At 41.9% G+C, this 114,889-nt stretch overlaps 1 protein-coding gene across 5 annotated transcripts; it reads left to right on the top strand.

The window, feature by feature from the left end:
- Positions 1-224: 224 nt before the first annotated feature.
- Positions 225-103,260, top strand: ATP8B1 (ATPase phospholipid transporting 8B1). 5 transcript variants are annotated; one of them, XM_061615289.1, is made up of 31 exons: positions 225-609; positions 777-921; positions 12,086-12,165; positions 50,576-50,744; positions 51,373-51,564; positions 52,550-52,647; positions 57,555-57,668; positions 59,441-59,539; positions 60,485-60,546; positions 60,818-60,890; positions 61,017-61,087; positions 62,569-62,651; positions 70,298-70,456; positions 71,581-71,669; positions 74,096-74,286; positions 75,968-76,176; positions 77,022-77,065; positions 77,800-77,956; positions 78,672-78,860; positions 81,142-81,254; positions 85,790-85,954; positions 87,012-87,123; positions 87,288-87,363; positions 89,156-89,288; positions 92,053-92,341; positions 93,099-93,322; positions 94,263-94,346; positions 96,157-96,402; positions 98,219-98,357; positions 98,886-99,016; positions 101,202-103,260. In XM_061615289.1, exons 5-31 carry the CDS (start codon positions 51,387-51,389, stop codon positions 101,430-101,432), a joined length of 3,759 nt encoding a protein of 1,252 aa, XP_061471273.1. In that variant the 5' UTR covers positions 225-609; positions 777-921; positions 12,086-12,165; positions 50,576-50,744; positions 51,373-51,386; the 3' UTR covers positions 101,433-103,260. The 5 variants fall into 5 exon arrangements, with proteins under 5 accessions (XP_061471273.1, XP_061471245.1, XP_061471265.1 ...); XM_061615261.1 differs by lacking the exon at positions 50,576-50,744; XM_061615281.1 differs by lacking the exons at positions 777-921; positions 50,576-50,744.
- Positions 103,261-114,889: the final 11,629 nt, after the last annotated feature.

Genomic DNA, 114,889 nt, shown 5'->3' with positions numbered 1-114,889 from the left:
TTACTGTTACAGCTGCTCTAGTTCAAACTCCGCGAGGCGCTCCCTTAGCGGCGGTGATGGGGCGGCGGGAGCAGCGGCGGGAGCGGCGGAGCACCCCGCAGCTCGAGCCTTTACCTGCAGATCACGTGGGCGCCTTCCGGCAAGGGGACGGGCTTCTGCTTGTCAGAGCTCTTGTGGAAAGGGGGGGGGGAGAGCAGGAGAGGTGTGTCTCTGTCGCGCTTTCCCTTCCTCCTCCTCCTCCTTTTCTCCTCTACCTTTTCTCTCAGGATGTCGAAACTGGACAGTTCTTAACTCATCTCTCCGCCTTCATCCTGCTTTTCCCCCTTCGGAGGAAGACACCACCTTGTGCGGGTGCGCGCTGAGGGGAGGGAAATAAGGAAAGCGGACAGGAGCGAAAACTTGAGAAACTTGTTTGTCAGCTCCCCCGGCTGACTCTCTGGGCGCGAGCCTGTTGGAAAAGGGGAGGGGGGGAAGAGGCGAGGGAAGGAGCGGAGGAGAGCAGCATGAAAGCGAGCTGAGCGGAGCACGCCCGCCCGCCCGCCCGCCCGCCCGCCCGCCCGCCTGTCTGCCTGCCTGCCTGGTGGAGATTCTGTCTGGAGATTTGCGAGGGTAAGCGGAAGGGGAGACATCCACCCCCTTTAAAAAAATTTTTTTGGAGAGGGATGTTGGGAGGAAAAGGTTTGCAGGTCTGATTGGCGAAGCGCGAGGGTGGGGACAACCTGGGCAAAGCCCTTGGCAGGGCTGATCGCGCTTTGTTCTCCTCATCCGCATGACAGCTCCGCAACTCCGCTCCTAGTGGTTCCCAGCGCTCCCAAGCAAGAGGTGCATCAGGGGCTGGGCTGCGGCTGGAGTGCATGCCTGGCCTTAAAGCGGCAGCTTCGTTTTCCTCTTCTCCATCCCCAGCCCTTCGCCTCCGAAAAGGTGGGCAGCGTTCAAGCCTTTTTGCTTCCTGTTGTGCAGGTTCAGTTTTTTTAAAAAGATGTTTTTAAAGTTGTTTTGTCTTGGTGTATTTTAGGGTCTTTTTTATGTGTTTTTAGGGCTTCTGTTTGCCGCCCTGGGCTCCTGCTGGGAGGAACGGCGGGATATAAATCAAATAATAAATAAATAAATAAGTTAAGCGCCTCTGTATTTTCTCTCCGTGCCAGACTGTATGTGTCACCTATAACGTTTAGTTTAGTTCTGTGATTTGCGTCTTTGGGCTGTGTAATCTGAGTGTGGATGGATGATGAAAACAAACTCTGGACCATCTTGTGATTTACTATTTATTGCAGCCTCTTCATAAATCTGCTTGTTTCTCCAGGGCTGGGAACGGTGCCTCCAGCCCACATCTTCTGAGATACGTCTTGTACAGCTTTTCTTTCCTTGTTCATAACTTCTCAAAGTGATATGTTTTCCTTCATTCAGATCAGAATGATAATTAGGAATGCTGGCTGAGCATTCCTTTCATTACAGGGATTGCTAGTTAATAATCTGAGCTAGCGTGTTGGTGTTTCATTGATGGAGGAAATGGTTAGGAACCTGTCTCCTGACAGTTGGGAATCTCTATTTTTGAACGAGATACCCATCAGAGTTAGCAGAAGGTGACACATGCAAATCTCCAACTAAGGGTGGAGGAAGAGAGAAAGGAGAATCTGGACTTTGGAGACACAAAGGTAGACGGGGAGAGAGCTGTGAGTTAGTTGAAGGCAAAGGACTTGGGGTTCAGAGTGTCTTTCTGGGAATTTGACTTGGGTAGCAGTGATCGGCTGCCTTGGGCCTATTTCCTTCCACTTTACCTCTGCTTATCCATTTGTAAATGAAGCAAATATTGCACACTCTGAGTCTCCAGTGTTTCTCCCTTGAAGGAAATTAAATTAAATGGTGCTGCCCCTTGAACTCCCCACTGCTCAAAGTACTGAGAAACAAGCAACAGAATTGCTTACTCTCCCACTCCTGCAATGTTTTTGAATTCTGGCTTTACTTTTTCCTTTCTAATGCAGTACTCCAAAGATCTGGATATGCTGTTTGGTCTCTTGATTTAGCTGCTGAATGTATAAGTGAATTTCCAGGGTTTCTTTAAGCTTCATGGCCAAATGAGAGAGCACTTGTTATCAATAAGCCCATTTCTGTTTTTATCCTGTGGGGCATATTCAATACGTAAACCAGCCTTTGCCTACCTGGTGTACTCCAGATGTTTGGGACAAATTCCATCAGCCCCAGCCAACTAAGGATGGGTTATCTGTGGCCCTCCAGATGTTGCTGGACAACAGCTCCCTTCTTCCCTGACCATTGGCCATGATGGCTGGAGCTGAGGAGAGATGGAGTCCAACAGCATCTTGAGGACCATGGATTATCTACTCCTGCCTTAGTCAGTCATCGAGACCCTGCTCCAGGGGCTTTGAGCGGTTAGGTGGGTGGCTCTTAGGAAAAGAGTTTTTTTAGTTCGTGAGAACTTGTTTTGGAATGTCCTCCTCAGGGATGTTAGCTGAGCACCTGTCCTGCCATCCTTTAGGCATAAGGTAGAAACTTTTTTTAAATCATGGTTTGCTAACTTTGCTATTATGTTGGATTTTAGCTATTTCTATTTTACACATTTATTTCATATGTGTTTTAAATTGTTAGGTTTTCTGTAGTAACCTCTGGAAAGACAGTATGAAAGTTTTTTAAAATAAATACACAAATCAAGTAATTTAAGTGTTCCTATCTCACCTTTCTGTCCCAAATGTTTCCCCAAAGCTGCTTCTAACTTAAACTTTTATGTATCTCAAATGAATAAAAACAAAGAGCATTAAATAATATGAATTAAAACAGCTCCAAGGAGAGGACATAAATTGGGCCAGTTAAAAAAATAAAAACATCCAACAGCAGGAAGATAAATCATCAGGGCAAATTCAAAGCTTGGTGAAATAAGCAAGTTTTTGCTGACCTCCTAAAAACTCAAGAGAAGCAAGTGATCAAACCACTCTACAGAAGGCTTTCCACAATCATCCAGAGTAGCTCTGCTAGTTGTCTCCCATGTTACAGCGGACTGACTGGCCTCCGTTGGAAATCAGGCATTTAGTGGCCCCAGTACTGTGCTATGGAATGCTCTTCAGTCAGAGATTCAACAGGCAGCCTTGCATTTGATTTTCACATGTCTCTTGAACATCTTTTTTAAAAGGCAGACAGACCTATGTTCAAATTTTTTGGTCAGTCAGTCATTTCAGTGATGGTTTTTACTGTGTTTTATATTTTATTGTATATATTATTGTATACTACCATGTTACATTTTATAAATTGGTGGTATGTAAATACTTTTATAAATAAATATTCAGGGTGTGGCAACTGGGAAAAAAAACAGTGTTAGCTGGATATCGTACTGCTAACCATACGGGTCTTTTTTGTCTGAAACATTAAAGGAAAGATAATTAGGAAAGGTATTGAAAATAAAACAGCCGATATCATTATGCCATTGTATAAATCTATGGTGCGGCCGCATTTGGAATACTGTGTACAGTTCTGGTTGCCTCATCTCAAAAAGGATATTATAGAGTTGGAAAAGGTTCAGAAGAGGGCAACCAGAATGATCAAGGGGATGGAGCGACTCCCTTATGAGGAAAGGTTGCAGGATTTGGAGCTTTTTAGTTTAGAGAAAAGGCGGCTCAGAGGAGACATGATAGAAGTGTATAAAATTATGCATGGCATTGAGAAAGTGGATAGAGAAAAGTTCTTCTCCCTCTCTCATAATACTAGAACTCGTGGACATTCAAAGAAGCTGAATGTTAGAAGATTCAGGACAGACAAAAGGAAGTACTTCTTTACTCAGCGCATAGTTAAACGATGGAATTTGCTCCCACAAGATGCAGTAATGGCCACCAGCTTGGATGGCTTTAAAAGATTAGACAAATTCATGGAGGACAGGGCTATCAATGGCTACTAGCTGTGATGGCTGTGCTGTGCCACCCTAGTCAGAGGCAGCATGCTTCTGAAAACCAGTTACTGGAAGCCTCAGGAGGGGAGAGTGTTCTTGCACTCAGGTCCTGCTTGCGGGCTTCCCCCAGGCACCTGGTTGGCCACTGTGAGAACAGGATGCTGGACTAGATGGGCCACTGGCCTGATCCAGCAGGCTCTTCTTATGTTCTTATGTTCTTATGGATGGCTTTACAAGAAGATTAGACAAATTCATGGAGGACAGGGCTATCAATGGCTACTAGATGTGATGGCTGTGCTCTGCCACCCTAGTCAGAGGCAGCATGCTTCTGAAAACCAGTTGCCGGAAGCCTCAGGAGGGGAGAGTGTTCTTGCACTTGGGTCCTGCTTGCGGGCTTCCCCCAGGCACCTGGTTGGCCACTGTGAGAACAGGATGCTGGACTAGATGGGCCACTGGCCTGATCCAGCAGGCTCTTCTTATGTTCTTATGTTTACTTGGAAGTAAGTCTTCCTGTGCTTAATAGTGTCTATTCTCCAATATAGTTTATTGGTTTTCCAAGCTTTTCTGTAACAAGCATGAACAATAAAAGAAACAAAAAACAGCAACAAAATATGTCAATTCATAATACCATTAAGAAAACCAAATGTATGTTTTAAAAAGTGGGAGAGAGAATATAAATAAATAAATAAACCAGGGGGAGAAGGGGGTACATAGGGAAGGGATGGGAGGGAATAGGCTCTGGCAGAACCCACATGACATACCGATCATTCGGACAGTTGCAAGTGGGAGTCCCAGATCACAGAGTATTTATGTTCTTTATGTTTCTGAGTAAAAGTAGCTCTTTCTTATCCTACATGGGAGGAAGGGTCCTCTGACCAACCAGCAACTAGGGGAGCCATTTGGTCCTTTCAGTGTTGTAAAGCTATATCTTTGGCCATTAATAAAGCATTCAGGGTCCAGCTTAGGGTTGCGAGGCTCAGGGCCTGATCCTGATCCTGTATCTTTAGGAGAAGAGAATGTCAGCCAAGTGCAGGTGTTCTTGCAACACTGTAATGGGAAAAACCACAAGGTGGAATTCTCCCTTTCCCCTGCACAACTTTTAAAGATACAGAAGACCTCTTGGCTGCCAGGCCCAGCCTCCAAGAGGTCTTCTGTATCTTTAAAAGTTGTACAGGGGGAAGGGAGAATTCCACCTTGTGGTTTTTCCCATTACAGCATTGCAAGAACACCTGCACTTGGCTGACTTTCTCTTCTCCTAAAGAGACAGGATCAGTCTCAAACCCTGAACCTGGCAACCCTAGTCCAGCTATAGTGTCCCTCCATCAAATTTCAGGAATCTATTCCCCAGTAGATGTACATAGGCTAATAGACTTTTAAACAACCAATTTTTTGGACATTAGCATTTGTGCTGTTCTTGTTGCGTACTTTAGCTTTTATCCAGTAGTTGAAATTAGTGGTCTAGGTGTGGAAGATTAAAAACTACCCCTTCGATAGCTGGATATCACTGAGGTCACAACATCTACAGGTGATTTTCTAGAGTAGGAATTTAAGCAGGTCCTAACCAGACACTAGGAGAGTGGTCAGTCTGGAGATTCCACTCTTTAGTCCAGAATTCAGAGTGTCCTTCTTCAAATATGTGTACTGTTTACCCAGAGCTTTAGATCTTTCCATGGTAGACATGGCATGTAAACACAAAGTGCTCTTCAGAAGTGTAATCAGGTTATTTTCCATTAAACAACATCAGTGTAGTTTAGGGAGTGGGTGGGAAAAATATAACTTCTCACCACACTTGTCTATGTGGCTACTTGCTTCTCTCCAGGGTAGCTGCTTGTAAAGATGGCCCTTCCTTTAGATTCCTTCAGAATAATTGCTTGTCAAGGTAAACACATTGGGGTTGGTACAGTTTGCAGCGCTCCTGAAATGGAGAGGATAAGGAAGTCTAGTTTGTAGCTAGTCGGAGACTTTTTGTTTGCTTGTTTGAACCATTTGAAACACACATGTATACCCAATTAATCTTGCTATTTTTGAGCCTGTATGTGGGATACCAAATAGACCAGCTGTTGGCTATATCATAAGCCACTTTGGATGATTACATCATGTTTTATTAAGCGGAGATATGTATGCCCTTTTGCTTGCACAAGGAACCCCTTAACTCCTGCATTTGCTATGAGCTATGATGAAGCTAGGAAGCCCCTACTAAATCATAGTTCCAGGTTTCTCTGGCAAACTGTGGTCACCAGCCAGGATCTTAAATCAACTTCAAAGCAAGGTTTACGATCCTGGCTTGTTCTGAAAATGGTGACCATAGTTTCCCAGTTTCGAGCAACAGTAAGCAATGGTTAATTAGAGACTTTCCTGTTTAATGCCAGCTCATGACAAAGGGGCTGCATGTATGGGCAAAAGCATGTGCATATCTTGGCTTAATAAGCGGAGACGTGACCATGTGAAGACAGCTTGTGCCAGGTTTGAACCCTTTCTAAGTCCTGCATTTGGGATTAAAGAGCAAACATCACACATTTTTAGGTGGTGTATCTGCCAGCAGATTTGCCCAGATGTGAAATGTATCTGAGAATGTGCACAGCACACTGGATATGTATAGCTTCTTTTGTGCCTTCATTCTATCTTGCATTTGCATCCTAATGTTCAGAGGGGGGGAACAGTGTGAAAAACAGCAGTAGGAACTACCTGTGTAACTACAGAGACACTGGCATTTTGGCGTCCCTGTTTAATGAACAACAGTTTGGGATACTATAATATCTTCTGCTGCAAGAGGAGCAAAATAGTAGAAGATAACATGTACGAGAGATCCCAACACTTGGAGCACTTCATACACACACAATACAGTGGCGAGCAAGTGTGCAACCCTGAGAAATCTGAATTCGGTGGGACTTGCATAAGATTGAGCTAGAAAACTGATATTCTGAACATACATAGAATCATAGAACTGGAAGGTACCTTTGAAGTCATCTAGTCCAGCCCCCTGCTCAATGCAGGATATTCAATAAAGATGTAAGTACAACATCCCTGACAGATGGCTGTGTGGTCTCTGTAATGAATCGGGGGGGGGGAGGGAATTAATATAACTTCAAAGCAAAGTTTTTTTTAGGGTTGGACTTCAATAACAACCTGGAAGGTTTTGCCAGCAGTGGTAGTGAGATCTGAAATTCTTTTAAGGCAGCTGGGGAGCACACATCTGCTACAAAACAAGGTAACTCCCCACCGGATGGGAGTAAAATTACAAGTGCAAGTGATTTGCAGTGTTGCAAAAACAAGACGAACAGCAAAGCATAATAGACTTCTGAGTTCTTTTGCTTCTTTCCGTTGCCATGGGTGAAGAAGCATGAGCTTGACTTATTAAAAAAGTAGGAAGTGTGTGGAGGAAGAGACACTTTAAATAGTTTAAGTTATTTTAAAAAAATTGACTAACTTCAACCTATTATTGGATTTCATGTTTTTATACTGATCATGTATTGTGGATTTTGGTCTTTTGCACACCACTGCCCTGGTACCTAGTCGATGAAAGGCAGCTCAACAATCTTTTAATATAAGTAAATTAAGATTTTGCAAATGTATTGCATCAAAAATTGCCAGTTTAAAAGAAAAAGAAAAAACACTGTTGTCTCTGTGCTTGGTATAACAAACTTGTATGTAATTAAGTAGTATATCTCTGGACTCTAAAAGAGTTTTCAGGTCTGTTTTGCACAGTAAGCATGCTTGAGATTACAACCTTAGTATTTATTTATTACATTTATATACCGCCCCATAGCCAAAGCTCTCTGGGTGGTTTACAGCAGTTAAAAACATTAAAAACAAATATACAAATTTTAAAACACAAAAAACAATTTAAAAACACTATTTAATTTAAAAATAAAATAAAATTAAAAATGCATGCTAAAGTGCCTGGGAGAAGAGGAAAGTTTTGACCTGGTGCCGAAAATATAAGAGTGTTGGCGCCAGGCACACCTCATCAAAAAGATCATTCCATAATTTGGGGGCCACCACTGAGAAGGGCCTCTCCCTTGTTGCTAGCCTCTGAGCTTCCCGCGGAGTAGGCACCTGGAGGAGGGCCTTGGATGTTGAGCGTAGTGTACAGGTGGGTTCATGTCAGGAGAGGCGTTCCATCAGGTATTGTGGTCCTAAGCCGTGTAAGGCTTTATAGGTTAAAACCAGCAATAACATGAAATATCATCACATCACAAGTACAGTATCTTTTGTGCTCTTAAATCCTGTTTTAAATGCCTGAACATAGCATGTGAAGGTGAAAGCAGCTTATCAAGTGAGACTCCCCTGAATTTTGACTCCCCCGAATTTTGAATGTTATTTTATTTTTTTATTACATTTATACCCCGCCTTTCTTTTCATGAAACCCAAGGCAGCTTACATATGGTGGCCAGGAAGCCTCCCATCCAGTCACTGACCAGACCTGATCCTACTTAGCTTCAGCAAGGAGCTGGCCTTATGTGTCTTCAGACCATAGCCTGAGACTATGAATGGGCACTCATTTTCCTTTTTTCAGATGGGATGTTTGAAGTACATGTTCTCAATCATTGATTGCTGTTTTGGCTATAGAGAAACATACCACCTATGTTCTGTTCCTGGGGCTTAGACTTCATCTGCACTGGAAAACCAGTATCTGAACTTTAAGAGTGCTAAGGGTTAATTTGTGTAGGTTTCTTTGTTACTGCACGGAACAGAGAAACTACAAAAATTCCATTTTTTAAAAACAAGCTAACTCTTTTGTCTTCCAGTTAACTGGAAAGTTAACAGGCTATATCCAATATGTACATTGTTTGATCATTCATAACATTGCACACCGACATGTCCATAAACAGACATGTCCATGCTGCCCTGGGCTCCTGCTGGGAGGAAGGGCAGGATATAAATCTAATAATAATAATGAAACATACTGTAACTTCTACTACCTAACTTCTGCACTTTTTTAAAAATATGCACACTTTTTCACTGGATAAGGGTTTAGTGATCCACTCCTAAGGGCATTCTTGCAAAACAGGAGTGGGGAACCTTTGGCCCTCCAGAAGTTGCTGGACCACATCTCCCATCAGCCCTAGCCAAGTGCAGCCAATGGCCAGGTATGATGGGACTTGTAGTTCAGCAACAAATGGAGTGCAAAAGCTTCCCCACACCAGTTGCAAAAGACTTAATTATGCAGTCGCTTAGAAGTGCTTCTCACCAACATATTTCTCCACATCTACAATAATAACCTGTGGTCAGGCATATACAGTTGTATTCAACTAAGTCCTCTTCTGAGTAGATTCACTGAATTTAATTAACCTAAGCTAGTCATATCTATTAACTTCAGTGGGTCTGTTCTGAGTGGACTGGTATTAAATACCACCCTATGAGTCACAGTATAAGGGAAGTGGTGTTGTGATAGTGAAAGTTATTGGCTGTTGTTTATACCGGTGTCCCCTCAATAAGGAGAAACAAATATGTGAAAGAGTAGCTTGGAAATGATAGTGTGGACAGAAGTGGCTAAGAAAACAGGTGTGTTATCATCCAGCTGCAGTTTGGTTAAATATTCAACACTATATTCCAAGATCCTGGTTTCTAATGGTGTATAAAAGACTCTATCTGGAAAGCAGAATAAACTATTGGCTCGACTGAGACGAAGAGCTTCTAAACTAAAGGCAGCCAACATGGTGCCCTCCAGATGTTGTTGGACCCCAACTCCCATCATCCCTGACATTGGCCACACTGGGTTGGGCTGATGGGAATTGGAGTCTAGCAACATCTGGCGGGCCACAGGTTAGCTATCTCAGCTCTAAACCATAGTTTGGGTGATCAGGAACAGATAGATTGAGCCTAGAGGTTGTGCCCTTCCTTGTCCCTTTTTGCCTTTGTATGTGAGGAGTGAAGATTAAGAAGCTTCCTTTTCCGACTTTCAGCACACCATAGCTTGCTGTTTCATCCAGATGCTGCCAACCATAGCTTAGCATGATGAGTATGAATTGTAGCAAGCAGCTTATGAGCTCCTGCCTCTCCTCTTCTCTCCTCTTGTGCAATTGTGAAGAGGAGTTCAGAAGCTTTTGCTTCTGGTTTCAGTTAACCACCATTTAGCAAGTTGTGTAGACTCTAAGCTGTGGGTGATTTTAACTATTTCTTGTTTAAACAAGCCAGCTTCCTGATCCATTGTTAAGATTGAATGGAAATAACCTGCCTTCAAGTCGATCCCAACTTTATGGTAACCCTATAAATAGGGTTTTCATGGTAAGAGGTATTCAGAGGGGGTTTACCATTGCCTTCCTCTGAGTCTGAGAGGCAGTGACTAGCCCAAGGTCACCCAGTGAGCTTCGTGGCTGTGTGGGGATTTGAACCCTGGTCTCCCAGGTCGTAGTCCAACACTTTAATCACTACGAGCTTGGAAAAGTTACTTTTTTGAACTACAACTCCCATCAGCCCAATCCAGTGGCCATGCTGGCTGGGGCTGATGGGAGTTGTAGTTCAAAAAAGTAACTTTTCCAAGCTCTGCCGGCTCTCTTTCTTAAGATTAACCACACTTTAATGGGTTCAGATGATCCAATAAGGTGAAGTTGATTGAAACTGGAAGCAAAAGTTTCAAAACTTCTCTTGATTGCACTAGAGCGGAAGATGGGAGTGCACAAGCATGAGACTTACTCTGGCTTGTTCTTGTCATACAAAACTATGGTTTAGAGCAGGGGTTCCCAAACTGTGGATCATGGACCATAAGTAGTCCGTGAGCTTCATTCAAGTGGTCCACAGCATGTCTGCAACAGATATTCGTATTGTTTTAATTGTATTTTATTGCCCCTTTTATGTCTTATATCTTGTGTTTTATTGCATCACAATTTGAGTTCTATAGAATGAAAACTGTTATACAATAAAATACAATATCTAAGAAATAATGGAAGCAATAAAAATACAATTAAAATCATATAGCATCTAGCACAGTGCATTATAATTGCTACAACAGGTTTATTTATTTAATTTGTATCCCGCCCTTCCTCCCAGCAGGAGCCCAGGGCGGCAAACAAAGCACTAAAACACTTTAAAACATCATAGAAACAGATCTTAAAATACATTAAGCAAACAGCATTAAAAACATTTTTTTAAAAAACAACTTTTAAAAAGGGTTAAAAACATTATTAAAAACATATTAAACAATTCTGACACAGATGCAGACTGTTGCAGGTTGAAAAATTATGAAGTGGTCTGCCAAAGCCATCAGCAATTTTCAAGTTGTATGTTGGGGGGAAAGTTTGGGAACCACTGCTTTAGAGTTTCTGACATCCAAATTTGGTGTTGTACCCAACTAAGTTTTACTTGGAGTAGACCCATTGAAATTAATGCACATGACTAAGTTAGACCCATTAATTTCAGCGGGTCTCCTCTGAGTGGAAATTAGTTGGATACAATTCTCTGACTGTATGTGGCACTGCCATATAACTGTTTATTATTTTTAGGCATTGAAGGACTTCTAATCTTTTTTTAAAAAAATTAAGTTAGTGGCCATCATCATATCCTGCGGTACTGAATTCCAAATGAAGTGGAAATAAAGGTGACAATGCGTGCGCAGGTGAAAAAGTACATATGAATTGTGACCATGTTCTTAGGCTTCATTCAGATTCCATTGTAAAAAGATTGGATTTGGAATGGCAAATTTCTCACATAAGACCAGTAATTAGTAATTAGTCACAGTTCATACAACCCTTAAACAATTCAATAGAGCATGTTCATGGACCTGTAACATAAGTCACCGAAAAAAATGACATTTCTCATGTGCCAAAACATCTGACATAAAAGTAGTAGACCGAAGCAAATGAGGCATGAGTGATTCATGCTTTGTTTACCTCCAGTCTGAGTAGATACCATGATGGCTCAAAGCAGGATTACAATGGGAAGAAAGTGTGATTATTGATTACCCAAATCCACTCTATCTTTGATGTAAAATCAGTTGCAAACATACATTTGAAGCCAAATGGGTGTGCCACAAACTGAAGTGATAATTCAAACTCTCCCCCAAAGAGAAATGTAACATTAAGTGTGATGTATCGGTCCTACAACCTAAACAGCTATGTGTTTCCTAATTAGTGAAAATGCCAGCGAAGATTTCCAGAGGTGTACTGGCTGGCCTCTGGTGACAGAGGTGCCATCCTGCTGGCAGTCTTCGCTCTCCATCAGTGGAGCAGCACTGACATCTTTCCTGCTTCCCTTTAGCTGCGGAAGGGCCATAGCTCGGTGGTAGAGCATCTGCTTTGCATGTGGACGGTCCCAGGTTCAATCCCCGGAGCCTCGAGGTAAGGCTGAAAGAGACCTCTACTGAAATATGGTGTAGACAATAACAAATAAGATGGACCAGAGGTCTGACGTGATAATATAAGGCAGCTTCCTATGTTCCTAAACGCTGGCTGTTGGATTACACCCTTAGTGTTTTGTTTGGAGGTTTGCTTAATTGCTATTAAACCTTGCAACTTTAACTTTACTAAATCTTTAATTTTTTTTTACTTGTTTTGGGAAGTTTTCTGTCAATGTTTTGGTCCTCAGTCTTGTAGGTTGAATGGAGACTTAGAAGAGCTACTTGCCTGCCAAATGTCTTGGCCTCCTCTTTAATTTTGTACTTTCTGCTGTAGCCTGGGAGCTCTTTACTGAGATGACAGATTTTATTGGGAAGCAGTATTACAGGTGTTTTTCATTTTTTTAAAAAGTACAAAACCCCATGCAACTATTGTTAAAATGTAAATGTACTGCCTTCAAGTCGATTCCAACTTATGGCAACCCTATGAATAGGGTTTTCATGAGGCTGAGAGGCAGTGGCTGGCCTAAGGTCACCCAGTGAGCTTCATGGCTGTGGGGGGATTCGAACCCGTAGTCCAACACCTTAACCACAACACCACACTGGCTATTGTTAGCTTCTCCTTTTTAGATGACATAGCTCTGAGCTAAATGAGTTTTACTGTTAGGCTTTTAAATGCAGCAAAATTATGATGAAGTTGGAGCCATAGCACCTCAAATGAGAAAAAACAGTATAGTCCCCTTCCCTTGCTTTACATCTGTTCCGAGTATACACGCACTCAAATTCTAACAAATTTTAAGCCCACATGCTGGGGTGAGGAATATTTTTTTCAGCACAAGAACTACATTCCAGGGCCCACTTACCTGTGGTGGGTGAGGCCAGAGGCAACAAGTGAGTGGAACAACAGGTGTGAATCTTAATTTTGTGCCATAGAGACTATACAAAAAGTCAGTGGTGTGCATGTGTGTGTTTATTTATACATACACACACACACACACCTCTCTTATAGCCATCTGGCATCCTGGCGAGCAAATGGTATTATAAATTCAAGGATGCACTGCAGGCAGGCAAAGACACTTGAGGAGGATGTGAAGCATGGCCAGAGAGGGGATTGTGGGCTAGAGAGAAGGAATGGCCTGGGGAGAATCCTAAGGGCCAGACAGAGAGACCTGGAGGCCGTATGAGGCCCCTGGGCCTGAGGCTGTTGCTATAGAGACTGAAAGTATCTGTTGTTGGGCATTCACTGCTTGGGTGTGGAAGGATCGCTTAGTCTTTTTTTTAATGACTTGGGAGATTGGTGGCTTCACAATTCTGGATTGACCCTGCACATAATTCCCTTGTTTTGTGCTGTTTTTCTGGTCCTCAAAACTGGAATCTCATTCTCTTTCCTCCGCTCCCAGATTTTAGACTACTTCACTCTATGGCCTCTCTCCCTAATCACTTTATCTTTTTTTTTTTTGCTTCATTTATCTTACAATGAAGCTATGATAAATTTTGGGGAAGGGCCATAGATATGTGATAAGAGCATTTTCCTTGCATGCAGAAGGTCCCAGCTTCAATCCCGAGCATCTCCAGGTAGGGCTAAGATATACTTGCCTGACATCCTGGGAAGCTGCTGACAATCAACAAGTTGTATCTGATAAAATCATGCTCAGACGATGACTTATTCAGATACAATCCAGCACAGACAAAAGGAATCAATGGTCTCATTCAATATAAGGTAGATTGCTAAAAAGAACTCAGGCTAATTAATATTCCAAGGCAAAACACATCAAAGGTATCCTATGTTATTTCTACATTGTAATTTCTTGATGGCTGTCCTGTTCGCAGCCTGTTTCTTCTTATCTTTATAAGACATAAGGAGGTGCCTTGTACTGGGTCAGAACATTGCCACCCTGGGCTCCTGCTGGGAGGAAGGGTGGGATATAAATAAAATAATAAATAAATAAATAAATAAATAAACATTGGGTCATCCTGCTCAACACTGGCTATTGGGCAGAAAGCATTTTCTCCAGCACTCTGTCTCAGTTCTCTTTTACTGTAGAGTCTGGGGAGTGAATTTGGGAATTTCTACATGCAAATCACTACTGCACTATACCCTCCTTTCCTCCCAGCAAAGTGGTTCATAGGAAGATTGTGTGTGTGTTATGTGCCTTCAAGTCGATTACGACTTATGGCAACCCTATGAATCAGCGACCTCCAATATAGCATCTGTTGTAAACCACCCAGTTCAGATCTTGTAAGTTTAGGTCTGTGGCTTCCTTTATGGAATCAATCCATCTCTTGTTTGGTCTTCCTTTTTTTCTACTATCTTCTGTTTTCCCCAGCATTATTGTCCTTTCTAGTAAATCACATCTTCTCATGATGTGACCAAAGTATGATAACCTCAATTTCATCATTTTAGCTTCTAGTGATAGTTCTGGTTTAATTATTTTGTTCTAACACCCAATTATTTGTCTTTTTTGTGGTCCATGGAAGATCATTTTTTTTTAAAAAGTCTCAGTGTTTTACTTCTGTGCATAGAGGAGGTTGTTGCCACCAGTAGTAAGAAATCATATTTGAAAAATACAACTTTCGGTCCTGTATGAATGTCTTCAGAACTGGATTGCTTTCTGTTAACAAGTGTAAAGTTCAAACGTCTGACTTTTTGCAATAGCAAAGTTCCTTTGTGTTTTCGCTTTAGAGGAAGCTGGCTTTGAAATGCTGGAACAGCGCTGTTAAAGGGCATGAACTACCTGTCCGTCTTCATGTGTCATAGGTTTTTCCAGTTTGTCCAGTATTTTAATGCTCCCTAATATATCTTATCTCATTTTTATGTGATATTTTGCTAGTGGCTCAGTCCTGTTAGTACAGGCAAAGTTATAGCCACATGTTGGTTATGGGGAACCTATTTTGACTTTCACAAGTCCTTTTCATGGCTAAACTACACATTACTCTTATTGTGTGGTTAGCAACTTTGCCTGGGTTTCTAAAAAAAGGTGATACTAGTAGGCACAGGCTGTTTTTAGCACAACTGCAGCATGCAAGGAGGGGAAACTCATTGGCCTGGTTCATGCAACATGGTAAGCGAAACTATGGCTTACCAGGACCACATGAGCGTGCTGGCTTCTGGAGAGGATCTCACAGCCACTTTGCTCTTCCTCAGTTGGTTTTACTGCTGCATTGTGCTGACCATGTTGTCTGAATCTGGGCTTGTGGGTTAAGCTTTGTCCTCACTAACCATGAACTGCAACCCAGAACAAACCTTGGCTATAGTTTGTGGTTAGTGAGGAGAGAACTTGGATTCAGATGTCATGCTAAGCCAAACCTTGGCTTAGCTCAGCATGCTACAGCAGTAAAAAGTGAATTCCTTTCTGAAAGCCCTGCATGTTTACACAGTCCCAGTAAGCCATAGCTTACCATAGCATGTGAACCAGGCACTGTATGCGTTCTAAAGAGCTTGGCCTTTGAGTTCAGGTTGAGAACTGGTGGTGACGATAGGTTGCTGGTAGCAGTTCATGGTAATTTGGCCTTGAACAATTTGTAGCACGATAGTGTTCAGTAGGACCAGACCAAAAGCCTATTCGGTAAGTGTTGCTAAATATAGCTTTAAAACAAGGATTGGGAACCTGTGGCCCTCCAGATGTTGCTGGGCTATAACTGTCATCACACCAAGGATTGGCTGTGCTGGCTGGGGCTGATGAAAAGTCCCAGAACTGGAGGGCCGCAAGTTCCCCCCAACTGATTTAAAACATCGTGTGCATTGTTTTAACAGGCTGCTTCTCAATCTTCATGTATGAAGATTCAATACAGGTATTGATATACCTCCTGCTGCCTCCAGCAATTTGCAAGTAATTTTAGACAGCAGATGTGTAACTTAATTTTAGCCCAGGAAAGTTTGTATGTGTCCAGATCTGAAATGAATGCTGAAAGCATTCTAATTAGTGCTAGAAGAGGCTTTTAATTGGTTTATTCTGCCTCAAGGGAAATAATTCCCTATTTACTATATCTTGTTCTTCCTTTCCTGCAGTTTATATGATGAGCATTCTGTTCAGCTGGGCAAAAAAATCAACAATTAATCGCTTCTGTAAGAAATCTGAATCATTTAATGGCATAAAAGAAGGCTGGTATCCATTCAGGATTAGGTTGGACACAAGGCAAAGTAAAAATGCTTATGTGTTATTTGAGAAACAGAACAGTTGAAAGTTCTCCTTGTCTTCAGCAATGTTCCTTGAAGCAATGTAATATAAATTAGGGTGCATGTTAAAAGTATATAATAAGACTTAAGGTCTTCAAAGAATTTGATCCCAGTTATACCTTCTATAAATATCTTAAATTGGAAACAGTAGATACCGCATTAAAAATAAATGATAACTATTAGATATTTCATGATGGAAGCAAAGAACCTATATCCCACCTTCTTTTAAAAAATGCACAAGTTTGTATTTTTGAATTCCATAATTTGCTTCCATAAAATATGATCTGTATAAGGCTTCAAAGGTCTGTGTTTGAGGCACGCATTTTGTACAAGTAAAGCATATCTATGTATGGAAAATGTAAAATATGTATGACACTATCTTGTGTGTTGTGCACATGTATACATTTGCATTGAAATCACATGAGTATGCATCTGACTCCCATACTTCTGAGTTCATTGACCCCCTGATGAGCTTATAAAGTTGTCATCTACCAAACCCAAATTCTTGGGAATGTAAATGAAATAATGGAGTAGTGTTACTCAGAGTAGACCCACTGAACGTAATGGACATGACTAACATTGGGTTATTAATTTCCAGTGGATCTGCTCTGAGTAGAACTTAGTTGAATACAACTCAACGTCCAGAAATATCAATATGTAATCAACATTTATTAATAATCACCATTCCTAGGAATAACAGAGGTTCCTACTGCTTCCTTGTTCCTCTTAGGAAGAATATAATGACTAGATTGCTTTCAGTGGCTCCTGAATATTGTTACAAGTACCATGTGTTCTGCTGAGCCTATGATGGGAATAGCAATCTTGATATATTCTCCTTATGTTTGCCATATGAGAAATTACTTATCGGTATAGATTAGAGGGCTACGTATTTTTCCTATGCAGGTTTATTTAAGCAATAACAACTGGCACCCTTGACCTCTGTTAACCCAACATTACATCTTCCGTTTCTCATCTGGACAATTGGGCCATAGCTCAGTGGTAGAGCAGAAGGTCCCAGGTTCAATCCCTGGCATCTCCAGGAAGGGCTAGGAGAGATTCCTGTCTGAAACTCTGAAACCCACTGCCAGTCAGTGCAGACAATACTGAGCTAGAGGGACCCTTGGTCAGACTTGGTACAAGGCAGCTTCCTAAATGCTCTCTTTCAATCTTGCTGCCCTGTTCTATGAGAACTCTGGATCCACCTCACTACTTTTTCTTCCAGTGTTTAGTTGCTTATTTGAAAACACCCCTGGCATTCTCAAAATCTGCTCTCTCCACCCTGCCTTTCCCATTTGTTTGTGTCTAGCCTCTTTGACGTAAGCCCGAGGCCAACATCTGTGTCTACTTGTGTTTAGCACCTTGTTATGTTAGATATCATGTTCCATAAGTAATGAGCAGAACAGAAAGTCTCACAAACATTCTAGAAGATGTTGGCGGGTCAGGAGGACCCATGGCTGGGCTGCTTTTCAACCTAAGCGGTATAGTACAAATGACACACCATTTTTTTAAAGGGGTGGGGGGAGGAAAGGTGAAGGAGAAAGACAGACTGGCCAGAGGCAAAGGGCTCTCATATGTTTAAGAGTTATAAAGGAGATTTTTTACAGGTGTGACTTTTATTAATCAGGGCTGAGAAGAGCTGTACCTGCAATAATTCCTTCTCCTCAGCTCTTACAGGTACAAGATCCCTGCCCTCATTTGTATTTCATCACCTTGGAAATAAAAGGACAACATCAGACATGCTTTAAAAAAAATTAAAGAATGGATCCCATGTTTCAGGTTGGGCTTAATAGTGTGTCTGAAAAGACTGAAGATTATGGCTCTAACAAATATTATGAGGCTGCCTAGTATTCTTTCTAAAATGTATTCCTCTTTAAAAAAACAAGAACAAAAAACACCCCTGCTTTTGAAAATATTTTTGTCTTCCTGGTATTTTGCTGCACCTTAATTTCTGAAGTTGCATCATCCCACCTTCAGACTATACTGTTTTCAAAAGGACATGCTCTGACTTGGAACACCTGCTTCCTCCCCTGCTCCCACATGCCCTGATGCTTCTGTGGAAGTTGCTTGGGCAACTGTGCAATGTAAAAGGGGCTGAATAAGATGTAGAAATTCTGTTCTTGCTATCTGGCAGACTAGGCCACTCCCTTAAACACGAGGCTAGCTTGCTTTTACTGTAGTAGCACATCTTTTCCCATGTGATGTTAATGACACTACAAATTGCTCAGATTCTTGTTTTTCCGCTAATGTCCATTCTTTGGCCAAAATCTTGCTGTTAGTGATTTACATCCACACTCTGCAGGCACACTTTCCATGACACATTCCAGGTAATAAGCTACATGCTACCCTTTAGTTAACCTCCTCCCTGATGTCTGTGTAAAGTGAGTATGTTGAGCCAAAATGTTACTGATGTTAATTATATAATAGCATAACGTGAATTCTATTTAAATATGAATAATTACAACGGAGCTTTTGGAATGTGAGTGCATTGTGCACTGTGTGAGTGTGCACGCGCAAATGTACTGCATGGCCAAATGCTACTCAAAAGGGAAAAATTTGGAGCGTCACATTTTGCTTTCTCTCTCTTTATTTTTTGAAAGGCAAGCTTACTACCCCTGGTAGTTGTACTGAAAATTTTTGTTGTTATGTGCCTTCAAGTCGGTTAAGACTTATGGCGACCCTATGAATCAGTGACCTCCAAAATCATCTGTCATGAACCACCCTTGCCAGGCAGGCAAGGTGTTTTGCCTGCCTGGTGCGAAGGTTGCGGATATCGCCCGTCGTTTAGATAGTTTGGTAGACAGTGCTGGGAAGGAGTCAGTGGTCGTGGTGCACGTTGGCACCAATGACATGGGGAAATGCAGCCGTGAGGTCCTGGAAGCAAAATTTAGGTTGCTAGGTAGGATGCTAAAAGCCAGGACCTCCAAGGTGGCTTTCTCTGAAATGCTACCAGTTCCACACGCAGGACCAGCCAGACAGGCCCAGCTTCGCAGTCTCAATGCGTGGATGAGACGATGGTGTCGGGTGGAAGGGTTTGGATTTGTTAGGCACTGGGGAACATTTTGGGACAAGCCGGGCCTGTACAAAAGGGACGGGCTCCACTTGAACTAGAATGGAACCAGACTGCTGGCACTTAAAATTAAAAAGGTAGCAGAGCAGCTTTTAAACTGACTGAGGGGGGAAACCCGACAGGAGCTGAGAAAGGTCCGGTTCGGAATAAACCTCCCCCCTGGGATAAAAACCAAAGAAATGATGAAATTTTAAAAGGGGTAGGCCTAGAAGTAGGCATTGTGAGAGCAGGGGCACAAGATATAAATTCAGAAGAGCAAAATTACCACAGGCCTAACCACAAGTGCCAAAGACACTTGAAGAGAGACACTGCTTACAAGTGCCTGTACGCTAATGCTAGGAGCCTGCGAACCAAGATGGGAGAACTGGAGTGCTTGGTCTTAGAGGAGAGCATTGATATAGTGAGCATAACGGAGACCTGGTGGAATGGAGAAAACCAGTGGGATACGGTTATCCCTGGATATAAACTATATCGGAAGGACAGGGAAGGACGTATTGGTGGCGGAGTCGCTCTATACGTGAAAGCAGGCATTGAATCCAGCAAGCTCGAAACCCCAAAAGAGACAGACTCCTCCACAGAATCGTTGTGGGTGGTGATACCATGCCCCAGGAGGGACTTAATACTGGGAACGATCTATCGTCCCCCTGATCAAAATGCTCAGGGAGACCTTGAGATGAGATATGAAATTGGACTTCCGGGAAGGGTGACTTAGCCTGTGCCTGCTTTTGAGACGGGCTCCTGCCTCAAAAGAAGCTTATTCAGATATATCAGTCAGTTTTTTCTTTTTTTTTGACTGATTAAACTTCTCCCGGGTAGGGAGAAACGAAGAGATTAACCTCAAAGCCTATTTTTGTTGGGACGACCAGATCTCATTAATTTATGGGACGAGGTCCAGCCGACGAAGGTGGGACGGATTTTCAACAGCAAGCTCTATCTGTTAAAGCGAACGTTCATCTTATCTTCTAAGAGAGAACGCATTAACAGGCAAGCACCCTTCTTTCTATATTTTTCTTTTACTTGACTTAAATTGTTGCTGTTTAAAAGAGATTTGCCAGATTGATCGGTTTTTGACATCTCACTGGGGAGCCGTAACTTCTCTCTGCTACGCACTAATTAATAGCTTATCTCTGTTTTTGTTGCAAAAAGCTGTCCTGGATTTGCATTCTAAAGATACACACAGAAGAGGGATTTCTATTCCAGATTTTTATTTTGAAAAATATTATACTGTTTTGAGACTACTCTCTTTTTGGTCTATTTTATTTTGACGAATCTGTTTCTTGACGATTGCCATTAATTGTTTCGATCCTGGGAACTGCATTTTGTTTACTTAACTATTGGAGAGATAAGGCTGTCTGCTCTGTTTATACTGTGATGTCACCAAGTCTGGAGTATTAACCCAATTGTTGCTGAAATAAGAAGTGGTTTTCCTATATTTTTCTTTTAAAATGGCAATTAAGAAAGTGGCTGAGAATCTGGAAATAAATATGTTTCAGAAAATAATGGATGAGATTGAGATAACGAAAATTGAATTGAGTAAAATGAAGCAGGAGATTAAAGATATAAGGGTCCCTGTGAGAGAGGTGACCCTGGAAGGGGTCCCTGTGAGAGAGGAGACCCCGGAGATTGGAACAGGGGTCCCTGTGAGAGAGGAGACCCTGGAGACTGGAATAGGGGTCCCTGTGAGAGAGGAGATCCCGGAGATTGGAACAAACGTGGAACAGGAACAAGATTTGGAGTCTATGGACTTTAGAAATAAAATCTATTGTTTGGAACTCAATGTTATCTCTGAAGAAATTAATGAAGATTCTAGAGATAAAGTTATCAATGGCATGGATTATCTTCTGGACTGGAATGATGTGATGGAGCCCAATATAGAGAAAATCTATGGAATTAACTGCAGCCATGTGACAATGGAAAAACTTTTAAGAGATGACCCAGTGTATTTTGAAAAAAAGAACAGAGATATGATTTTACAGCAGTATTTCAGCAACCTATTCAGAATGGATGGCAAGAAAATATTTGGGATAGAGGTAATTCCCATCAGACTCTTACTATATGACTATGGCTTTGACAGCAAGATTATTATGGAATACTGATAATGGAAGATTGGATATTGAAATTACTGGACTTAACAAGACTACTGAAGATGGAAGATGGAAAATGGAACTAATAGAGATAATAGAACAATGGCTACTGAAATTACTGAACCTAACAGATTCTGATGTGATGGATTAATTGAAATGTTTATTTTGACTATGGTTATGACAATAAGATTATCATAATTAGTAATGAGATGGATTAATCGATATGCTTATCTGGAAAAAAAAAATTGATAGATATATTTCTTAAAGAATTGAAATCTCTCTTTGACTTTTTGTGGAAAGAATAAAGTAATGTTTATGAGATTTGATGATTAAGTAAGATAACTACTGGAGGAAAGTGATTTTATAATATGACTTAAGAGACAGGATTGCTATATATTATAGACTTATAACTGATTTGATCTTTGACAAATGGGAAGTCAATATTTTACTCTTTATTTTTTATTTTTGTTTTTTTTTTTTTTTTTTTTCTTTTTGTTTAACTATTTTTGATTTTGTTTTTTGTCTTTGAATGTTTTATGATTTTGTCTTGTATGTTTTATGAAAATTTGAATAAAAATTATTGAAAAAAAAAAAAGAGATGAGATATGAAATTGAGGAAGCATCCAAACTAGGAAATGTGGTAGTAATGGGTGACTTCAACTACCCGGACATAGACTGGCTGCATATGTGTTCCAGTCATGACAAAGAAGCAAAGTTTCTAGATATTCTAAATGACTATTCCCTAGACCAGTTGGTCATGGAACCGACCAGAGGGACGGCAACCCTGGACTTAATCCTCAGTGGGGACCGGGACCTGGTGCGAGATGTAAGTGTTGTTGAACCGATTGGGAGCAGTGACCACAGTGCTATTAAATTAAACATACATGTAAATGGCCAATTGCCAAGAAAATCCAACACGGTTACATTTGACTTCAAAAGAGGAAACTTCACAAAAATGAGGGGATTGGTAAAAAGAAAGCTGAAAAACAAAGTCCAGAGGGTCACATCACTCGAAAATGCTTGGAAGTTGTTTAAAAACACTATATTAGAAGCTCAACTGGAGTGCATACCGCAGATCAGAAAAGGTACCGCCAGGGCCAAGAAGATGCCAGCATGGTTAATGAGCAAAGTCAAGGAAGCTCTTAGAGGCAAAAAGTCTTCCTTCAAAAAATGGAAGTCTTGTCCAAATGAAGAAAATAAAAAAGAACACAAACTCTGGCAAAAGAAATGCAAGAAGACAATAAGGGATGCTAAAAAAGAATTTGAGGAGCACATTGCTAAGAACATAAAAACCAACAACAAAAAATTCTATAAATACATTCAAAGCAGGAGACCATCTAGGGAGACGATTGGACCCTTGGATGATAAGGGAGTCAAAGGTATACTAAAGAACGATAAGGAGATTGCAGAGAAGCTAAATGAATTCTTTGCATCTGTCTTCACAGTGGAAGATATAGGGCAGATCCCTGAACCTGAACTAACATTTGCAGGAAGGGATTCTGAGGAACTGAGACAAATAGTGGTAATGAGAGAGGAAGTTCTAAGCTTAATGGACAATATAAAAACTGACAAATCACCGGGCCCGGATGGCATCCACCCGAGAGTTCTCAAAGAACTCAAATGTGAAATTGCTGATCTGCTAACTAAAATATGTAACTTGTCCCTTGGGTCCTCCTCCGTGCCTGAGGACTCGAAAGTGGCCAATGTAACGCCAATCTTCAAAAAGGGATCCAGAGGGGATCCCAGAAATTACAGGCCAGTTAGCTTAACTTCTGTCCCTGGAAAACTGGTAGAAAGTATTATTAAAGCTAGATTAACTAAGCACATAGAAGGACAAGCCTTGCTGAAGCAGAGCCAGCATGGCTTCTGCAAGGGAAAGTCCTGTCTCAGTAACCTATTAGAATTCTTTGAGAGTGTCAACAAGCATATAGATAGAGGTGATCCAGTGGACATAGTGTACTTAGACTTTCAAAAAGCGTTTGACAAGGTACCTCACCAAAGACTTCTGAGGAAGCTTAGCAGTCATGGAATAAGAGGAGAGGTCCTCTTGTGGATAAGAAATTGGTTAAGAAGCAGAAAGCAGAGAGTAGGAATAAACGGACAGTTCTCCCAATGGAGGGCTGTAGAAAGTGGAGTCCCTCAAGGATCGGTATTGGGACCTGTACTTTTCAACTTGTTCATTAATGACCTAGAATTAGGAGTGAGCAGTGAAGTGGCCAAGTTTGCTGATGACACTAAATTGTTCAGGGTTGTTAAAACAAAAAGGGATTGCGAAGAGCTCCAAAAAGACCTCTCCAAACTGAGTGAATGGGCGGAAAAATGGCAAATGCAATTCAATATAAACAAGTGTAAAATTATGCATATTGGAGCAAAAAATCTTAATTTCACATATACGCTCATGGGGTCTGAACTGGCGGTGACCGACCAGGAGAGAGACCTCGGGGTTGTAGTGGACAGCACGATGAAAATGTCGACCCAGTGTGCGGCAGCTGTGAAAAAGGCAAATTCCATGCTAGCAATAATTAGGAAAGGTATTGAAAATAAAACAGCCTATATCATAATGCCGTTGTATAAATCTATGGTGCAGCCGCATTTGGAATACTGTGTACAGTTCTGGTCGCCTCATCTCAAAAAGGATATTATAGAGTTGGAAAAGGTTCAGAAGAGGGCAACCAGAATGATCAAGGGGATGGAGCGACTCCCTTACGAGGAAAGGTTGCAGCATTTGGGGCTTTTTAGTTTAGAGAAAAGGCGGGTCAGAGGAGACATGATAGAAGTGTATAAAATTATGCATGGCATTGAGAAAGTGGATAGAGAAAAGTTCTTCTCCCTCTCTTATAATACTACAACTCGTGGACATTCAAAGAAGCTGAATGTTGGAAGATTCAGGACAGACAAAAGGAAGTACTTCTTTACTCAGCGCATAGTTAAACTATGGAATTTGCTCCCACAAGATGCAGTAATGGCCACCAGCTTGGACGGCTTTAAAAGAAGATTAGACAGATTCATGGAGGACAGGGCTATCAATGGCTACTAGCCATGATGGCTGTGCTCTGCCACCCTAGTCAGAGGCAGCATGCTTCTGAAAACCAGTTGCCAGAAGCCTCAGGAGGGGAGAGTGTTCTTGCACTCGGGTCCTGCTTGCGGGCTTCCCCCAGGCACCTGGTTGGCCACTGTGAGAACAGGATGCTGGACTAGATGGGCCACTGGCCTGATCCAGCAGGCTCTTCTTATGTTCTTATGTTCACCCTGTTCAGATCTTGTAAGTTCAAGTCTGTGGCTTCCTTTATGCAATCAATTCATCTCTTGTTTGGCCTTCCTCTTTTTCTACTCCATTCTGTTTTTCCCAGCGTTATTGTCTTTCTAGCAAATAAGGTCTTCTCATTATGTGTCCAAAGTATGATAACCTCAGTTTCATCATTTTGGCTTTTAGTGACAGTTCTGGTTAAATTTGTTCTAACACCCAATTATTTGTCTTTTTTGCAGTCCAGGGTATGCACAAAGCTCTCCTCCAACACCACATTCCAAATGAGTTTATTTTTCTCTTACCCGCTTTTTTCACTGTCCAACTTTCACATCCATATATAGAGATTGGGAATACCATGGTCTGAATGATCCTGACTTTAGTGTTCAGTGATACATCTTTGCATTTGAGGACCTTTTCTAGTTCTCCCATAGCAGCCCTCCCCAGTCCTAGCCATTTTCTGATTTCTCAACTGTTGTCTCCATTTTGGCTAATGACTGTGCTGAGGTATTGATAATGTTTGACAAGTTCAGTGTCCTTATTGTCAACTGTAAATTTACATAATCTTCTGTTGTCATTATTTTAGTGTTTTTGACGTTCAGCTGTAGTCCTGCTTTTGTGCTTTCCTCTTTAACTTTCATCAGCATTCGTTTCAAATCATTACTGGTTTCTGCTAGTAGTATGGTATTGTCTGCATATCTTAATTTATTTATATTTCTCCCTCCAATTTTCACACCTCCTTCATCTCGGTCCAATTCTGCTTTCTGTATGATAGATGAAACAAATAGGGTGATAAAATACACCCCTGTCTCGTACCCTTTCCGATGGGGAACCAGTCGGTTTCTCCATATTCTGTCCTTACAGTAGCCTCTTGTCCAGAGTATAGGTTGCTCATCAGGACAATCAGATGCTGTGGCACCCCCATATCTTTTAAAGCATTCCATAGTTTTTCATGATCTACACAGTCAAAGGCTTCGCTGTAATCTATAAAGCACAGGGTGATTTTCTTCTGAAATTCCTTGTACCATTCCCTTATCCAACATATGTTTGCTATATGATCTCTGGTGCCTCTTCCCTTTCTAAATCCAGCTTGGATGTCTGGCATTTCTCGCTCCATATATGGTAAGAGCCTTTGTTGTAGAAACTTGAGCATTACTTTACTTGCATGGGATATTAAGGCAATAGTTCGATAATTACTGCATTCCCTGGGATCCCCTTTCTTTGGAATTGGGATGTATATTGAAGACTTCCAGTCTGTGGGCCATTGTTTAGTTTTCCATATTTCTTGAGAAATTTTTCTCAAAATTTGGACAGATTCAGTCTCAGTAGCTTGTAGCAGCTCTATTGGTATGCCATCTATTCCTGGTGATTTGTTTCTTCCAAGTATCTTAAGAACAGCTTCCACCTCACATTCTAAAATTTCTGGTTCTTCATCATACGGTTCCTCCGTGAATGAATCTGTCATCCTGTCATCTCTTTTATAGAGTGCTTCAGCGTATTGTATCCATCTTCCTTTTATTTAATCTCTGTCAGTCAGTGTGTTCCCCTGTTGATTATTCAACGTCCCTACTCTTGGTTTAAATTTCCCTTTAATTTCTCTAATCTTTTGGAATACGGCTCTTGTTCTTCCCTTTTTGTTGTTCTCTTCTATTTCTATACAGTAACTATTGTAATAGTTCTCTTTGTCTCTACGTACTAGTTGCTGTATTGTTGCATTTAGGGTTCTGACTGTTTCTATCTCCTCTTGCTTTTGCTTTCCTTCTTTCTTTAACCATTTTAAGAGTTTCTTCAGTCATCCATTGAGGTTTTTCTCTCTTTTTAACTAGAGGTATTGTCTTTTTGCATTCTTCCCTGATAACGTCTCTGACTTCACCCCATAGTTCTTCTGGTTCTCTGTCAACTAAGCTGAAAGCCTCAAACCTGTTCCTTATTTGATCTTTATATTCTTCTGGGATGTTATTTAAATTGTATTTTGGCATTATGATTGCTTTGTTCTTCTTCTTTAGCTTTACTCTGATTTTCTATGCAACCAGTTCATGATCTGTACCGCAGTCTGCTCCTGGTCTTGTTTCTGCAGAAAGTATGGAACTTCTCCATCTTCTGCTACCAATTATATAATCAATTTGATTCCTATATTGACCGTTTGGTGATGTCCATGTGTACAGTTGTCTTCTCGGATGCTCAAAAAATGTGTTTGCAAGCAACAAATCATTGGCTTCACAGAATTCAATAAGTCTTTCTCCTGCTTCATTTCTGTCTCCTAAGCCCCATTTCCCCACAATTCCTAGTTCTTCTCTGTTCTCCTCTTTTTCATTCCAGTCCTCCATGATTATCAGCACATCTTGTTTTGGTGTGTCATGAATTTCTTCCTGTACTTCTGTGTAAAATCTCTCCAGTTCCTCTTCTTCTGTGTTTGCTGTTGGAGCATAGACTTGGATGATGGTTATGTTAATAGGTTTCTCGTTTAATCTCATTGATATCACTCACTCAGACCTTGTGTTGTAGCTCCGAATTGGTTTTGCTACATCACTTCTCACTATTAAAGCAACCCTGTCTCTTCTTAATTTCTCATTTCCTGCATAAAATATTTTGTAGTTGCCTGATTGAAAATGTCCCATTCCCATCCATTTTAGTTCGGTCACACCAAGTATTGTAATGTTGATGCGTTCCATTTCTTGCTTGACAATTTCTAACTTTCCCTGGTTCATGCTTCTCACATTCCATGTTCCTATTGTGTGCGTCATACAACTCTGGACTCTCCATTTGCATCTGTGCGCATCAGCCTCTGGGCTTCCTTTCGGCTTTGACCCAGCTGCATCATTAGTCACAGTGCTACTCGTACTTGTCCTTTGTTCTTCCCCAGTAGCTCGGTGAGTGCCTTCTGACCTGGGGGTCTCATCTTCCAGCACTATTTCGTGTTGCATTTGGGATACTCTGTTCACAGGGTTTTCGTGGTAAGAGATATTCAGAGGTGGTTTACCATTGCCTTCCTCTGAGTTTGGATGCATCTTAGCCTGATGTCTCAGTTTTCACTGTTCTGCCTTGGGTGCCCCTGCTAGGAGCCTAGCCTCTTGGTCTAGACTCCTGATGGCATTGCTCTCAGCTTCTTCAACACTCTCAAACCCCCGCACCATGTTAAGGTGTGCATCCTAAAGGGGGTGAAACATTTTAAATCCTGGCAAAATAATCTGACACAACCTCTTTCTCTATATTCACTATACTGTATGGGTTACAGCGCAGAAGAAAATATTCCTGTTACTCCAGCTTCACACAGACACAGCCGTTGATTAACCAGGATCTTATTAAATTGCCCACTTCAGTGCTGAAGTGCTCTCCTGTGCTTTGAAATGGTTAATGTATACACAAGTATGAAGCTGTGATGATTCCATAATTTAAAGCATTATTAAGGAGGAATGGAAAACAAGGTTTGTTAGGTGCAGTTCTTGGACACCATAGATCTTTGCTGGTCTTCACACATTTCATTCATTGGTGATCACTCGTGACTGAGTAAGGTTGCCTTCTAAGATAAGGTCTTTAACAGTGGGTCCATAAGTTACTGTGGTGGCCAAGCCTAGATCCACACAGCCTCCCACAGTAAGGACATAGGTTTCCAGATGGAAGACAGTCACGATGAGGATTCGCTTGACATGCCTTCCACTTAGCTCATTTGTCCATTTCGCCCTGTACTCGTGCTTCTTCAAAGTCCATAGCACCTTGGATAACAGCCAACCTCCAGTTGGAACACTCATGGGCCAAAACTTCCCAGTTCTCGATGATCATGTTACCCTTTTTTTACATTTTCTTTAAGGACATCTTTAAACATCTTTTGCTGTCCTCCAATATTCCATTTTCCATCTTTAAGTTGGGAGTAAAGTAGCTGCTTTGGAAGATGGTAATCAGGCATTCAAGCAACATGACTGGTCCAGCAAAGTTGATGTTGAAGGATCATTTTTCCAACACTGGTGGTCTTTGCTTCTTTCAAAACACTGACATTAGTCCGTCTATCTTCCCAAGTAATTTGCAGAATTTTCCGGAGGCAGTGTTGGTGGAATCTTTCAAGAAGTTGGGAGTGGCGTTTATAAATGGTCCATGTTTCACAGGCATACAGTAAGGTCGGTAGTACAATGGCTTTGTAAATAAGCATTTTGGTCTCCCTGTGAATATCCCAATCCTCGAACACTCTATGCTTCATTTGGGAGAATGCGGCACTCGCAGAGCTCAGATGTTGAATTTCAGCATCGATGTCAGCTTTTATAGAGAGATGGCTGCTAAGATAAGAGAAGTGATCAACATTCTCAAGCGAAGCACCATTAAGCTGGATTGATGGTGCTACAGAGGGACTAGTTCACACCTACTGATGAAGCACTTTGGTTTTTTTGCTATTAAGTGAGAGCCCAAGCTTTCCATATGCTTCTGCAAAGACATTTAGGATAGTTCTGGAAATTCCTTCCCAGAACACTTTCATAAGAACATCAGAAGACCTCTGTTGGTTCAGACTGCAGGGCTGTCTAGTCCAGCAAGCTGCTTCCTAAAGAGCCCAGCCGGATGCCTCTAGGATGCTCACAAACAGTCAGTAAGAGCAATAGCCTTCCCCTGCTGTTGCTTCCCAGAAGTTGGTATTCTTCAGAGGTAGCCTGCCATCTCTTGTCACTTCCAATTGACCTATTAATTGAGCATTCATTTTGATTTGTTTGTAAGTAGGTTAGATGACACTGCATCAAGCAAGTATTGCTCCACGGTTTCCAGTGCATTATCCTGTCATTTTCCTCATTGCAAGAAGTCCAATATTTTGGGGAAGCCAGTTTGTTGCACAAGGCCTCCAAATCAGCTTTAATTGTTGCAACCCGAATTTGCCAGTATGATTGAATTTCACCAGAAAATTGCAACCATCTGGAAGCACCCTATTTTTCTTTATTCAAACACCTCTGCAAAATCTCAGCATTCCATAAAGCCTATTGCTTAATGCTTTAGCTGAAACAAAGCCCATATACACAGAACTTCATTTGCTCATATCCAGCCCTTTTAACCCTTGCCTCTCCCCTTCCTTCCACTGTTGAAAATTAGGTTGTAAACTCCATGGGTCAGAAAGATGGTGCCAGAGTGCAGAAATTAGCATACAGTTGCAATAATGGATGGTGGTATATCTATTAGATCACTCATGGACTATCCTTGTACCAGCGGTGTCACTAGTGGGAGTGCGGGGGGTGCAGACCTCCGGCATGCGCCCTCCCAGGTGCATGGATGGAGGTGGCTGGTTTTGTGTGTGCGCATGCGTGCGTGCGCGCGCAAGCACTCACCACATGCTCCAGGCTGGTGGTGGAAGGCCCGTCCCGGCTTCACCGCCAGCGAGCGGGCGCGTGCTTTCAGTCTCGCCCGCCCGCCTCTGAGGAGGAGTTGGCTGCACCGACCCGGAGCACTTCTCAGCTCCTTTGCCGGGCAATGGCATTTATTATCCCTCAGGGATAAACACCCACTGTCTATTAACCAATGGTCTGAGGACCTAACTGCTCTTGCTGTTCTGAACATTTAAATGTCAGCTTCCTGTGGATACCTATCTAGACAGCTTATGTCAATGTATATATTTAGATTAAAATGTTTGCATTATTGAATTTTAATGTGAGTCAATGGTGGTGGTGGGTTCCCCCTCCCCTTCCCCTTCCCCTCTCTTTTCTTGTTTTTTCTTTATTCCTTCCCCCCCTTTTCTTCATTAAATTGTTATGAAAAATCATATAAGACATCAATATTCTCATACGAACACCTACAATTCTTATATATGTACAGTAGGGCCCCGCTCATTCGGTGGGTTCCGTTCTGGACTGCCGCTGTAAAGTGAAATCCACTGTAAAGTGGAACGCATTGACTAACATTGACAAAAATGGTGCCTGACGCCTGAAAAACACTGTAAAACCGGAACAAGAGCCGTAGGAGCGGGGCCTTTCTGCAATTGACAACCGCTGTATCGGTGGAACGCTGTAAAGTGGAGTGCCACAAAGTGGGGCCCTACTATATATGCACACATATAGAAGCACTCTTGCCCCCAAATAGCTACAGGAAGAAACCTGCAGCAGAAAAAAAGAGCCCCCACCACAGCAGCTCAGAGGGCTTCAAATGTCCTCTGAAATAAAATGCAGTAATACCTCAGTTAACAAATCCTTCAGGAAAAAAGCTCCTTTTAGCAAAGTATTTTGGGAGGGGTGTGGGGTCGCACACTCCAACGTAGTCAGAATGTGGCTCCTTGTCTATTGGACTGCGGCTACTGCAGGCAGCTCTCTCACGTGTGGCTTGCATGGCGCTCCTTGCCAAGTGGCACATAAGCCTCTGCAGGTGCCCTGGAAGCACTGTTTACTGTAGACGCGTCTCCTTGAGTGTAAGAATGGATGGCCAGAGAGAGAGAGACACCAAGCACAGGGGGGGTGTGGCTGCCCCTTGCCTGCCTGCTCAAGCATACAGAGAGGAGAACTGTGCTCAGTGCTTTAGATTGCTATGGCAAGATGCTACATGATAAAAGAAAAAAGGCAAGGGAAGCATCCCTGGATGCATGTTGGAAGAAGCCTTCAAGTGGTCTATATACAGGGCTTACCAGACCTGTTGGTTTCGTTTCAGACATACATATTGTTAGTTTTGAACAAGACGTTTGCTGAAATATGTTGAACTGCTCTTCTTTTTTTGTGGTATAGGAACCTATCCCTATTCTTTCCATGTTATTCCTACCTCTGGTACCAAAGTTTCTGTTAAATAAGTAATGCCCAGGAATGCATGTGCTTGAATAATGGAGGTATTTCTGTAATCTTCACTTGCCCCTGGAAGGCTAGCAATAAAGGGATGGGATTGTAATTCTCTCAGAGTGGCTGACAATTCAGCCAGATAAGCGACTAATAAGTCGAATAAATAAATAAATAAATAAATAAATAAATAAAACAAAGCTTTGGTGCCACTGTGGTGAAGGTCCTACTCTGAGAAACCACTTCCCATATGCACCTTAATCTGCTACTGGGCCAGGTTCAAGGTACTTGTGTGAATTCTCAAAGCTCTAAAGAACTTGAGCCCGAAGTACCTTAAGGACTATCTGATCCCTTAGGCTGCACGTCAGTCACTGAAATACTCCGATGGGGCACTTCTGGTGGTTCCCCATGTCCCTGAGGTTCAGTCTGCCTTCAGTACGATCTGAGGCTTTAGTGTGACATACACTGCCCTTGGGCATTCCCTTCCAGTAGAGCTTTGGCAGGAACCATTCATAAGAACATAAGAAGAGCCTGCTGGATCAGGCCAGTGGCCCATCTAGTTCAGCATCCTGTTCCCACAGTGGCCAACCAGGTGCCTGGGGGAAACTTGCAAGCAGGACCTGAGTACAAGAACACTCTCCCCTCCTGAGGCTTCCAGCAACTGGTTTTCAGAAGCATGCTGCCTCTGACTAGAGTGGCAGAGCACAGCCATCATGGCTAGTAGCCATTGATAGCCCTGTCCTCCATGAATTTGTCTAATCTTCTTTTAAAGCCATCCAAGCTGGTGGCCATTCCTGCATCTTGTGGGAGCAAATTCCATAGTTTGACTATGCGCTGAGTAAAGAAGTACTTCCTTTTGTCTGTCCTGAATCTTCCAACATTCAGCTTCTTTGAATGTCCACGAGTTCTAGTATTATGAGAGAGGGAGAAAAACTTTTCTCTATCCACTTTCTCAATGCCATGCATAATTTTATACACTTCTATCATGTCTCCTCTGACCCGCCTTTTCTCTAAACTAAAAAGCCCCAAATGCTGCAACCTTTCCTCATAAGGGAGTCGCTCCATTCCTGCATTCTTTTAAGCATCTTCTGAAAACTGTATTGTTTAGACAGGCCTTTTCAACAGGAATTCTTCTTTTTAACCAACCAGCATTTGCTGATGTTTTTATGGATGCTTTTATTTATTTTATAATTTTGTATGTTGATTTCACGAATGTGTGGAATACAAATACTTCTATTTCCCAGGCTATGGTCTGAAGGCACATGAGGCCAGTACCCTGCTGAAGCTAAGCAGGGTCAGATGTGGTCAGTGCCTGGATGGGAGACCGCGTGGGAACCATATATAAGCCGCCTTGGGTTTCTATCATGAAAAGAAAGGTGGGGCATAAATTTAATAAATACAGGTAAATAAATAAATACTGGGACCTGAAACAGCAGGGCCTCCAAAGCAGACATTAATTAATGGGCAATTCCACTGAGATTTGCTTTGGAGGCTGTGCTTCAAGTTTAAGGCAGAGGCTAAGATATTTATATTACATTTAATAGAATAATGGCCCAATTTTTAAAATTTGAATCGCTTATTTAGATTGCAGAGGCATTCACACTCATGACTGATGACACTGTTGGTACTAGTTGTAAATAGACTATTTGCTGCTATTTCCTAGATTTTTTCAATGTACTCATGCTGTTAAAATGACCAGTAAGTCTAAAAAACACAGCAGCTCAAGATCCGTCTCTAACATGCGAGTCTGCAGTTGTTCTCATGACTACCTGGGCACGTGGGGCCATGAGCAAAAGTGCAGCCTGTGCTACCTGGCAATGCTGTCAGAATTGCCAGTCTGAGGCTAGGAAGTTGTTTGGGAACACCTTCTCCAGAGATGTGTGCTTGATGGCTACACTCCTATCATTTAGGTGCCAGATGAAGAGTATTTTCTCTTCTTGAGCCGTTGCTTCGGTGACAGCGTGAGTTTTGACTGATTGTGCTCATATGGGCTTTTATGCTGTTTAGTTTGTTTTTATGGGATTCTATGTCTTGTAAGTTTTAGCTCTGTTCTGTCAGTGTTGCCGTTGTTAAGTTCTTTATTTCCTGGTTGGCTGAAACTGGCTAAAAATCTGCAGTCTATGCTGCCAAATGTGGTTAAAAGGCACCGAGCTTCTATGTGAAAGCCTGAATAAATAGTCATAAATTTAAATAACAGGATGTGCACTTGCCTGAGTAGATTTAGGTGTGTCTTGATTCTCTACCGAGCGAATATTGGCGCACTCTTACCTGATTTTTGTGTTGACGCGCATATAAAGTTGTCATTTTATATTTGTTATTTAAAAATATACCTATAACAAGGGAGGTTAGATAGCATAATCTCTCATACTTTCCAGTAACTGATGCGTCTGGTCCGTTCTAACAGTAAATAGTCACTTTGTTGGTGTTTTTCTCAAATTCTGGCCAAGTTCTTCATCTTGTGAGTTGAGTCTTATCCAGTCTAAGAGCTCTTCCAGACAGACAGTTTTTCAGAGTTGGCACCTGCAAGCCATGTGGAGACAAGGTGGGTTTTTTTGTTTACAAGTCTTTTAGATCGCTCCAGACTAGATTTTTCAAGCTTCTCGCTGTAGTTCAGGACATGTGATCCCCTCCCTGTACCCATCCCCCAGCACACTTTAAGAGCTAGAATGTGGTGTTTTGGCAGAAGAATCCAGAGTGGGTGTGAGAGTGAAAATGGGGGGGGGGAGGAAATGCCTTTTCTACATTTTCATTTTTGAACACGTGCAAACTTGGCATCTCTCTTGCCTTTTTGGCTCCTACTGAAGTCCTTCCTCTTTCAACAAGCCTTTTAAGTTGAGATCTTCCCCGTCTTCATATGTATTGGAATTGTTTTTTTGGATGTTTTAATTGTTTTGCTGATTGTGCGTTTGCCGCCCTGGGCTTCTTTGGGAGGAAGGGAGAGATGTAATTTAATAAATACAAATAAAGAAACTCTTGTACCACAGACTGGGTGGCTGAACAAATACTTTCTGGGAGGAGCAGAGGAAGCTGCCTTGTACCGTGTCATACCACTGGCTCTTCTAGCTCAGTCTTGTCACACTGTCAGTGGCTATCCAGGATTCAGGAGTCTTTTCCAGCCCTCTGGAGATGCTGGGAATTGAACCTGGGGCTTTTTGCATACAAAGCAGATGCTTCACCATTGAGCCACAGCCAGCTGTACCACTGAGCTACAGGGTTTCTTGGCAAATGATAGGGAAATGATGTGTACTTTGATAGTTAGCACTGACTCATAGAATCACAGAACAGTAGAGTTGGAAGGGGCCTGTGAGGCTATCGAGTCCAACCCCATGCTCAATGCAGGAACCCAACTTAAAGCATACATGACAGGTGGTTGTCCAGCTGCCTCTTGAGTGCCGAGGTGGCAGGGCCTTTTTAGTGGTAGCTCTCCATTTGTGGAATGCCTTCCTCAGTGAGTTGTGCATGTCTCCATCATTATTGACTTTCAGGAGGAATTTGAAAACATTCCTGTTTACCCTGGCATTTGATGAAGGAGACTGTTCCTGGCAACCCAAAGATCACAGGATGAAGAATGTTTTTAACTGTAATTGTGTTTTTCGGAGTGTGTTTAACTGTTTTTAGAATGTTCTTGTTTTTGCTACTGTTTTGTTGCTGTGGCTGCCACCCTGGGCTCCACTGAGAGGAAAGGAGGGATATAAATTCAACAGATAATAATAATAAAAATACATAATAAGCAAGTTGAGTTGAACAAAGAGTAAATAGTATACTAGTGGCATCTAGAGTTGCCAGGCTCAGGGTCTGAGAATTATTCTGTATCTTTAAGAGAAGAGAAAATTCAGCCAAGTGCTGGTTTTCTTGCAACACTTTAATGGGAAAAACCACAAGGTGGAATTCTCCCTTCCCCCTGCACAACTTTTAAAGATACAAAAGATCTCTTGGTTGCCAGGCCCAGACTCCAAGAGGTCTTCTGTATCTTTAAAGGGTGTGCAGGGGGAAGGGAGAATTCCACCTTGTGGTTTTTCCCATTACAGTGTTGCAAGAAAGCCTATACTTGGCTGAATTTTATCTTCTCTTAAAGATACAGAATCATTCTCAGGCCCTGAACCTGGCAACCCTAGTGGCATCCTAGGTGCTTTTGGGCACCTTTAGACTCTCTTGGCAGTTGCAGAGTTGGATCTGGAGCAGATTTTATTGCACCACTTCCCATTTTGTTCAATTTGTACAGTAGTCCTTAAAGCCAAGGCCTTCTGGATCATAGTTCTTCTCTTGCCATTTGAGGGTCTGTGTTTGTGGAAACCTCTCCTCAGATAAACTAACTTGGCACTTGTTGCCTCCAGGTGAAAACATTTACAAAAAATAATAATCCTGGGTCATCTGAAGAGATTTCATTGTGGATTTTTACTGCAGGTTTTATTCTGCTGCTTTTACAGTTCTGTTGCTTTTATTTATTTTTTAATTGTAAACTGTGCTAATTATTGGCATAAAAACTGATAAATAGAATAGAACTTGAGACCGAAAGAAGAAGCAGTCAAGGAAGAAGTATTTTTCCCTGAGCTTCTCTGAGAGATGCTTTGGAAGATGAGGAGGAGGAGGAAGAATGCTGCTGGCTATTAACCCCTTTCCCTCTTTCTGAAGCCTTGTGTAACCTGTTCAGCTGGGCTAGAAGGAGGATCCCACTCTGGTCACACCAGTACCATACATTTAAAGCACAGTTATACTACTTTAACACTTAAGCTTCCCCCAAAGGGTCCTGTCAGCTATAGTTTGTAATGGTGCTAAGACTTGTTAGGAGACCCCTCACCGAGCTACATTTCCCAGTACCCTTCACAATCTACGGTTCTTAGGATTCTTTGGGGGAAGCTATGACTGTCTAGGTGGTATAACTGTTTAAAATGAATGGTGTGGATGTGACCCCTGTTGAACAGAGAGTGTATGTGTGAAGGGAGGAGTGTACCTTACTCCATCCTACACTGCCAACCCTTCTGGGTGGAAGGTCACCCAACCTCCACCTGCAATTTTGGCCTGATATTTTATTTTATCTTTAGATGACAGGTGGCTAGAGGAATATATATCAGCTCCAGGAACAACAATTGCTTTTTTAAAGTTTCATTGTTTTCCCCATTTTTCTTTCTGCTGCTTTATGCATGAAATGATTTGATAGGCTTTGGAACTCTAATTTCTGGTCTCAGCTATATATAATAGTTTCACCTTGGGCAATTTGCTTTCTTTCAGTCTTGGCTTCCACATCTGCATATAGGTGCATATACCTATATCTAAGTGGTGTGTTGAGAGCAAACATAATTTAGAGGGGTGTGGACATGACTCTAGCTCATAGTTTATGAGGTACAGAAATTAACTGACTGCCTTCTGAAGATTTCCTGCTCATATTTGGCTTTTATGCACCATTTATGCCAGAAGCTTTGCAAATAATCTAGGGTTTTGGTTCCTTCTCTGGGTAGGGAAAATTAGGAGAATTATTGCTCAGATATAATTCGGTATGGTTTTTTTATTGACACATTTGAGAACAGTCTTGAGTAACTTGATAAGAGAGGGAAAAAAATATAAGATTTATATTCAGCCCCTCATTACATGTGATCTGGGGGTGGATCACAATAATTTAAGATACAGCACAATCAAAACATATAAAATATTGTTAGAACCAGAGCTTGGAAAAGTTACTTTTTTTGAACTACAACTCCCATCAGCCCAATCCAGTGGCCATGCTGGCTGGGGCTGATGGGAGTTGTAGTTCAAAAAAGTAACTTTTCCAAGCTCTGGTTAGAACTACTTGCTGTTTTTTACCCTTAATTTTTTTAAGCACTCTCAGGCTCAAATCCTATACCCACTTACCTAGGAGTAAGTTATTGAAATAAATGCAAGTTGCTTTTAAGTAGACATGCAATAGGATAGATGAGTAAGGTTAGGAATAAGTGGGACCTCGGAGAAGGGGTAGATGAGAGAAGCTGTGGGTTGGGTGCAGTCAACACTACATCTAGAAATGTACTTGAAGGAAAAGGTCTGTGCGATGTATCTTACAATCATTTAAAAAATGCAGGAGCCTAAAAACATAAGAGTCTGCTGGATCAGGCCAGTGGCCCATGTAGTCCAGCATCCTGTTCTCACAGTGGCCAACCAGATGCCTATCGGAGGTCCACAAGCAGGATCTGAGCACAAGAGTACTCTTTATTTATTATTTTATTTATTTATTATTTGATTTATATCCTGCCCTTCCTCCCAGCAGGAGCCCAGGGCGGCAAACAGAAACACTAAAAACACTTTTAAACATCATAAAAAGACCTTAAATTACATTAAAATAAAAAACAAACTCTTTCCACCTGTGATTACCAGCAACTGGGATTCAGAAGCATGTTGTCTCCAACAGTGGAAACAGAGCATAGCCATTATGGCTACTAGCCATTTGATAGCCTTGTTCTCCATGAAGTTGTCTAATCCTCTTTTAAAGCCATCCAAGTTGGTGGCCATCACTGCCTCTTGTGGGAGAGAATTCCATAGTTTAACTATGCAGTGTGTGAAAGAAGTACTTTGTTTTGTCTGTCCTGAATCTTCCAACATTCAGCTTCATTGGATGTCCATGAGTACTAGTGTTATGATGAGAGAGAGAAACTTTTCTCTATCCACTTTCTCAATGCCATGCATAGTTTTATACATGTCTTTCATGTTGCCTTTTATTTGCCTTTTCACTAAACTAAAAAGCCCCCAAGATATATTTTGGGGATGCGCTATTTTACATTATTTAGGATTAAAAGCTTGTATTCTTGTGTTATTTTGTAACATTAGAATTCTTATAGTCAAAATCTCTCAGAAATGAGGTACTCTCCAGACAGAGGCAGAAGCCTGATGTGTGAATCTCCCAGTACAGTGCCAAGACCTGTTGCAATACGCTAAGGAGGGCCTGTTCTCCTCTAGCCCTGGGTATTCCATCTCCTTGTTTTGATCCAAGTGATAAATGGGACGATTGCTGAACACTCATCTTTGGCTAGACACATGTTAATGTTGTGCTTGACCTGTTTTGAGCTCTTGTTAATATTTTGGAAGCTATCTGGTTATGCATTTTGGACTCTTGTTCTGTCAGAATCTCTTGTTACAGGAGCAATTAATACATCTTTAAGCAATTAAAGCAACTAATACAACTTTAATGAAGGTTAATATTCCATGAGGGTATTTGGTTGGGATTGCTGAAAATGGCAAGAGCAATTGCTTGTCTTCAGTATGTTCTGCGTCTGATAGATTCTTTTGTGAAGGATTAAATGGACAAGAGGAACTGCAGAAGTGTTTGTATTCAGCCTGTGTAAGCTGCTTGATATTGTGACTGATATAAACTTTTAGGGATCTTGTGTTGCTGTCATTAAATTTTACTTTTGGCATCCTTTACCAGCTGCTTCTTATTGCCTTCACTCACTAATTCTTTCTGGAACTACTTGATCTCCTGTGCTTAGAGCAGCTTCCTCTGTAAGGTGTCCTCAATATTCTTTTTATTTATTTCATATATTTTATATCATACAATGTGACAAGCATGGTGTACGACAGGAAACCACAGCTGAAAAATTTAAAACAGCTGAAAATTAAAATTAGCACCTTAACATTAGCCAGCACATAAATCAACAATTTGCCCAGCACACCCATGAATAACGATAGATAGATGGATAGATAGATAGATAAACAGCCCATCACATTCCCAGCCCACTTAAAATCACTCTATAAAGTGGCAGAGGTGCCTTAAGTGCCTGCTTGAGATTTTGTAGGGATGGGGCTGGCCTCATATCACTCCGTAGCAAATTGCTCAGAAGTAGGGCCATTGCTGAGAAGGCCCTGTTGTGTGTGCCTGCCAATCCGATTGCTCTCAGAGCAACATGAGCCTCTAATGTGGATGGCAAGGGAAGGGCAGATTGGTATAAGGTCTTTGGGTTACTCTGACCCAAATCATTTAGGACTTTAAAGGTCATCACCAACACTTTTAATTAGGCCTGGAAATGCTCCGTCATCCAGTGCAACTCATACAGTTCACATACAATGTGATCCAACTGTCTGGCACCACAATTACTTTTGTGGCTCTGTCTTGTCCTGGTTTATGTTTATGAACCATCCTTAAAGGCAGCCCCACATTGAGTGCATTATAGTTGTCCTTAATGCATCTTTTCTTCAACTATTGTAGTTTTATCATTTCTCCTCTGCAGACATCTGATTCTCTTATGTTCCATCTGAACTATTCATGTGATTTGTATAACAGATGAACATATAAAAGTGCTGTGTGTCTTGCTCACGCTCTATCATGACCAAGAAAGATATAGACTATGCAAATGAGAGAAGGCAGTGATGCTCCTACAACTGACTCAGGAATTGTACCTCTCCAACAACACAATATCTGCAATATATTTGTCCTACAGCATACACCCTCTCCATTATAATGATCAGGTGGTTAATAACAAATGCTATTGGAGGTCACTGATTCATAGAGTCGCCATAATTCTTAATCGACTTGAAGGCACACAACACACACATCACTTCCTTCAGTCTAGAGACCATCATCCCTTATCTCACACTGCGTTTGCAATCCGCATTCGGTGGAATCTAACATAATACTAAGGCGAACATTGTGTCAGCACAAGGATTTCTGCTTGCACAATGTTCTCACCCTCTCTCCCCCCCCATTCCATCTAAATCTGTTTTAGAACTTTTTCTTGTAGTCTGGAACAGATTTGGGGAGGGCACTGGGCAAGAAGAAGGGGGGGTGAAAGTCCTGCTGCACAAGCAGAAATCCTTACATTGATGGGACAAGTTAGCAGAATACTGATCATTGGTTTCAAAAGCACTTTGACATGTGGGAAACTGTTTGAGAGAGACACGCTCAAAGCCCTCTGCAGCTACGTTCCTGTATAACTACTTATGTTGCTCTTTGGGATGTCTAGATTTGTGTTCGTTACAGCACCCAGTGCACACTGTTGGCACTAAATAAATGTAAAGTATGAAACAAACTCCAGGTGAAACTCTTATGGCAGCTGCTGTAGTTTGTGGGGAACATTTTATTGGAATACTTGGGGGGGGGGGTTGGTGGTAAATCATGGAGGAGGTGGTAGTGACATGTCAATAAAGCTTATTTTCCTGTGGGAGGCTTTGCTATTCGGCATTTCCTGCTTTGCCATTCCAATGGGTGGCAAATTTGACCTAGTCTGGGCATTGGCGGCGTTTGGCTTATGGGTGTTTCTGGTGGCCTTGCCCCATGCCCAGAGGACACTGCTGTCACTCAGCAGAAGGAAGAATGGCTGGTAGAAGGATGAATGCTGAATTGGAAAGACAATTCAGGGAAGGGGGGTGGGCAGTGGTAATTCAGTGCCTGTTCCTTTTAGGCTGTGAAACTTCAAAAGGTCTTTTATTTATTTTTCCACACCCTGTGCAATCGACTCCATCATCACAAGGCAGGGAATATTTGTTCTTAAGCAAGCATTGTGCATAGTCTTTGCACTCAAATCGCAAATCAAACATACGGTATTCACAAATGTGAACGCCAAATATTCGGATAGAATTATGATGGTACATTCAATCGTATATGAGCTGAAGCCTGTCTTGTATAGTTCCAGTGCTTGATTTGTTACATGATATACGTGTGCCTGTGTTTCATATATCTGAGAGCCTTTTATCGGTGAAGTTCAGATGCATACTTGTGTATGGGGGTTGGCTGAGACTGCCCAGGGAAAGGCACTCTGTGCATGCTTAGTAGCATTGTACTCACGTCAGCAAGCAGGTGTAAAGGAAAGGGTGAACAAGAGATGGAACCTTCTACATGCCCACCAGTGTTGCACAGACGACACATTTGTAATACACCCCTATTTTCTCCTACCAAATGTGTTAGCTTCCTTCCCTTCCCATTACATATTGCTGAAAGCTCTTCTTCATCTCCTCCTTATGCTATAATTGTATTCTCATCAATAGAACAGCTAAACTAAGATTTGTTCATTCCTTGAAATAAAGATAGGTTAGGAATCTCAGTTGTCCCACAGCCTCTTACAAACAATCCATAAGTAAGCCTGCATGGCATGTGCAGTGGCTGGCATGACTTAGGACAAGCGTGGGGAACCTGTGGCCTTTTTAGTCGTTGTTGAACTCCAGCTCCCATCAGCCTTAGCAAGCATGGCCAATGGCCAGTGATGATGGGAGTTGTAGGTCAGGAACATTTGGAGGACCAAAGGTTCCCCACAGCTGGTTTAGGACCAGAACTGCTTGTCTCTGTAAGTCAGGGGTCACCAATCTGTTGTCTGTGGGCCCTATGGTGCCCACGAAGGCCTTCAGTGGTATTCCCAGCAAGTAGCTCAGATTCTGAGCTTTAATTAAAAAAAGAGAGTCTCTAGCCCTCTTAGGAAGAAAGTTACAAAAGGTGCAGGTACCTTCAAATAAATGTCTGTGAAATGAGCTAGCCTGGCCTGGACGCTCCTGCTTATCCGTTTTATTAGCCAATGGGTGAAGTCAGAGTTGTGACTGATAAGTGATTCCTATTGCCTGCTGTCCAAACAGCCCTCTTTTTTAGTGCACTTTTCCTGCTTCTGTCTTTTTTTGTTTTTTGTTTAGTCTTTGGAATCTTCATAGTTTGCCCTTTTCCCATAGCAACCAGGATGCATCTTTCCTGTGCCGGGTTCACCTGAGATCAGGTAGTACCTGGAAATTATTTTCTGCAAATACTACTGTGGGTACATGTTAAAGAATCCCCCTCTCCCAAGAAGGCAAATGTGAAAACTTTGCAAAGAGACTCAGGCATTTGTTTTGCTTTGTAGGAGCTAAAGACCAGGGACTCATTAAGAATTCACTGTACAGTTAACTTATAGTATACTGATATACATGTCTACCCCAGAAGATCCCTCCATAAAGTTTTATGTGTTTTCCCCTTCCTTTTTAACTAGTTGGATCACACTGTGTGTGGCACAAGAGGAAATTCCTGTAATTAACTTTGTGCCAAGTTACATTCTACAGTGAACTTGTAGAATGTAAAGCCTTGCGAACTGCAACTTAGCTTTATAGGGTGTTCCCAATGTGTCTCTATGGCTCAGCCTGGCTTTCTTGCCTTTATTCTGCTCCAGATCCCCCCCCCTCCCAAATTGTCAATTCTATGATTAGTGGACCATAAATGGCTTCTCCCTTTCTGGTTTTAATTGCTGTGGTCAGTTTTTTTTGGTGGTGGCTGTATTTTTTAACTCTTTTCTCTGCTGTTTTTAGTGTGTTGTTGAATTTGCTGTCATTGGTACATTCTTTTTGAAATTGGACCCAGGCACTACATCTCTCGTTATGAACCTGCCCAGTTATAAAGAACTGCAGGAGAAGCTTTTTTGGGATTCCACCACTTTGAGATCTGCTTGACCAGCTCCTGTGCCCCTCCCAAATTATTTATTTATTTATTTATATCCCGCCCTTCCCCCCAGCAGGAACCCATTGTGGTATGCGCTCCCTTCAGAGCTATACGACTGGTCCCCCTTCTGCTTTTTGAAAAGGCGTCAAGACACATACTTTAATTAGTCCTTTAAAAATTGCTTTTAGTACTGCTGCTGCTTGTAATGTTTTCTAATTATGCTTTATTTATTTTAAGTTTTCATAATGCTGTTTTTATTTTGATTTGCTGTATGCTGCCCTGGCTGGTTTATGGAAAAGTGATATGAAAACATCATATAGCAACAAACAAAAAGCAAAACATGAAGCAGCAATATGTGAGGCCTGCATATTTGAAAGAGAGTGGGTATGAGTTCCTCCATGAGTTTTCCGTGTTTTCTTCCCGGTTTGGACAGTGTGTTACGTGTCTTCTTTTTTCTGCAAATTATTTAGATTTCAGTGTTTGTGATTTAGAGTTCAGAAATAAAGGCAATGGGTGGCATCCAAGTAACTTGTTCCATCAGCACAAGGATTTCTGTTTGTGCAATAGAACTTCCCACATCCGTGCCCCACACCCTTCCCAAATCTGCTCTGGAGGGTTGGGGGAGCCCCCAGAATAGTTTTAGGGGCAGAATGGGTGGAGGAAAATGGGAAAAGTTCCATTGCGCAAGTGGAAATCCTTGCACTGACAGAATGAGTTAGTTGGATGCTGCACAAAATACTAAAACACAGCACATAACTTTAAAAAATTGATGATATGCTGCTGTTCCTGAAGTGTGACATCAATTACTGCCTCCCCTGTTCCTCAGTAAAACACTGATTTCCATACTTGGAGCAGCTTCCACTTAAGGCACCTATTTTCTTTGCCAGCTGGCATGCCAGCAGGGGCATCAATGTCTCCCATGCAGCAAAAAGGTATAGCGTATCAATGACAGCCATGTGTCCTTAAAAAAACCTCTCTGCATGTACTGCTAAATCATGAGTGGGCTGCAGTTCTCTGAGGATGCACAACTGCCGTGTGTGTTTGAAAGTGCTGAAGGTAACACTGAATATTGGTGTACCTTCAGCAAACCCATCTGCTGAATAAATTGTGGTGTCACTATGTCACTGTCACTCCCTATCTTTCCACCTGCTGTGCTAAAGTATGGAATGTAGAATTCAAAACTTTAATCCATCCCTAGGTTAGTCCATCTTATCTTAATGCATACACAAGTGGAATTGCAAAGAGGAGGAAAAATATTTATTTTTGATTTGCTCCTTCCTTCCCGACCAATCAGTCAGGCTGGGCTGGAGAGCAAGGGCTTAGAGAAAGAAAGGTATGCTTCCACTGAGATCTGTCCCCCTGCCCTGAATTTATTTCAGACACAAAGGTAGGTTGAGCCTAATTAGCTGCCCTCCATCATGAAAATGATTGTTGAGAAGTGGTAGGGCATGTAAGAGGTCACACTTGCTTTGAGCTTCAACAGGTTTGCAAGCTTGAGTAGAGATGGGGAAGAAATTCATTTCACCTCTATACTGTCATGTGCTACTGAGTGTGTTCCTTGGTGGCATGAGAGTGCAGCATTTATGCACTGGCTTAGTCCACTGAGCCTTAGGGTGCAGAAGAGGGACATAGGAGTTCATCTTATCACCTCTGCAAGGAGAGGGTTTCTGGCCTACCTTACATGGAAGTATAATTCCTTGTAGTGAATAAAGCTGCATAGTTCAGGTGCAAGCCTATATTATGTATTTGAAGACGTGAAGCATGAACTTTTCAGACTAACTGAAGCCATTGATTGAATGGCAGAAAAGAAATTGATGCATCAACCCTGGTTAACTCTGTGCTGTGCTTGATGTGGGATTGGCTCTCCAATTAAAAAGTTGAATGCCTTTTAGAAAAAGTACTCACTTCAGGAGCATAATTAATTGTAGTAGCATAATTAATTGCAGAGAGTATCTTCCAGGGCATTATTAAATATGAAAAAGGAAAGCCATAGATAGTGAAGATTCTTCTCGATTGAGATTTGGAACAAAATGACATCAACTTTTCTGCAGTGAATATTTGGTCTGCCTTATGTTACACAGATGATGAAACACTTGGTGGCTACTAATCAAGGTGTTGCTTCTGAACAGCAACCTTGTCTGTTTGGATGATTGACAGAGTAAAGTTCTGGGGGTTTAAGTTTTTTTTAAAAAAAGATCCATCTTTTGAGTTTGATGGGAATTGTTGCTGAAAGTGGGGAGGCACAAGGCACTGACATAATCCTTAGAAATCCCTCTGAGAAAGATTAGAGTACAGGCAAAACTCTTGCATTTTTAAAGGAATTGCTCCATGCTTAATGGTACTTCCTAAAATTGTCAATATGAATTATTTAAATTGTGCTCTTAAACAAAATTCTTTCTACACCATATCCTTTCAACAAAAATATGAGACTGGCTCTTAATGGGAGGTATTCAATGAAACACTTCTGCTAGCACAAGGATTTGTGCTAGTCCAATGGGATTTTTCCCCTCTCCTCCCCTCCCCGTGCCATCCTTAAATATGTTCCCAGAGGGTTGAGGGAACCCCCAAACAGATTTAGAGGGTGGACAAGGGGAGGAGAGGGGAAGAATGTTCTGTTGTGCAAGGAGAAATTGTTGTGCTGACGGAACATTCACCTTAGTGCTATGTTGAATGCAACCCAATAGTTTTATATGGAGGTGGAGAAGAGAGGCTCATTCACAAGTAAGCATCCACAGATGCTCTTTTTTCTGTAACTTTTCATGTGTCCCCTATGTTGCTGCTTTAGCCTATGGATAAGCAAAAACAAAACAAAACAAAAAAATAACCAGCAGCCATGGAGTTTGAGAGCTGCTTAAGGGGAGAGGTTATATCTTTGCAACTGCCCAGTTGCAGATCCATTTTTGACTGCAGTGTTGAGTTAAGTACCACAATACACACTTCCATGGAATTTGTTGTTGCTAATAAACTAACAGTCTACTCTTGCTGTGTTTTGAAATGATGGAGAAACATTGCTGAGTCAGAATGAGATTATCCAAGTTACGTTTAGGATGTCAGTAATTAAATGCAGTCTGAGTTAGTTTTTGGGATGTTGTGAAGAATGACAGAAGGCTCCTCCCCCCACTTTTTTTGAAACTTGTCTGGGGAGTGTTGCTCAACTTTTCCAGCAAGAAAGCAAAATTATATTCCTTTCCTGTAAGGACGGAAATATTTCATTTTGTCAGTTGCATACAAGTAAAGTTAACTCACAAATTTAACTAACCCTTCTAAGGTTATAATGAATACACAGGAAGGCCCAATCCCAAAATAGAAGAATCATTATCATCATAATTTGGATAAGGAAGCTGCTATAACCATTTGTCTATGTACCCCTCAATACTGTCTGTAGTATAACATAGACTATAGCAACAGGCATTCGCTCTCTAGGGTTTCAGGTAAAGGAGTATTTGCTCAGCCCTGCCCAGAGATGCACGGGACTGAACCTGGAAGTTTTGGGCATGAAAATGATAGGAAGGATCATATATCGCACCAATTGGTTTTGGCTGCAGTGGTTTCCTTAATTATGCCTTATTGTGTATGTTGAGTACATGAAAGGGAGAATAACTTGACATTCTACCTTTTTTAAAAATAGGAAATTGTACACAAATATTAATACACAATGGTTACATGTGTGATGCTTTGTCTATTGTACATCAGTATACCTCTTTCTATAAAACAAAGATTGTGTGTGTGTGTGTGTGTTAGCATAGCTGCATTATCGTGCTTCTATATCTCTTTTTTAAAAAGGACATGCTCAAGGTCATAATATCCTTTTTTTGAGAACATCCGGTATACAGCACAAAGAACGGTTGGCTCGGGGAGTGACAATTTTTTTAACCCCTTTTACTACCCAGTTAGCCATTAACAGTGCCACTCCCTAAACTGTATCAGTCAAACAGTTTTTCTAGAATATGCAGGTATGGAAGCACGTTTATGTGGATTACCGAAGTGGCAATAGAAAATGATTTAAAGTCCTTATGGAATGGAAGAACAGGGTGAGAAAGGGCTAGAATCACACCATTGACAGAACTGCCTGTCTGTGGATTAGGACTGTTGCCCAAGGGGTGTGGAGCCCAATACTTTCATCCAGGTTCCTCTTTCAATCATTGTCAGTTAATGAGGACAAATGTTAGTGGGTGGGGCTGTGAATTTCGTGCCTTTTTTAAAAAGAATCTTGAGTCTCTTTTGGTTCCATTCTATGTAATAGCGAATGAAACAATTACCATGCCCTTTTCATCTAACGAATGGTAGCTGTTTATGCCATTGCAAGCTACCTCATTTAAATATCTCAGAAAAATCAGATTTTTATTTGGTAAAAAATGCCAATTTAAATGTAATTAGTTAATCAACCAATTGGATAGCAGATGTTTGTTCAGTTTAGCACCTTAAAGTGTAGTGACATTTGTTTTAAATCTTACATGTTTTAAAGTCTGTTCTGCTTTCAACTAATAGGTTTAGTTTTCCTGGAGCCTTTGAGTCTTATTCCATACACTTCTTACACATGAAACAGTTTAATGGTTGGTTTTGTTTTGTTTTAACAATAAGCTTTATTTCAGGGATAGGTATAGCACAGTGGGGAGGAGAGCCTGGCTGGGAGTCCAGAGTCTGTGAGTTCAAATCCCCGCTCCTGTCTCCTGGGTGTCGATGGCCAGCTAAATATCACCCCCACAGTGAGTGGCTCAGGGGTTACGTGCCCTGCCACCTGTGCAGCCGTGGTCAAGCTGCACAGTCCCAAGGAGCCCAGTTGCCCCCCAGCTGGCAGTTGTGGACAAGGAAGGGGCTGGCTTGTGCAGCTGTGGCAAGCTGAGCAGGCGCTAGCCAGCTGGGAAGGACTAGCCTCAGAGGGAGGCAATGGTAAACCCCCTCTGAATACCGCTTACTATGAAAACCCTATTCATAGGGTCACCATAAGTCGGGATTGACTTGAAGGTGAATCATTTCAGGGATGGGCAACCTGTGTCCCTCTAGTTGTTGATGGACTGCAACACCCATGAGACCCAGCCAGCATGGCCAACGGTCAGGGATGATGGGAGTTGTGTTGTCAGTCCAGCAACTTTTGGAGGGACACAGGTTTTTCCCATCCCTGTTTTTATGTGGTGAAGTAGTCTTGTCAATGCTTCCCCTATATTTGTGAGGACAGATCTGTTGCACCTGATGCAGGAGTGACTTAGGACTGACCAGTAATGAGTATAGCATCATAAATGATGATCTGCATGTCTGAATCATAGATACGCTATAGACTTTCCATATCATCTCATGTTCACTGTTTATTAATGGGGCTAGTTGATGTATTCAGTTGCAGGTAATTAAGCACTGTGAGGTGTCAAGTAGTGTTCAACCACGTGAACAAGTGTTCAGGGAAGGAAAGATAAGACACTTAGAGCTGTGTATTATAAGGTTACTTTTACTTACGAATCTGTCCATTTGTTGGACTCCTCTTGAAAGACGTTATGGGGGGGAAATGGCATGCATCTACTTCAGAGGTGGTTGCCAATGATGGCTGGATTTGCTGAGAATACTCATTTAGGATCTTGATTGAGCTCATTACAGAAACATGATCCAAAATGTAGCTGTCCTTTGAAATTCGTATTTTTTTGATTTTCGTGAAGCACTTGTCCAACCAAAAATGTTTATTGAATACGTGCACAATGCAGGTGTATTTCGGAGGGAATTGCTTACAAAAATCTGTATCGTAGGGGAAATGCAAACTAAAATGCTGAGGACTTAAAAAATGCAAACTAATGTGGAAATGTGACAAACTGGGGTTGGAAAAATGCAAGGGAGAGAAACTGAAGATTCATGATAATGATGCTGCTCTGCGTTGATGAAACAGCCCATCTTGGCCAAGTTTGGCTACCTATAAGGCTTCATATGCCTGTGTATAGGTAGGTGTGTGCGCGTGCCTGCATGTGTAGTATTTGGTAGTGGTAGAGTGTGACTTTAAATCACAACTTTCTGCTGCAAAACCATTGTTCCACCGCCTGGGAAAGAAAGGGCTGTAGTCACATACTGCAGTATAACATATTCTGTTCTAACAGGCTTTGTTAAGAAGAAGCACAATGGCCTATAAGATGTGTTTGCTGTTCTGTTTTTTATTGGCAAATTATTTTTATGGTAATCAGTAAAGCGCATATGTGAGATCTTCCCTGCCAGTAGCGTGGTGGCAAATTCAGAAGTGCAGGGTCTCTTTATGATAGTTACAGCCATGCTGCCTCATAGCCACACACCCTTCTAAGATTATACAGCCTTCTATGAGCATGAAAGGGGAGTGTGTTAGCTACTGAGAAGAGCCTTCTCAGTGGCTAACACACCTCGTTTCACTCTGACTGGCTCCAATCAGCAGGAAAGGACAAGGAAGCTTGTTAGAAGACTCTTCTCAGTGACCAGCACACTCCTTTTTCCTGCTTATTGGCTCATAGGATGCTGGGTACAAAGGGAACCTGCTCTCAAAAAAGTAAAGGGTCAAGTTCCCCCGAGACCCTGGATGACTACACCCCTTTTCCTCTCCCCCTTTATTATTCATTTTCTCACACAAATATACAGAAATTTTATTTAGTAATATACTCTTCTGAGATCTGCCCATTTGCTTTTTACTATTTTGCTGCTGTACTGAGAAAGAGATGGCTGCTAATTGCACACTTCATTCTAAACACCATTTAGCAAAAGTTTTCTGGGGACTGAGTGCAGACTTCCTCTAGTATGAGACAGGTGGCAATGCCAGGTTGTGCCTTAGGGAACATAGGAAGGAAGTACCTTATACCTTAATAAATCATATGATCATAGAGTCAGAAGGGACCTTGGAGGTAATCTAGTTTAGTCCCCTGCACAATGCAGGCTGCAGCTACAACATCCTTGACAGATGGCTGTCCAGCCTCTGTACACGTACAGGATAGTAGCATCTGGTAATTTTATTGATGAAAGAAAGGTTTGTTGATCATTTGAGTTTTAGTACATTCATTGATTAATCAACCAACTAAACTTGCATAAATTTACATGTGATAGGAAAACAATAGTTTTAACAAAAAAGCAATCTCCTTGCTGTTGCTTTCTGCCCTCTGTGTGCAGGCAATGGCAAGAACAAAGAATATATTTGCAGTATATTTATTAATTAATTAATTAATTTAATTTATATACCGCCCCATAGCCGAAGCTCTCTGGGCGGTTCACAACAGGTAAAAAACATCTAACATACAATTAAAACCTCATATTAAGCAGTTTAAAAAGTTAAAAATATCAGGAATTAAAACATAATTAAACACATACTAAAATGCATATTAAATACTACTACTAAAATGCTGAAAATGCCTGGGAGAAGAGGAAGGTTTTTTTTACCTGACGCCGAAAAGATAATAATGTTGGCACCAGGCTTATCTCGTCAGGAAGGATATTCCATAGTTCGGGGGCCACCACTGAGAAGGCCCTTTTTTTTGTTGTCACCTTCCGGGCTTCTCTCTGAGTAGGCACCCGGAGAAGGGCCTTCGATGTTGAGCGCAGTGTACGGGTAGGTTCATATCGGGAGAGGCATTCCATCAGGTATTGTGGTCCCAGTATGCAAATATTGAATAGAAACCTAGGATTATCTCTGCCTGATTCAGTGTCGAAGAAGTGAATATGTATCATATTTGTATAAGGTTGGGACTGCAGATTAATCAGATCCCACAACATAGTTTTCTAAAAGTTTTCTGAAGCTTTATGCAACTGAGCCTGGATCTGGCATTCTTGACATTCTGGCAGGTATGCACACTTGAGCTGATCTCCTTCCTCTCTCAGAAAGTTAAAGTGGAAGTTCTACTGCAGGGATAGAGAATCTGTGGCCCTCCAGACATAGTTGGACTACAGCTCCCATCATACTTGATCATTAGCCATGATGGCTGGGAGACCAACGACCTTTCGAGGGGCACAGGTTGGAAAGCATGTTTATTTTAATGTATTGGGACCCAGCTAAGACTCTCTGGTTCTTTGGGAGGAATTTGATGGGTGAATTGATTTCATTTTGGATGTAAAGTGCACGCCCTCAGTAGTCTACCTTGCTCTTGGTTACCTGCTGGCACTGTGAGCCCAGAACTATTGAGTAATGCTGGTTACGAAGAGGCTTACATTAAGAGCTCAGAAGCCTGCATACGTTCATGATATCTGAGCTATTGGCACTGGAATACACAAAGTTTCTAGTTATACCTATTGGCTTAGAAAAGGACCCTGTAATATTTTCCCCCTTCTGCTACATTATATTGCCTGTAAAATGAAAAGGTATTTATTTGCACAGGACTACAACACACTCAGCCCAACCCTATTTGGTAATGTAATCTGTTAGCAGGGTCTGTTAGCTGAGTGGCTTTAACTACATCAGGTGACAATCCACTGAAAACAGAGGCATGTTTCAGACTGAGAAAATTAATGTTATTTTAAAACAATGCTTAGGTAACTTTGTTCTTGATTGTAAGTCTAGCACTAAGATGCAGGAGAGACAGGAATTCAGTTCTGTGCCTATCTTGCTAGGCTGCAATTCGTTTCCTTTTCATTTCTGTATTCAGAAACTGCTGATAGGATGAATTTGGAAAGAGATTTGGACAATACCTTTGATGAGGACTCCCAGCCCAATGATGAAGAGGTGCCGTATAGTGATGATGAGACAGAGGATGAATTGGATATTCAGCCTGCCGTTGAGCCAGAACAAAACCGCATCAACACAGAGGTGGAAGTAACTCGAGATACGCTTAGAAAAGGTAAGGTCGGCATGAATGGTTGCAGAAGGGAACATACGAAGAGCCCTGCTGGATCAAGCAAAAGCCCATCTACTCCTGCATCCTATGGCCAACAGGATGCCTATGGGAAGTCTAGAAGCAGGACCTGAGCGCAACAGCACTCTCTGTGCTTGTGATTCCCAGCAATTGGCATTCAGACAGTGGAGGCAGAACATAGCCAGTGTGGCTAGTAGTTATCCTCCATGCATTTGTCTAATGCTCTTTTAAAGCCACCTAAGCTGGTGGACATCACTACCTCTTGTGGGATTGAATGCCGTAGTTTAACTGTGTGAAAAAGTCCTTTCTTTTGTCTGTCTGAATCTTCCAACATTCGCCTTCAAGTAATTACTCTATTACATTTTTACTTTTCCAGTTTCCAAAGCAAAACATCATCATTCCTGTATTGAGGAACCACCAATCTACGATGCAAGGGGAGTTGCCAGCCCTATAGTTTGCAAGCCTCACTGTGTTTCTCCTTTCTACCCCCAATGGCAGAGGTGCAAAGGAGAAGCACAGGGAGGCTTGCAAAGGGCTTCAAAGAGCACCACTGGGAAGGAGAAGCGGTTTCCGCTAAATGGAAACCACTTCCCTCCTCCTTCTTGAGTAAGGTGTGCTACTACCACCCATCAGCTGATGGCGGTTGGGAGTGTACCTTTTAGCTTCTGATTGTTCCTTTGGAGCCCCATACTTGCCCCATACCTGATGTTATGTGTGACATCATGTGTAGGGCAGGTAGGCATGGCTTGCCCAAAGTGGCCTGCAGGCATCAAGGGCAGGTTCTTCACCCCTGATCTGTTGTCACATCATAGTTTCCATTTAAAACTTGTGTATGCTGGGACAGCTAACTGCAAGAAAAAACCCCTATAGCCTTCAAATGCAGGTTGGAAGGAGAACCTTTTCTGCTTTCAGGCATTGATTATTATATTCATGATTATCACACTTTATAGTTTGTTTATTTGTTTTCCAGAATGTAGCTGGCAAGTTAAAGCAAATGACAGAGACTTCCATGAACAGCCCCACTTTAGGAAAACAACGTATTTGTGCTGTACGAAAAGTAAATATGCAGTAAGTGGATTTAAAATAATAGGGTTGAAAGTAGGGTTGCCAGGTCTCCGTTTTTCTGCCGGAGTCTCAGGGAAAATGGGGCCGTCTCCGGCCTCCGGCCATATGTCAGTCAAACTGGTGGATCTCCGGCTTTGTAGCGGCCCCCTCAGCCACGCATGCATGAAGAGGCGGTGGCTGTGGAGGCCGGGCTGGCTCCTCCTTAGGCAGTTCCCCTGCTCCAGAAAGGAAAAGAACTCTTTCCGGTGGCAGCTCAAGCTTAGCAGACCTGCAGAGCTGGCTCGCCCGGTGGAGAGAAGGCAGCGACTCTCGCCTGGATTCAGACACCCCAATTGCTTCGGCTAGCGGAGCCCAAATGCACAGGAAACTGTTCAAGGTGAGGCTGCCTTGATTTAGCCCTGTCCACTTTGGAACCCGTTTCCTCGCTTTCGTGTTATGTCTGGCCCCGAGATCTCCCTCCCCTCCCCCGTCGCTTCTCCCTTTCTCTCTCCGCCCGCCCCCTTTCCCTGGTAATAACGACACGTATGCCCTCCTGCCCACATTCTAGCAACCAGGAATGTGCCAAGCGCCGCAGCAGGCAGCTGCTGCCACCCACTCGCCTTGCCTTGCCCTGCCCCCTCGTGCAATGCAACGGACCCCCACCCCGGAATCCTGCGCCCCCTCCTCTTTCCCTTGGGAAAAAGGGGTGAGCCGGCGAGGAAGGGGGCTCTTTTTCAGCCTCCCCCCCTCAATTCAGGGCTCCCAAAGGCTCCCTGTCTCCTCTCCCCGCCCACCAAGCCCCCGATCGGGGGGGGCAAGGCTGGCATCAGCCGGCCTCCCTTCCCTTCCCCTCGCCTGCTGGTCCCCGGCCGGCCCGTGCGGTGCCTGGGGTGCGCGCCTCCGCCGCTGCGATGCAGCCACTTGCGGCTGTCAACCTCTCGCTCAGCCCCTCCCTGCCGATTGCAGCTCTCACACACTCACACGCACCCGCTCTCACACACACGGTGCCGGGAGGGAGCGCGGCGGCACAGTCAGACAGGCGGAGCTGGACTCGGCGAAGCTGGTGGGCGAATACTCATGCCCGGAGCTGCCACCGCGCGTGCGCGCCCACACACCGAGCGAGGCAGCCCGAGCTGCTGCTATAGTCCGAGCGGGAGCTGCAGCTGCAGCTTCTTCGAGCAGCATGCTCTGGGAGGGTGGCGTGGGTAGCTTGCTGGCTGGCCAGCCGATGCCAGACTTGCCCCCCCCAATCGGGGGCTTGGCGGGCGGGGAGAGGAGACCGGGAGCCTTTGGGAGCCCTGACTGTGCCGCCGCGCTCCCTCCTGGCACCGTGTGTGTGAGAGCGGGTGCGTGTGAGTGTGTGAGAGCTGCAATCGGCAGGGAGGGGCTGAGCGAGAGGTTGACAGCCGCAAGTGGCTGCATCGCAGCGGCGGAGGCGCGCACCCCAGGCACCGCACGGGCCGGCCGGGGACCAGCAGGCGAGGGGAAGGGAAGGGAGGCCGGCTGATGCCAGCCTTGCCCCCCCCCGATCAGGGGCTTGGCGGGCGGGGAGAGGAGACAGGGAGCCTTTGGGAGCCCTGAATTGAGGGGGGGGAGGCTGAAAGAGAGCCCCCTTCCTCGCCGGCTCACCCCTTTTTCCCAAGGGAAAGAGGAGGGGGCGCAGGATTCCGGGGTGGTGGTCCGTTGCATTGCGTGAGGGGGCAGGGCCAGGCAAGGCAAGGCAAGGCGAGTGGGTGGCAGCAGCTGCCTGCTGCGGCGCTTGGCACATTCCCGGTTGCTAGAATGTGGGCAGGAGGGCATACATGTCGTTATTACCAGGGAAAGGGGGCGGGCGGAAAGAGAAAGGGAGAAGCGAAGGGGGAGGGGAGGGAGATCTCGGGGCCAGACATAACACGAAAGCGAGGAAACGGGTTCCAAAGTGGACAGGGAAGGACACACTGTTCACTGTGGACTTTCACCATTAAAACCATTTGGAACAGAAAAAAGATCAGAAGAGCTCTGTATTGCTAATTATAATAAGGAGTTTTGTAAAGACTGCACTAAAGAGTATCAGAGAAGCTATTGTATAGTGACCAGCACTATGGAAGCCCCAAGAGTGTTGAAATCAAAAGTGAAGGAAAACCTCTACATAATAACAAAGACAAACAACAAATTTTGTGGAGGCATGTTGGGAATGCTAGTGAAATGGACAATGGAAAGGAGGACAGTGGATACTCCTCTTTGTTGGCCAGTCAGCACGAGCCCACAGATAATGACGATAGTATGCTACTGGCAGGAAACACAAGTGATACACATATATGCATATTCTTTATCTTTTAAGGAGGCAAGTCCTAAATGGGGGGTGGGGGAGAGAGAACACACACCTCTGCATTATTTTAGAACAATGAAATGGTATATAAATAGTCCCCTGAAAATATATATAGGTGACATTGTGTACTTTGTAAAGCCAGAAGCAAGTAAGCTAGATTAAATGTTCCCTAAAAGTGTTGGACTGTGACCTGGGAGACCAGGGTTCAAATCCCCACCCAGCCATGAAGCTCCCTGGGTGACCTTGGGCCAGTCACTGCCTCTCAGACTCAGAGGAAGGCAATAGTAAACCACCTCTGTCTGAATACTGCTTACCATGAAGATCCTATCTGGGATCAACTTGAAGGCAGTCCATTTCCATTTTGCATCACCCTAAGCTTGTGAGAAAGAATGACCTTGTCACTTCAGATGGACCTAGGAACACCGTATTTTAGATAAGATTTCTATTTTAATCTCCAGAGAATTTTTTTTTGAATGGTATGCTCCAAGCAACTGTGGTGCTACAATGTATCGTGTTTAATGATGTCACTAGGGCCCGCCCCGTGATGTCACTAGGGCCCGCCCCATGATGTCACTAGGGCCCGCCCCATGACATCACTAGGGCCCACCCCATGACGTCACTAGGGCCCACCCCATTTTCTCAGGTTTTTGGATGGTTCCGACCTGGCAACCCTAGTTGAAAGTGACCTTCACCTAGTCCAGGAGTAAACTAGGACAGTCATCTAGTCATGGGATGAGGAACCTGTGGCTCTCCAGATATTGTTGTACTACAACTCCCATCATCCCTAACCACTGGTGCTGGATGGGGCTGATGGGAGTTGGAGTCCAAGAATATATTGAGGGCCATAGCTTCCTTATCCTTGATTTAGTCCAGCCCACTTCTCAATGCAGGATTTTCAAAAAGGATGTATCTCTGCAGAAGCAGCTTGCCTGGTGGAGCAGAGACACAAAGGTAGCTTGCCAATTATTGGGAGGTAGATGGGGAGGGCAAGATGGTGGGAAGGTTGCGGCTTTGCAAGTACACTGGCAGAGCCAGTCTGCTTCTCCCACTGGTGTAGCCACACAACCCTAACCTCCCCGTCACCTAGCCCTTTTCCCTCCTGGTAAGTGGCAGTGATGCAGCTGCCAGGAAGTTAGAGCTGCAGCCCTGCCCCACTGGGCAAACAAAAAAGTATTCTGAAGGAAAAGGCCACACAGAGTATATACAACAACAAGAACTTTACTATCACTGAAGATATGAAGAGAACAAGGTCCACAGCACGGTGCTGTTCGTAGGTCAAACTGCAACTCAGAACTCAGCCCTGCCCCACTGGGCAAACCACTTCTGCATCCCTGACTGATGGCTCTATAGCCTGCGTACAGGCAGTCTACAGCCTTTATACAGAATAGCCTTTGGCAATATATTGTTGTTATTGTTATTATTTCCTTGTACTTATAACTTGCCCTTCTTCCCAATGGGATGGCTAATGATGCAATAAAAAATCATAGTCATAAATTACAATAAAATATTGTTAAAACCAAATACAAATACATCAAAGCCAAATACAAAAATTGAATAACACAGTAAAATCAAGAAAAGTAGTAAAATTTTCAGTTACATCCAAATTATGGGCAAAATAAAGCTTAGCTGATTAATTGTTTGAGTTTTAAAACAGGTATTGATTAAGTAATAAAAGAAATTTGCATAACTCTACATATGAGAGGGAATCAATAACTCCAAAGAAAAGCATTGTTTTTAGACGACGCAGAAGTGCTACAGCATGTATAATTAAGAGACAGTCCCTGTTCTTTCTCAAACCGTAGGGAATGTCTTGTCTGCCTAGAATTAAATTCCACTGAACCCACTGAGACTTACCTTTGAGTAAACATTAATAGAATTGGATTGTAAACTTTTTAGCATTGCTAATTATGGTTACGTGCATCTCCCATATTGCATCATATTCTTTTCTAGTGCAATGATGTGTCTAGTCTTTAAAGCACGGGTGGGGAACCTGTGGCCCAACTCCTATAATTCCTGACCATGGCTATGCTGGCTGGGGCTGATGGGAGCTGGAGTCCCATAGGTTCCCCATCCCTGCTTTAGAGTATCAGTCTTTGTATTCTAACTTCTGGAACAGGAATTTCAGTTTTGAGATTTACCTGCTTGTGAACAGGGAGACTTGGAGGTAGGGGGAAGCTAAGGTATCGAGGATTTGTGGGCATTCCTTTAAGTGCTTGCAAATAACTTCAAGGTTCTTTGAATATTGCAAGAACATTTGCAAACCCCAGATGGTTTATGAGGCAATCAGAGGGGTATTGGACCATCCCTAGCCAGTTTTTCAACACTTGACTTGAAGGTGGAAAATTCCTGCACTTTTTTAATGCCTTTTTTAGCCCACTTTAAAAAGAATAGAACCAACTTTTGATAATGTGAAACATGACCGCCCCCCAAGTCTGTTTCATATGACTTGTTCAAGTCAGTGACCCATGGGAAAACTAGTTTGCATAATGCCCTGGCCTAACCGAAGCAGTCTGAAGGATGATTTAACTAAATGAAATGTTTTGCATGAAATGCAGGTAGTATGAGTATATTTAACGTTTTGTCTGGGATTTACTTTGTTTTGTCTGCAATTTATCTTCAACAGGGGAATGCAATTAAAACCTACAAGTATAATCCCATTACCTTCTTGCCACTGAATTTACTTGAACAGTTTAAAAGGGCAGCCAACTTCTATTTCCTGGTTCTACTTATTTTACAGGTAAAACACGACTGTAGAATTCATTATGGGTACTGTTTGTTTCTTTTGTGCCCGGTTTAAAGGTTAACATATGAGACAGGTGACAGTAAAGAGCTGCTACTGAAGCAGTGCTCAGACAGTCTATTTGAATCTTGGATTTTTTGGTTGAGGACTGGACCTTGGTACGTATAGGAAGCTGCTTTATACTGAATCAGACCATTAGGTCCATCTGGCTCAGTAGTGTCTACACTGACTGGCAGTATCTCTCTAGGGATTCAGACAGGGAATCTCTCTTTTATACCTGGAGATGCCGGGGATTGAACCTGGGACCTTCTACGTGCAAGGCAGATGCTTTGTCGCTGAGCTACGTCCCTTCCCTATGATTTGTGATAGTAATATTGCACTATTATGAGGAGAGTCCTTGTCCTGATATGGTTAGAATTTCACTTAGCATAGAGGCATTTCTTATGTTGTCCTGTGAGATGCTAAGTGATGAGATACCAAATGATTACATGCATCATGAGTGAAGCATCCCTGAGTTTGCATGGCCTTGCACAGTTCAGATGATGATGTTGTTCTGGGCAGCAGTCCTGTATTTGAGCCTATCCAACTGTAGGACTGGGCCACTAAGGTGCCTCTATGAGTAGGAAATGGGCAGTCATAGAAGAAGCCCTACTGATTTGGTTTTTTTAGTGTGTGAAAGATGGAGCATGTTTGTATTTGAGCACAGAGAATCATTCCACCCTGACAGGAGCAAGGATCTCCAGCTTCATCATGATGACCTTTTAAAATCCTCTATCTTGTGTAACTGCAGTTCTATATATTCCTGGAGGGTCAGTTATGATGCCTAAACTGGTTTTTAATGCAGACCTGCTTTTGTAAGCTTGTCTTGCTTGACAACATGCTCTACTGTCCCATTATATTTGCCTGTTACTTGCTGATACAGCTCTTCTGACCATTGCTGCCTTTTTAAAATGCAGCTTAGGCCACTTTAGATGTTACTTGCTTCAGGAGCAGGTTGTGAGAAAACTCTTGCTATGGTGAAGGCAGGGAGAGTTACAGTTCAAAGATATTTACTGTGTGCAATAGTTCCCTTTATATGGATGATCTAGAACAATTTTCCATAACTGGGTGACCTCCAAATATTTTGTACTACAACTCCCATCAACCCCAACCAGCATGGACAATGGCCAGGGATGATGGGGATTGTAGTCCAACAGCATCTGGAGGGCACTAGGTTGGGGAAGGCTGATCTAGAGTCCTTCATGCTCATTGCAGAAGCACTGATGTGCAGCCATTATATTTATTGGCAGCTGCACATATATTTTAAGAACTTGAAAACAGTTTCTCTGTGTATGTATGAATATGAGCTTCCCTGCAAAGTGTGAGAAAATGGTGTGTTCGTTCAGTGTATTTGTTCAGATTTGCCTTGCTTTAGTATGTAGCAATGCAGAGATGTTCCCCACTTTCTGAAGCGAACTGGATTAAATATCCTTTTAAGTGGAGATGTACCTGGGACATTCTGCATGCAAAGCATTTCCTCTCTCCTTCCCATATACGTATGAATACGTGAAACTGTCTTGTTCTGAGTTGGATCATTGGTCCATGTAGCCTTGTATGGTATTTAAACTGGAGATGCTTGGAATCTTGTGCATGCAAAGCCATGTGGTCTGCTACTAAGATATGCCATCTACAGATCTGTATGCCGCCTTGGGTATAAATGTAATGGGAGGCAGGATAATTTTTTTCTTTTACGCATAAATAAATAAAAATGTCTCTGTGTTCATTTGCAGACAATTCCTCAGATAACCACCCTCTCATGGTATACAACTCTGATTCCTTTACTCTTGGTCCTCGGCATCACTGCAATTAAAGATCTGGTGGATGATATTGTAAGAGTTTTTCTTCTTTTGCATTTTTTAGCATTTTTATAATGCTAAAAGGGTTGGGTGTTCTTTTTTAAAAGGTTGTTAAAATAACAAGAAACCTTCCTGAACCAAAGAACAAAATATTTTATCCACAAATGTAAATGATAAAACAGACCCTCAAACTCAGGCTAATTAGTGGTCTACAGCAAAGTAATGGAAGGGGAGAATTTGTGTTTATGGCTATTAAAAAAGGAAATGGCAAAATCTTTGCGGTATTCAGAGGTGGTTTACCGTTGCCTCCCTCTGAGACTGAAAGGCAGTGACTGGCCCAAGGTCACCCAGTGAGCTTCATGGCTGTGTGGGGATTCAAACCCTGGCCTCCCAGGTCGTAGTCGAACACCTTAACCACTACACCACATTGGCTCTCCTCATTATTTTATACACATCGCTTATTAGTCACTTTACACAAGGGTCTTAAAGCGACTTACAAATAACAGTAAAATGCACAATGCAACATATGAAAATCAAGATAATTAAAAGTGAAGCACAATATGAAATGAAACTATATGAACAATCCACTCCCTAACATCGGAACTACACCACTCAGCTTCTGCAAAGAAAAAAAAAAGACTCAGATTCCTGGGAGAAGAGGAGGTACATAGAGAAGGGCCTCTGAAGCTCAGGGCAAGGGGATGCTCCTATGGAAAAAGACATTCTATAAGATAATAGGGCCCTATGCATGCACGCACCCCCTTCATTCATCCTGCTGTCCTCTTCCATTCATTTTTCTTGACATAGGGGCCTGCACTGAAGGAGGTGGAAGGCCACCTATAGGTTGTCTACCTGTGTTTTTAAGACTTGCGGGCTTATATAATAATAATAATTTATCAACAACAGCAGCAGTAACAACAACAATAATCGAGGTTCTTTTAATCTCTTCCCTCCCATCCTCTTCCCTCTCCTTTTTAGGCTCGACATCGGATGGACAATGAAATTAACAATCGCACATGTGATGTAATCAGGGAGGGCAGGTATGGTACTGAGGGATATCACCTTAATAATTACCTGTGTGAGTGCCATCCACTCTATTAATAGTACGTTTTAGAAAGTTTTTCTATAGAAAGCTGGCATGACTATTTTTTAGTAATTATGTATACAGCCCAAAATTGGGAGGGTTGCAGTAACGTATTACCTAGTAAAAATAACATATGTTCTTTGAGGGCATTCAGTAATTTGTCTAAATATTGCCCAGTTCTCTTTTTAAATATGTATAAATATATATTTCGTATCTTGTTACTTCAGGTTTAAAAATACAAAATGGAAGGACATTAAAGTTGGCGATGTCATCCGTTTGAGGAAAAATGCCTTTATTCCTGTAAGTGGGGGGGGGGGAAGAGCGAGAGCGAGCGAGAGAGAGAGAGAGAGAGAGAGAGAAATTTGCACCACAACACCAGTATCATTTCTGTGTGCATTTAACTCACTTTAATCTTTATTTAATCAGGCTGATATCGTGCTACTGTCCAGTTCAGAACCTAATAGCCTTTGTTATGTAGAGACAGCTGAACTAGATGGGTAAGATGCCTTTCTCTTCCCTTTTACTTCCCCTGTATGTAAAAAAAAAAATCTTGTTTGTTGTCATGGCCTTGAAGTGGAAGTGGAATCAGTGGAAGGATTTTTTGTACAATGTGTTAAAATGGATTCAGAAAAGCACTTTTTGACCCAGTAGTTCAATCTACACACATAGGACAATGAAGAAGCAGCGTTAATAGATTGATATCTGGGAATGTAAGGAACAGATGTGGGTTTATTTGAAGACTTTACCATGGCATTCTGGGAATTCCTCAATTTTGGCTCCAACTGAGTGACATGGCATTTGAAGCTAACCAAATAGAGTGTCATATATATTGTGCTATTACTGGGGAATATCACTGCTGATCAAGGCTAAGGCTTCTGCTTATAACATCCTCTATTAAAAGATAAAAAACTATTATTTCCTTCTGTTTGATTTATTGTTAACTCTTGGGTAAGATTTTGCAGCCAGCATTTGAATGGATACCTAAATATATAGAGGAAAATTAGCATGAACAAGGAGGAGGTTACACAGCTATAGCTGTTTCTGTGATCATGAGTGTGCAAACACACACACACACACACACACACACACACACACATACACACACAGTAGGGGCTGTGTGTGCTCTTGCTTGCTTCATTCTGCAACCCCCTCACATTAGACTGTCCCCTTCCCACTTCATGCCTCTGCTGTCAAGCTGTATAGACACCGTTCCTTGCTGCCTTTCTCCTTCACATGTGGGCTCTGGATCCCGGGGTCAAGAGCCCCAGGGCTGGCAAGCAGAGGAGCCAGCGGAGCTGAGGGGCTGCTGCCTGTTTTGTCTGCCCCTCCTTGGTTCACGTACGCTGCCCATCCACCACCTCTTGTCATGCTATAGTTCACAAAGCCACCTGTCTGTGGCCAAGCAAACTGTAGCACGATGACATTTAGTGCAAATTATCTATATTGCCGCAGTGTCTGTTATCATTGCACTGTATATATAATACTCCCATTGTGATTTCAAAAAATGAAGAAAATGGCTCTTTGCATGTCTGAACAGTCTCTAGGTAACTTGCCCTTCCCTTCCCTAGTGGAACTAATTTTTATGTTATCATCTGATTGATCCATATGGACATGAGCCACTGTATCTTATTTCATTGCTCCTGTTAAACCTATTCTCAAACATCAGCTACTGCAGCAAATAACATAGCATGAGAAAGCACATTGTGTTGCTCATTCCTAGTCAAGGGGGGAGGGGAATGGTATGTCAGATCTATTCACTTTGGAGCCCAGAGATGATGATGTTGCTGTTTGCTTTGTTGTGTGTTGTTCTACTGCTATTTCATTAGTAAACTATGGAACAGTAGAACATAAAAAACCATTATAGAAGCACAAGTAAACGTAAGCAGAAGTTTCTTTTATTTCTAAAGAATTGAAATGATTCATCGCTTCTATTGAACTTGGAACATTACAGTCTATGCATTTCCCTCCCATGTTTTAGTGAAACCAACTTAAAGTTCAAAATGTCACTGGAGGTAACCGACAGATACCTTCAAGAAGAGAGTGACTTGGCAACATTTGATGGTTTGTACAAACAAGCATTTCTTTTGATGACACATGGACATATAAATCTGCCTTATACCAAGGCCATCGAACACAGGATTGTCCACTCTGATCAGCCACAGTTCTCCAGGATTTCAAATAGAGGTCTTTCCCAGCAACTTTGAGAAATGCCAGGAAGTGAATCTGGGACTTTTGCATGCAAAGTCTGCTTTGTTAATGAGCTACTGCTGCAAGTACCTCATGTCATTTAAGTTACTATAAGAGGAAAAAGCCAGTCTCTCTTTTCCCAAAATGCATGTTTGTTTATTTATTATTATTTATGTATACCCCGCCTTTCTTTGTTCATGAAACTCAAGGCGGCTTACATATGGTTCCCAGGCGGTCTCCCATCCAGGCACTGACCAGACCTGACCCTGTTTAGCTTCAGCAGGGAGCTGGCCTCGTACCTTCAGACCATAGCCTGGGACTAAGGTGTAGAGGATGTAAGATTATACTGGTCAACACTAATTTTATTGCCAATGATGTTTGATCGATTTTAGGGTAACTTTGTGTCGCTGATTCCGAATATGGCATCACTTTTGCTAGATTGGCTTTAATTTTTGAGATAATGGATGCCCCCATTGAAAAACATAACAAATTCAAAAAATGTAATGGTCAGGCATAGCCTACCCACAAATGACATGGAAACTGTCTCAAATCATACAAAAGTAAACACATGAAATACCTAATGGCGTTGTATTCAGTACAATAACATTAAAACAAAGTAAGCTGATTCAGATAATCACAATTAATTCATAGAAAAACGCTGTGTGTACAATTTTCTTTTATGTGGGGCATCAGGACAATCACGTTGGAGGCTCCAGCAGTAGTCTGCCATCATGTGTCTGTCCCATCTGCCTTGATACCTTTCCTCCATCACCTTTATATCCTGATGGAACCTCTCCCCTTGTTCCTCACTAAAATCACCAAGATTATCTGGAAATCGGTCTAAGTGGCTATGGAGATAGTGTACCTTTATGCTCATATTAGTACCCAAATGTTTAAAGTTAGCTAGCATGTTTTGCACCAGTTCTTCATAATTGTCTGCTTTGTGGTTACCCAAGAAGTTCTTGACAACTGAGATGTAACTGCACCAGGTAGAAGCTTCAACATCATTCATAAATTTAGTGAAATTCAAATCATTGATGAGTTTACGAATTTTAGGACCATCAAAGATTCCTGCTTTTAGTTTTTCCATAGTCAGTCCAAGGAACGATCTACAAATGTATTTGAAGCAATCACCATCTTTGTCCAAGGCCTTAACAAATTGCTTCATCAGTCCAAGCTTGATATTTATTTATTTATTTATTTATTTATTTCATTAAACTTATAGACCACCCCATAGCCAAAGCTCTCTGGGCAGTTCACAAGACAAGAAACATCAAAAACAGATTAAAAGTTTAAAATGTTAAAAAGTTAAGACAATGTCAGCACATACTAAAAACATGTCAAAAAGCCTGGGTGAAGAGAAAAGTTTTAACCTGGCGCCGGAAAGATAATAACGTCGGCGCCAGGCGTATCTCCTCTGGGAGATCGTTCCACAGTTCGGGGGCCACCACAGAAAAAGCCCTTTTCCGCGTTGCCACCCTCTGAGCCTCCCTATGAGTAGGAACTCAGAGGAGGGTCTTTGATGATGAGCGTATGGAGTGGTGGGAGAATGATTTTTTCTCTGTCAACCAATGGCTTGTTAATGATGTTCGCTGCACCTACAGTCATGTGTTCCCTTGAAGGCCATGTCACTTTTTTCCAATGATCTCACTTTGCCCTACTATCCCACAAGCAGATGAAACAAGGGTACTTCGTGTATCCACTTTGCTGCCCAAGCAAGAAGTTCACCATCTTTAGATCAACACAGATAGACCACTGGTGTTCATGATAGCAGAGCTTCTGCAAGACCATTTTGATATTTTCATATTCTTCTTTAAGTTTTGTTGAGTGAGCAATTGGAAGAGATGCATAGCGGTTACCATTGTGCAATAAAACACATTTCAAGCTTCTGGTGGAGCTGTCTACAAAAAGCCGCCAGTCTTCTGGTCGATATTCCGGTAGTCCCATTTGAAGAAGAAGTCCAGGAATGTTATTGCAGTATACAAGTTCTTCATCTTGGCTGAAGTATGGAAGAAGTCCCTCCTCTCTTGTTCGATAAGCTGTTATGTTAGCTTCCGGCAGTAGACAGTTCTTTTCCATTAGCCTGGATGCTAAAAGTTCAGATGCTTGCTTTGACAAACTGAGGTCTTGTGTCAGATCATTGAGTTCTTTTTGGGAGAACTGCTCAGGTGTTGAAAAGCTTTCTTCATATTATTATTATTATTTATTATTTTATTCAATTTCTATACCGCCCACAGCCAACAGCTCTCTGGGTGGTGAACAGCATAAATTTAAAATACAATATAATAAAATCACATATCAATACCACACACATAACAAAATTCCAAAGACTAAAAACATATTACATAATTGTTCTAGTATACTAAGATGTAATAAATATACTAAGAATATTAAAATATTAAAATGCCTGGGAAAAGAGGTACGTTTTAACCTGGCGCCGAAAAGAGAGCAAAGTTGGCACCAGGCACACCTCGTCAGAAAGACTATTCCATAGTTCGGGGGCCACCACTGAGAAGGCCCTAGATCTTGTCATCATCCTCCGGGCCTCTTTATGAGTCGGTACCCGGAGGAGGGCCTTCGATGTTGCACGCAGTGTACGGGTAGTTTCATATCAGGAGAGGCGTTCCATCAGGTATTGCGGGCCCGCGCCGTGTAAGGCTTTATAGGTCAAAACCAACACTTTGAATCTGGCCCGGAAACATATAGGCAGCCAGTGCAAACGGGCCAGAACAGGTGTTATATGTTCGGATAGTTTGGTCCTAGTCAACAATCGGGCCGCAGCGTTATGCACGAGCTGCAGTTTCCGAACCGTCTTCAAAGGTAGCCCCACGTAAAGCGCATTGCAGTAGTCCAATCTTGAGGTTACCAGAGCATGGATAACTGAAGCAAGGTCATCGCTGTCCAGATAGGGATGTAGCTGAGCTACCAACCGAAGTTGATAGAACGCACTTCGTGCCACCGAGGCTACCTGGGCCTCAAGTGACAATGAAGGATCTAGAAGAACTCCCAGACTACGAACCTGCTCCTTCAGGGGGAGTGTAACCCCGTCCAGAACAGGTTGAACATCCACCATCTGATCAGAGAAACCGCTCACTAACAGCATCTCAGTCTTGTCTGGATTGAGCTTCAATTTTATTAGCTCTCATCCAGTCCATTATTGCGGCCAGGCAACGGTTCAGTACATTGACAGCCTCACCTGAAGAAGATGAAAAGGAGAAGTAAAGCTGCGTGTCATCAGCATACTGATGACTACGCACTCCAAAACTCCTGATGACCACCCCCAGCGGCTTCATATAGATATTAAAGAGCATGGGGGACAGAACTGACCCCTGTGGGACCCCATACTGGAGAACCCAGGGTGTCGAGCAATGCTCCCCAAGCACTACCTTCTGGAGCCGACCTACCAAGTAGGAGCGGAGCCACTGCCAAGCAGTACCTCCCACTCCCAACTCGATAAGTCGCTCCAGAAGGATACCATGGTCGATGGTATCAAAAGCAGCTGAGAGATCAAGGAGAATCAACAGGGTTACACTCCCCCCGTCCCTCTCCTGACACAGGTCATCATACAGGGCGACCAAGGCTGTCTCAGTACCAAAACCAGGCCTGAAACCGGATTGAAATGGATCTAGATAATCGGTTTCATCCAAGAGTGTCTGGAGCTGGTTAGCAACCACCCGCTCTAAGACCTTGCCCAGGAATGGAACATTCGCTACCGACCTATAGTTATTTAGGTTTTCTGGGTCCAAGGAAGACTTCTTTAGAAGTGGTCTAACAGCCGCCTCTTTCAGGCAGCTGGGGACCACTCCCTCTCGTAAAGAGGCATTTATCACTTCCCTGGCCCAGCCGGCTGTTCCATCCCTGCTAGCTTTTACCAGCCAAGAGGGGCAAGGATCCAGAGCAGAAGTGGTCGCACGCACCAGTCCAAGCACCTTGTCAACTTCCTCAAGCTACACCAATTGAAACTCATCCAATAAATGAGTACAAGACTGTGTTCTGGATACCTCATTAGGTTCAGCTGCTATAATATTGGAGTCTAAGTCCTGGCGGATACATAAAATCTTGTCCTGAAAGTGCCTGGCAAACTCATTACAGCGAGCTTCCGATGACTCTATAATGTCCCGAGGGCCAGAATGTAATAGCCCTTGGACAACTTTAAAAAGCTCTGCTGGGCGGCAGAGAGATGACTTGATAGTAGCAGCAAAATATTGCTTCTTTGCTGCTCTCACCGCTTCTGAGTACCACTTAGTACAGGCCCTCACCAGTGCAAGATTGTATTCGCCAGGAGTTCGTCTCCATCTGCACTCAAGCCGCCTCCTCTCTTGTTTCATCACTCTCAGCTCCGGGGTATACCACGGAGCTGTATGAGCTCTACATAGGAGGGGGCGCACAGGAGCGATCGTGTCAAGGGCCCGGGTCATTTCCGTGTTCCACAGTTCAACCAGGGCCTCGACAGGAGCGCCAGTCTTCTCAGCCGGAAAAATCCCCAGAGCCTTTTGAAAACCCTCAGGATTCATCAGTCTCCGGGGGCGGACCAACTTAATGGGTCCCCCACCCTTGCAGAGGGGAAAGGCCGCTGCAAGTCTAAACTTCAACAAGCGGTGATCTGTCCATGACAAAGGAATAGATGAAAAATTCCCCAGCTCCAGATCACCCTCTCCATGTCCACTTCCAGGGCTACCACCTGTGCTACTCTCCACGTCCAGCATTTCTTCAACATCTGACAATGGAAGGTCAGGCAGTGAGGTAAACACTGGTATGGGAACGTCTTCGCTGTGTGGCACAGGTCGCCTTGCTGAGTCCAAATCAGGATACTCCCACTTATGTTTCTTGTAGTGATTGAAGCCTTTCACATTCACAACACAAAAATAACAATCATCGTGATGGTTTTGCGGCTCTCGCCACACCATAGGCATACCAAAGTTTAAACTTTTCCTTTCTCCATTTTTCCACTGTCGTAGGCATTCTACACAGGTTTTGCAAACCTTATGGGGAGCCCAAGACTTATCTTGATCTCCAAGCTTCACTCCAAAATAAGCAAGATATGCTTGTTTTACAAAGTCAGTGATGTTTTTTCTTTGTTTTTGCAGAGTGTATTTGCCACAAATGTGGCAGAATGCATTAGGATTGTTTAAGCAGCCTCTTCGTGACGAACTCATATTCCTCTTCAAAAAATAAATAAATATCAATATGATATGCAATGGATAAACTTGCAAAACAATGTTCAAGAGTAAAAAGACAGAGCAAACTCTGCTGCATATGTCAGCAGCTACAGGTCGTATTGGGGTACAATTGTCATTTGAGGGGTATCCATTATCTCAAAAACTAGAGCCAATTCGGCAAAACTAATGTCATTTTTGGATTTAGCACCCCCAAAATACCCTAAAATCATTCAAACATCCTTGGCAATATTTTGTTACAAGCTATGTAACAAAACGTGTCACAACTTAGGTATTGGAAACAAAAGCCTGGTTTAGACATTGCTCTCCTATGAGTGGTGGGGAAGCAAGATTGTGCCTTCTCTTCCTCCTTGTCCACCTATGCTGTGTGTCTGCTGGGAGGCCACAGTTTGAGCACAATTTTTGCCACCCACTCCCAAATTTCAAGCTCATTTTAGTCATAGCTTTTGAATGAGTTTATATCTCTTGAATGGGTTTTATTCTGCCGATACTCTTCTTAGTTGCTGTTATATTTTTAGATATATTGTGTCTTATGGGTTTTAACATTTTGTGTTTTAATATGTTGTGAGTCATTTTGAAGGGGGCTAACCCTGAAAGATGATATATAAATAAGTAATCAGGTATGCACAGACCATACAAATTAATTTGGAACCCAGTTCGGGACTTTAGAAAACAAGTCCATCTGTCACTTTTTAAATTATTTTATAAAATAAAATAATCCATTGGCTGCCTGATTTGACTTGGGGTCTATCAAAGTCTGATTCCCACCCCATTCACTACTGGAAAATAAAAAAAAATGGTTATGACTTTCTTTCCCCATTTGTCAGAAATGGATGGAATTTGTAGACACAGTACCTCTCCAGAGTGGATACAGTCTGCCAAATTAGAGGCAAATAGGTGCAGGGACTTTTTTTTCTGGACTTCTCTAAAATGCAGTTTCCTCTCCCAAACAGAAGTATAGCTTCAATGGTTTTCCTGAAAGGGCAGTGATTACACTTTTAGAGTGGGTAAAAAAGAATTTATTTAATCTCCTCTGATGTTTTGTGGGCAATTGGTCTAGAACAGCCTTTCCCAACCAGTGAAACTGCAGATATGAGAGGGGTGCCCCAGGGTATGAAATCTGCCAAATTGCAAACAAATAGGTCCAGAGGCTTTTATGTGAGGCACCTTTAAGCTAGTTGTGGTGGTGGTAGAACTAAAAGGGCTTTATTTTCCAGATAAAATCATTTCATCGGATTACAAGCATGATTTGTCAGTCACAATGAAGCCACTCCTCTGCCCTCTCTCCACTCTGGTGTTTGCTGCCACTTTCCCCTCATTCAAAGTGGTTTACAAGAATAAATACATAAAAGGAACAATATTTTTTTAAAAAGTTTACAAAAACAGTGAAATACAACAATACATAGAAGGAACAATAAATTTTTAAAAGGATAATAAAACATAACAAAAAGCTAGCTTACAATATCAGAATGACAGCATATAATGATGGTAAGCACAATAAAAATCCAGCCTCTAAAAGGCAAATGCCTTCCTATGTAAGAATATCTTAATGCTCAGCGCATAGCCAACAAGGAGGGGGCAAAACTAATTGCAAAATTTGGGTGTGGGAATAGATTGCCATAGTTCATGGTTAAGGAACCTATAGCTCTCCAGATGTTGTTGGACTACAGCTCCCATCAGCCCCAGCCAGCATGGCCAGTGGTCAGCAATGATGAGAGTTGTAGTCCAGCAACACTTGAAGGGCCAGAAATTCTCCATCCCTACCACTGTTTATGTTGTTACACCATCATTTCCATTTATCTCCTGTGTAGAAGCCCTTCAAGCCTCTGATCACATTCCAGTCAAATACCAATGCATATTTTTTCCTGACACTGTTTCTACTCTATAACTTGTACATCCAAACTTTCACTATAGTTATTGAGCTTCTCCTTAGGCTATTTTATTTACTATAAGCTTACCCACGAAAAGCGAGCTGGTATCAGTGATTTTCCTTTTCCCCGTAATTAGTGATCTCCTTCCCTTTCGTTGCATGCGTTTTTAACTTTACTCCAAAATAAAATTCCATCTTACCCTTGCTCCCTGCAACATTTCTGTCACAAAGGGCAACTCTAAAAGTGATGCATAATTTTAAGGAAAAAATACTGTATTTTTCTGCCACAGCTGACACAGTAAGAAACTAGGAATGTTTTATTGTTTCAGACATCTGCTTTTAAATATTGCTCTTCACAGAATTCACTGCTGAATCTTGTAAGAGAATGGCTTGCCATGAAAATATTTTAATACCATGTTGTGATCAAGTACTTTTTCCTCCCACTTGTTCTTTCTTTTTAAACATTACATCAGGCTTGATAGAATGTGAAGAACCCAACAATCGACTGGATAAATTCGCAGGAACTTTGATATGGAGAGGAAAGAGCTATGGTGTGGATGCTGACAAAATCTTGTTACGTGGCTGTAAAATACGGAACACAGATGTTTGTCATGGACTTGTTATATTTGCAGGTATCTATGTACTGAATGGAATGTTATCCTCTATTTAAACTAGAGCTGGACCAAAGTATTCACTATAGCTTTTTGGGGTGGGGGGGCATTTCTTGTGGGTGGGTTGTAATTGTCAACACTGATTAGCAGTGGTTCTCCAGGGCTTAGTGCAGGGATCTTTCCTAGCCCTACAAGAAGGTGCTGGAGATTGAACCAGGGATTTTCTGCATGCAAAGCATGGGCTCTCCCAGTAAGCTATGGCCCTTCCCCAAGTGCCCCCCTCCTAAGATTGATTCAGTCTTTTGGGGTAGAGATGAAATTCTTTTTGGGAAGGGAGGTCTTCTCATTTTAACACAAGTTTGTAAGGGGGTTCCCCCCCCTCTTTTAAATAGAAAAGCCTTGTTGCAGCTTCAGGTAGCAGCTTACATCTTTCCGATGGGGTATTCTGCTCAAGCCTGGAACACGATGGGCTGTTGTGGGAAATCGAACCAAAGCTTGAAGTGGCAATAAGGCTTTTAAAAAAAAGAAAAGTAAAAAAGAAAAAGAAAACCACTTAGCACCTCCATATTCATGCAAGAAGGTACTGTGAAAAGTCTTTAATATTTTTTCCCCTGCAAAAGTCACCCAATACCCACCACGCACACTTTTGGATTGGGACAAATATTCCTGGGAGAGTGCTTGTGTGTCTGGAATATTCAGGTTACTGTTTGTTTTGACAGAAAAAGCAGCTTTAATAAAGTTTATGTTGGGTAGAGTTATCACTATAGTAACAGCACAATCCTATACATTTCTACTCGGAAGTAAAACTCATTGAGTTCAATAGCTTTTACTCCCAGGTAAGTGGATAGAAGATTACATCCTAAATCTAGGAGAGATAACTAAATATATTATTAGCAATTATTCATATTCATAGTTGCGTTTAGCCCAGCCTTTCCCAATCTTTGGGTCCCCAGATGTTGTTGGACTACAACTCCTATCAGCCCGTCAGCATGGCCAATTGTCAGGAATGATGGGAATTGTAGTCCAGGAACATCTGGGGAACCAAAGGTTGGGAAAGGCTGGGCCTTTAAGAATACAGTTTTAAAGTATTACTATTTGTTTAAAATTCACTGGCATTTACACTGCAGCTTTTAATGTGGTTTCAGGAGCAGACACAAAAATAATGAAAAATAGTGGGAAAACACGGTTTAAAAGGACTAAAATTGACTCCCTTATGAATTACATGGTTTATACGGTAAGGCTTTGTTGTTGTTGCTTTTAGAATTTTCAGAAGCTTTGGCTCATGACTGTTTCATAGTTTTCAGTTCTGTGCAAATTAAATATTTATTATGCTCATTGACAAGATCAGTTATGTACATCCTGGTACAAAGTTTTCTTATTTCCTTACTAAAGTTTGTGTGGGTGGGTAGTTTTTTGTGAGAGAGGTGGGCACAGAGAGAGAGGCCATTGTTTGGAAACACGGGGAAGCACCATGAAGAGAACTAGGACTTCATCTGTTGTTTTCTCTGCAGCGTTTCCCACATTGCTAAAGAGGCAAGCCACTTCAACAGAGCAGCTGCTTGCCTCTTTGGCAGAAGGAACCGTGGCAGGGAAAATGCACTTCGCCCTCACTGTACACTAATATCCATTATTTTGGATTGAGACTAAAGAAGGTAATGTCTGCTGATCAGATGCTTTCAAGTTAAGAGAATATTCACTTCTTGAAAGAAGATGTATGTGCTCATAGAAACTTTCTTTAGAGGTTCTAAGGCCATTTCAGCTTTAACATGTGGATATGTACTGTATTGTATTTTATCATTGGAACAGATGATTTTAGGGAACATAGAAATCTTCCTTATCTTTAGATAGATCACTGGTCCAGGATTTTAGGTAAGAGTTTTAATTATCCTTATCTACAGATACTGTACCAGGTTTTGAACTTGGGATTTTTGTATGCAAAGTATATGGTCTACTGTTGAGCTGTGCCCCCTTGCATCTGTTCCTAGATGTAGGTATTTTATTTGAATAAACGGTTAGGTACACATTTTCCTGCTTCTGTGAAGGGGCATATTTGTAAGGCTGTAATTTATCATCTTTACCAGTATGCGCAGGGAAATTAACTGGTGCACAAGCTGCTGAGCACTTGCTGCTTGGCTCCTACCTTCCTTAAGTGGAGAAACCAAGTGGCTAGTTTAGCATCGTGTGCCAACAGCTCTCCAAACAAACCATGAGCAGAAGACAAGGTTTGTTCTTGACTTTTCACTCATTGTTTGGTGAGAAACAAACCATGGGCACTGGTTCGCATGTAATGCTAAGACAGCCAATCCATGGTTTGTTTCTCCATGCTAGAAAGGCACAAGCAAAGCAGGGCAGCTTCCACACCAGCTAATTTCCCTAACTGTGGCTTTTTATTTATTTTATTTATAAATACATTTGGACACTGCTATTTCATTTTAACAAAACATCAAAGTGGTTTACAACAAATAATTTAAAAACCATACACTAAAAACCACTAAAAATACAGGAAAAACAAAGGTCATTTATTTATGGCCAACACTGCATCTGAATATGGCCAATGTGTCTTAGAGTAGATTTTTATTCAATTCGATCACTTCAATTTGTGGAACTTGCACTTTTAGAAGTGCCACACAGTGTTTGTCCTGCACTTGCAAGAAGTCATCCCTTTGGTGTGGCAGCACCTGTGCTCTGGACCTCCCTGCCCATTTAACATTAGGCAGGTGCCTACACTATACTACTTTAGACACGTGCTGAAAACTTTTCCGTTGGGCCTATCCAGATAAATTTTTTTTAAAAAATTGTCTCAATGTTGTATTGTTTTTATAAAGTTTTCAATGCTATTAATTGTGTTCAAATGTTTTAAATATGTCTTTATTTTTTTATTTTTAATGGCATTGTTTTATCATAGATGTGTTTGCTGTCCAGGGCTCCTTTTGAGAGGAAGGGTGGGATACAAATTTAATTAATTAATTAATTAGATAAATAAAATAATTATGTTATGGTTTGTGAGGCTGTTATAGATATTAAAAAAAATACATGTTGGGAGCCACCTTAAGACAACCTTGGTTGGGATGGGCTATAGCTCAGTGGTAGATCATCTGACTTGCATGTACAGGCTCTCAGGTTCAGCCTCCAGCATCTTCAGGTAGGGCTGGGAGAGGCTCCCTGCCTGCAACCCTGGAGAGCCGCTGCCAGTCAGTGCAGACAATACTGAACTAGATGGACCAGAGGCCTGATTCAGTATAAGGCAGCTTCCTATATTCCTGTGTCTATAAGTAACAGAAAATAAAACAAATAATTCTGCTTCAGCTGTCAGTGGCTCCTTTTTTATTTTTCCCCTTAAGCATCAATGTAGAGAGCCAGTGTGGCATAGTGGTTGTTGGACTACAACCTGGGAGATCAGGGTTCGAATCCCTACATAGCCATGAAGCACACTGGGTGACCTTGGGCCAGTCATTGCCTCTCAACCTCATGAAAAACCTATTCATAGGGTCGCCATAAGTCAGAATTAACTTGAAGGCAGTGCATTTAGATTTTTAAGCATCAGTGAGTTGATGGTTATGTTCTTCATCACAGTTTGTTCGTGGGGATAGGAAGGATTAAACTTGGATGGATTTCAGTTGTTCTCTTACAAAGCTTTGTTTTGTCATGTGTACATTTCAGATCTTCATTTTACTTATCTTGGTGTCTGCTGGCCTGGCTATTGGTCACACTTACTGGGAGCAAGAGATTGGCAATTCCTCTTGGTATCTCTACGATGGAGAAGATTATACACCATCCTACCGTGGCTTCCTTAACTTTTGGGGCTACATCATTGTTCTTAACACTATGGTTCCAATTTCCCTCTATGTGAGGTATTAGCTATATGTAACTTCATTGTACTTTTGAGTGCAAGCATTAAAGGTGTTATAGATATCTATAGGTTAATGAAATTTCAGTCCATAAAGTTTTTAAATATATGTATATTTGTATTGGTTTCATCCAGAGAAATATAACAGAATTTGAAACATGATTGGAATTCTGAACATAATTTGAATAAAACTCATTTCCAGAGTCTAATCGGCACAGCAAAAAATCACACAGGATTTCTAAATATCTAATTTCTCCCATAGACCATGGGTTCTTCCAGATGACTTGTTTATTGACTATTAATCCTGATTTTTTTATACAAAATTTGTGAGGAGAATGTTGCTATTTGAGCATTCATTGTGATTGGTTTGCACAGATATTATATAACATTACCATTATCCCCCATATTCTAGTGGATGTTCTTAATTTTTTTACCACAGAAAATCATTTTTGGGAGATGTGGGTTTCTTGCTCAAGTGCAGAAGAGCACTAAATTCACTTTAATTGTGCAACCTAAATTTGTGAGTATATAACTGAATCATACCCACAAAATAGTGACAGCCTGGAAGTGGCCCATGACTGTAACAATATAGTTTTTTTTAAAGTGTAGACATGAATCATAGTTCCCCCTTGCAATAATCAAGTCAACTGTATCAAATAGGCAGCAATGGTGAGCATCTGAAACGATCAAATTGGAGTAAAACACCTATTCTTCTTGACGGGTTCTTAAGTCTTAGTGTCAGGAGGGTGGGACATATTTATACAAATACTTCATGGCTGTTGTCACTAACTTGCACAGGGGAAGAAAAAGTGTGTGTGGAGTGTGTGGTGCATGCATGTGAGAATGTGGTGCATGTTCAGTGGTTGCTTTTGTGGCATTCACCACTGGCATGCAACCCTTAAAAGGGTGACCAACTTTGAATGAAGCCTTCAGGCCAGAGAAGGTTAACCACCTTGATTTAGGTGACTGGGAATGATCACCTTGGAAAGCCTTTCATTTGAGAACAATCTTTCCCAAAATGGTATCCTCCAGAAGCTGTTGCATTGCAACTCCCATCAGCCCCAGCCAGCATGTCCAGTGGCCAGGGGTGATGGGAGTTGTAGTCCGAAAACATCTGGAGGGCATCAGGCTGGGGAATGCTGCTTTAGCTGATTGTTTGAGTTGGGCCTATGTTTGCGTTGACATTAGCCATGGTTATTACTAAACAGAGACAGGCTTTATCCTTTAACCATGCCTAAGAAATGGCCACCCTCTACATCCTTTGTTTTGTTCACACATTCAGGGCTGAAGAGAAGTGAGAAATGTGAAAGCATAAGTATTTGCCCTGCTGTTTCAAAACCTGTTCAAGGCTGGAGGGATTGATAGGATTTCAAATGCCCTCATTGGATACCAACTTTCTATCAAAACTAGGGGAATCTTTGATATAGTCAGCTACAAACCTAGGAGTGATGATTGAGTACTTAATCTATTAAAGTTTGGTGTGTTTTTTTTAAAAAAAACTTCTGGCTTCACACAACTTTACTGTTTTGAACAGTCTCCCAAGATTTAACAATTAAAAGTCTTGCTTGACTTGCTAGTATGTGAAAAAAAATACTAGGAACTCTAAGTTTTGTTGAATGCCTTGCTCTTTTGTATGTTGAATATCTCCAAACGACATTAATCCTTGCTACCGCTTACTTACTCAGTGTTGAAGTGATCCGTTTGGGCCAAAGCTACTTCATCAACTGGGACTTACAAATGTATTATCCAGAGAAGGATACAGCTGCTAAAGCCAGAACCACCACTTTGAACGAACAGCTTGGACAGATTCACTACATCTTCTCAGACAAAACGGGTACACTGACCCAGAACATAATGACGTTCAAAAAATGTTGCATAAATGGACAAACCTATGGTAAGTCTGGATTTCATTGGAGTTTCCCAAAGAAAGTGACTGCATGCCATGAAAATACTGGTGGACTATGACCTGGGAGATCAGGGTTCTGATCGCCCACTACTGTAATTAAATTACACCACTGTAGAAGACAAGGGGTTGTATCCAACGTTAGTCATACTCAGAGCAGACACATTGAAATTAATGGATATTACTAACTTAGGTGCATTTATTACCTATTTCATTTGTATGCCGTTTAGCTGTAAATAAAATTTCACTGTGATTTTATTTTAACATATATTAAAACTATAAATTAAAAAATCCACATTAAAGACAAGTTTATAAAAAAGCAAAATGAATAAATCAATAGTTAAAAGTATACATTATATGCTAAAATTAAAATACATGTCAAAATACAGGTGCCAAAAAGAATAAAATGAAGGTGGCTGCCTAATGTCAATGGGTAGGGAGTTCCAGAGCGTAGGAGCTGCCACACAAAAAGATCGGTTCCTTAAAAGGTGCATTAATTTCAGTTGATCTACGCTGAGTAAAACTTAGCTGGATAGAACCCATGGTGATGACTTTAAGATAAGATTAAACCAATTCATGGAGGGTGGCCTACCAGTGCTATTAAGCACAATGGCTAATCGAAACCTCCACATACCAAGGCAGTATACCTGTTGAGCACCAGATGCAGGGAAGAGACAACAAGGGGGGGGCATCTGTTTTCTTCATTTGCTGCTTGTAAGTTTCTTAGCGGCATTGACAGGCCACTGTTGTAACTAGGATGCTGGACTAGACGGGCCTTGGTGTGAACCAGCAAGGCAGGTCTTGTATCAAATTTTGATATTTTTTTCTCCCTGTAGGAGAGTGCAGGGATAGAACAGGCCAAGAACTTCATCGTCCTGAGGTAGGTGACTTTTAAGTACCAAGCAATGCATCCAAAAAGAGCAGAGTTCCACATGCGACCCTTCCTGAAAGTACTTCGGCAACTCCACAGATAACTTTCTCTGAAAAAGTGGCTAGGCTATGGTATCATTGCCACAAATCTCATAGGAAGCAGGAGATTGTGGAATGCCTGGGCAATAGATTGAAGGCTAGTGAGCTTGGTACAAAGGAGTCAGTAGTTAATACCCAAGAAGGAAAAGGTCTTTTTTAACCCATGAGGGTTAAATTACCCATCAGGATTCAAGGAAACCACACAACATTTACATGGCCAGGACAGATTTTCTTTTAAGTACAATGCATCAGGTGATTCAGTTCTTGCACCAGATTGTCCCTTACTGGGTTTTAAACTGGTTTTAAATTATTTTTTCCCATGCTGATTTTAGTTTTTTTTTATTAAAAAATTAAACCAAAAATTAAGCCACAAACTTAAGCCAACTTCATATAGTGGTTCATTCTGAACATGGTAACCATATTACATTTACATCTAGTTGAATCAGAAAAATGCCAAAATGTGAAATTGTTTAACAGACGTGGACCCACACTTGCTTCTCAGCTGCTAATTTCCCCCAGTTCATTATAGATCACAGGCAAAACCAGCCCAATCGTCCCAAGCTGCTGCTTTTTACTGTGAACTGTTTGTGCATTGCCAAAAAGATTGGGTGTACACTAACACACTCATATTCTCTTCTTGTGTAGCAAGTTGACTTCAGCTGGAATATGCATGCAGATGGGAAACTTACCTTTTATGATCAGTATCTCATTGAACAAATTAGGTCTGGCAAGGAACCTGAAATTCAGCAGTTCTTCTTCCTCCTTGCAATTTGCCACACAGTGATGGTGGATGCTAGTGATGGTAAGTACTGTGCATGTACAGATGAAATCCACAAAGAATCCTCATCTAATTTACTCTGAGCCAACCCAAGAATCTTTGAGATGCAGCATTTATCAAAAGGCCTAGTTTAGGACATGCAATTGCACATAGCAGTAACTGCACTTTTGTGCTTCACATATTACTATGAAATTGCCAAAACTGCTGGAAAATAAGTGTGCTAGCTTCATTGCTAAGAAACTCTTTTACCTATATTTGTGTTCAAGGCATTTCACTATCCCCAGTATCATAACCCATCCCGCCCCCAAACCCCACTTTAGTCTAATTTGGATGGTTATATCTTGGCTTAATAAGATAACATATGAATGAGTCTTGTGCCTGCACACACAGCCTGTTCCATCTCTCCATTCTGGAAGTCTAGAATCAACCAGTTTCTTGTTATGTCAGAATTGGGAAACTAGGGTTACCAGATCAGAAAAAGTCACAAACTTAAACCAGCTTCATACAGTGATTTAAGATCCTGGCTCATTCTGAACATGGCAACCATAGTTTACTGTTTCAGATGTAACGGGATACTATGGTTAACTGAAAACTTCCAGCATTATTGCAGCGTGTCAGGGGAGAGATTGGTGTGAGAATGGAACATGTGGGTAAAAGACTCATGCATATATTAACTTACCAAGGAACATGTGATTCTTCTATCTGTGAGGGTTTTCTATTTTTGTTCTTAAAACTCTAGGTGGGCTCACCTATCAGGCAGCCTCGCCTGACGAAGGAGCATTAGTAACTGCAGCCAGAAACTTTGGTTTTGCTTTTCTTTCACGGACACAGAATACTATTACAATAAGTGAAATGGGAACTGCGAGAACATACGAAGTTCTTGCCATTTTGGACTTCAACAGTGATAGAAAGCGGATGTCTGTGATCAGTAAGTCAACAGAAAAACGTTTATAAACACCTTCGTTTCTAGAACTGTTTGCTGAAAGGTCTCCCTGCTTGAAGTGGAAAAATGCCTCAACTGTATTCCCACTTTCTTAAAAAAGAAAAGTCATAGTCGAAACAAAAGAATTAATGATATATCCTTACAGAAATAGTTTATATTGTTCCACTGCAGCAGTCCATCAGTCCATCATTTAAGCTTTAACACTGATGCCCTTTAAACTTGAGTCTTCAAACAACTCTCCTATATATTCTCCAGGTAGATAAAGAGGAGGGGGGAATGGGACCAGGCTAGCAAGTAGTGCCCCCTGTCATTCATGTGCTCGGTTGAATTCATGAAAGTGGCATCTATGTTTGTACATGCACAGAGACCCCAGTGGAATAAAGGCCAATAGACACAGTCCCTCTCCAGTCATTTAAGTCTATGTATGGAGGCAATTTGGGGAAGGGACAATTCAGTGAAAGAGCACTGCTTTGCATGCAGAAGGCACCAGGATCAGTCCCCAGCATCACCAGGTAGGGCTAGGAGAGACCCTTGTCTGTAATCCTGGAGAGCCACTGCCAGTCAGTGTAGACAGTACTGAGCTGCATACACTGGGCTCCTGCTGGGAGAAAGGGCGGGATATATATTAAATAATAAATAAATAAAATTCAGGATAAAGTAGCTTCCTTTGTTCCTTAAACGGTCCATTATGGATGCTGCTTAGGCACTGATTCACTCTACACTGTTGCTGTAGCACCACAATGGCAGGACCAATTGCACAGATCTCTCCTACACAATCATCCAGCTTGGATAACAATTGTATGGGAAGGGCGTGTGCAGTTGGTACTTCGTTGCATGGTACTGATCACCTTAAAGGTTACCGGGCATTGAAATTTAATGGTAGCAGTGTGAGATGAACCTGTGAAATAGCAGCTTCCACACTTGTTGTAACCAGAGCTTGGAAAAGTTACTTTTTAAAACTGCAACTCCCATCAGCCCCAACCCGCATGGCCACTGGATTGGGCTGATGGGAGCTGTAGTTCAAAAAAGTAACTTTTCCAAGCTCTGGACTTGTAACATAAACCCCCAAAACTGGCAAATCATGTGCACTTATGAGAAAAGAAACACTTCCCTATTCCCTAAAAGACTGAACAAATTTGGGTTGTGAACTTTCTGAAGGAAAGGAGAATATTCTAATCTTCAGGCTATGCTTAATCTTTGTATCTTCAGTATGGCCTTTTCTTTGTGCTGCCCTGCTGTCTAAGGCATGGTTACACATGTTAGCATTTAATGTGTAGTTTGCCCCTCTGAGCATGTCAGAGTTTGTTTATCTTCCTTCTGTGGAACCCTGACCAAATCCCACACATCTTCTATAAGGCTTCCAGTCAGCCTAAAGCTACTGTACCTCTCAATTTAACATTATCTATTGCTTAGTTACTAGCTTTGTGTGTTTGTGGGTAGAGATGGGGATAGAGATTTTTTTCTTCCTGTTAGGAATATAGGAAGCTACCTTATATTGAGTCAGATCATTGGGTCATCTAACTCAGTATTATCTATTTTGACTGGCAGCCACTCCGCAGGAGTTCCAACAAGAAACATTCTCAGCCCTACCTGGAGACACCAGGGATTGAACCTGGGGCCTTCTATATGCAAGTCAGATGATCTACCTTCTGCTAGGGACTATAATATTTCATATTAGGGATGTGTTAGAAATCTGCCCAATTCAGATTTCGTACAGAATTTTCCATTAATTTGCTTATTCTCTATTGTTGCGGATCAGATTTTTATGTAGTGATTTTCTTCAGCTATTTCCAAAAACTTTTGTTAAAACCTGCCTCTAAAATACCGATATTAAGAACAATAATTTTACTGATATTTCCTTTCATTTGTTGATATTTCCTTTAAAAATATTGGTATTAATATCAGTGTTTTTCGAGGGAAAAAAGAGGATAGATAAAAATAGTAGGTAGCGGATGAAGAATGAACTTGAATTGATACTAGCCTATTAGCTCAATGGAATGCTTTTGAACCAGCATGGCCAATGGATCCCATCCCTATTGCATATCGCCCGGGCTCCTACTGGGAGAAAGATTGGGATATCATAATAATAATAATAATAATAATAATAATAATAATAATAATAATAATAATAATAATAATAATAATATAGTATTATTGACAGTATTTCCCTATTATTAATACAGAAGTGGTTTATAAAAAATCTGAAGGTAGAATACATTTTTCTATAACTCTTTTATGTTCCTAATCCTTGTGTTTGCTGTTGTAGTAAGAGAACCAGATGGAGCAATCAAGCTTTATTGCAAAGGAGCTGATACAGTGGTATATGAACGGTTGCATCCAAGGAATCCTAAAAGGCAAGCAACAGAAGAAGCCCTGGATGTAAGTTCCATGTGTATGTCTTCTGCCTTGTTTGCCAAGGTGAATTGTTAACAGAGTTTGCTTCAGCAGATGGAATGTTAAGAAATGTGACTCTTTTTTCCTGATTTTGGGTGGTATTCAGTGATCATACACAGAATGGACCCACTGAAGTCACTGGACTTAACTGACTTCCTGTATGTTGAATATGACTGACTAATGTTGGATATCGTCCTTCTATTCTTGGACGTATATAATCATTTTAAGTTGATTTTAATTTTTGTTCCTATATTTGTAACCTGCCTTGGGGGAAAATGCTTGTTAAAGTAAGATTTAAGTAGTTTTAAAAAGTGGAAAACCCCTCTCCATTTTTGCTGTTCAGGTTGGGAGTGCTGTTGCTATGTAGCCAAAATGGTGCCACACACTCACAAGCGGACAGGAGTTATCAGCAGTCACTGGAATTTATAACACCAGCTCTGCAACATTTTGTTGCAGGTCCCAGTTGTAATTAACATTAATCATTACAGTATGGTGTAATGGTTAGGGTGTTGGACTATGACCTGGGAGCCCAGGGTTCAAATCCTCACTTAGCCATGAAGTTTGCTGAGAGAACTTGGGCCAGCCACTGCCTCTTAGCCTAACCTACCTCACAGATTTGTTGTGAGAATAAAATGGGGGATGGGAACCATGTACACCACCTTGAGCTCAGTGGAGGAAAAGATGATATATAAATAAATAAATTCTAGAGTTCTCAATATATACTAAATATAACTCGACAACTTCCTGCTCAAAGCCTACAGTATAACAACTAGCTTCAGACTATCCTGAATCCAGGTAATTGGTCAATTGCCTGCTCCATACTTCCTCTGAAAGAGGTTCATAGTCTGGGAGTGGTTCTGACTCCATCTTTGTTGCTAGAGGCCCAGATTACCTGAGTGGCTAGGAATGCCTTTTACAGCTTTGGCTGGTAAAACAGCTGTGGCCATTTCTGGATCAGGATAGTCTGAGCACTATTGTCCATGCACTGGTAACTTCCAGGCTGGATTACTACAATATATTCTATATGGGGCTACCCTTCAGGTTGGTACGGAAGCTGCAGCTGGTGCAAAATGTAGTGGTGTGACTGATTACTGGGGCAGGATATCACCAACATGTTACCCCACTGCTGAAATAATTGCACTGGCTGCCCATTGGCTACCAGGCCAAGTTCAAAGTGCTGGTTTTGGTGTGCAAAACCCTATGCAGCTTGGGACCAGTATACCTGAAAGATCCTCTTACCCCTTATATACCCAGTCGATCACTGCACTCTGAAGGCGAGGGTCTCCTGCAGACACCATCTTTTCAGGAGGTCCATTCCGCACAACATAGGCAACAGACCTTTAGCGTAGCATCTATCCTTTGGAATAATCTGTACACAGAACATATCATACGGATAAGGACACTGAACTTGTCAAGCATTATCAATACCTTGGCACAGTCATTAGCCAAAATGGAGACAATAGTCAAGAAATCAGAAGAAGGCTAGGACTGGGTAGGGTAGCTGTGAGAGAACTAGAAAAGGTCCTCAAATGCAATGATATATCACTGAACACCAAAGTCAGGATCATTCAAGCCATGTTATTCCTGATCTCTATGTATGGATGTGAAATTTGGACAGTTGGACAGTGAAAAAGGTGGATAAGAGAAAAATCAACTCATTTGAAATGTGGTGCTGGAGGAGAGCTTTGTGCATACCATGGACTTCAAAAAAGAGCAATAATTGTGTGTTAGAACAAATGAAACCAGAACTGTCACTAGAAGCTAAAATGATGAAACTGAGGTTATCATACTTTGGACACATCATGAGAAGACATGATTCACTAGAAAAGACAATAATGCTGGGGAAAACAGCAGGGAGTAGAAAAAGAGGAAGGCCAAACAAGAGATGGATTGATTCCATCAAGGAAGCCACAGACCTGAACTTACAAGATCTGAACAGGGTGGTTCATGACAGATGCTCTTGGAGGTCACTGATTCATAGGGTCGCCATAAGTCTAAGCAACTTGAAGGCACATAACAACAACAAAAATATTAGATGGGTGCTGTTTATCTTTTTGGTGCCTAGTGAAGACCTTTTTCTTTCAACAAGCCTTTTAGGTAGAAACCTTTCCCCAGTCTGCATCTGTTTTGGAATTGCATTTAAATATGTTATTAATGTTTTTTTTAAAAAAAATATGTTTTATTTTTTGAGAGGTTTTTACTGCCAGGACTTTCTCCCCAGTCAGTAACACATAAGAAGCTGACTTGCTATAGAACTAAACCCTTTACAGATTTTGCTGTACTAAGGGCGCAATCCAACTTGTATTTACGCCAGGCTGAAGGGAGATGGATATGGCAGACCCCCGGCTGAGCTGACAGGGTCCCGGTTCCGTTGGCAGGGGCCCCTCACCCTGGCTCAGCCGCAGTGGAGCTGGGACCCTGCCGGCTGAGTTTGAGGTCCACCAGGGAAGCCCAGCCTGGCGGAAAGGGTGTTGGCAGAAGCTGGCGTAAGGCCCAAAAAAGGGGCGTTCCAGGGGCATGTTGGAGAAGGGGCTGAGGGGAGGGAACTTAGGCAACATGCAACTGGGAAAAAGGTCGGTCTAAGAAAATAGTTACAATGGAAGTCTATGGAGAGTGCTTACTACCCAGTAGGGGTATTCATGAGAGTTGGTGTTTACTTTCCAGTCCCTGTGTGCAGCTCCTGGCTGAGCCCGTGACACCCGAATGCAAAATGTGTTCACTGACCTGTGAACACACCTCATTGCTTCAAGAACTCCAGCAAGTGCCGCTGTTCTGAAGCAGCAGTATTTTTTTTTCCAAACTGTACTACTGACAGAAAAAAACAAAGCATTTTTATCCCATTCCTCAGCCAGAAAAAGCTTCCAGAGTGGCTTATAAAGATCACTAATAAGATAAATAATAATCAATAATAAAAACTTAAATGTTTTAAAAATCAGCCATCCCTTTCCCAAACACCTCTCACCATTGTCACTTTGTGCAGAAGTCAAACACAAACCTCAACATGCAAAGTCACCCTGTTCTTCAGATCAAACATAGCCAAATTCTTAATGTTGTTCACAAAGAGCACCATAAATCGCTTCCTATCCCCATACCAACAAACTTTCTCCTCATGTATTAGATTGTTTTTTTGGGGGGAGGGGGAAGATAACCAAAATATTTAGAATAAATAAATAAATAGATTGCGCAAACTACAGAGATAGACTAGGAAACAGAAACCAAAGAGAAGGGGGAAATAGATGCTGGTTGGGACCCAGGGATTACTATATCTTGGTGCTGACTTGTCATTCACAGCTCTGACAGTCACACTTATTGACTAAAACCACTTAAAAGGCGGGAAGAGCAAGGCTCGGTCATCTGTCTGCACGTTTTGCTTCCTAACTTCCTTAATATAAGGCTGATTTACTTACTTTTTAAGAAAAACGAAAGCTCAGAGTCTGGGCCTTGTGCAATTGCTCCAATTGCACCATGGATAACCTGGCCTTGGCCTTATGACAAGATGATTCTTTTAATTGTGCTGTTTGTTTTGAACACATTTGTTCCAACATTTGATGAATGCATTTGTTCAAACATTTCTCCAACAGAATTCCAAGTACCCTTAAGAAACCATGGTCACATCCTCACGATACATTTAAAGCACATTTAACACACATGGCTTTCCCCAAAGAATCCTGGAAACTGTCTCTGACAGAGCTACAATTCCTACCACCCTTTAACAAACTACAGTTGACAGGATTCTTTTGGGGGAGGCCATGCATATTAAATGTTTGGTGCAGGTATGACCTGTAATTTCCAGTATTCTTGTCATAAGCAAAGGCAGTTTAAAACTGGCTTCAGTCTGGTAAATGTCCAGTGTTAATATAACATTCACCTGAGACTGTAGTGCAGGGATGGCAAACCTCTGGCCCTTCAGGTGCTATTGGACTACAACACCCATCATCCCTGAGTCTCTTTCCTCCCAGCAAAATCTGGAGGACCACAGGTACCCTATCCCTAGTGAAGTGCAGAGTCCAACAGATTTGTTTTACTTTGGTTGAAATCCTGTGCACACTTTCCTGGGAGTAAACCTCACTGAACACAATGGGATTGGTTCCAAGTATATATGCAAAGGGTTGTGCTGTTTGAAAGGTTTCTTGCTCCTTTTCTTTGTCATTGATGGGGCTTGTATCACAGGTGTGAACTAAGGAACTGTTGCGGGGGTGGGGAACCTGTGGCTGTCCAGATGTTGTTGGCCTTTTAAATTCCCATCAGTCCCAGCCAGCATGGCCAATGGTCAGGGGTGATAGGAGCTGTAGTCCAACATCTGGAGGGCCACATGTTCCCCGCCCCCCGGCCTTTTGGTACAGTTGCTGCATTTGTTTTTACTTCAGTTTTTCTGCATCTAGTTTGGTTATTCTGAAATGCTTCCAATATTCATAATCTCCCCTTGGCAAAGTGATCCCTGCCAGTGTGATTTGTCAGAGAGAGCTTTCTCAGATGAGATTAGCATGATCCTGAGACATTCTTTTCTATCTGCTTGGTAGATCTTTGCAAATGAAACCCTTAGAACATTATGCCTTTGCTACAAGGACATTAGCAATGAGGAGTATGAGGCATGGAATAAAAAATTCATGGCTGCTAGTGTTGCTTTAAGAAACCGTGACGAAGCTCTGGACAAAGTGTATGAAGAAATTGAAAGAAATCTTATTGTAAGTCTCATCAGGCAGGGGTGGGAAAGGAGGGTTTACTATCTGCTTGACCTGGTAATATTTCCTATGGGGTGCATCTCAATTACATTTTCTTAAACATACAGTATATTTTTCCTGGCCCCTTTTGCCACACTGTTTGCATGGTTATGCATTTTCCACTGGCACCTGCATACATGTGCCCTGAGGGGAACAGGCACCTGAACAGCTTCTCTATGCTGTAGGCTATGTTAGCCTACTCCCAAATATACCTTTGTTTAGAAAAGCTGCAATGTAGACATACTCCCAACTGCAGCACGGAAAGAAAAAGGTGAGGAGAGACCTGGATTTTTTCGCTACCTTTTGGCAGTGATGGCAGTGGGTGGGAGGAAAGAGACAAGCTGAAGCTCAGAGCCTGTCTGGCGTAGTGGTTAGTGTCAGACGTAGGACTTGGGAGACCTGGGTTCAAATCTCACTCAGCCATGAAACTCACTCGGTGACCTTGGGCCTCTGTCAGCCTAAACTACCTCAGAAGTGGGTTGTGAGGATAAAGTGGTGATGGTGGGGAGCTGTCTGGTGGAGATTTCATGGGACTTCCTAATAGGCCAGCTTTAGTATCTTAGTAGCTTGGGTGTGTGGTCTACGCCAGGGGTGGGAAACCTCAGGCCCGAGAACCATATGTGGCCCTCCAGGCCTATTCATATGGCCCGCAGGACTCTTCCCAAGCCATGCCCCCTTCACCAGCCCTGCTCTGTGACCTCCTTGTGTGCTTTTGCCTGAGTGCATATGCCTTTAATCCATGATAATGCCTCTTGCTTGTCTGGATTGAGGGGAGAGAGATGTGTGGGTGTAGAAACCTCTGTCATTTGCATGTCCGGAATGTGACCTACTGTACAAAGGTAAGAGTCTCATCCATTGCTCTGCTTACCATTGCCTCTGATCCTGCCCACTGCTGGTGTGTGGTCCTTGGGAGGTTACCCACAAGGGAAGGAAAAATGTCCCTTACCCAAGAGTCTAAGCCAAAATAGTCTGTTCGTCATTTTATCACACTGAACATGCTTGTTCTTTAAACAATCTGCAGCTTTTAGGTGCCACAGCAATTGAAGACAAGTTACAGGATGGGGTTCCAGAAACAATATCCAAACTGGCAAAGGCAGATATTAAGATCTGGGTGCTGACAGGCGACAAAAAAGGTAACCAGTATAAATAGCTGCTTCTTATTTACCCAAGGTGTGTGTATGCAATGCAGATAAATCTACTCCAGGGTTTTTCCTTGTACACTGAATTGTTGTCTAAGTATGGTGTGAGAAGTCAGATGAGCTAACAAGCTGTGACACATCATTCTGTTCTGTTATAGAAACTGCTGAAAACATTGGGTTTTCCTGTGAACTCTTAACAGACGAAACAACTATATGTTATGGAGAAGACATTAGGTAAACAGAAAAACCCTGTTTTTTGCATGCAAAGGTCTTGAATGTGTGGAGTGGCATCAATTTGCTGCTTTTTGCTTGAGTCCTGATTCCATTTTTCTCCTACCGAAATGGTTTATTTTTACAGCCTATTGAAATGTGGATGAGGTGGAGAAAAACTGCCATTTTACTTCATTTATTCAGAGTATTTATATACCACCTTCTAAACAAAGTTCTTGAAGTGGCTTGCGATATATTTCCAATAATCATAAAAAACATAAGTGTTAATACAGAGAAGCAAAAGTGTACACATGTTTCCCCCTCAAATGTTCCACAGGCCGACGCTCAGTGGTAGAGCATCTGTTTTGCATATAGGAAGTTCAGCTCCCAAGCCTCTCCAGGTAGAGCCAGAAAAGACTCTTGCCTGAAATCTTGGAGAGCTGCTGCCAGTCACTGTAGAAAATACTGAGCTACATGGACCAATAGTCTGGCCTGATATAAGGCACCTCCCTATGATTCCAGCTGCTCCGCTGCTTCTGAATCAGGTCACAGTAGATCTTGGAGGAAATGGCTGCTAGAGCAGCCCAATGTTGGTCTCCCTCATAGAGAGAGGATTGCTCACCCAAGTTGGCACTGCTGATGTATGTTTTGGTTCCTGGTGGCAGAAAGAAGAGGCACTGGGACAACAATTTTATTATTTGTTAAAACATTTATATCCCACCTTTCTAGTATGAAAACACCATTTAGGACAGCTTAATATGTATGTAATGTTACAGTCTTACAAAACAATGTAGCCAATGTGACACTATGGCAGTGTCCAAGTGTTAGACTTGGACTCAGAGACTCACATTTGAATCCGCTCTTAACAATGAAGCTCACTGCGTGGTCTTGGGCCAGTCACACTCCCGTGGCCTAATCTACTGCACAGGGTGGTTGTGAGAACAAAATGGGGTAACCCTTATGCACACGACCCTTTAGTTTTTGAGGGGAAAGGTGGAATATAAATGTAAAAGAATGACTGAATGAGAGAAATAGAATTTTTGGTCGATGGTAGCGCTGTGTACTTGGAAGGATGATTCCAAGGGTTTCTTAAGTACTGGAGCCACTAACGATGATAGCTGTCATATTAAAAAAAAATAGTGACAACCCTTCTTCTGGCAAGTTGTCCTACAAGACCAGTAAAAAAATATGCTCTCTGGTGCATATTATATTACACAAGAAGCCCTCTGAGCCTGGAGGCAGTTTTGCCCTCTTTGCTAGAGCTGCTTCCCCCTTCTCCATCATGGCAAATCTGCGAGCCCCGATTATAGGGAAAGCCATTGCTGAATAATAGGGGGAAGGAGGCTTGTGAAGGGAGGGTTCAACACCCCCTTCCCACCAGCAGCTCCTTTGCTTCAGATCAACTTTCCCATCCCGCTTTGAGTAAGAGAAGGAATGGCTCATGCTTGTAAACCCACCTTTGCTGCTTGGGTGTCGATCCAAGTGAAACACCTGGAATTTCTTGTTTGGGCAGGCAGAAGTTCTTTCACAATGAAAATCAAGGAATTTCACAATCAAGACTAAGAGATTTCACAAACCCTGAAGCCTGTGTAATAAGCTGAGGTTCTAGAAGAATGAAGACTTTGGGTCAAATGCCACTAAGACCTATTTGAAATATGCTGTCAGATTTCTCATTGTGTGCCTTGAATTGCAAAGTGCCCTACCTCCTAAATCCCAGATGTGTTTTCTTAGACATCTTAAATTGTTACACTCAGCATGGTTTAATAGTACAACTTTATATGATGGATCTTTTGTTTTTGCCTCCACACCTCCTTAGCGCTCTTCTGCAAACAAGGATGGAAAACCAGAGGAACAGAATTGGATCAAATGTAAATTCATCTCAAAGAGCCAATGAACCCTTTTTTCAGTCGGGTAGAAACCGGGCCCTAATTATCACTGGCTCGTGGCTGGTAAGTACGGATTAGTGGTGCGTTGGTTACTTAGATGTGAATTTTCCACAACAAGTAGTAGAAAATAAAATGCTAAGAATGCAGCAAATTAAGGCAGATAAGGACCTGGTCTTCATAAGCCACAGAACATTCAAACAGAACTAGAAAGTTTCCACTACCTGCCTATACAACACATTGAGGGAACTGGGGGATATTCATAAAGTTGCAGTTTTTTTTTTAAATGGATCAAAGCTTTGTGCCTTTTTCACAGCGGCTTCCTGTGGAGTCATGAAATTAGAATATTTCCTTTTCTGTTTATCTAGCTTGTTTGCACAGTGCAGTGAGATACTTGGCCATTTGCGTATTCTTATTAACAGGCTTACAGGTTCAGATCAATCATCTGGTTGGACCAACATATATACCTCTGACAGCAGGCTATTGTATTTTTATGGACGTATTTGATTCAGTTGGTAGTTAATGATGGTACATTACCAGAAGATGCATCTGACAGTGAATGACATTGTAGAATATCATTGCAACTGATCTGCATAGATGTTTGTAGACCCCTAGAAATTTCTGAAGGGGAAACATCTTGCAGGAAGAATCAACATGGCCATCAACCAAAAAACTTGTAAGCATCCTGTGGGCAACTTTACTGATGATGTTTCATAATTGACCTTTTGACATTTCAATTTCTCAAGCCTTTGTAAGAGCAGACCTCAGCATGCCATTTTTATTATGGATGTGCACAGGCTTCAAGATTCGCCAGTTTCTGTTTCCCAGTTGTTCTGTTCACTCTCCACTTCAGTCTGTAATTTGGCTTCTGAGTTAGGCTGCATACACACATTTTATTCAAGAATCAATAGAGATTGAGTACTTTTTTTTCTGTGTAGTCTACACACAATCTAGATTATTGCATTTTTTTTTGCCCCTGAAAAGCACTTGTTAAGAAACTGGTTTCATTCTGAAAATAAAAGCTTATTGCTGATTGATTCAGCATTACCCCACAGTGTGTCTGTTTGAAAACAGATGTAGGCACTCCTGGCAATGGGGGGTGTATTCACACCTGCCCAGTGACACTGTGGTTGGGCATATACCACTTCCTCCTTCATTTACCTGGAGCAGGTGCAGGGAGGAAAAGACATGGGTAACGTAATCAAGGGGAGGGTTTTCAAACATGTACCAGGTAACCACACTCAGCCTTATGGACAGCAGGATCAATCTAGATTAAAAGCAGCATGTTTGGAAGGAGCACAAACTATGCCAGATTGAGAAAAGCCACATTTTTGTGCTACAAATGCGTTAGTGTGTGCACAGCTTTACCCTGTAACATGAAGCTCTGTGTTCTCTTCCATTCATTTTAATCTAAAAATGGCTGTAACCTTTTGCCCTTTTGGCCAAAGTGGATGAAATTTGCCAGAGCCAAATTGCAGTCAGTTAGGTCCAGGGATTTTTTGTGGGAGAAATAAAAGTAATTCAGTTTCTTCCATAAACTCTTATGTGGATTGGGGGTTGTCTGTTTGTTAATTTAATCAAGAGGTACTGATACTTTTAAAAACACTTTGCAGCTTCACACCAGACTTTCTTTCTGGTGGTGGTTTGTGTTCTCTGATAGGCTTTACAGGCCTCCCAATAAGCCTTTACAGGGCTTCAGTGGACCTCACAATGTGAGGCTGTCTAGAACACTGCCTGCGGAATTGTGCTCTTTTGATATGTGTGTGTGTGTCTTAAAGGAGAGTAATGTAGATTTTTTTTAAAAGGTACATGAAGGTTTTAATTCTTTTAAAAAATCTTTTGCTACTGTGCTTTAACAAAAAACAATCCAGAGCTCTTAGTGCTCCACGGGTATCAGTTTTGACAGCCTCATTTTTTGCAAAGCCAATGGACCTAGAGCAGATGTGGGGAATCTTTGGCCCTTCAGATGTTTCTGGACTATATTTATTTCATTTCTCAGTTGCTTTATACAATAAAAAGGGTAAAAGCAACTTGACAAGATATGTTACAACCATAAAAAAATAAACTAATGACAATACAAAATCCATGAAATGCTCATCCAGCAATATGTTAATAAGGACCAGGTCCTACCCACCCCACTAAAAGATGAGCACCAATTTAGGAGGCAACATTAACCTCCTGGTCTGGGTGAATAGAAAGATCTTAGCCTGGCACTAAAGACTGCCAAGAGTGGCATCAGGCATGTTTCCCTGGGGAGAGCATTCCACAGATGAGGGGCTATCACTGAAAAGGCCTGTTCTCATGTGGCCACTCTCTGTATCTCTCTTGGGTGGGGCACACAGAGAGGGGCCTCCGCTGAGGATTGCAGGGTTCGAGCTGGTTCATCCGGGAAGATGTTTTCCTTGAGGTATTCCAGTCCTGAGCTGTATAGGGCTTTAAAGGTAAAAACCATCACTTTGAATTGAGCCCAGGACTACAGTTCCCGTTATTCCTGACCATTGTCCATGCTGGCTAGGACTGATGGGAGTTGGAGTTCAGCATCATCTGGACAGCCACAGGTTCCCCACTGCTGATCTAGAGAAGCATTGAGGTATTATATAGGAAAATATAGAGCTATATTGGCACAGAAAAGTATAGAAACAGAGCAATCTGTGGCTTTGTGGTAGCTCTGACATGAATCAGGGGGAGGGGTATTTACATCGAGCTTTGATGGAGGGAGACTCCCCAAATCACCTTAATATGTCTCATTATTCAGCACCCATAGAATCGCGATGCACCGCCCTACTTTTTATAGATATTCAAACTTCATTGAGAATCATATTTCTTACAGAATGAAATTCTCTTGGAGAAGAAAAAGAAGAGAAAGAAACTCTTGAAGCTGAAGTTTCCAAAAACAGCAGAAGAAAAACAAAAGCATATGGAGAGTAAAAGGAGAGCAGAGCTGAACAAGGAGCAGCAGCAGCGAAACTTTGTTGACTTAGCTTGTGAGTGTAGCGCGGTGATCTGCTGCCGAGTAACGCCCAAGCAGAAAGCCATGGTGGTTGACCTGGTGAAGAAATACAAGAAAGCGATAACCTTGGCCATCGGGGATGGTGCTAATGATGTAAATATGATTAAAAGTAAGTGGCATACAATCCCTTCCTGATTTATGGCTTTTTGCTGCCAGTAGGGACATATGAAATGCCTTCTGCTGAGTCAAACCGTTGGCCTATCTCGTCCAGTATTGTTGCCTTTGACTGTGACTCTCCAGATCTGGGTAGAGGTCTTCCAAACCCTGCCAACTGTGAAAAGCCTTTTCGCTAAAGACTGAATATGGAATTGCCTGCATGCAAAGGATGTGCTTTTCCAGTGAACTATGGCTCTGTGCTACTACCTCACATAAGCCTGTGGTCTAGTTCATACAAACCATGACTTAGCAAGGGAGACTGTATGAGCTTGCAGGTTCCCAGAGAGGAGTATGCAGCTGCTTTGTCCTCTCTGATCCCTTTTGCTGCCGTGCTGAGCTATGAAAACATTTTTAGAAAAACACACACAATGAAAATAGAGATGATTGACTAATAAAATATGACACCTACATGACACACAGGCCTGATTTACACACAATACTAAGGTTATAAATGGTTAATTTGATCATCTGAACCCAGCCCAGGGGTTTAACCATGGTTTATTAACCATGAACAAACCACATTCATAACTCATGGTTTGTTGTCATTTTATAAACCTTGGATAATGTTAACCATTGCTTAGTGTTGCAGTACATGCAAACCCAGACCTCATATTCCTTCCTTGTTGTGTGAATGTTAACTTATTTCATAGTATTTCATGGAAGGAACCAACTCTCTAGTGTGTGTGTGTGTTTTGTTGTTGTTCTTCTAGCTGCCCATATTGGTGTTGGAATAAGTGGACAAGAAGGAATGCAAGCAGTCATGTCTAGTGACTACTCTTTTGGCCAATTCAGATACCTCCAAAGGTTGTTGCTTGTTCATGGGCGATGGTCGTACATAAGGATGTGCAAGTTCCTTCGGTACTTCTTCTACAAAAACTTTGCATTTACATTAGTTCACTTTTGGTATTCCTTCTTCAATGGCTTCTCTGCCCAGGTAAGGGTGTGTGTGTGTGGAAGGCTCATGAATGTACAAGTTAGCTTAAAGTATGAGTACCAAAGACATGAGTACAGTACTGAATAACATTTATGACATTGTGCTTTGATATGAACTTGAATGTGGCCTGTTTGTTATTCTAGTCTTAGCAGTTCCTTTTGGCTTATTGCAGTATTTAATACTGGCATTATTTTATGAAGACAAGCTGCATTTGGAACTGAACTTCTGCTTGTCTCCTCAGCAAACAGAACTGCAGGAGCAAAAATTTATATGCAGTTAATTCTGTATATGGGTTCTTCTTTCAATCCTATTTGCAATCTCTTGACTGTGTTTTTTTAACACATGTGCATACACAAATGTACAGCCTATGAGGATTATCCAGTCCTTTCCCTGCATGCAGGAATACATGTGGAGTTCTATGCATACAGGAACGCAGGGGCTGGTAGAGGAGAAAGGCTGCCACTACTGTAATCCTCTTATTCACACACACAAATAAATGGATCCAAAGGGGGATTGGATTGCCCCTTTTCTCTGGGTCAGGTGTGGAAAATCTTTGGCTCTCCACATGTTGCTGAACATCATCCCTGGCCATTGGCCATGCTTGCTAGGACTGATGGGAGTTGTCATTCAACATTTGTAAGATCAGCAAGATCTGGAGGACCAAAGGTTTCCCACACCTGCTCCAGGTCCTAGAAGAGTGTATATTTATATATATTTACCAGTAACAACCACAGAGGTTTTCTCCAATGCAGTTTGTGATCTTAGTAAGTGTAGTGTGGTGGTAGTAGGAAACAGCTAGTGATTTTTTTAAAAAGTTTTTAATATCAAAAAAGTAGCATTTTTTGCTTGATTTTCTAACACTTTGCTGTTTAATTGGGAACGCTTCTCTCTCCTCATATGGATTAAAATGATGTAACCAAATTATTATTATTTATTACAGACAGCTTATGAAGATTGGTTTATCACACTCTACAATGTACTATATTCCAGCCTTCCAGTTCTTCTTGTTGGGTTGCTTGACCAGGTATACCAATCAGTCATTCAAAATTTATTCCTTTTAAAAGCAATACAGTCTTTTGTATGTCAGGAAATAGTGGCCCTAAATTTTCTCTATCTTAGTGACCTCCATCCTGCTCAAAACCACTTCTCTCATGGATGCCAGAGGTCTCCTTTTATGAGCCATCTTGGAGCCCTCTGGATATCCGTGAAGAACTACTGTTTATGGTAAGAACTACTATTCCTTCCCATGGTTGACTCCATTGGTATACTATAGAACAAGCACACCTGAAAGGACCCATGTGATCCAGGGTGACGTGGATGTGTTGCACTTAAATACAGTGAATGAACTCTGTGCTTTCCTCTTAATTACAACCAACTTCCACATTCCTCTTCCCCTTTGGACGGAGTGAAACCCTCCCAAAGGCCTGGTTTTTGGGCCTTAGTAGGGAGCAGTATAACAGCCCTGTTAATATCCCTGTTAAATCTTAGTGTCATAGGTCAGGTATTAGGTATACCTCTTTGCTTCTGAGTACTACTCAGCAACGTTGAAGCCTTCCTTCACACGTTATATGCTGATATGACTGCAGAAGCAGAGACATGCTGCTGACCCCATGCTTAGTGTTCTTGTTTACATTCATTATCTGCCCTTCACAAGCAGGTCCCAGGGTGGGTTACAACAATTTACAATTCAGTATTAAAAACAGTTAAAACAAACTACAGTCATGGGAATAGGGTGGGTCTTGAAAACACACATCTCAGGTGTCAAAGGCCAGAGTAAACTGGTGTGTCTTTAGCATTTGCAAAAACTGTATAGTGAAGGTGCCAGACATAGAAAATGCCTTCTCTTGGACCACACCACCTTCTGAGGGTGGCAGAACTACCAGATGGCCCCCCCTCTGCTGATCTTAACACCTGAGAAGGTCTGTAGAGAAAGAGATGGTCTCTTGGACATTTGAGACCACCTCTGAGACCACCTCCTAGACACCCATGCATTAGTTTAATTCTATTTTAATCTAGACTTTTGTATGTTTTTAATTATATGTGTTCTTTTATCTGGAAGCTGCCGTGAGTTCCAGTTTTGGAAAAAGGGTGGGGTAAAAAGAATGATAATAAATAAATAAATTAATAAATTGGTGTGGATACCAATAGTGAGGATGCCTATGCATCAGCAGCATAAAGAGGACTTGTGCATTTTCTGATTTCCTAATATAGGGATGTGCAAGAGTTCAAGTGTACTATTGAACAGTATGGAATAATGGTGTGACCTCCCACTGGTCAAAACCATTAGGTCTCTTACTTACTTTGAAATGCCTGCAGAGATTGACCCAGTTCACATTTAATGCTAAACCAATTCATGACTTTGCACAAATGAGATTGTGGCCAGTTTGCACTGCCTCTAGTCCTGCTGCTGTTGTGACCATGGTTTGGTTTAGTGTGCCGTCTGAACTTTGGCTGGTGGTTTGTCTGAGTCCAGACAAACCACAGGCTGTAACCGAGGCTTGTTCTTGGGTTTCAGCTTGTGGTTTGTCTGGAGGAGTTCAGATGACACACTGAGCCAAACCAGCAGTGTAGCAGGACTGGAGTAGGAGCAAAGAGGCTGCAATTTTCTCTCTGGGTACCAATATATTTGAATTCTTACACTAAACCAGTGTCACGTGCGACTAAACCATTGTTTCTCTAGCTGAGATATGGCTACCTTTCTATTCTACATGAAACTTTTCCTATCTGCAAAATGGTCATTAGTGCAGTTGTTGCGGGGATGCATAATCTCATAGACTTCCTTTCAAGATAAAAAATTCTGTATTTATAATGTTGTATTAATTCCTTTAATTAAGGATGTGAGTGACAAGCTGAGCATGCGGTTTCCTGCCTTGTATGTATCTGGACAAAAAGACTTACTTTTTAACTACAAGAAGTTCTTCATAAGCCTCCTACATGGTGTTATAACCTCCCTGATCATTTTCTTCATACCATATGGTGCTTACCTACAAACCATGGGACAGGATGGAGAAGCACCCTCGGATTACCAGTCATTCGCTGTCACAGCATCCTCTTCTCTCATCATTGCAGTCAATTTTCAAGCAAGTAGATGAATCTTAATAATCTCTGTTTGTTGTGCTCAAAGCACATCTCTGAGATGGGCAACATAATAATCAGATTCACTGACATTGTGCACAGTGTTCTGTAGCCAGGGAGATGGAAAAATGGTTTCTTATTCCTATGCTTCTGGAGAGGCATCATGCTGGTGAGATGAGACTGAGGGTTGGGAGGGCTGAGAGTGAGAGCTGCTACAGTTGTGTCTTGCAGTAACTTTGCCTTTTATGTGCCCCTCACATCTACCATCATAACCACTAAAACACCTGAAACAGGACCAACAAATCATACAGAGGAGTGCTGTTAGTTACCCCGCCCCCCCATGTTAAAGAGGCCTGACAGGCTCAACTCAAGACAGGCATTTAGTGTTGCAGGTCCCATGCTATGGAATGTTCTTCCAGTACAGAGATACAGCAGACATCTTTGCTTTTGACTTTCAGTCATCTCTTGAAGATCTTTTTATGTTGACAGGCCTTTGCAACTGTTTAATTTTTATTTTTGATTAGTCAGTTATTTTAGTGATTATATTTTTATTTTTTTAAATGGTGTTTTGTGTTTTAACACTGTAACCACCCTGATATTTTATGATATGGTATAGAAATACTTGTTATAAATAAACAAATCTGCAGGAGGAAACTTGTGCAGGCCTCTATAAATAGAGGAGGCATATGGTAGAGTGCAAGCGTGCCGAAGGATTTGGGCGTTTGCAGTCATTATCTATTTTTCATATATTCTGCCCTTCCTGTTGCGAGAGCCCAGGGTGGCTTAAAACCATCATAGAAACACAACACTATCAACAAAAGTAAAATCACAATCCACAATATTACAGTCAGCAATAAGTTATGCAAGTAAAGCTAACTCTACAATGATCTGAAGGCCTAATGATACACAATTTTTAGCTGATGTCTGTACATGAACAAGATGTGGGTGATAATTGGATTTCTAGAGACGGGGTTTCACAACTTTTTTGTGCTGTCTTCTCAGCACAAGTAACTTTTGCTTCCCTTTGGAAGGAAATCCGAAAGATCAAAAGGAGGAAAAGTGGCTGGGGGAAATAGTACGAGGGAGAAGAAACTCCCCTATGAGTAAAGGTTAAAAAATTTAGGGCTTTTTAGTTTAAAGAGAAGGCAAGTCAGAGCTGACAGAAGTGTATAAAATTATGCATGGCATGGAGAAAGTGGATAGAGAAAAGCGTTTCTCCCACACTAGAACTCGTGGACATTCAATGAAGCTGAATGTTGGAAGATTAAGGACAGTTAAAAGAAAGTACTTCACACAATGCATAGTTAAACTATGGGGTTTGCTCCCACAAGAGGCAGTGATGGCCACTAATTTAGATTGCTTTAAAAAAGGATCAGATAAATTCATGGAGGATAATGACTATGTTGGAAGCACTATGCTTTTGAATACCAATTAACTGGAAACTGCAGGAGAGGAGAGTGCTCTTGTGCTCAGGTCCTGCTTGTGGGGTTCCCATAGGCATCCTCTGAGAACAGGCTACTTGCCTGATCCAGTAGGCTGTTCTTATGAAATGAGCCATGGGGTGGAGGGGTGAAACTGATCTAGCAGTACACCGGGAAAACTGAGGGAATGCTACTTGAGCATCTCATTCCCTCAGGAAAGTGAACCTGTAGAAGAGCTTGAGAGAAAGTAGCAAAAGCTGGTGCCAGTCTCCTTCATTCCTCCTACCTAGCGTCCATCTTGCCCTTGTGAGACCTTACTTCAGTGTCTTGTAGAATCTTTCCCTGCCCCCTGAATCTGATCTCTTTCTAACTTCTGGATGTATGTCTGGTTTGCTTATAGATGGGTCTGGATACATCTTACTGGACATTTGTTAATGCCTTCTCAATATTTGGGAGTATTGCACTTTACTTCGGTATTATGTTTGATCTACACAGTGCTGGGATACATGTCCTTTTCCCTTCTTCCTTTCAGTTTACAGGTCAGTACTTATTTTCTCTCTAGCTGAAAACACATTAGTAACTACAAATGTCATATTATGCGACACCAGCAAATCTTAAAACCATCCTCGTGCCCTCCAGATGCTTTGGATTACAAATCACATCAGCCCCAGTCAGCACAACCATGCTGTCTAGGGATGATGGGAGCTGAAGTCCAATGCAGCTGGAGGGTACCAGGTTGACAGAAGCTGCAGCAGAGAGCCACAGAACAATGGGCTGGTGAGGGCATGTTACAAATACTCTGCCGATTATTTCTCAAAATGTAAATCCATCCTGAAAGCTTGTTTTTAGTCAGTCATTCTTATGGTAATCGTTGTGTATGATTTTGGTCTCGTTTTGGTATGATGCTATTGGCTATTGGCATAAGGGAGCACCACAACTATTACTGTGGGCTTCCCATGGGCAGCTGGTTGGCCACTTTGAGAACAGGATCCTGGACTAAATGGCCATTGGCCTGATCCAGCAGGACCTTCTTATGTTCTTATTATTGTTTTGTCTTTTTTTTCCAGGTACTGCTTCAAATGCCCTCCGGCAACCATATCTCTGGTTGACAATAATATTATCCGTTGCGCTTTGCTTGCTGCCAGTGGTTGCTCTCCGTTTCTTGACTATGACTATTTGGCCTTCAGAAAGTGATAAGGTATATATGAGAGATCTAGAAAGGATTAACCTAAAATAGGAACCAAGGAAGCTGCTTTATACAGAGTGATACCATTTGCCCATCTATCGCAGTACTGTCTGCACTGACTGGCAGTAGCTCTCCAGGATCTCATACAGGGGTCTTTCCCTGCCCTATCTGGAGTTCCTAGCTATTGAACTTGGGGCCTTCTGCATGCAAAGCAGATGCTCCACAACTGAGCCACAACTCTTTGCCTGGAATAGTATCAAGCTGCAGAAGAGTAGTTGTATCAATATGTTACAGCAAAAATCCTGGCTTATTTTGGTGTGAGGTTTCATAGGCTGCCTATTCATCCCCATGTTCTTTGACATAGGTTGGGGCCTGTAAAAGCTCATACGGCAACAAATTGATTAGTCCAGGGGTACCCAACATGATGCCCTCAAAATGTTGTGGACTACAACTCCCATTAGTCTCAGCCATGATTGCCAATAGGCAGGGAAGGTGGAAGTTGTAGAGCAAAACATCTGGAGGGCACCACATTGGTTATCAATGGGTTAATCTTTCAACAAGTTACAGAGGTGTGTGTGTGCACTTTGCTATTTCATGAAATATATGTGCATTAAAGATTTCTCTAAGCTGCCTGTCCTTCCTGAAAAAGGCCTGAGGGAACGTAGGTAGCCTGAAAAGTCAAACTGAGGTGCAGGCTGGAGAGAGAAGCTGCACTTGCCCAGCTTATCCATGAGACCTTAAAAATAGTTGCAATGTAGAAGGCATAAGAACTGAATGTATCCCAGTTTTCATACAATGGCCATGGAAAAAACAGGAAAGCTAGCATGTTTTGGTCTTGGCCAGGACCCAAAGGACAATGCGGCTAGTTCTGTGAGTTCCAAAAAGGATTTAGACTTGTGTTCCCCATGCTGAAGCCATCCCCACACTACATGATAAGCCACTTTTGAAACAGATAAGAGTTTCAAAAGAAATGCTTGATGTGGCATGGTGGTCTGCTGTTCGAAGAAAATGGATGGGGAAAAATCAACCCCTCACTGGATATCCCTTAAAGCAGCTCCTTGGATCTTGAGCTCATGTGATATCTGAATATTTAAACCAGCTTCACCAGCCTAGTGTGCACCAGATGTTGTTGGACTACAGCTCCCATCATCCTTGGCCACTACACAACTGGCTGGGACTGTTAAGGAGTCCCATCTGGGGAGCACCAGGTTGGGGAAAACTGTTCTAAACCATTTCTGAACCTATATTAGAAAATAAAGCACAATAAACTATTTAATAGAAACTGGAGTTTTTGCACTGCAATGGCATTTATGTTTATTTATTAATTAAAAACAATTTCGCCTTTCCTTGAGAGTCCAAGGCAGCTAATAAAGACAATCACTTTTAAAATTCCAATAAAAAACTAGAAAAAAAAGCAACAGAAAAAAAATCTTCCCTAAAACACAAGAAGGAAACTCCCAACTGCCACCTATGAAAGGGCTGTAGCTCAGTGGCAGAGCATCTGCTTTGTATACAGAAGGTTGCAGATTCAATCCCTGGCATCACCAGGTACAGCTGGGAATGTCCCCCATCTGGAATCCTGGCGAGCCCCTGCCAGTTGACAGTAATGAGATAGATGGACCAATGGTCTGGCTTGGTATAAGGCAGCTTCTTTCCCACCCTGGGCCCCTTCAGGAGGAAGGGTGGGGTATTAATTCAATAAGCAATAAAATAGTGATGTTCCTAGCAGGGGGTTCCCAAACTGTGGTCCATGGACCACCAGTGGTCCGTGAGCTTCATTCAGGTGGTCTACAGAGTGTGGATTTTTGGTTGAAGACAGGACACGAAGCATCCATTGCAGTAGTTCTAATTTCATTGCTTCTTTTATTACTTATATTGTATTTTATTGTATTACAATTTGAATTTTATAGAATTCAAATTCTAATAGAACAAAATACAATGTATAAGAAATAAAAGCAAGTAAAATACAATTAAATTATGCAGCGTGTAGCTCATCACATTACAATTGCTGTAAGAAGCAGAAAAATCATTAAATGGTCCTTAGCAATTTTCAAATGGTCCATAGGGTACAAAGTTTGGGAACCACTGTCCTAGTGTATTTCAAGTGTTCACACAGCTCCACTTGCATTCTGTCAGTGTGCGAGTCTTTTCTTGTTACCCTTAATTTTAACCTATTGCACTTCTTTCTCATTTAAAGATCCAGAAGAATCGCAAGAAGTATAAGGCTGAAGAGGAGCAGTGGAAGCGAAGGCAAAGCGTCTTCCGTCGTGGGATATCAGGCCGCCGTTCTGCTTATGCCTTCTCCCATCAGCGGGGTTATGCTGACCTTATAGCTTCTGGGCGGATCATTCGTAAAAGGAGAGCTTCGTTAACTGCAGTACTTGGCAACAATTTGGCAGAAGTCAGTCAAGTTGAAGAAGCCAGCTGATGATTTTCTGTGTCCTACAGGAAGTGGGATTTTTGTGGGGGGGGAAACAATTGCACAAAGTTTTTATTTTTTTATGAAAGACTCAGGAAAAAGGAAAAAATTATGCAAGATCATGAAGGCAGCCTAATTTCCACCGCAAGCTACTTAGTTTTGGATGATTGAACTGAAGAACTGAGCAGTGTTTTCAAATCTTGATCCTTGTATAAATATTTTGTTTCATGTGAAGTTGAAGGATGTAAATCATCTATGGATTTAAAGACCAACGATTTTAAGGTGTTTTTTTTAAATGGTACTTAGAACTTTATACCTTTTTTATTACAATCATGAAATAAAGTTTCAACTGATGTTTTATGCCTCGACACCAAAGATGAACAGCTGAGAAGCAAAACAGTTGTGTACCACTTCATTCCATTAATTAATGCAGCTATAATGGTGATTTTTAGGTAACCAAAGACTTCTTTTTCTATTTAAGTTTGCTGTGCGGTTTTATTTTGCAAGCATTCAGAAAGTTATTCACCAGTCATGGGTTATTGTAGCCTATGGCAGCATGCTTTAATAATTTTCAGGGGTTTGGGTGGGGGAAAGCTCAGTATGTATACAATTCTTAATCAGGTTAGCCTTCTACTAATGTAGGAATGGGGAGTCTGTGACCCTTCACATGTTGTTGGATTCCCAACTTTTATCAGCCACAGCCAGAATGATCATTGGTTAGGGATGATGGGAGTTATAGTCTAGGAACGTCTGGGAGGCCACAGGTTCTGTCTAAGAGGCATAGCTAGTTTGCCATATGCACTGAGTTTGGGCATTCTTGGGGAAACTGCCACAGAAATTAGTGGCAATTGTTCACCAGCAGCAGTTGGTGAACTGCATCTCTTTTCTAACATTGTTTTATACCACAACCTTTCACCATTTTAAAAACATCTCTTTGTGATCTTTGTATCTGTTTTACAAAAAGGGAATAGGTATTAAATCAGGGAAGGGTGTATTATTGTCATACTTTCTTGGGAATGTGATTGCTTTCCTACCTGCTTAATCTTTATCCAAAGTAGTTGGCAACTTAACAATTGACTTGATGTGGAATGATTCTCACATTGTATTTGTATTACATGGGAATTATTTCCATGTATAAAAATGTGTGGACATCATGCTTGAAAAGCCCACATTGTCTACTTCAGTACATGTATATGTGACAAAAAAGGTATGAATGGGTTCTTCATGCATGATAATCCGTACACATTTTACATGCATAATTGAGATCCATGTAAGAAATACGTCATGTGTGAGACAGACTAAACTGAACAAAATATTTTCTTCACTGGGTGATTGTTCAAAGCACAAATTGGAGCAGGAAAATAGATCACATGTATGATGGATCTATTTCACGATGTTTTAATAGTAAAAATAATTTCTGAGGGGTTTTTAAATGTATAGATCTTCACTTTTTTTGTGTTAGGTTTACATTTCAAAAATTTCAACATATAAAATGTATCTTGTTAAATATTCACAATATAGTTCCACACTTTTTTTATAAACCATCCAACATGGTGTATAAAGTCATCTTCTTTTGCACAGTTCTTCATTATTATTATTTAATGTGAAAACGTTTACAGCTTTTATTTTCAGTAAGTGGTAGACGATTGAGTTTAGTTTCCTAGATTGATTTTTCTCTCCATCATAAGATGAGGAAGTGGTTAGGCACATGTTTCAAGCTCCTAATCTGGGTGCAATATTGATTTTAATGTGCTGATTGAAATGGATATGCTGTATACTTGTTCCCAAACCATAAACTGTAAATATTTTATTTGCCTAAAGATAATGTATATATTAAACAAACCTTAATTTTTAATGTTTTTAACTGATGTGAAAAAAGTGTTTTCACTGGTCTGAATATTTTTTATTTGTACCCCCAAATATATAACTATATCCATTTAGTGTTCAGCAGGTTTCATAAGAGTAGGGCTGCTATTTTTTTATCTGCTACATTTATATCTTGCCTTTCCTCCAAAGAGCTCAAGGTAGTATACAAGGCTATTTCCCTCCATCCATTTTATCCTCACAACAACCTTGCAAGGTAGATTTGGCTGAGAATATGTGTGACCAGCCCAAGGTCGCCAATTGAACTTCATGGCCAAGAGGAAATTTGAAGTTGGTCTCCCCAGCCTTAGTCCAACACTCTTAACTGCACTGGTTTTCTTGTATTAATGTTAGAAAACCCTCCACCCTGAACCATTGCTCCGTTGGTTCAGCTGGACAGGGAAGCCCAAGCATATGCTTAGCATTGACAAGACTTCCAGGTTCCTTTCAACGGACAAGGAAGCACTGCAAGGAAGCACAAGGAGATAATGTAGGCTCATGCTGGTGTCCTGTTCCTTGAGCAGGAGCTCTAGGCCCACACCAGAACACACATGGAACTCTGGAAATGATTACGCACTTAATACATTAAATGTAAAGTTTTGGATTTTTTTTTGCATACCAAAGCATGAAAAGTGACTTTTTAGCTTTCTTTTCCCCCGACAGTGCATCTGCCTTTTTAAATAAATAAATGTATCAAATTTTCAAACATTACAAATAAAATAACCAAAATAGTGGTGACATACAGGACCATACATAAACCAGATATGCTAAAGTAATTATTTGGAAAGCACTTAAATTTTTATTAAATTTTCAGACATTACAAATAAAATAACCAAAATGGTGGTGACATAAGATCATACATAAACCAGATATACTAAAGCAATTATTTAGAAAGCACTTAAAAAGGCACTTCAGCCTTTTTAAGAGGAATTCTTGCTGGCAAGACAAGAACTCACGCAGCACAATTACGTGAAAAATAAATGTCACCAACCACAGTATGGGTAATAGGCCAATTACTACTCTTGACACGGCTTCATAATTTCTGATGCTATGGAGAAATCATTGAAGTCTCTCTCTGCTTTCTGATGGTTTGGAAATGTTGACCAAGAATGTTTAATGGGCACAATCCAGTAAACATGAGTCATGATTAGTGTCCATTGCAATCAATGGGGCTTTAATTCATTGTAACCAGGTCCCATTGCTTGCAGTGGGTATTAGTCACAACTTACGTTTGTTGGCTTGTGCCCAATGTGTGTAAACCTCCATGAAGACTGTCCCTGTAACTGCAGTAACCTCACTATAAGGTACCTGATTCTCATACATTCATCACTGTGAGTGAACAACAGTTGATATTGAAATGAGTTAGCAAAGAAGCACCATAGAGTGTAATACAGTTTCTTCATCCCTATTCACAATGCCTTAGAGTAGGTAATGGACAACAGTCCTGCTTGGAAAGTATGATTCAAGTCAAAAAGTTGGATAATCCCATTGTAAAATCATTGCACTCTGTATCTTGGCGATAGTTTTGCCTTTTCAGTCTATTGATCCCGGGAACAGGCAACAATGCATTATTATTTAGTAATAATATGTAACATTTTTTGAATGTTGACACTACGGGAAAAAAGTTTTTGGAGAAAAAATGGAGATTTGGGGGGTAATGGCAAAATATGCAGTACATTTTATTTAGTCCCCTTTACAGATCAAAAGTCATTTTGTTATTTTAGGAACATTAAATGTATTACGTATATATTGGTTTGCCATTAATTTATTGTGTTTATTCATTCAATTATTACAAATTGAATCCACTTTTTAAACTTTGTTACAATTAGAGCTATAACTTGCTGAACTATAGGGAACCTGGTTTCTCTTTTGTTTTGCCAGTTTGAGCAGCAGACACAAAACAAAAATAGTGAAAACCATCAAAGAAAAGTATTATGTATTCTGAAAATTATGATGTCTCCTAGTCCTCCAGTGTTGAGAGGACAAAACATTCATTTCCATAAAAAGTGCTGAGAAAAAAAGGGAGCAAGACTCAATGAACACTACATGAAATTTAATCTCATTTTCTGAGCTATCACCATTAGTTTCTGCTTTTTTCCATATATGTTGTCATATTTACCAAGGATTTCTAAAAACTGAAGATTTGCCAGATTGAAGAAAAAAGTCTATACCGTTTCATATGTCAAAATTTTTCAAGGGGGGGGGGACATAAAAAAAAGCTTTTTTAAAAAAGGGAAAAAACTTTTTCCCCTGGGCCTCCATATCTCTATTATTTAGAAGCTTTCTTGATTGGTTGATATTAAAATGACTCTTAAAGCAATAAACAAACCAAAAATCAACATCCTCCAGATGTTGCTGAACTACAACTCCTATCATCCCTGACCATTGGCCATGTTGAGTGGAGCTGAGGGAAGCTGCAATCCAGCAACAACTGGGGGACCAAAGGTTCCCTATTCCTGTGCCTTAGCTTGCTTCCTGCCTCTGTTCAGACACACCACATGCCATCAGTGTCAGTGCCTGTTGCAGCCACCCATGTCTTATAGTCTCCACCGCTCTTTGTTCCTTTGTTCTAAAGAGCTCTAGACTCAGCCAGGTTAACAGTAGGCTAGAAATGTAACCCTTTATACTGATTTAATGTTACTCTTGAAAGGTAAGTCTTTTGTGCCACCACTAGAGGTCACCACTGACGTGACTTTGAAAAATATACCAACATATCAATAAAATTTCAGTGCGGTACTATATATGTATAAAAATAAGTGCCCCAATCCCCCCCATTCATCCTTCATCTAAACCCTGTTTGGTGGGGGTAAAATCACATCATATCTAATGCAGTCAATTTATGGGAGGGGAAATTAGTTAGTGAGGGAAGGTGGCAGAAAGAAAAGTAGGTGCCTCAAAGTTCTGAAGCAGCATCAAGACTGAGGAGCAGCAATGTCCAGGTCAAGGTAAGTAGGTTGTCAAGTTAACATTGACCTGCTCTCCTTTGTGATATCTTTTGCCTTGCTTAAAAGTTGTCAACCACAAGTTTCCAGTGTGGGAGTTAGGAGAGAGGGAGAGGCCCCCCAAAATAGAAAGGTAGGTGAAGCAGGGGGGATGGGATGGGATGGGATGGGACGGCGGGCAGCCCAGAATCAGCCTAGGGGCCCACCTCAGCTTAATCCGGCCCTGCCCCATGTGTCCTTAGCCCCCTTGGCCAATTGCTCCACTACTCTGCTGAGTCCTCCTGGCTTTCCTTCAGGATCCCCAGGATGTCTGCCTCCACTACCTCCTGAGCTACAGAGACTAGGAGGACTCTGTGATGTTCCTCTATTAGTGTATATATGGTAAGTGCTGTTTGTATAGGAGATACATGGTAAGTGGAATGAAAGAGGAGGGGGGAGTGAATGGGCAGTAGAATGCTGGATGATTGGCTGAATGTTTAAAATGGCTGACAGTATAAATGGAAGGATGTCAGGTAAATCTGGGGGGATGTGAGGCGGAGTGTGGACGTTAGAGGGTTGTTTGGTGGGTTTATGAGAGGAGAGTGTGGAGTTCGGATTAATACTAAGACCAGTACCTCAGGAATAGATGTAACCATATGCTTAAGTGCCTTTATAAAGTAATCTTTGTTATCTTTGTTATTTAATAAATACTTTTGGTTTACCAAAGGCCTGATCCTTGGCTGGGGTTTCACAGACCAGAAGGGAGGGTAAGGTAAATACCAAGGCTGAAGGGTAACAAATGGTGGCAGCGGTGAAGGGAAGAATAACACCACAAGTATTCAGAGCAAACCAGAAATATATGTATCTGCATTGATACAAAGGGAGTGGGACAGCTTGAGCACGCAGTCACAGAGGTAACCTGATTGAGAGAGACTCAGGCAGAGTCTCTGGGGATACTGGTTATAGAACGTGACTGGTGGTGCTGCCTAGCAGGGGGATCTGGTGAGGTCTATGCTAGAGCGGAGAGAGAAACCATAAAAAAGGACGGTCCGGACTGGTGGAGTCCCTGGTGGTGCCTAGTGACAGGCAGTAGCCACGAGCAGGTAGTAACCTGACAGGGAGAGCCAGGGAAGGGGCATCACAGACTCTCCCTCTGCAGTCTTATTTGCTATGTTGACACAAGACACAAGGTGAGATATACCACCCTCATCACAGTAGACAGTATTTACTATTTTATACAAAATAATATCCAGAGCAAATGGTTTTTTCATATGGAGTACTAAAATAAGCCTTGTATCTTGACTTAAGCTGGCTCTCCTCAGGAAGAGCTTAACTCGTCCAAACTCTTTACCTCAGCTTCCATTCTCCCTCCCATCTCATTCCCTCTCTTCCATTTTTCATCTCTTCAACTATCTATTGCAATATAAACTTTCCGCCTGCCTCTCAGTCACTCTGCTCCAAGGCTCCATCACATTCCTGAGCTACCCACAATTTTTACATCATCTTTTCTTATACCTCAGTGCTGCCACGACACTCCTAGGGGCCTCCTCCCTCTCCATGGAGGGCAAGGCTAACCTAAAAAGATGATGCTGAGGGCATCTTTACAGGTTGAAAATGCCTGGAATGGAATTTGAAATGGAATGTTCAAATCTCTCCATGTGATGTGTTTCATGGCATCAAACAGGGTTTTGTACACACACACACACACAAGACAGATGTGCCAGAGACGATGTCCCTGTGGAGAACAGATTGGTGTCTATGTCTGCATTAAAATAAAGTCCTTTTGCTGGATCAGAGCAAAGGTCTGTCTAGTTTAGTAGTCAACCAGGTATCTCCAGGAAGCCCATAAGAAATAGCCGACTCCGCTTGCTTGCCCTCTAGCAGGTGGAATAAAGTGGTAGGTTACCTTTGAACCAGGCAATTCTATAGAGCTGCTATAATTATTAAGACAATGGACCCTCGTGTTTGCCCTTGGAATCTGAGAATACCTGTGATTCTCATTGTCGTCTCAGTTCTGCAGTCTCAGATGCAGAGAAGCCTTTCCCTCATTTCACAGTCTGAGTATTTCCAGTTTCAGAAACTTGCAAGAGATAAATTGTTTCTCAAATGCATCCTGGCGACCTGCACCCTGGCTTCCCTGAGGGCAATGAAACAGTGGCTTATTCAAAAGAACTTGCTGCCCAGGCCATTATGGTGACTACTCAGATGCTGCGTGGGAAATCCAGAGGGAAGCCTAGGGGATGAGACTTGGGAACATTCTGAGGCAGGCAAGCCTGTGGGTTTGGGCAAGGGGGGCACCATGCAAGTATATGGAATGGAACTGCTAATTCCAGTTGAAATCAATGGAATTTGAGACTGTAGCACTCCTCCTGATTTTTATGAGGAACCGACTTTTCTCTCTTGCTCTTTGGTCTCTCTCACAACATCACATTTTCTGAGTCAAAGATCCTTGAAATGACAATAAAAACTATCTTCAAACTGAGGTGTACTTTTTTCCTACAGATGGTGCATGATGGTGGTGGTTGCCTCAAGCAACAGGAGAGAAAGGCAATACCCACTTGGGGGTGTCCTAGGGCCCACTGGAGAATCTGACACTTTCCCCTCCAGTTTTCTGAAGCCTCAGTTCAGACCAGAGAGAAAATCTTCAATAATGCATATGGCTTTTCAAGCTCTTTTGGAAGAGAAAACAGAAGATGATGAGGGAAATCTTTAGTCTTGAGTTTTGACTTGTATTTTTATTGCTGTTACCTCAGACACTTGAAGCATTTTATCCATTGCTAAAAATGGGTTCTAAATTTTCTCTCCTTGGCACATCCTCCCCTCTCCTGAATCCATGGACCCACTTTGATGAAAATGGTCTTCACCATCAAGACCTAGAAGAACTATTCAATTTAATGCTTTGGGGGCTCCTCTATGAGGCCCCAACAGTCAGGACCTTTTCACTGTTGATAAGCATAAATGTACTGATAGGTCCAGCATTTGTTTCATCCAAAGAGAGCCTTGCAGGGCGAAGCCATCACCGTCCTAACATATGCTTGTCAGCAGAATCACCCAGAGCTTGGAAGTAACTCGTTATTTTTAACGAGTTACTTGTAATTAGTTACAATTTTAAATAACGAGTGGGTAATTCCATTACATTTGGCAAGTAACGGAACAACTAGTAATTTCCCTACTTTTCAGCTGCAACTTTAACGTTTCCACGTTAGGTTGGACGTTACATGGGGGCGGGAACAAGGGGAAGTCAGCTCCTGACTGTGATTGGTTAACACAAGACATGTGCCTCACACTGATTGGACCTCTGCACAGACTGTCTCTTCCCTCGTGATCTGTGTCAGGAGGCACGAGAGAAGAGATGAATAGGCAGGGCCTGCTAGCGTCTGAGAGGACAAAATGGACGCCGGAGGAAAAAGCCAGGGCAAGGAAGGCAGCAGCAGAATGGTGAAGAGCTGTGGAGGTGAGTGACGATGATTTTTGTGTGTGTGTGTGTGTGTGTCCCCGCGGCCCCTTCCACCACCCCCGTGGCATTTTTGCCCACCCCACCCCCCGTGGCCCGTTTTGCCCCCCCACTGCCTCTCCTTGCCTAGGTATGCATAGGAACAAGGAGGAGAGTTCAAAAACGGGGGGAAGGAAGAGAAGTACTTCTCTTCCTTCCCCCCCTTTTTGAACTCTCCCCCTTGTTCCTATGCATACCTGTGTGCTGTATTTACCCAGACAGAGCACTCCTGCCTTTTAAAATGCTGGCTAGCTTTTTATTGTATATTTATTTGAACTCCATCTTTCTTTTTATTTGTATTTTTGTCCTGTTTAATCACAAGACTGAATTGTATGTGGGGCAAAAACTGTCTCAGTAATAATAATAATAATAAAAATAAAAAATCATTAGGCGTATAATAAATGGCTTAAGGCTGATTTTTTTGTTTTTGGCAGAGATGAGGTGAGAAGTAGGGTCCTTGCAGCTCCTCCTCTCAGTCCCCCAGCTCTCAAACTCATGTTCTGTGAGAAAGAGAGAGATTCCCAGTCCCAGACAGAGATAGACTGTTGACAATCTCTGCTAATATCTATACAAATGTACATAACATGCATCACCTGAACTCACATGATCTAGAGTTACCTTAGATCTTGCAAGATTTGCACATGAGAAGCAATAGGGTTTTATATTAGTTCTGATTGTCTATAGGGCAATGATAGGTTATATGTTTTTTTCATTTTCTATGGCAAAAACTCCCAACTTCAGTGGAATTTATGTGATGTGTTCTAATCATTTGAATTTGGCTAATGAATGCTTTATTCTTTCATCAGAACTTAGCAGTAGTACTAAAATATTAATAAAAAAGAAAAGGGAAAGAAAAAATACTTTACATAATCATTCAGCTGTATTGCTAATTATAGATATAGATATAAAAGATAAACGGCATTTTGTCAAAAGCCATAGTGCCATAAGGCAACAGGTATTGCAGCATGAAAGGAATGTTAGAAATTGGGACAGAAGCACTACCATTATAATAAGTAAAACAACACAATAAACCCTACATCTGAATACAGCCTTAGCGTGATGGGTTTGCTTATATTGTTAGAGGCAAGGGAGCTCTCTTGTGAAACAATGAACAGAACCGAATTATTTTGCTTAATTGTGACATTGGTATTCTCCCTGAACCCCCAGTGTAAGGTGAGCTATAAATCTAAACCTGTAGTGAGGAGCCTCAGGCCTTGGGGCCAAATGCAACCCTCAAGCCCTCTCTCTGGCCCTCAGAACTCTCCTCAGGCCATGGCTCTCATTACCCCTGCTCTGCACCCACCTTGGGTGCTTTTTCCTAGCTGAAATGTATCCTTGAACTGTGCTAATTCCTCTTGCTTGACTGGATGGAGGACGAAGTGATGGTGTCTGTAGAAACCTCTGGATTCTGCATGGCTGGAATGTAGCCTACTGAGCAAAGATAAAAATCACATCCACTGCTTCTCCCACTTTGTACAAAGGGCTCATCCATCCATCCATCAATCAATCAATCTTTATTGATACGGTCATAGACCAAAAGACATTTATAAATAAAACTACATACATTTATAATAAAAGGTTACAAAGTTGCAGTCATGTTAAAACAGTAAAACAATAAAACAACAAGGAAAACAGTTACAGTTGGGTGGCGGAAGCTTCTGGAAGGATAGATGCCTTCCGAATTGATTGAACCGCAAAAATAAATTTAGCAACTGACAAGATAGTATCCTTATTAGCTGCTGACAAAAGATGTAAAAGTAAACAGTTAAGCGGTTTGTAGGGGTATTTATTTATGATGGGGGTTATGAATTTGGAGCGAATATCGTCATATAGGGCGCACTCAAAGATGACATGAGAGAGAGTTTCTATGGCGCTGACACCACAAAGGCATAATCGGTTTGCATACGGGATACGTTTAAATCTCCCTTCAAGTAAGGCAGAGATAAGACAGTTAAATCTAGCCTTTGTAAAGGCTAGACGATATTTGGGGATCGTAAGAGTTTCCAGATAAGGGGCACTGAGCATAGGCACAAAGCTCAGACCAAAGTGAATAGGAGAGCAGGTCGAGGTGGCTGCAGTTATGGAGCGTTGGAAGTCCATATCGTTGATACGAGTCCGGATAGAATGTTTAACTGTCTCTGGAGCGAGGCACATCAGATGTTCAATTGAGAGGCCAATACTTGCAAGGTAATTTGTAAACGTATGGGCCCATTTCGAGGTAAAAGAGTCTTCCCAGAGTAAAGGGAGATAGCCAGTAGATTTTTCATAAGACATTTTAAACCAGAAATTTAGGGCGGCCAACCACGCTTGAGACTCAAGTGAGACTAGGCCAGATTCTAACCTAAGGACCGCCGCAGGAACGCACCTGGGAACGCCAAAAATTTGTCTGAGAAACAAGGAGAGAACTGCCTCCGCAGAAGAGTTGAAGGCGCCAATCCATAAAGGTACCCCGTAGAGAAGTTGAGAAATAGTTTTGGATCTAAAAACCTTTAGGGCTGCCGGAATGTATTGTCCTCCTTTAGTGAAGAAGAACCTTCGAATACCACTGGCTGAGTTGCGAGCAGTAGAAATAGCCCCTCGGATATGGGGATTCCAGGACAGAGAGGAATGAAAAAGTATACCAAGGTATTTGAAATGAGAAACCTGTTCTATTTTATGGGTATTAATTGTCCATGCGTGAGCAGGAGAGTGCTTGGCAAAAGCTAAGATCTTAGTTTTGGAAAAGTTTATAGATAGTTTGTTATCATGACAGAAACTCATAAAAGCTTTAGTTAGGCGTTTGAGTCCTACTTTAGAAACAGAAAGGAGAACAGCGTCATCTGCATACAATAACAAGGGACAATGCAGGTTTGCTAACTTAGGGGGGTGGAAGTCCGGGGATTGACAATAAAGGGACAGATCATTCATGAAAAAATTAAATAAAGGTGGGGCTAGTATGCAGCCTTGTCTAACTCCTTTTGTTGTAGTAATGGGGTTTGTGAGATGACCTTCACGACTACATCTAACACGAAAGGATGTGTGGTGGTGCAGACGGCTAATTAAGAAGAGGAGTCTCTTGTCGATCGTAGATTTTGCGAGTTTCGCCCATAGTATCTCCCTAGGGATGGAATCAAAAGCCGATTTCAAGTCGACAAAGGCAACAAACAGGCCGTTACCCCAGCGGTTCTTGTATTTTTCAGCTAAGTGATTTAAAATCACACAGTGTTCTATCCCAGACCTACCTTTCCGGAAAGCTGCCTGCTCCCTCCCAAGGATATTATCCTCCTCCAACCAAGATGAGAGTCTCTCTTTTAAGTAGCAGGCATATAGTTTGCCAATAATGGAAAGGAGGCTAATTGGGCGGTAATTTGCTGGGTCCTCTTTGTTCCCTTTTTTAAATATAGGGATAACTATGGATTCAAGCCAAGACTCAGGGAAGCATCCGGAATTATTGATCAGAGTAAAGAAATTTGCTAGAAGAGGGGCCCACCAAGCTTGGTGCGCCTTCAACATTTCAGAAAGTATGTTATCAGGTCCAGGAGCTTTGCCGGATTTCAAGCTAGCAATCAAATCAATAATTTCTTTTTGGGTTACAGATGGCCAAGTGGGAAGATTTGTTAAATTATCAATAAAGGAAACAGCATTTACAGTCTCGTTGTTTGCAGAAAAATATTTCTCCCAGAGGTATGGGGAAATGTGGCAAGGGGCCGGATTTAGTGGGCTCATAGAACCAGAAATCAGCTCCCAAAAACACTTCGAATTATTTGATCTGGAGGCTTGAATTAGGGCTTCCCAATCTTCATGCATCACCTGCCTTTTTTTGATGACTATCATATGCTTGTAGTATTTTTTGATAATAAAATACTCAGGGGGCAGGGTGGTTAAATTTTGGTGTCGATATTGAAGGTATAGCCGTCTCAGCTGTTTCTTAGCATCAAGACAGCCCTTATCAAACCATCTGGGAAAACCAGTGGTAGGAGGAGCCCTGAAGGAAGAAGATGGTGGGATAATAGAGGCTTTAAGTTTGGTAATTAAGGAGTTATACGCTATTGACGCTAAATATGAATCAGAAGCATGCATGATCTCCCTCTGTAAGGACAGGGCAGAGGGGGAAGTGAGAAATAAGGCCACATTAGAGGCTACTGTGGGAGTCCAAAATGTCCTTTTATGGGTAGGGTGGATTAGATTTGCCATTGGTTTATGGGTAAGGAGCAAGTGACCGCGTTCTGGTAGATAAAAGGAAAAGGTAAGGGGAAGGTGATCACTATCCTGTCTGGAGCCGACAGAAAAGTCCGAAATAAACCTGAACAGGGAATGCGAGATCAAGGCGTAATCGATGACACTGCACCTGAGGCCAGAAATGTAGGTAAATTCCGCACATGAATCTATCTGCTTATGACCGTTCAACATTATTAGGCTGTGTCTAGCAAGGAATCGGTATAAACATATTCCACCATAATTTATCTTGGGGTCCTTGGAAGTCCTAGCATAGCCTGGGAGGTATGGGGCGGTGTCCTCGCCCCCCCAGAGGTTTGAAGCAAATAGCGCATCATTGTGGGGGCCAGACCTGGCGTTGAAATCACCCACAACAATGAGAGGAGCTTTGGGGAATTTAGCCTCGAGTGATGTTAGATAATTGGTAAGAACGTCCCAGTCACAGTCAATTTGTGCCCGAGAGGCATGAGGGGGAATATAAACATTTACTAACAGAAGAGAAAATGTGCTAAAAGATAATAAAACAGCCTGTGCAATGTTTTTACAAGGGGTTAAACTTATAGAGCGAGCTGTTACAGAAGTAGAAATGAGTATGGCTAGGCCTCCTTTGGGTCTGCCTTTGGAACTGGGTTGGGAATAGGTCGCTGGTAAACATGAACAAGAGAAACCATCCACTATTAATTTAAGGGTACACCACGTCTCCTGTAAGAAAATTAAGTCAAATTTGTTCAGAAAAGTAATAAAGTCAGGAATTTTTTGTTTGGCATTCCACCCTGCAATGTTCCAGGAGAGAAGGTGGAATGTAAACTTAGGTGAGAGAACAGAAACCTGGCATGCATTAATAATTGGATTCGTAGGATGAGAAATTTCCTTTGCTGTATAAGATTTGCAGAGTGAGTGCTGTGGTGTCCTGAAATGAGGGTTTACCAATTTTTCAGGAGATTCACAGGATAGAATCGGGTTTTTAGAATTTAATAAGGGTTGTCAAGTCAGTT

The sequence above is a fragment of the Rhineura floridana genome, chromosome 1, assembly GCF_030035675.1.
Source record: "Rhineura floridana isolate rRhiFlo1 chromosome 1, rRhiFlo1.hap2, whole genome shotgun sequence".
Lineage (NCBI taxonomy): Eukaryota > Metazoa > Chordata > Lepidosauria > Squamata > Rhineuridae > Rhineura > Rhineura floridana.
Note: the sequence above shows the minus strand (reverse complement) of the source record. Positions and strands in the feature narration are given on the sequence as shown.

Bases quoted from the DNA above. Each gene is read 5' to 3' on its own strand.
- ATP8B1 (XM_061615272.1), top strand. From the start codon at position 51,387: ATGAATTTGGAAAGAGATTTGGACAATACCTTTGATGAGGACTCCCAG. The intron at 52,648-57,554 runs GTAAGTGGATTT...TATCTTCAACAG, and splicing joins GTACGAAAAGTAAATATGCA to GGGAATGCAATTAAAACCTA. The intron at 60,547-60,817 runs GTATGGTACTGA...TTGTTACTTCAG, and splicing joins GATGTAATCAGGGAGGGCAG to GTTTAAAAATACAAAATGGA.